Below are 144,179 nucleotides of genomic sequence, written 5' to 3'. Positions count from 1 at the left end.
CTAACGGACATCAGAAGAAAGCAGGAGTGGCAATCCTTATATCAGATCAATTAGATTTTAAGCCAAAGATTATAATAAGAGATGAGGAGGGACACTATATCATACTCAAAGGAACTGTCCAACAAGAAGATCTAACAATTTTAAATATCTATGCCCCTAACGTGGGAGCAGCCAACTATATAAACCAATTAATAACAAAATCAAAGAAACACATCGACAAGAATACAATAATAGTAGGGGATTTTAACACTCCCCTCACTGAAATGGACAGATCATCCAAGCAAAAGATCAACAAGGAAATCAAGGCCTTAAATGACACACTGGACCAGATGGACATCACAGATATATTCAGAACATTTCATCCCAAAGCAACAGAATACACATTCTTCTCTAGTGCACATGGAACATTCTCCAGAATAGATCACATTCTTGGTCCTAAATCAAGTCTCAACCGGTATCAAAACATTGGGATCATTCCCTGCATATTTTCAGACCACAATGCTCTGAAGCTAGAACTCAATCACAAGAGGAAATTTGGAAAGAACCCAAATACATGGAGACTAAACAGCATCCTTCTAAAGAATGAATGGGTCAACCAGGAAATCAAAGAAGAATTGAAAAAATTTATGGAAACAAATGATAATGAAAACACAACAGTTCAGAATCTGTGGGACACAACAAAGGCAGTCCTGAGAGGAAAATATATAGCGGTACAAGCCTTTCTCAAGAAACAAGAAAGGTCTCAGGTACACAACCTAACCCTACACCTAAAGGACCTGGAGAAAGAACAAGAAAGAAACCCTAAACCCAGCAGGAGAAGAGAAATCATAAAGATCAGAGCAGAAATCAATGAAATAGAAACCAAAAAAACAATAGAACAAATCAACGAAACTAGGAGCTGGTTCTTTGAAAGAATTAATAAGATTGATAAACCCCTGGCCAGACTTATCAAAAAGAAAAGAGAGAGGACCCAAATAAATAAAATCATGAATGAAAGAGGAGAGATCACAACGAACACCAAAGAAATACAGACAATTATAAGAACATACTATGAGCAACTCTACGCCAACAAATTTGACAATCTGGAAGAAATGGTGCATTCCTAGAGACATATAAACTACCACAACTGAACCAGGAAGAAATAGAAAGCCTGAACAGACCCATAACCAGTAAGGAGATTGAAACAGTCATCAAAAATCTCCAAACAAACAAAAGCCCAGGGCCTGACGGCTTCCCGGGGGAATTCTACCAAACATTTAAAGAAGAACTAATTCCTATTCTCCTGAAACTGTTCCAAAAAATAGAAATAGAAGGAAAACTTCCAAACTCATTTTATGAGGCCAGCATCACCTTGATCCCAAAACCAGACAAGGATCCCAACAAAAAAGAGAACTACAGACCAATATCCTTGATGAACACAGATGCAAAAATTCTCGCCAAAATACTAGCCAATAGGATTCAACAGTACGTTAAAAGGATTATTCACCACGACCAAGTGGGATTTATTCCAGGGCTGCAAGGCTGGTTCAACATCTGCAAATCAATCAATGTGATACAACACATTAATAAAAGAAAGAACAAGAACCATATGATACTCTCCATAGATGCTGAAAAAGCATTTGACAAAGTACAGCATCCCTTCCTGATCAAAACTCTTCAAAGTGTAGGGATAGAGGGCACATACCTCAATATTATCAAAGCCATCTATGAAAAACCCACCGCAAATATCATTCTCAATGGAGAAAAACTGAAAGCTTTTCCGCTAAGGTCAGGAACACGGCAGGGATGTCCGTTATCACCACTGCTATTCAACATAGTACTAGAAGTCCTAGCCTCAGCAATCAGACAACAAAAGGAAATTAAAGGCATCCAAATCGGCAAAGAAGAAGTCAAACTATCACTCTTTGCAGATGATATGATACTCTATGTGGAAAACCCAAAAGACTCCACTCCAAAACTGCTAGAACTTGTACAGGAATTCAGTAAAGTGTCAGGATATAAAATCAATGCACAGAAATCAGTTGCATTTCTCTACACCAACAACAAGACAGAAGAAAGAGAAATTAAGGAGTCCATCCCATTTACAATTGCACCCAAAACTATAAGATACCTAGGAATAAACCTAACCAAAGAGACTAAGAATCTATACTCAGAAAACTATAAAGTACTCATGAAAGAAATTGAGGAAGACACAAAGAAATGGAAAAATGTTCCATGCTCCTGGATTGGAAGAATAAATATTGTGAAAATGTCTATGCTACCTAAAGCAATCTACACATTTAATGCAATTCCTATCAAAGTACCATCCATTTTTTTCAAAGAAATGGAACAAATAATCCTAAAATTTGTATGGAACCAGAAAAGACCTCGAATAGCCAAAGGAATATTGAAAAAGAAAGCCAAAGTTGGTGGCATCACAATTCCGGACTTCAAGCTCTATTACAAAGCTGTCATCATCAAGACAGCATGGTACTGGCACAAAAACAGACACATAGATCAATGGAACAGAATAGAGAGCCCAGAAATGGACCCTCAACTCTATGGTCAACTCATCTTCGACAAAGCAGGAAAGAATGTCCAATGGAACAAAGACAGCCTCTTCAATAAATGGTGTTGGGAAAATTGGACAGCCACATGCAGAAAAATGAAATTGGATCATTTCCTTACACCACACACGAAAATAGACTCAAAATGGATGAAGGATCTCAATGTGAGAAAGGAATCCATCAAAATCCTCGAGGAGAACACAGGCAGCAACCTCTTCGACGTCAGCCGCAGCAACATCTTCCTAGGAACATCACCAAAGGCAAGGGAAGCAAGGGCAAAAATGAACTTTTGGGATTTTATCAAGATCAAAAGCTTTTGCACAGCAAAGGAAACAGTGAACAAAACCAAAAGACAACTGACAGAATGGGAGAAGATATTTTCAAATGACATATCAGATAAAGGGCTAGTGTCCAAAATCTATAAAGAACTTAGCAAACTCAACACCCAAAGAACAAATAATCCAATCAAGAAATGGGCAGAGGACATGAACAGACATTTCTGCAAAGAAGACATCCAGATGGCCAACAGACACATGAAAAAGTGCTCCATATCACTCGGCATCAGGGAAATACAAATCAAAACCACCATGAGATATCACCTCACACCAGTCAGAATGGCTAAAATGAACAAGTCAGGAAATGACAGATGCTGGCGAGGATGCGGAGAAAGGGGAACCCTCCTACACTGTTGGTGGGAATGCAAGCTGGTGCAACCACTCTGGAAAACAGCATGGAGGTTCCTCAAAATGTTGAAAATAGAACTACCCTATGACCCTGCAATTGCACTGCTGGGTATTTACCCTAAAGATACAAACGTAGTGATCCGAAGGGGAACGTGCACCCGAATGTTTATAGCAGCAATATCTACAATAGCCAAACTATGGAAAGAACCTAGATGTCCATCTACAGACGAATGGATAAAGAAGATGTGGTATATATACACAATGGAATACTATGCAGCCATCAAAAGAAATGAAATCTTGCCATTTGCGACAACGTGGATGGAACTAGAGGGTATCATGCTTAGCGAAATAAGTCAATCGGAGAAAGACAACTATCATATGATCTCCCTGATATGAGGGAGAGGAGATGCAACATGGGGGGTTGAGGGGGTAGGAGAAGAGTTAATGAAACAAGATGGGATTGGGAGGGAGACAAACCATAAGTGACTCTTAATCTCACAAAACAAACTGAGGGTTGATGGGGGGAGGGGGGTTGGGAGAGGGGGTGGGGTTATGGATATCGGGGAGGGTATGTGCTATGGTGAGTGTTGTGAAGTGTGTAAACCTGGCGATTCACAGACCTGTACCCCTGGGGATAAAAATATATGTTTATAAAGCTGTAAAAAAAAAAAAAAGAAAGAAAGAAAGGATGAATCCCCAAGTTTTGTAGCAACATGGACGGGACTGGAAGAGATTATGCTGAGTGAAATAAGTCAAGCAGAGAGAGTCAATTATCATATGGTTTCACTTATTTGTGGAGCATAACAAATAGCATGGAGGACAAGGGGAGATGGAGAGGAGAAGGGAGTTGAGGGAAATTGGAAGGGGAGGTGAACCATGAGAGACTATGGACTCTGAAAAACGATCTGAGAATTTTGAAGGGGTGGGGGGTGGGAGGTTGGGGGCACCAGGTGGTGGGTATTGTAGAGGGCACGGATTGCATGGAGCACTGGGTGTGGTGCAAAAATAATGAATACTGTTATGCTGAAAAAAATAAAAAAATTAAAAAAAAAATGTCAGTGTATGCCATATATCTGGGAGGGAAAATGCCTCTCTACCATCAGTAGAATGCACCCAATTATCTTACACATGCAGCCTCCTTAAGGAGGCTATTTCCAAACTTTCTCAGGGAGTTTGTCACAAATCATAAGACTTTGTCATTCAGGATGCTTTCCCAATAACCAATTTTATAAACAAAGGAAAACAGAAAGGACATAAGCACAACAGCAACAAATGCCTTAGACCTTTCTGATGTGGTGAGAATTAATTTTAACCCATACTGGAAACACTTTGGAGGATTATGGACTACTTGGGCAAAGATTGTACATATGTGAAAAATAACTCTAATTTGGGTCCTATGAAGGTTAATTCTAACTGGAGTCCTAATCACATTTATTGTATTGGTTGGTCTTCTCTTTGAGATGACTCTCTAATCAATGCTAATGTGCAGTTATACTGGTGATTCTAAATAAGGTGGGGAAGCACTGAGGCTTTCATACTTCAGTTGCTGATGTTGGTGTTGATCTTGCTTTGAACTCATGTGAAAACTCAGAATATGGGCCATACATCATGTCTTTCCCAGCCCTTTCCTCTTCCCATCCACCTGTTCAATCTAAAAACATGGAAGTGATTCCTGACTTTCCCCGTCTTCCCCTCCTTCTTCCCCTATGCCCTCACGCTCTACCGCTCAACTGCACAAACAGCAACACACATATTTACACATACAGCTAATACATGAGTCTGTCCAGGTGTTTATATGATTAAAATAAACCTCAGTTCTAGCTACTTCTTTATCTGCACCATCCCCTCTCACGTGGGCTTTTATGATAACCACCTTCCTGTTTTACCATTTGAATTTTCTCTCCTTCCAATCCAGTCTCCACACTCTACATTGTGACTTTAAAAAATTTAAATTATCTTATCTTCCTCCTTGGCCTAACTTTTTCTGGGGTTTTCTATTGAAATAGACTGCTTACTTTTGCAATTGCTTTCCACTTGTTCACTATAATCAATTCACAGGCCTGAATTCAGTTACTTGAAATGCCAAGTGTTTCTGGCCTTACTATATGCCGTTCTCTTTGCCTGGAAAGTTCTAGTTCCATGTCCACCTGGCTGGTATCTTCTAATTTTTTCTGTCTCGGCTTCCGTGTCACCTGCTGAGTCCTTTCAGACAACTCTCCCAAGAGAAGGTGCCTCCTGGCCCCTGTTACTCTCTATTACGAGGCCTTTTATTTCCCTCATAACCTATCACATTTTGTAATTATTCATTTCTTGGTTGATATGCTAACTGCCTTGGTACTGTAAGATTCATGAAGGCAGAGCTGTATGGCTTAATTCACCACTGCACACATACCATAGTCATGAACTCAACACCACTGTGCTAGGTGAATAAATGAGTGAATTAGTTGATGGATGAACCTGTGTTCCTTACTTGGCACACAATGATAATGAAAACTATGGGACAAAATATTGATGAAGTTAATCTATCATGCACACCTTGTGTGGGTGAAAGCCTGATTAGCGACAAATGTGTTGAATAGAGGAAAGTTGCTCAACAATTTTAGTCCTCTTCCCTAGGAAGCCTGGATTGTATTTTTAGCATCAGAATTTTAAGTGAAAAGGTAAAAGCATGAAGAATAGAGCTAAAAAGAAATGAAATCCTATGCTCTTCTTTCAATTATATAAACCAAATACTTCAATTTGGAACAAACAGCTGAAATGGAATTGGCAGACATGTTCCAGAGAGCCTAGCTATCAAATGAATTGTCTAGAAAGTTTTCAATTCTCCCTGTGGATGGTGACAGTGCCTACACTCTTTTAATATTAGTTGTCATATTCACTGCCTTCAGGCTTGAAAAGTAAGTACCTCAAGATGCCTATCCCTTAGGAGGGGGAGAAGAGTTGTAACACAATGGAAACTAAAGAAGCTATCCTGTATTTAAAGCTTAGGAAATGGAAGCACTATGTAGTCAAATAAAAACAGTGGGCTGAGCTGCAAGTTTTCAGAAGAGAAGTTGGCATGACTAAAAGTAAAACGTCCAAGTGGAATAATTGCCCCTTCTTGGGCCATTGAACTCATTAAAGAAATAAAAGTAATGACCCCAGGAAAAATTGCCACAATGTTAAAGCTTAGAGGCCCATTTAGGTTATTGCTACCTATTTAGGTTTCTGAAGAATATACAGAGAGAGAAGACAAAAGAGATACTCTCAACACCAATGGCTTTTGGTTCATCTTGAACAAAAGCTAGTCTAGTTTTGAAGAATTTATGTCTAGTAATTTAAAATGATTGATCTCAGCTTGAGTCTTTATGCATTTTTACTGTCTTTGTTGATTTTTTAACACTAAAACATGTCTAAGAGTATTCTGAGATGAGTTGTTCTCATTAACAATCTAGAATGCAGGAAAGATATGAAAATTAACATTTTAAAAATTCTACTTCTAGCCGAGATTCAGTAACAAAGACAGGACTTAGCCTCCTGTCATGAGAACTTAAATTGCCAAATATATGTGTAACCTTTTTATTTTAGATCTTAATTATATTGTCATAATGGTATTGTGATCCCCGAGAGAAGGAAACAAGGTGAGCCTTTCTGTGATTTTCTCCCTTTAACCAACAGTAAGACTGTAAAAGTAGAGAATGGAGTCCAGCAGCTGCAATGAATTAAAGAGAGAGAAATTAGGGTTCAAGAAGGCTGCAGGGTCTGCAGGATGGTGGAAACAGAGCCCTGAAAAGGAGGAAATAACGTAGATAAAGAGCTCAGAATTCTAAATGGAGGTCTTTTTGAGTTTTCGCTGAGCAATAGACTCCAGATGCATAGGATTGAGATTCCACAAGATTAGACCAAGAATGATAAGGAAGTTGCACAGTGAACAATTTGCAGAGCTCACAAAGGGTGGGGAGATGTTCAGCCTCTGATCAGCCAGAGTGGAGACTCCAAAATGATCATATTAGTAACAGAAGTTAACTGTCTTCTGAGGAAATGATACTATAGACCAAGCCCAGGTCTTAAAGAGATCAAACTTTAAGTAATTCAACTACCTGCAAAAACAAAGCTTAGCACTTTGTAAAGAAAAAAAAAAATCCCATAATCCAGACACTCAGTAACATAAGCTTTACAATTTTGAATGTCTAAGAAAAAAATTACTAGACATGTCAAGAAGCCAGAAAATGTGACTTTTGCCAGAAGAAAAATAAGTAAAAAATCAATGCTATGGATGATGGACTTGGCAGTGAAGAACATTAAAGCAAGTTGTAACTATTCTCAAGGATTTAAAAAACATAAACATAATGAGATACCTGTAAGACACAAAAAAGAACCAAATGACGTGATATAAAAGTACTTAATACTACTGAACTCTATATTTATAAATGATTAAAATGATAAATTTTATGTTGTGTATATTTTCCTACAACAACAAAAAAGAAAAGAACCAAAATGGCTTTCAAGAAATGAAATACATATTATCTGAGATGAAAATTTCATTGGATGGAATTAACAGATTAATGTATATTGCAAATAACAATGATAGCAGATCTTGAAGATACAGCAATAGAATCTATCTAAAATAAATCACAGGCAGAGAAAAACAAAAAAATTAACAGTCTCAGTGACATGTGGAGTAATATCAAGGGGTCTGAAATATGTGTAATTGGAGTCCCAGAAGGAAGAAAGAGAGAGAGAAGAGGGAACAGAAAATATATTTAAAAAATAATGGCTAAAATGTTCTCAAATTTGACAAAATCTCTAATAGTCCAACCTTAAGGCAACTTACCTCCCAATGATAAAGAGAAATCTTAAAAGTAGTCAGAAGAAAAAAAAAATGTTATATACACAGGAACAAGAAAGAATGATTTCAGACATAATCAGGTACCATGGAAGTTAGAGCTGATGGGCTAATATCATTGAAGTGCTGAAAGAAATAAACACCATCAGCTTAAATTTCTGTAGCTGGTGCAAAGATCCTGCAAAAATACAGCTGTAATTTAAAACCTTTTGGATAAACAGAAGCTGATAAAAGTCACTCATAACAGAACAGCACTTCAAGAAATATTAAAGGAATTTCTTTAGGTGAAAAAGAAAATGATCCAAATGGAAACTGAGATCTACACAAAGAAGTGAGGAGTTCCATAAATAGTGAATATGTGGGTAAATGTACTAGACAGCCTTTTTTTTTTCATTTAAAAATTACTTTGAAGGATAATTAAACATTAAAAATAAAAATGACAATTTATTATGGATTTTACAACATATTTAGAAGTACAACATATGGCAACAATAGCACAAAAGAGACAGGAACAATATATGTGAGATAATATAATATGGGAAAGCAGCCTGTGATCTGTTAAAGATGCATATGTTAAACCTTCAACAGAACACTAAAAATATTAAACAAAAGGTACTAGCTGATATCTAATATAAGACATGAAGAATCATAAAAATATTCAAGTCAAATGAATGCAGGAAAAGAAAAAAAAACAGAGAATTGAAAGGGAAAATAGAAAACAAATAGCAAATTGGTGGATTTGAACCTGAACATATCAATCACTATCTTTTTTTTTTAAAGATTTTATTTATTTATTTGACAGAGATCACAAGTAGACAGAGAGGCAGGCAGAGAGAGAGAGAGGGAAGCAGGCTCCCGCAGAGCAGAGAGCCCGATGGGGAACTCGATCCGAGGACCTTGAGATCACGACCAGAGCCGAAGGCAGCAGCTTAACCCACTGAGCCACCCAGGCACCCTCAATCACCATCTTAAATGTGATTTGTCTAAACATTCTAACAAAGGTCAGAAATTATCAAACTGGAGGGGAAAAAAAGAGCCAACTATACACATATGTATACAACATATTTGCTTTTCTAAAACAACATTAAGAAAATAAAAAGGCAATCCACAGACTGAGAGACACTTTTTGTAATACGTATCTCTGACAAAAGACCGGGCCCAAAACATCAAACAGACATTTAAAAAAAAAAAAGATTTATAGGGGCACCTGGGTGGCTCAGTGAGTTAAGGCCTCTCTGCCTTCGGCTTGGGTCATGATCCTGGGGTCCTGGTGTTAGGGTCTGTGATCAAAGGAGCAAGACTGATACAAAGCTAAGATCAAGCTAAGCTTTATTTCGAGCCAAGCATCGAGAATCAAACCAACTGGTCGGGGTCTGCCTCTTACAGAGAGAGCGACCCCTCCGAGCCTCACAGACTAACTTTTATAGAGCAAAGGCCATGTGGTTGAGCCTGGCCACACACAAGTGGCCAATGACATTGTTACACACAGAGAACTTTGCATAGTCATGCTAGGTCACACACAGGTGGCCAATTGAATTACAATTTACCGGGCTCTGTTATCTCCACCTGACCTGACCCGCCCTTGTATTTGGGCTCTGTTATCAGGGACTGGTCGACCATATTTTACTGGTTTCCTGGACTTGCTTCTAAGTAAGTTCCTCTGGGGGTGGGGGGCAGGGTCAGTTTAAGTTTTACTGCATAAACAAAAAAATCACTGTTTAACCGAGATGGAATCGCTCTGGCTAAATAGGCCCTTACACTGGGATCGAGCCCTGCATTGTGCTCTCTGCTCCGCGGGGAGCCTGCTTCCCTTCCTCTCTCTGCCTGCCTCTCTGCCTACTTGTGATCTCTGTCTGTCAAATAAATAAATAAAATCTTAAAAAAATATAAAAATAAAGTAAAAAATATTTACAAGTGATCATAAACACACAAAAACATGCTCAACATCACTGGTCATCACAGAAATACAAAGTAAAACCACAGTGTATTCCTACACACTCAGCAGAATATTTGATATTAAATGTTGTTAAGGATGTAGAGCAAGTAGAATTCTTGTACATTTCTGATGGACTCATATAAGGATATAAACAATTTGAAAAACATTTAAACAGTTCTTATGAAATTACACATATACCTACCATATGACCCAGCGATTGCACTTCTGGGTGTTTACTCAAAAGAAATAAAATCTAGAGGGAGAGGAGATGCAACATGGGGGGTTAAGGGGGTAGGAGAAGAATAAATGTAACAAGATGGGATTGGGAGGGAGACAAACCATAAGTGACTCTTAATCTCACAAAACAAACTGAGGGTTGATGGGGGGAGGGGGGTTGGGAGAGGGGGGATGGGGTTATGGATATTGGGGAGGGTATGTCCTATGGTGAGTGCTGTGAAGTGTGTAAACCTGGCGATTCACAGACCTGTACCCCTGGGGATAAAAATATATGTTTATAAAAAATAAAATTTAAAAAAAAAAGAAAGAAAAGAAAGAAAATCTATACCTACAGGAAGCTTGTACATGAATAGCAGCTCTATACATCATATTCCCAAATGCTGAACAACCCAAAGCCTAACAACAGGATAAATGGAAAAACAAATTGTGGTATACCCAGACAATGGAATACTACTAAGCATTGAGTTCTCAAAACATGTTGCTGAGTGAAGAAAGCCAGGCCCCAAATGATACACCTTGTATAATTCCATTTGAAAAAAATCTGGGGAAAAAAAATCTAACTTACAGTAACAGAAATCAAAGAAGTCATTATCTGAGGCTGAAAAGGTAAGAGGGTAGGGGATCTTTATTGCAAAATATGCATACAAGAAATTTTCTGGTATGTGTGTGTGAAAATATTCTATTGTTTTTTTTAGATTTTTTATTTTATTTATTTGACAGAGATCTCAAGTAGGCAGAGAGGCAGGCAGAGAGAGAGGAGGAAGCAGGCTCCCTGCTGAGCAGAGAGCCTGATGTGGGGCTCGATCCCAGGACCCTGGGATCATGACTTGAGCTGAAGGCAGAGGCTTAACCCAGTGAGCCACCCAGGCACCCCAAAAATATTCTTTATTGCAATCGTAGTGATGGTTTTACAACTATATACTTTGCATATCTTGTGGAACTGTGGGACTATAGTAAAGTATACTATAGATATACTTTATTATATATGGTATATATATATTAATATAAAGTATTTTATTATATAAAGTATACCTATGGTATACTTTATGTTAATAATATAATAAATATTATATAAATAATATAATAATTATATAAATAATAAAAATATAAATTATATCCCAACCAACTTGGTTTTTAAAAGTTCAGTCTTGGGCACCTGGGTGGCTCAGTGGTTAAGCCTCTGCCTTCGGCTCAGGTCATGATCTCGGGGTCCTGGGATTGAGTCTCACATCGGGCTCTCTGCTCAGCAGGGGGCCTGCTTCCCTTCATCTCTCTCTGCCTGCCTCTCTGCCTACTTGTGATCTCTCTCTGTCAAATAAATAAAATCTTTAAAAAAAAAAAAAGTTCAGTCTTGATAATTGCTAGAATTTCTTGTGAGTTGGGGGCTAAGTGGTTCATTGAGGTGTGGATCAAGAAATGCACTGGCTATCCAATCATATATGATTAAGAAGAATTTATTATTTATGTGCATATTTGCTTGCCATATTTTTCTGAGTATTTGTCCATATTAGTATTGTATATCTTGAACATAAGCAACTAAGGTTTAGAGAGAATATGTATATACTTAGTTAGACTTAACTTAAACACTCTAATTTCCTAATTCATTTATAATTTTGTCACTTGACAAATCTCAACAATATTATTTAGAGTTTTCAAAGCTAATCTCCATAATTGTATCTCTTTATATACAAACTTTCTGTTTTCTCTCCTACTCAGATAAATCTGAAAAAGCAAAGTACTATCATAAAAAGAAGATTTTTTTAGTCCACTAGGTATATCAAGAAGTAGAGTGAAATAGACTTGTTTACAAAATCACGTGTTAGAACTCCTATAGCACCAGCCTTAAGGTGGTCTGGGGCCTGGGGTGGAAAAAGGATAAAAACTGGGGAATGGGTGTGGCTGGGGTTGGGGCCAAGTTGTAAGTGCAGGCCGAGGGCCAGCCTTCAATACAATGGTTACTCAATGTGATAGGGACTGTGATGGTTAATTTCATGTGTTAATTTGACTGGTCCATAAAATGCCCACATATCTAAATATTATTTTTGCAAGTGTCTGTGAGGGAGTTTCTGGAGAGATTAGCATTTGAACTGATGGACTGACTACAGCAGGTGGCCCTCCCCTATGCGGGTGGGCACTGTCCCATCCTGTAGAACAAAAAGGCTGAGGGAGCTTGAAGTCACTCTCTATTTGACCAGTTCAGCTGGGACATCAATATTCTCCTGCCCTTGGTGCTCTTGGTTCTCAGATTTTTTGATTCAGGCTGGAATCTGTATCAGTGGTTCGCTAGCTCTTAAACCTTTGAACTGGCTTTACTGGGTCTTCCAGATTGCAGACAGCAGGTTGTGGGATTTTACAACCTCATGATTGTGTGATCCAATTCACTTGTAATAAATCTCATTCTATTTATCTCTATTGATTCTGTTTTTCTGGAGATCCCTGACTAATACAGGCATGCAGGATCCTAAAGTCCACAATAGACTTAAGGCAAAGAGACTATTTCTAATCTACTTGCTGGTAGGAATAGGGCTGCCTGTAGGTCAAGGGGGCTCTTCTATACATGAATGAAATCAAGCAGGGGCTGACACCTGAAGTCATGCCAGCTCTGCTCTGACATTTGGGACACCTCAATTTGGTAAATACAGAGTAGCAATGCCTCTGGAATATTTGCAGCCTTTTCTGGAGGCATATTAGTAGGCAGACTCCTTTGTGGGTCAGCAAGTACTAGTCTGGCTGGTGTTTTGCAGAGAAAAAGGAAAGGAAAACAACTCTTACTGCATGTATTATGAGCCATCTATAGGCACTTTGCCTATATCTTATCCCCACTTCCTGTCCACATTTTCGTAATAGGAAATCATGAAACTGAAGGTCAGCAAAATTATCACCTGCTTTGGCACACGCGTAAAGTCATCAGAGTTAAGAATTCACCTCTGATCTGTCTCCCTCCGAAAACTGTGTTCTTTCTACAACTTCGCAAGGCTAAGAGGTCATTTTTGTCAGAATGTCAAAAACTGGTAAGATTTTCACAGATTCATATGAATCAAATTTATAGGAGACTGATTCATTTAAAAAGTCGTAATTTGTGGGGCACCTGGGTGGCTCAGTCAGTTAAGCATCTGTCTTCAGCTCAAGTCAAGATCTCAGGGTCCTGGGATCGAATCATATGTTGAGCCCCGTGTTGAGCCCCTAGTGAAGCCCCGTGTTGAGCCCCACATCGGGCTCCATACTCAGCAGAGAGTCTGCTTCTCACTCTACCCCTACTTCCCCCACCACCTGCTTGTACTCTCTCTAAAATAAACAAATAAAATCTAAAAATAAAATACAAATAAAAGGTTATAATTTGTAAATATGCCTTGAGCAATAAAACTGACAAGGAAGATGAGAACACTTAAATAAAAAATTTAGTGCATTCTCTCACTACATTGAAGAGTTACCTGGGAAGCAAAACTATGTTCAAAGTATTGCTTGGTCAGGGTAAGTCAGAAACAAAGGACTGTCACAGTCTTTAGTATAAGGTGCCTCCACTAAGCGAGATGTCCCTCCTCACTTGTGAGTGGGTTGCTCTTGGGGATGTCCCCAGGTCAAAGCTCCCTCTTCAATGGGCAAAGCTAAGTACAGATTACCACCGTCATATTAGTATATACGCACATCATACGAAAACACTTCTCTATTTCAGAATCATTTACATTCATTCATTTAATATATATTGTGTTGTTAATGACCAGATTGTTCTAGGCTCTAGGAATGCAGTAGTAAATAAAAACTGAGTCCCTGGAGGAGTCAAGATGGCGGAGAAGTAGCAGGCTGAGACTACTTCAGGTAGCGGGAGATCAGCTAGATAGCTTATCTAAAGATTACAAACACCTACAAATCCAACGGGAGATCGAAGAGAAGAACAGCAACTCTAGAAACAGAAAATCAACCACTTTCTGAAAGGTAGGACTGGTGGAAAAGTGAATCCAAAGCGACGGGAAGATAGACCGCGGGGGGAGGGGCCGGCTCCCGGCAAGCGGCGGAGCAACGGAGCACAAAATCGGGACTTTTAAAAGTCTGTTCCGCTGAGGGACATCGCTCCAGAGGCTTAACCGGGGTGAAGCCCGCGCGGGGTCAGCGTGGCCTCAGGTCCCGCAGGGTCACAGAAGGATCGGGGTGTCTGAGTGTTGCAGAGCTCACAGGTATTAGAACACGGAAGCCGGCTAAAGAGACAGAGCCGAGGAGTGACTCTCACTCGGGGTTACCTTGAACCAGTCGCAGGCTTGGTCAGCTTGGAGCGCGGCCGGAGGCCAGGGTGGTGGGAATCATTGGGCGCTGTTCTCTGGGGGCGCACTGAGGAGAGGGGCCCCGGGCTCTCAGCTCCTCCGGGCCGGAGACTGGGAGGCCTCCATCTTCATTCCTGCCCTCCGGAACTCTACGGTAAGCGCTCAGGGAACAAAAGCTCCCGAAAGCAAACCCGAGCGGATTGCTCAGCCCGGCCCCGGGTAAGGGCTGTGCAACTCCGCCTGGGGCAAAGACGCTTGAGAATCACTACAACAGGCCGCTCCCCCAGAAGATCAGCAAGAAACCCAGCCAGGACTAAGTTCACCTACCAAGAAGTGTAGTTTCAATACCAAGGAGAGCAGCAGAATTCCAGAGGAGGAGAAAGCAAAGCACGGAACTCATGGCTTTCTCCCCATGATTCTTTAGCCTTGCAGTTAATTTAATTTTTTTTTCTTTTTCAATTTTTTTTCTTCTTCTGCTAATATTTTTTAACATTTACCCTTTTCTTTTTTAACATTTTTTAACTAGTTTATCTAATATATATATATATATATATATGTATATATATATATATGTTTTCCTTTTTATACTTTTTCTTTACTGGTTTTCTTTTTTTATTTTTTTTTCTTTCTTTCTGAACCTCTTTTTATCCCCTTTATCCACCCCCCACGACTTGGGATCTCTTCTGATTTGGCTAAAGCACATTTTCCTGGGGTTGTTGCCACCCTTTTAGTATTTTACTTGCTCCTTCATATACTCTTATCTGGACAAAATGACAAGGTGGAAAAATTCACCACAAAAAAAAGAACAAGAGGCAGTACCAAAGGCTAGAGACCTAATCAATACAGACATTGGTAATATGTCAGATCCAGAGTTCAGAATGACGATTCTTAAGGTTCTAGCTGGGCTTGAAAAAGGCATGGAAGATATTAGAGAAACCCTCTCCGGAGATATAAAAGCCCTTTCTGGAGAAATAAAAGAACTAAAATCTAACCAAGTTGAAATCAAAAAAGCTATGAATGAGGTGCAAACAAAAATGGAGGCTCTGATGGCTAGGATAAATGAGGCAGAAGAAAGAATTAGCGATATAGAAGACCAAATGACAGAGAATAAAGAAGCTGAGCAAAAGAGGGACAAACAGCTACTGGATCACGAGGGGAGAATTCGAGAGATAAGTGACACCATAAGACGAAACAACATTAGAATAATTGGGATTCCAGAAGAAGAGGAAACAGAGAGGGAAGCAGAAGGTATATTGGAGAGAATTATTGGAGAGAATTTCCCCAATATGGCAAAGGGAACAAGCATCAAAATCCAGGAGGTTCAGAGAACCCCCCTCAAGATCAATAAGAATAGGTCCACACCCCGTCACCTAATAGTAAAATTGACAAGTCTTAGTGACAAAGAGAAGATCCTAAAGCAGCCCGGGAAAAGAAGTCGGTAACGTACAATGGTAAAAATATTCGATTGGCAGCAGACTTATCCACAGAGACCTGGCAGGCCAGAAAGAGCTGGCATGATATATTCAGAGTACTAAACGAGAAAAACATGCAGCCAAGAATACTATATCCAGCTAGGCTATCATTGAAAATAGAAGGAGAGATTAAAAGCTTCCAGGACAAACAAAAACTGAAAGAATTTGCAAATACCAAACCAGCTCTACAGGAAATAATGAAAGGGGTCCTCTAAGCAAAGAGAGACCCTAAAAGAAGTAGATCAGAAAGAAACAGAGACAATATACAATAACAGTCACCTTACAAGCAATACAATGGCACTAAATTCATATCTCTCAATACTTACCCTGAATGTTAATGGGCTAAATGCCCCAATCAAAAGACACAGGGTATCAGAATGGATAAAAAAACAAAGCCCATCTATATGTTGCCTACAAGAAACTCATCTTACACCCGAAGACACCTCCAGGTTTAAAGTGAGGGGGTGGAAAAGAATTTACCATGCTAATGGACATCAGAAGAAAGCAGGAGTGGCAATCCTTATATCAGATCAATTAGATTTTAAGCCAAAGACTACAATAAGAGATGAGGAAGGACACTATATCATACTCAAAGGAACTGTCCAACAAGAAGATCTAACAATTTTAAATATCTATGCCCCTAACGTGGGAGCAGCCAACTTATAAACCAATTAATAACGAAATCAAAGAAACATATCGACAATAATACAATAATAGTAGGGGACTTTAACACTCCCCTCACTGAAATGAACAGATCATCCAAGCAAAAGATCAACAAGGAAATAAAAGCCTTAAATGACACACTGGACCAGACGGACATCACAGATATATTCAGAACTTTTCATCCCAAAGCAACAGAATACACATTCTTCTCTAGTGCACATGGAACATTCTCCAGAATAGATCACATTCTCGGTCCTAAATCAGGTCTCAACCGTTATCAAAAGATTGGAATCATTCCCTGCATATTTTCAGACCACAATGCTCTGAAGCTAGAACTCAATCACAAGAGGAAATTTGGAAAGAACCCAAATACATGGAGACTAAACAGCATCCTTCTAAAGAATGAATGGGTCAACCAGGAAATTAAAGAAGAATTGAAAAAATTCATGGAAACAAATGATAATGAAAACACAACGGTTCAAAATCTGTGGGACACAACAAAGGCAGTCCTGAGAGGAAAATATATAGCGGTACAAGCCTTTCTCAAGAAACAAGAAAGGTCTCAGGTACACAACCTAACCCTACACCTAAAGGACCTGGAGAAAGAACAAGAAAGAAACCCTAAACCCAGCAGGAGAAGAGAAATCATAAAGATCAGAGCAGAAATCAATGAAATAGAAACCAAAAAAACAATAGAACAAATCAACGAAACTAGGAGCTGGTTCTTTGAAAGAATTAATAAGATTGATAAACCCCTGGCCAGACTTATCAAAAAGAAAAGAGAGAGGACCCAAATAAATAAAATCATGAATGAAAGAGGAGAGATCACAACGAACACCAAAGAAATACAGACAATTATAAGAACATACTATGAGCAACTCTACGCCAACAAATTTGACAATCTGGAAGAAATGGATGCATTCCTAGAGACATATAAACTACCACAACTGAACCAGGAAGAAATGGAAAGCCTGAACAGACCCATAACCAGTAAGGAGATTGAAATAGTCATCAAAAATCTCCAAACAAACAAAAGCCCAGGGCCAGACGGCGACCCGGGGGAATTCTACCAAACATTTAAAGAAGAACTAATTCCTATTCTCCTGAAACTGTTCCAAAAAATAGAAATAGAAGGAAAACTTCCAAACTCATTTTATGAGGCCAGCATCACCTTGATCCCAAAACCAGACAAGGATCCCAACAAAAAAGAGAACTACAGACCAATATCCTTGATGAACACAGATGCAAAAATTCTCGCCAAAATACTAGCCAATAGGATTCAACAGTACATTAAAAGGATTATTCACCACGACCAAGTGGGATTTATTCCAGGGCTGCAAGGCTGTTCAACATCCGCAAATCAATCAATGTGATACAACACATTAATAAAAGAAAGAACAAGAACCATATGATACTCTCCATAGATGCTGAAAAAGCATTTGACAAAGTACAGCATCCCTTCCTGATCAAAACTCTTCAAAGTGTAGGGATAGACGGCACATACCTCAATATTATCAAAGCCATCTATGAAAAACCCACCGCAAATATCATTCTCAATGGAGAAAAACTGAAAGCTTTTCCGCTAAGGTCAGGAACACGGCAGGGATGTCCGTTATCACCACTGCTATTCAACATAGTACTAGAAGTCCTAGCCTCAGCAATCAGACAACAAAAGGAAATTAAAGGCATCCAAATCGGCAAAGAAGAAGTCAAACTATCACTCTTCGCAGATGATATGATACTCTATGTGGAAAACCCAAAAGACTCCACTCCAAAACTGCTAGAACTTGTACAGGAATTCAGTAAAGTGTCAGGATATAAAATCAATGCACAGAAATCAGTTGCATTTCTCTACACCAACAACAAGACAGAAGAAAGAGAAATTAAGGAGTCCATCCCATTTACAATTGCACCCAAAAATATAAGATACCTAGGAATAAACCTAACCAAAGAGGCTAAGAATCTATACACAGAAAACTATAAAGTACTCATGAAAGAAATGGAGGAAGACACAAAGAAATGGAAAAATGTTCCATGCTCCTGGATTGGAAGAATAAATATTGTGAAAATGTCTATGCTACCTAAAGCAATCTACACATTTAATGCAATTCCTATCAAAGTACCATCCATTTTTTTCAAAGAAATGGAACAAATAATCCTAAAATTTATATGGAACCAGAAAAGACCTCGAATAGCCAAAGGAATATTGAAAAAGAAAGCCAAAGTTGGTGGCATCACAATTCCGGACTTCAAGCTCTATTACAAAGCTGTCATCATCAAGACAGCATGGTACTGGCACAAAAACAGACACATAGATCAATGGAACAGAATAGAGAGCCCAGAAATAGACCCTCAACTCTATGGTCAACTCATCTTCGACAAAGCAGGAAAGAATGTCCAATGGAACAAAGACAGCCTCTTCAATAAATGGTGTTGGGAAAATTGGACAGCCACATGCAGAAAAATGAAATTGGATCATTTCCTTACACCACACACGAAAATAGACTCAAAATGGATGAAGGATCTCAATGTGAGAAAGGAATCCATCAAAATCCTTGAGGAGAACACAGGCAGCAACCTCTTCGACGTCAGCCGCAGCAACATCTTCCTAGGAACATCGCCAAAAGCAAGGGAAGCAAGGGCAAAAATGAACTATTGGGATTTTATCAAGATCAAAAGCTTTTGCACAGCAAAGGAATCAGTGAACAAAACCAAAAGACAACTGACAGAATGGGAGAAGATATTTGCAAACGACATATCAGATAAAGGGCTAGTGTCCAAAATCTATAAAGAACTTAGCAAACTCAACACCCAAAGAACAAATAATCCAATCAAGAAATGGGCAGAGGACATGAACAGACATTTCTGCAAAGAAGACATCCAGATGGCCAACAGACACATGAAAAAGTGCTCCATATCACTCGGCATCAGGGAAATACAAATCAAAACCACCATGAGATATCACCTCACACCAGTCAGAATGGCTAAAATGAACAAGTCAGGAAATGACAGATGCTGGCGAGGATGCGGAGAAAGGGGAACCCTCCTACACTGTTGGTGGGAATGCAAGCTGGTGCAACCACTCTGGAAAACAGCATGGAGGTTCCTCAAAATGTTGAAAATAGAACTACCCTATGACCCTGCAATTGCACTGCTGGGTATTTACCCTAAGGATACAAACGTAGTGATCCAAAGGGGCACGTGCACTCGATTGTTTATAGCAGCAATGTCTACAATAGCCAAACTATGGAAAGAACCTAGATGTCCATCAACAGATGAATGGATAAAGAAGATGTGGTATATATACACAATGGAATACTATGCAGCCATCAAAAGAAATGAAATCTTGCCATTTGCGACGACGTGGATGGAACTAGAGGGTATCATGCTTAGCGAAATAAGTCAATCAGAGAAAGACAACTATCATATGATCTCCCTGATATGAGGGAGAGGAGATGCAACATGGGGGGTTAAGGGGGTAGGAGAAGAGTAAATGAAACAAGATGGAATTGGGAGGGAGACAAACCATAAGTGACTCTTATTCTCACAAAACAAACTGAGGGTTGATGGGGGGAGGGGGGTTGGTAGGGGGTGGGATTATGGACACTGGGGAGGGTATGTGCTATGGTGAGTGCTTTGAAGTGTGTAAACCTGGTGATTCACAGACCTGTACCCCTGGGGATAAAAATATATGTTTATAAAAAATAAAATTAAAAAAAAAAAACTGAGTCCCTGCTTTTGATGGAGGAAGTGTTACAAAAATAGTGTCGGAACCAAGGAAATTAAAACATTGACTTAGCTACAGCTTTAGATAAGCAAATACAATTGTTTTTATAAAATTGATTTTCTATAAAGCTACTCTCCACAAATAACTATACTTCAAAAATCCAGGGATCACTTGCTCTATCCTTGTCTGTCTCCTACCTAAAGAAAATAAATGGCTGGAAAACTAAGAATGCTTCCTGTAAAAAACAGTAGTTCTCAGCTAATTTTTATCTTTCAACATCTGTAAGTATTCCTGAACTCCTCTTAATAAACTGGTGAATTCTTCGAAGGTTCATTAAATCTCTGAAAAGCCCTGTAAGCAAGAAAGCGCGGTAGCATTTATTACACTCATACAGCAAATACCGTCCATTCTGAGTGCTCTCTGTTCCTGGGAGACTGCCGGCTGGTTCTCAACTGCATTTTACTCTTGGACCTTTCTGAGACACTGACTTCAAACGCTTCCATAAATTCATACCAGGTGATCTGGGGATCTCATGTGGCGCTATTATCCTTCTCGCCACTAAGAGGGCTCCGTGACCTTGATTCAGCCTTATTTACTTTTTATTCTAGGCTTGTGTTGCATAAAATAACAGGAGAAAGAAGTGGGCTAATGGCTGAAAATTGAAACTCTTATGATTATATGAGAATTTTGATCAAAATGCCACTTGTAAAATAATTTATCCTGAGGAATAAAGCAGCCTTTGCTCTCTGCTCCCCAATCTCTGTCCCCCCGACAAAAAGTCTTCAATATACTAGAAATTTCTTGCTCCTACTGGTGATGAGGTAGATTTCATATAGTAGATTCCAATCAGTTTCTGTTTTGAAGCAGTTTTCATTCAAGACTGAAATTTATACACACACTAATCGGTGCCTCAGTCTTGTCTTGGAGGGATGGGCTGAGTTCTGCATTTTCTATTAACTACCTGCGTGGAAATTCCATTACCAGAGAGGCAAGAGAGCATAGGGGTTGACATGCAGCATCTCAGTCAGAGCACAGGCTGTAGATCCCCACCCCAGCACGGCGTTTACTATCGGAGTCATCTTCAAGAGTAAGTCACTTAACCTCCCTGTGCTTTAATTGCCTTATTTCTATAAAACAACATATCTTAGTCCATCCAGGCTGAGTGGCTTAAATAACCAACATTTTTATTTCTCACAGTTCTGGAGCCTGGAAAGTTCAAGATCAAGGTGTCAACGGATTCCTTGTTTGGCAAGGACCTGCTTCCTGGTTCATAGACAGCTGTCTTCTCGGTGTGTCCTCACTTGGTGGAAGGCATGAGGGAGCTCGCTTGGCCTCTCTTTACAAGGGCACTGATCCTGCTCATGACCTAATCATCTCCCACAGGCCTCACCTCCAAATACCATCACACTGGAGAGGTGTTTTTTAATGTATAAGTTTGACCACATTGGTGGTTGTGGGAAGAACACATCAGTCTATGGCCTGAGGATCATAATGGTACAGGTTTGACCATACTGTTACAAGGGTTAAAGGAATAGTTACACATAAAACCCCTAAGACACTGCCTGGAGAAGAAGATTTGTTCAATAATGTCAGCTTGCTACAAAGTAGTGGTTGATTCAGGAACACACTCATTGGCTCTCCTTCCTCTTCTGCCTAAATTCTCTTTTCCCTCATTCTTGCTTCCCTGGGATTGTACTCCCTAAAAAAAACCTTAAAAGACACACCATAGCCTGAGGTTTGCTTTCTGGAGGTTGGGCAGGGTGACCTCAAAGATTCCTTAAAGCTCTAAAGACCATGTGGTATGGTTTTAAGTATGGTATATATCTGTGTGACCTTGGGCCCAACATTTCATCTCAAACAGTGTGTTTTGTCTTGTCTTGTCTTTTCTTTTCTTCTCCTTTCTTTTCCCTTCTAGTAAGTGAAGACAAAATGTACTTGATTCTATGAAAAACAACTTTCTTCACAAAATGAAAGGATAGGGATATTTACATGAAAATAGTCAAGACTGTAGAGCTATGCAAATCTATATCTGTTGTGGGGCTGTCCTTTCCCTTCCACCTTATATTTGCATAACTAGGGACTTCTGCCCCCTTACCCACAAAGGTTGAGTACAGAGGACACCTCATTTGTCCTCTTCTGCCTCTACTCCATAGGAAGCATAATGGCCCAGGTTTTTGGTGGGTAGGGCACACAGCTCAGTCATGGCAGTCCCCTTGGTTCTCAGGCATCTCCATGAGATTAGACTAGGTGCACACTCACTCATTCCAGCCTTCCCCTTAACTTCCCACTATTCTCTTCCCATAAGCACATCTATTCTCCCTACATGCATAGGCCCATTATTGGTTACTCTCTCCCTGTCCTGCCAGTGACATGAGGCCACCCAGCCAAGCTTGCAACAGATTAGAATAAACAAGGGTAATCAGTATCTGCCCTATAGGTCATGGCCAATTCCTAAGATTCAGAGGGAAGAAGGTCCCATTAGTCTAAACATGACTACCACAATTTACAGAAGCCTATGTGTGAGCAGTAATGAAGGAAGCTGACAGTGTGCATGCCTATTCCCTATTTGATTGGAATCTGGAAAACAAGAGGGGTGTTTTGTCTCAGACCCACTAGACCCCTTAACCTCTAGCAGTATCTTTAACAAGGGGATCAATGCTATCCTCAAATATTTATCAGTTTTATTCCTTTGCTAATGCTAAATCTTCAGAAAGGAAACTCAATTTGGAAAGATAAGTTTGCAGTCATTTTCCCCTTGAGAATAAAATGAGAGAAAAAAAATCTGTTTAGAGAGCTAGCTGTAAAAACCTTTAACAAGAAACAGACCCTATCTGCACGAACTATATTTAGATGGAAAGCCAGCTGGCCACAGTCCAATTGTATCTCCATGTTCTGTTCAGAACTTTGCATACCCTGTCTGTTCAACAAAATATACCATAAGCAGTAGACATTGCTTATTTAATATGGGTTTTGACTACTAGCAACAACAGTTCTAAAAATAATCACCCAGTATACTTCACTGATCTGTAGGACAGGAAAAGCATTTAAAACACTTGTGAGAGAAAAGACTGAAACCAGCATACCACTGCTATCTCAAATTAACCAGAAAGACTGTTGTCTCATTAGTGGGACTGGTTTTAGGTCACAATGTTAGCTATAATGGTTACATAGTCTAAGAGATGTGTCCTTACTCCAACTTAAGCTAAGGTGAAACTCTATTTTCCAGAATCCCCATCTCCAAATAGTCCCATGGTTGTGTGGGCCACAGGAGATATTTTGCATGGTACCTGGTAGGCAGAAGTTGAGCAGCAGCCATATTCTCTTATCTTCAGTGATGTAGTGAACCAAACTCTCTTGCATATTATCACTTATCTGCTGGCTCCACCTTGTTGGCGGCGGGGTGGGGGGGTGGGGGGTGGCAGCAGTAGACATGCAGCTCTTCCAGCTCCTGCCAAATCCTCTTTTACCTTCCCTGACTTCTGGGCCAGGTGCATGTTTAGCCCCTCTCGGACACCCAGCAAAGTTAGAAGCTTAGAGCCAGTGAGAGACCAACAGTTTCTAGTGCATCTTAGGGGTCCAGGTTTGCTTCTCACTTCTTATCTTTTTTTTTTTTTTCCATTTATATATATATATTTTTTATTTTTTCAGCATAACAATATTCATTATTTTTGCACCACACCCAGTGCTCCATGCAATCCCTGCCCTCTACAATACCCACCACCTGGTGCCCCCAACCTCCCACCCCCCACCCCTTCAAAATTCTCAGATCGTTTTTCAGAGTCCATAGTCTCTCATGGTTCACCTCCCCTTCCAATTTCCCTCAACTCCCTTCTCCTCTCCATCTCCCCTTGTCCTCCATGCTATTTCTTATGCTCCACAAATAAGTGAAACCATATGATAATTGACTCTCTCTGCTTGACTTATTTCACTCAGCATAATCTCTTCCAGTCCCGTCCATGTTGCTACAAAACTTGGGTATTCATCCTTTCTTTTTTTTCTTTTTTTTTTTTTACAGCTTTATAAACATATATATTTTATCCCCAGGGGTACAGGTCTGCGAATCGCCAGGTTTACACACTTCACAACACTCACCATAGCACATACCCTCCCCAATATCCACAACCCCACCCCCTCTCCCAAATCCCTCCCCCCATCAACCCTCAGTTTGTTTTGTGAGATTAAGAGTCACTTATGGTTTGTCTCCCTCCCAATCCCATCTTGTTTCATTGACTCTTCTCCTACCCCCTCAATCCCCCATGTTGCATCTCCTCTCCCTCATATCAGGGAGATCATATGATAGTTGTCTTTCTCCGATTGACTTATTTCGCTAAGCATGATACCCTCTAGTTCCATCCACGTCGTCGCAAATGGCAAGATTTCATTTCTTTTGATGGCTGCATAGTATTCCATTGTGTATATATACCACATCTTCTTTATCCATTCGTCTGTAGATGGACATCTAGGTTCTTTCCATAGTTTGGCTATTGTAGACATTGCTGCTATAAACATTCGGGTGCACGTGCCCCTTCGGATCACTACGTTTGTATCCTTAGGGTAAATACCCAGCAGTGCAATTGCTGGGTCATAGGGTAGTTCTATTTTCAACATTTTGAGGAACCTCCATGCTGTTTTCCAGAGTGGTTGCACCAGCTTGCATTCCCACCAACAGTGTAGGAGGGTTCCCCTTTCTCCGCATCCTCGCCAGCATCTGTCATTTCCTGACTTGTTCATTTTAGCCATTCTGACTGGTGTGAGGTGATATCTCATGGTGGTTTTGATTTGTATTTCCCTGATGCCGAGTGATATGGAGCACTTTTTCATGTGTCTGTTGGCCATCTGGATGTCTTCTTTGCAGAAATGTCTGTTCATGTCCTCTGCCCATTTCTTGATTGGATTATTTGTTCTTTGGGTGTTGAGTTTGCTAAGTTCTTTATAGATTTTGGACACTAGCCCTTTATCTGATATGTCATTTGAAAATATCTTCTCCCATTCTGTCAGTTGTCTTTTGGTTTTGTTCACTGTTTCCTTTGCTGTGCAAAAGCTTTTGATCTTGATAAAATCCCAAAAGTTCATTTTTGCCCTTGCTTCCCTTGCCTTTGGTGATGTTCCTAGGAAGATGTTGCTGCGGCTGACGTCGAAGAGGTTGCTGCCTGTGTTCTCCTCGAGGATTTTGATGGATTCCTTTCTCACATTGAGATCCTTCATCCATTTTGAGTCTATTTTCGTGTGTGGTGTAAGGAAATGATCCAATTTCATTTTTCTGCATGTGGCTGTCCAATTTTCCCAACACCATTTATTGAAGAGGCTGTCTTTGTTCCATTGGACATTCTTTCCTGCTTTGTCGAAGATGAGTTGACCATAGAGTTGAGGGTCCATTTCTGGGCTCTCTATTCTGTTCCATTGATCTATGTGTCTGTTTTTGTGCCAGTACCATGCTGTCTTGATGATGACAGCTTTGTAATAGAGCTTGAAGTCCGGAATTGTGATGCCACCAACTTTGGCTTTCTTTTTCAATATTCCTTTGGCTATTCGAGGTCTTTTCTGGTTCCATATAAATTTTAGGATTATTTGTTCCATTTCTTTGAAAAAAATGGATGGTACTTTGATAGGAATTGCATTAAATGTGTAGATTGCTTTAGGTAGCATAGACATTTTCACAATATTTATTCTTCCAATCCAGGAGCATGGAACATTTTTCCATTTCTTTGTGTCTTCCTCCATTTCTTTCATGAGTACTTTATAGTTTTCTGTGTATAGATTCTTAGTCTCTTTGGTTAGGTTTATTCCTAGGTATCTTATAGTTTTGGGTGCAATTGTAAATGGGATGGACTCTTTAATTTCTCTTTCTTCTGTCTTGTTGTTGGTGTAGAGAAATGCAACTGATTTCTGTGCATTGATTTTATATCCTGACACTTTACTGAATTCCTGTACAAGTTCTAGCAGTTTTGGAGTGGAGTCTTTTGGGTTTTCCACATAGAGTATCATATCATCTGCGAAGAGTGATAGTTTGACTTCTTCTTTGCCGATTTGGATGCCTTTAATTTCCTTTTGTTGTCTGATTGCTGAGGCTAGGACTTCTAGTACTATGTTGAATAGCAGTGGTGATAACGGACATCCCTGCCGTGTTCCTGACCTTAGCGGAAAAGCTTTCAGTTTTTCTCCATTGAGAATGATATTTGCGGTGGGTTTTTCATAGATGGCTTTGATAATATTGAGGTATGTGCCCTCTATCCCTACACTTTGAAGAGTTTTGATCAGGAAGGGATGCTGTACTTTGTCAAATGCTTTTTCAGCATCTATGGAGAGTATCATATGGTTCTTGTTCTTTCTTTTATTAATGTGTTGTATCACATTGATTGATTTGCGGATGTTGAACCAACCTTGCAGCTCTGGAATAAATCCCACTTGGTCGTGGTGAATAATCCTTTTAATGTACTGTTGAATCCTATTGGCTAGTATTTTGGCGAGAATTTTTGCATCTGTGTTCATCAAGGATATTGGTCTGTAGTTCTCTTTTTTGTTGGGATCCTTGTCTGGTTTTGGGATCAAGGTGATGCTGGCCTCATAAAATGAGTTTGGAAGTTTTCCTTCTATTGCTATTTTTTGGAACAGTTTCAGGAGAATAGGAATTAGTTCTTCTCACTTCTTATATTTTACATTCATTTTCCTTTCCCAGTGGTCTCAAACTCTAGCACCACATATAAGGACAACAACCTGACCTAGACTGTTTAACAAGTTCCCACAAATAGGTAAGATAAAAATTTTTAAATAAATCCTAAGGGTTTTGTTTCATTGATTGAATCTTGACTAACACACATTTTGGTACTGGAAGAGTTTCCCCAGAACAGAACCTGAAGTGTAGGTTCTCTACCTACCCTTAAGGTTGTACACTATCTAGAAGTGTTTCCAGTGATAACAGCAATGAGATTGGGCTGATGGAATTTGCTGGTATGATTACATTCTTCATCACCCTGAAGTAGCTGGCCTGGTAAGAATGGTGGAATGGCTTTTTGAAGACTCAATTATGGATGGCAACACCAGGGCTGGGGCAATATTCTCATTTTTTCTATAGCCATTCCCCCTATAGCTAGGATTCACAAGTCTAGGAATCAAAGGGCCAGAAAAGGGAGAGCTCTTCTCACTAGAGATCAGTTAGTAGAGTTTTTGCTTCCTGTACTCATGACTTAGGACTCTGGTCACCTTAGGCATCCTGGTTTCCAATAAAGAATGCTTCCCGCAGATGACCCAGCAGTGGTTCCACAAAACGGAAAGTTGAGATTGCTATCTACCTCTTCAGGCAAGTTGTGCCAGCAAATCACTGAGCAAAGAATGGGGTGATGGTATTGGCTGGGATGCTTAATCCTGATTATTAAGGGGACATTGGACTGCTTCTACACCATGGGGATGGAATGTAAGAGTTCCCATAGGGCACCTTCTCGTTCTCCCATGCTCTGTGACTAATTCAGTAGAAAACTAATCACCTCAATCTAGGCAGGACTGCTAAAGACACTTCAGGAATGGTTTGGGTTATCCCACAAGGCAAGGAACCACAGCTATCTGAAGTGCTTGCTGAGGGCAAAGGGAAATTGGGTAGAGGAAAATGGTAGTTTTAATTCATTTTTGATTTAAATACATATATGTCTTTCCTGGTCCCATTCTTCTCATATCCAACATAACAGTAGTAGGACCTAACTTTATATGTCAGTATTTAAATTATAGGATACCCAGGGGAGAGTGTGACTCACCTAGAACAGGAATAAACAGCTCTTAAAGATGGATAAAAAGATTCAGTATCTATTTTTCCTGGAGAACGTTACCATGTTTTCAGTTATATGAGGGGATTGTTGCATTTTGCTAAAGAGAAGCATGCTCTTGTCTGTATACTGTACATTAAGTATTATTAAAATAGGTGAATATAGATGGCAAGTTAACAATGGGTAGAATGTAGGGGATTTACATTGTGTCAACTTAGCTGAATTGAGGCTATATCTCCCAGAATTCCTTTCCTTGCATGAGTCATACAAGAAATGTTGGACCAGATAAGAAAGTAGAAGAGGCAGCCATCTTCTGTCAACTCTCAGAAAGTAGGTGCAGAGGCACCAGGTGCTGTCACGGCTTATACAAGCCTCTCTCCCGGCTCACCTGCTTGGCCTAAGGTAACAATGGCCATGTACCCGCTCCAGCTCTCATGACACCCTCCTCCCACTGCTCCAACTCCTAGGTCACGTGGGTATTTAGCTTTGTCATAAAAGAACACTTCCTCATCAATTTGGAGACTTGAGGGTGGGGAGCACACAGCACAAGTTCTGGGTTATCAGGAACTCCAGGTAGTGCTTCTGGGTTCTGGGGGGCTTTCTCTCTCCTCCTCACTTCACACTCTTTTTTCCTTCCTGACTGTCTGCCCTACTGACTTCAAATTCAGCACCGATGCAAGAAAAGCAGTTTTACTTGGGTTATTTAGGCAGTTCTGATAATTGTGCAAAGTTAAATATAGCTACATAATCACCAGGTGATTCAAGGCTGAAATTAAGGCATAGCCCGCCTGGGCTGTTAGCCGGCAGCCTCAGGAAGAGAACTTACTTCCAGGCTCATTCGGGTTGTTGGCAGAATTCAGTGTTGCCTGAGGTCCCTGTTTCTTTGCCAGCTATAGGCTGGGGGCTATTCGTGGCCTACCTTCCCTGGCTCGTGGCCCCCCCATCTCAAAGCCAGCATCCGTACATTGAGTCCTTCTCATGCTTTCAATCTTATACGTCATCTTCCCTGCCTCCAACCAGAGAAAGTTTTGTACTTTAAAGGGCTCATGTGATTGTACTGGGCCCATCTGGATAAGTCAGGCCACTCTCCCTGTCTTAAGGTCAGCTGATTAGTAACCTTAATTACCTCTGCAGAGCCTCTTCACAGCATCACTAGATCTGTGCTTGACTGAACAACTAGGTGATGGGAATCTTGGAGGGGATTTATTTGTGATTCACCCACATAATGCTCAGTTGCATTTTATCCTAATCCTTGAGTTTGAAGCACAACATGGAGACCAGAGAGGAAGACTAGGACAAGTCACAACCAGATTCACATGCTATGCTGCAGTGTAGAGCCCTTAATTTGCAAACAATTGAAGGAGCTCAGGTTTGTGTTTTAGTTGGATTTCAGGCTACAAAAGACAAGCCTGGAGAGAATTACTAAGAGGCCAAGGATGAAGGTGGGCGTGAACTATGATGGTGATAGTAGATACTAACAAAAAGTAATGCATTCCAGAAGTTTCTGGAAAGTAAAGTAGCTAGGAGTTGGGTGCTGAGGGTAAGGAACACGGAAAGGGAATGCTCTCAGATAATTTCTGAGCTTCTGGCTGGAGGAAGGTAACAAAGAGCATGGTGATGAAACATGAAATACAGAGAAGTGAGCAGGTCTTAGGGGTGACAGGAAGGAAATGAGATCCTCCACTTTGGATCCACTGTACTTGAGATTTATGGGAGAAATACAAATCTGTGTGCGTGCGTGTGAACAAGGGGTGCGTGCATGCGTGTGTGTGTGTGTGTGTGTGTGTGTGTGAAGACTTTTTTTTTTAAGATTTTATTTCTTTATTTGAGGGACAGAGACAGAGAGAGCACAATCAAGGGGAGGGGCAGGCAGAGGGAGAAGCAGGCTCCCTGCTGAGCAAGGAGCCCGATGGGGCTGGGTCCCAGGACCCCAGGATCATGAGCTAAGCTGAAGGCAGACGCTCAACACGCTTAACAAACGGAGCCATCCAGGTACATGACTTTCTTTTTTAACATGGTCATGGGGTAACAGCAAAGAGCAAGGGAGCAGATGCATTGCAGCACTTAAAGCTATGGCTACCTGGAAATAAACACACAAACAGAAAGCCAATATCCCCTCAAATTAGTCTGTACAAATCCCATACAGATTATTATTGACTGATCCTTTGTGACTATTAATGCTTAGTCAGTGAGTATCAGAGACTTGGGGGTGCAGATTTCATCTGATGATAATATCCAACACCGTTCGGGTGTGTTCAGCTTTCTGACATTCTTGGAGAATGTTTAGCTGCTCGCTACTTAAATGTATAGGCTACGCAAGTCAAAGGGGAGAAGAAGAGGTACTCAGTAAATACAGAAATGAGGCCATTCCCCTCTCCATGCGCTACACCGCCCCAGCTTCCGGATCCTCAGTTTTTTCTCTTCTGCCTTCAAGGGTGTTACAGAAACACAGAAACTTGGCAAGGAAATTTAGAGACAAGTGACACAGCTTGAGTTCCTGGTAGGAGAACTAGAAAATTAAAAAGCGGCTATAAAACCTTGCTGCCATGACCATCAGAGGCTTCCTCCCAAGTAAAAAGTTAATGGCAATGGTCAAATTCAACCTTTTCCAAATCAGCAGCTATCCATGTTGATAATTGAGTCTATAAAGCGTGACATATTTAATATATTTTTAGGAATGAGAATAGAAAGCAAACTTGATTAAAAACATAACTGTAATATGAATTAATTGTGTTGTAGGACTTTCCTGCTGTTCCCAGCATGGTCAGAAACTTCCATTTTCTTGCATTGGCATCCTGCAAAATGTGATTTTGTACATTTCGATCACTTAAAATCAATTGTGCTATTTCGACAAAGAACCAATCGTATAAGAACTATCTCCTCTTAAGTGCATTTTTTTCAGAAAGTTCACTTTGGCACAACTTTTTGTTATATATGGCACACATGGCCACACACATGAACCGTTTCAAAGGCTTTTGTGTCCACAGTATCAACTTAACCTTGGACTTCACACATGGCTCATTCTTTTAATCCTTGGAGAAATGAAGTAATCATTTCTTTGTACTTTTTCTAATCTGAATCCTTTTTTGTATGTGTGACTCTTGGAAAAGTTTCAGTGACTTCCATTAGAAGTAAACAACAAGGGGGAGGAGTCAAGATGGCGGAGAAGTCGCAGGCTGAGACTACTTCGGGTAGCGGGAGATCAGCTAAATAGCTTATCTAAAGATTGCAAACACCTACAAATCCAATGGGAGATTGAAGAGAAGAAGAACAGCAATTCTAGAAACAGAAAATCAACCACTTTCTGCAAGGTAGGACTGGCGGAGAAGTGAATCCAAAGCGACGGGAAGATAGACCGCGGGGGGAGGGGCCGGCTCCCGGCGAGCGGCAGAGCAACGGAGCAAAATCAGGACTTTTAAAAGTCTGTTCCGCTGAGGGACATCACTCCAGAGGCTTAACTGGGGTGAAGCCCAGGCGGGGTAAGCACGGCCTCAGGTCCCGCAGGGTCGCAGAAGGATCGGGGGTGTCTCAGTGTCGCAGAGCTTACCGGTATTAGAACGGGGAAGCCGGCTGCAGAGACAGAGCCGAGGAGTGACTCTCAGCTCAGGGTTGCCTTGAACCGGTCGCAGGCTCGGTCAGCTCGGAGCGCGGCCGGAGGCCAGGGTGACGGGAGTCATTTGGCGCTGTTCTCTGAGGGCGCACTGAGGAGTGGGGCCCCGGGCTCTCGGCTCCTCCGGGCCGGAGACCGGGAGGCCGCCATCTTTATTCCCGTCCTCCGGACTCTACGGAAAGCACTCAGGGAACAAAAGCTCCCGAAAGCGAACCCGAGCGGATGACTCAGCGCGGCCCCGGGTAAGGGCGGTGCAACTCCGCCTGGGGCAAAGACGCTTGAGAATCACTACAACAGGCCCCTCCCCCAGAAGATCTACGGGAAACCCAGCCAGGACCAAGTTCACCTACCAAGGAGAACGGCGGAATTCCAGAGGAGAAGAAAGCAAAGCACGGAACTCATGGCTTTCTCCCCATGATTTTTTAGCCTTGCAGTTAATTTAATTTTTTTTTCTTTTTCAATTTTTTTTTCTTTTTCTCTTCTTCTGCTAAATTTTTTTTTAACTTTTACCGTTTTCTTTTTTTAACGTTTTTTAAATAGTTTATCTAATATATATATATTTTTTCCTCTTTTTATATTTTTTCTTTATCGGCTTTCTTTTTTTTAATAGTTTTTTTTTTTCTTTCTTTCTGAACCCCTTTTTATCCCCTTTCTCCCCCCTCACAATTCAGGATCTCTTCTGATTTGGCTAAAGCACATTTTCCTGGGGTTGTTGCCACCCTTTTAGTATTTTACTTGCTCCTTCATAAATTCTTATCTGGACAAAATGACAAGGCGGAAAAATTCACAACAAAAAAAAGAACAAGAGGCAATACCAAAGACTAGGGACCTAATCAATACAGACATTGGTAATATGTCAGATCCAGAGTTCAGAATGACGATTCTAAGGTTCTAGCCGGGCTTGAAAAAGGCATGGAAGATATTAAAGCAACCCTCTCGGGAGATATAAAAGCCCTTTCTGGAGAAATAAAAGAACTAAAATCTAACCAAGTTGAAATCAAAAAAGCTATTAATGAGGTGCAAACAAAAATGGAGGCTCTGACGGCTAGGATAAATGAGGCAGAAGAAAGAATTAGCGATATAGAAGACCAAATGACAGAGAATAAAGAAGCTGAGCAAAAGAGGGACAAACAGCTACTGGATCACGAGGGGAGAATTCGAGAGATAAGTGACACCATAAGACGAAACAACATTAGAATAATTGGGATTCCAGAAGAAGAGGAAACAGAGAGGGAAGCAGAAGGTATATTGGAGAGAATTATTGGAGAGAATTTCCCCAATATGGCAAAGGGAACAAGCATCAAAATCCAGGAGGTTCAGAGAACCCCCCTCAAGATCAATAAGAATAGGTCCACACCCCGTCACCTAATAGTAAAATTGACAAGTCTTAGTGACAAAGAGAAGATCCTGAAAGCAGCCCGGGAAAAGAAGTCTGTAACGTACAATGGTAAAAATATTCGATTGGCAGCAGACTTATCCACAGAGACCTGGCAGGCCAGAAAGAGCTGGCATGATATATTCAGAGTACTAAACGAGAAAAACATGCAGCCAAGAATACTATATCCAGCTAGGCTATCATTGAAAATAGAAGGAGAGATTAAAAGCTTCCAGGACAAACAAAAACTGAAAGAATTTGCAAATACCAAACCAGCTCTACAGGAAATAATGAAAGGGGTCCTCTAAGCAAAGAGAGACCCTAAAAGAAGTAGATCAGAAAGAAACAGAGACAATATACAATAACAGTCACCTTACAAGCAATACAATGGCACTAAATTCATATCTCTCAATACTTACCCTGAATGTTAATGGGCTAAATGCCCCAATCAAAAGACACAGGGTATCAGAATGGATAAAAAAAACAAAGCCCATCTATATGTTGCCTACAAGAAACTCATCTTACACCCGAAGACACCTCCAGGTTTAAAGTGAGGGGGTGGAAAAGAATTTACCATGCTAACGGACATCAGAAGAAAGCAGGAGTGGCAATCCTTATATCAGATCAATTAGATTTTAAGCCAAAGATTATAATAAGAGATGAGGAGGGACACTATATCATACTCAAAGGAACTGTCCAACAAGAAGATCTAACAATTTTAAATATCTATGCCCCTAACGTGGGAGCAGCCAACTATATAAACCAATTAATAACAAAATCAAAGAAACACATCGACAAGAATACAATAATAGTAGGGGATTTTAACACTCCCCTCACTGAAATGGACAGATCATCCAAGCAAAAGATCAACAAGGAAATCAAGGCCTTAAATGACACACTGGACCAGATGGACATCACAGATATATTCAGAACTTTTCATCCCAAAGCAACAGAATACACATTCTTCTCTAGTGCACATGGAACATTCTCCAGAATAGATCACATTCTTGGTCCTAAATCAAGTCTCAACCGGTATCAAAACATTGGGATCATTCCCTGCATATTTTCAGACCACAATGCTCTGAAGCTAGAACTCAATAACAAGAGGACATTTGGAAAGAACCCAAATACATGGAGACTAAACAGCATCCTTCTAAAGAATGAATGGGTCAACCAGGAAATCAAAGAAGAATTGAAAAAATTTATGGAAACAAATGATAAGGAAAACACAACAGTTCAGAATCTGTGGGACACAACAAAGGCAGTCCTGAGAGGAAAATATATAGCGGTACAAGCCTTTCTCAAGAAACAAGAAAGGTCTCAGGTACACAACCTAACCCTACACCTAAAGGAGCTGGAGAAAGAACAAGAAAGAAACCCTAAACCCAGCAGGAGAAGAGAAATCATAAAGATCAAGCAGAAATCAATGAAATAGAAACCAAAAAAACAACAGAACAAATCAACGAAACTAGGAGCTGGTTCTTTGAAAGAATTAATAAGATTGATAAACCCCTGGCCAGACTTATCAAAAAGAAAAGAGAGAGGACCCAAATAAATAAAATCATGAATGAAAGAGGAGAGATCACAACGAACACCAAAGAAATACAGACAATTATAAGAACATACTATGAGCAACTCTACGCCAACAAATTTGACAATCTGGAAGAAATGGATGCATTCCTAGAGACATATAAACTACCACAACTGAACCAGGAAGAAATGGAAAGCCTGAACAGACCCATAACCAGTAAGGAGATTGAAACAGTCATCAAAAATCTCCAAACAAACAAAAGCCCAGGGCCAGACGGCTTCCCGGGGGAATTCTACCAAACATTTAAAGAAGAACTAATTCCTATTCTCCTGAAACTGTTCCAAAAAATAGCAATAGAAGGAAAACTTCCAAACTCATTTTATGAGGCCAGCATCACCTTGATCCCAAAACCAGACAAGGATCCCAACAAAAAAGAGAACTACAGACCAATATCCTTGATGAACACAGATGCAAAAATTCTCGCCAAAATACTAGCCAATAGGATTCAACAGTACGTTAAAAGGATTATTCACCACGACCAAGTGGGATTTATTCCAGAGCTGCAAGGCTGGTTCAACATCTGCAAATCAATCAATGTGATACAACACATTAATAAAAGAAAGAACAAGAACCATATGATACTCTCCATAGATGCTGAAAAAGCATTTGACAAAGTACAGCATCCCTTCCTGATCAAAACTCTTCAAAGTGTAGGGATAGAGGGCACATACCTCAATATTATCAAAGCCATCTATGAAAAACCCACCGCAAATATCATTCTCAATGGAGAAAAACTGAAAGCTTTTCCGCTAAGGTCAGGAACACGGCAGGGATGTCCGTTATCACCACTGCTATTCAACATAGTACTAGAAGTCCTAGCCTCAGCAATCAGACAACAAAAGGAAATTAAAGGCATCCAAATCGGCAAAGAAGAAGTCAAACTATCACTCTTTGCAGATGATATGATACTCTATGTGGAAAACCCAAAAGACTCCACTCCAAAACTGCTAGAACTTGTACAGGAATTCAGTAAAGTGTCAGGATATAAAATCAATGCACAGAAATCAGTTGCATTTCTCTACACCAACAACAAGACAGAAGAAAGAGAAATTAAGGAGTCCATCCCATTTACAATTGCACCCAAAACTATAAGATACCTAGGAATAAACCTAACCAAAGAGACTAAGAATCTATACTCAGAAAACTATAAAGTACTCATGAAAGAAATGGAGGAAGACACAAAGAAATGGAAAAATGTTCCATGCTCCTGGATTGGAAGAATAAATATTGTGAAAATGTCTATGCTACCTAAAGCAATCTACACATTTAATGCAATTCCTATCAAAGTACCATCCATTTTTTTCAAAGAAATGGAACAAATAATCCTAAAATTTGTATGGAACCAGAAAAGACCTCGAATAGCCAAAGGAATATTGAAAAAGAAAGCCAAAGTTGGTGGCATCACAATTCCGGACTTCAAGCTCTATTACAAAGCTGTCATCATCAAGACAGCATGGTACTGGCACAAAAACAGACACATAGATCAATGGAACAGAATAGAGAGCCCAGAAATGGACCCTCAACTCTATGGTCAACTCATCTTCGACAAAGCAGGAAAGAATGTCCAATGGAACAAAGACAGCCTCTTCAATAAATGGTGTTGGGAAAATTGGACAGCCACATGCAGAAAAATGAAATTGGATCATTTCCTTACACCACACACGAAAATAGACTCAAAATGGATGAAGGATCTCAATGTGAGAAAGGAATCCATCAAAATCCTCGAGGAGAACACAGGCAGCAACCTCTTCGACGTCAGCCGCAGCAACATCTTCCTAGGAACATCACCAAAGGCAAGGGAAGCAAGGGCAAAAATGAACTTTTGGGATTTTATCAAGATCAAAAGCTTTTGCACAGCAAAGGAAACAGTGAACAAAACCAAAAGACAACTGACAGAATGGGAGAAGATATTTTCAAATGACATATCAGATAAAGGGCTAGTGTCCAAAATCTATAAAGAACTTAGCAAACTCAACACCCAAAGAACAAATAATCCAATCAAGAAATGGGCAGAGGACATGAACAGACATTTCTGCAAAGAAGACATCCAGATGGCCAACAGACACATGAAAAAGTGCTCCATATCACTCGGCATCAGGGAAATACAAATCAAAACCACCATGAGATATCACCTCACACCAGTCAGAATGGCTAAAATGAACAAGTCAGGAAATGACAGATGCTGGCGAGGATGCGGAGAAAGGGGAACCCTCCTACACTGTTGGTGGGAATGCAAGCTGGTGCAACCACTCTGGAAAACAGCATGGAGGTTCCTCAAAATGTTGAAAATAGAACTACCCTATGACCCAGCAATTGCACTGCTGGGTATTTACCCTAAGGATACAAACGTAGTGATCCGAAGGGGCACGTGCACCCGAATGTTTATAGCAGCAATGTCTACAATAGCCAAACTATGGAAAGAACCTAGATGTCCATCTACAGACGAATGGATAAAGAAGATGTGGTATATATACACAATGGAATACTATGCAGCCATCAAAAGAAATGAAATCTTGCCATTTGCGACGACGTGGATGGAACTAGAGGGTATCATGCTTAGCGAAATAAGTCAATCGGAGAAAGACAACTATCATATGATCTCCCTGATATGAGGGAGAGGAGATGCAACATGGGGGATTGAGGGGGTAGGAGAAGAGTCAATGAAACAAGATGGGATTGGGAGGGAGACAAACCATAAGTGACTCTTAATCTCACAAAACAAACTGAGGGTTGATGGGGGGAGGGATTTGGGAGAGGGGGTGGGGTTGTGGATATTGGGGAGGGTATGTGCTATGGTGAGTGTTGTGAAGTGTGTAAACCTGGCGATTCGCAGACCTGTACCCCTGGGGATAAAATATATATGTTTATAAAGCTGTAAAAAAAAAAAAAGAAAAAAAAGAAAGGATGAATACCCAAGTTTTGTAGCAACATGGACGGGACTGGAAGAGATTATGCTGAGTGAAATAAGTCAAGCAGAGAGAGTCAATTATCATATGGTTTCACTTATTTGTGGAGCATAAGAAATAGCATGGAGGACAAGGGGAGATGGAGAGGAGAAGGGAGTTGAGGGAAATTGGAAGGGGAGGTGAACCATGAGAGACTATGGACTCTGAAAAACGATCTGAGAATTTTGAAGGGGTGGGGGGTGGGAGGTTGGGGGCACCAGGTGGTGGGTATTGTAGAGGGCAGGGATTGCATGGAGCACTGGGTGTGGTGCAAAAATAATGAATACTGTTATGCTGAAAAAAATAAAAAAATTAAAAAAAAATAAATAAAAAGAAATGGTGACTCAAAAAAAAAAAAAAAAGAAGTAAACAACAAGGAAGAGCTTTGCCTGGGACCCAAAGTGGGGAGTGATCTGCTGAATTAAACATAAAATCACAAGGTGTTTTCACAGCTTGTGACAATAGTTCCTGTCATTTGCCCAGTAATTGAAGGGCTGGCAACCTGCAGGTATGAGAGCCCTTGGCCATATGTGGGCTCCTTCTCCATTGGCTCCGCATCATCACTGCCACTGGCTTCAGCCTCATTATCTCTCACCTAGGCTGTTGTAATAACCTTCTCCTGGCTTCCCCCACGTCAGTACCCTCCTGAACCTCTGCTTTCTGAATATCCTTGCAAGATTCACTTTCTGTAGTGCTGCGTTGATGATGTCACATCTTTGCTCAGAAGCTTTAAGGTGTCCTCCCTGCAGATCAGGTTACACTCAAGCTCCTCACTGGCTCCTGGAGATCCCATAGAGCACTTTCTTTCTTCTTCTTCCAATCTTCCCTCACCTTTCCGTCACCTTTCCTGTAAATATCAACTAGACTCTATCTTCTTTCTTTTCATCAATCCCCCATCCCTTTGCCGCTTCTACAACTGTGCTGTTTCTTCCACAACAGCTGCCCTCCCTTCTTGACATAGACCAGCGTTTATGCCATTTTTGTCAAAAAGTTGTCATGCCAAGTCATGCAAAGCATCTCTCAACTATGACCTCTTTCATTAAGACATTTTTCTAACCACTTACTTCCCCTTCTTGAGCTAGAGGACACCTGTTCCTGCATCTTACATGGCATTTATCTTATACTGCTTTATATTATGGTTCTTTGCCCCTTCAAAATAATGTCTCAATTTCATTAATCTGGCCTCCCTTTTGGGAAAAAAAGTCTAATACCCTCATTTTAATATTTTGGGGATTTCAGAAGAAATGAATTATCATGACTAATAAAGAAATAAAAATAATATAGTATTTACTATGCTTTTCAAAAGTATAATGGCCCCAATAAGAATCTATTCATCAGTTGTTAATTATAACTCAATCAGTAGATTATACCGAAAATGTATATAAAAGCTAAGCGCAATACCCCATCCTACTAAGTGCACAATGAATGTTAGCTATTTTTATTATTATAATGAGCTCCTTGAGAGCAGAATTGTCAGCTGTTGGTTGCAATCTTCACAACTGGCTGATCCCATAAATGATATGATTTTTACTTCATGGCAAATTTAAGATCATATCTTCTCAATAACGGTAGTCAGTAGTTACAATCCACTCCATACTGGTTATGACATTGCTAATGAGCTTAAAGAATGAATGAGGGGTGCCTAGATGGCTCAGTGGGTTAAGCCTCTGCTTTCAGCTCAGGTCATAGTCTCAGGGATTGAGCCCTGCATCAGGCTGTCTGCTCAGCAGTGAGTCTGCTCCTTCTTCTCTCTCTGCCTGCCTCTCTGCCTACTTGTGATCTCTCTCTCTCTCTCTCTCTCTCTGTGTGTCAAATAAATAAATAAATAAGATCTCTAAAAAAACAAAAAAGGAATGGATGAAACATATACAAAAGGGGCCAATGTAAGTGCACACAGTGTGGATAACAAAGTACTAGTAAGTTGACTCTGGGCATTTCTGATCACCACTGTGAGTTCAGAAGCAGATGGTTTTCACGCTGAAAGAAATATACAAGATACTTGGATTGCTAGTGTGGCAAGTCAAGCAAATATCCATTCCAGAACTTGAAATTGTTCAATCATAACTACCAATGTGTTGTCTCAGGGCTTGGATAGGAAATACATCATATGATTCCAATAACTTCTTGAATCCACACAAGAGAGGACATTTCAATGTTTCTGGAATCAGTGATCTTAAATGGGGCTTATGTAACAAAAGGACAAGTTAATGATATCAAAACCCATTTTAACTTAGTAAAAAAATCATCGATGGTTAAATATTTATGAGCTTAAAATTACCCAAAACAGGACTTTTCTGAAGTTTTCAGTTATAATTTTTAGAAAAGAAAGCTTAGAAACTGAGCCAACATCAAAACATAAAGTTGAAGATTAAATTCAATCACCTCTGTTAAAAAACAAGTAAACAAACAACAACTAAAAACTATAAGCATCTTCTTGTCAGATGACTTAGAAGGATGTAATCCAGAAAAGCATGGTCACATCTCAGTGCATCATTATATGCTGATGAAAGCACCATCGAACATTTCAGAAAACATTTCATGTCCCTTGGAGTTAACTTTATTATTTGTCATTAAACACACAAACTGCATTCTATAAGAGATTAGGCAAACAATCCACACATGCTTTTTACCTTGCTGCAGACACTAGCAGGGTTAGGGAGCTGGGTAAAGGATTAGGAGTTCAAAGGAATGCATTGACTTGGGTTTGAATCTTATTAAATAAATCAAGTCCTCTGCACCATTTTTTACTCCGTTATCTTGAAATTAAGAAAGAGGACAACAAATCATTTTCATCAACTTAATGGAGACCTTCAGCAAACACCTAAGTACGCTGCCAGGAAGTTTGCAGTGTTGTCTGTGTTTATGATCCATCCACACAGCCTTCTTCTGGGGTTGATGCCTTTGTGACCTTACCGAGCTTGTAACCAAAGCCTTCATCCTATTCTCTGCTGGTAGAGGAAATAGTCGGAAGGTCTCTGAGTGAATTTCAAATAGGAAGACCTAATCTGGAGTGGATCAGGAAGGCTTCCGGGGGAGGAGCCCCATGAGCTAAGATCTCAGTGATGAGTAGGGACTGGGGGAGGGGAGGCAGTGAAGAATGTTCCACCCCGGAAGCAGGAACACAGAGCAGAAGAACCTGAAAGGAAGCTGGTTGGGAGGCCCGGGGAGTGACAAAGACCCTCTCCTCGACCAAACTTTAGCCAGGCTCCTCTGAACCTTCTTCTTGTGTAGGTCTTGACCTTGTCCCCCGCCTCCCACCCGCGTCCCATCATTTTGGCCTGCCTAACCCAGTTTTTGCAAAAAATCCTGCTCAGTCAGTTTAGAAAGAATCTTTCGCATTTGATATCTTGCCTTCAGCAAGATCCTGCTAAGTCGGTTCAGCAAGAACCACCCCACCTTGATATCCCCTCTTAGAAATTTTCCATCACTGACCTCTTCGTGCTGCTCGTGGCCTATAAATTCCCACTGTCCTTGAGGTATTGGGAGTTGAGCCAGATCCTTCTCTCCTATTGCAAGAGTCCTGAACAAAGCCTTCCTTACCATTTTAACAAGTCTTAGATCATTGTTTTCTTTAACAGGAGTAGAGAGCAAGGTGTCGGGGGAGACGAGAATGAGGGTGTGTTGAAATAAATTTCCAGGCCCCAGATGGAGCCACTACTGCCGAGGGTGCCACGTCAGCACGCTCAAAACTTAGATAACTTCTGTGTCCCTGCCTGTCCTTTTGCATCTATCCGCTTGACAAGAATCACAGCATAACAGGTCGGCAGTGCCCAAATGCCAAGCTCTGGGATCTATACTTATTTCCGTGTTTCTGATTCATTTTCTATTTTTCTCTTTTTCTTGTTCCTTACTCTTTAGCCTATCAACGCTTATTGCCCTCCACCTCATTCTGTAGTTCTCTGGACCATTGGGAACGGAGATCACCCACTCCATGTGTTCATATCACCTAAATTGCCTTCTTTAATCATTTTTAGCCGTTGGAAGAAACAGAGGGTAAAGGAGTTGGGGGAGCAGAGAGAACAGACCAGGCAGGGGCTCCCAGGCCACAATAAAGTTTTTGGTTTTTATTACACAAGAACATAAAGGCATTGAAAAGTTTAAAGATACACAGGGACATGATCAAATTTACATTTTTTGAAATGTCATTTTGGCCTTTAACAAAGAACAACAATACCAGTTTAAAACTTCTTTACAATATGTAAAGGGACATGAGAGAAAAGTGAGCTCATTTGTACCTGTACAAAATGATACCACCAGAGGCCACACTGCAGCAGGGATTTGAAATCTTGGTCATCCCACAGGTTGGTCCACATTCCCCTACCTCATGTTCCCCTACCGCAGTCCATGTGCTGCTCAGAAATGGTAGCCCCAATTGGCCATGACCATCGCGCTAGGGGTGCTTGCTGAGGGCGGATTTGCCGTCACTCCAGCACCTCCCCTGAGATTGGCATGGGGCTCTGGGGGACAGGGCTTGCTCGCAGCACAGTTTGTTTTTTTAAAGATTTATTTGTTTATTTATTTGAGAGAGAAAAAGAGAGCATGCATGAGTGGGAAAGGGGCAGAGAGGGAGAGAATCTTCAAGCAGATTCCTTACTGAGTGTGGAGCCCCAACTCTGGGCTCCATCCCAGGACCCTGAGGTCACGACCTAAGCTGAAACCAAGAGTCACGTGCTCAACTGACTCTGCCACCCAGGGGCCCCTGACAGCACAGTCTATACCCCGGGGTTCTATTTTAGATATGATGACATTAAGATTCTATGTTCAGAAAGCTCTTTTGGAACTGTCAGTTGGGTACCCGGCATCACAGAGATAGGAGGACGAGGTAGAACAACACAGGGAAACCATTGTGGGCCGTTAACCCTTCAGGCAAAATAGATTCACAGAGGTTGGCAGAATAAGAGCAGTGTTTGGAAAAGACTGAACAGAAGAGGTAAGTTTCAGGTCAAAGAAAGGTCTAATATATTCGGTACTGTGGGGCTGTGAACGGGTAGGAGATGAGACAAGGGCAGGTATCCAAAGTGAGAGCCGAGTAGCCTTGACAGTGGTCTCTAGCAACAAAGGAAACAGAGTTCCAAAGAACAAGGTGGGAAGTGTGATATGCAATCTATCGCCTGTATCTAGGAGATGGCCTGCCCCCATGTGACTGACGGGTCGGGGACTGTAAGTGTCGTAGAGAAACCTCTGCTTATTTTACTCCATTCTACGATGTGACTTCATCTTTGTTTGCTGGGACAAATGGACTCACTGGGAAGCATGGCTTCCCTTCTGCCTTTCAGAACAGTACTCTCAAGTAAATTTTCTTGGTTGCAATTTGCCTCAAACACAGGTAGGTCACCTTATTACTAAATTAGACTCACCAAGAGCTTTGTTTTTCTCTGATTAAAAATAAAAAATGTAGCTTCCTACATTTCGCTCTGTAAGATTTCCCAATCCTCTCCTGAACTGTGGGATGCTGCTTTTCCATTCACAGTCAGCTCATTAGCAGAGAAGGTTAAGTTTCTAGCCTGAAAATTAAGCAAGCCTCTGGAGGGGAGCATTCACGATCGGCTGCCAGCTCTTCTAAGGTCTGATCTTTACAGGGTCTGGTTATGGTAGGTTATCCTGCTGCATAAGTGTTGGAAAATAAGATTGCGATTTGACGGTTGGGAACGTGAATCCTGTCTGCCAGTGTTCTCCCAATGAGCCATGGAGGCCTTTTAAGAAATCGAGCCGAACGTACTTATGTACTATCTCTGTTTGACTAACTGTGATAATGACAATAAACAAAAGAACTTGGCCATCCTGTAGGTACGAGCCAATATTCTATTATAATATCTAAAAAGCACAGTTGTTTTTAACCTGTTATGTAAAAATGGGTTGCAATCAAGGCCTCCTGGTGCAGTCATCACACAGACACAGGGATTTTTAAAAGCTGGGAAAGTGCACAAGAGGAAACACATCACATGAATTTTTTCTCTCCCACCACTTTTTCTGTGGGTGGCAATCAGCAGTGGATATTACGTGGCAATTGACCTTTATATAAATGAATGAGCATTAGATTGGAGCATCGATTGGTAAGAATTTTGCTTTCATTAAGCAGTAGGACTTGTGGCTTGCTATTTGGGTCAGGAAAGCTTGACGCGATCAGAGTTTTAATTAGAAACATGCTAGCCTTAATTACCTGTTTGTCACTTTTGTTTGATGTCAGTGGAAATGGTCTTACTTTTGATTCACAGTCTCTAGTTCCACCTCCAATCTACCCCCTATGGCCAGTTAAATTGGTTGGACTAAAACCTAGAACATTTAGTTTTGGAAAATCACCTTCATAGTGGAAAGAGACCATTACAGGGTAAGAACATAAGTAATTACTCCATGGACTTCAGAAAACCATCTCTTTTTCTGGGAAGTGCTACGCAGGGGCATCCCAGGTGTCCTTTTCTGGCCTCACAGCAGGTGGATGATGAAAGTGACTTGCACAAAATAAAGCAGATCCATTCCTGTCCCCTAGTCCCCAAATGCAGCAGATTCCTTTCCCCAGAGCCTCCGTGGAGCTCAAGCTATCAATATACCCACCCCCACTACTCTGGCCTCAGGCTCGAACCCACCCCCTGTGCTAGGAGATCTGTGTGGGTAATAGATTCCTAGAGAGAGAAGCCCAGAGGGCCTGTAACATAATAAAGTCCTAGGTGGATGAAACCCCCCTTTGTCATCTGTGCCCCCTCACCACACACACTAACCCACATACCACACAGCATGCACACACACACACACACACACACACACACACCACACACCATACACACACATAACACACACTACCCCCCATACCACACAGCACACACACACACACATACACACACACCACACCATATACCATACACACACACACACACACACACACACACACACACACACACACTACTCCCCCATACCATGTAGCGCGCACATACACACACACACACACACACACACACACACACACCCTGCCCCAGGGCTTACCACATCACCCAGCACATTGAACATGCCTAATGAATTGTTAGATATCAGCTGACCCGTATGCTGGGCCAGGGAAAGTCTTCTTAACCCCCGGTATCACATAACCTAATTTGTCATATTAGGGAAATTCTGTAACAAGAGATGAAATGTTTTGTGGTAAGATGGTATTCTGAAGAAACCCTTTACCCTCCAAATGACTGGAATGAAATAGCCTCAAGTCATCAGCATTCATTATTAATGTTTATGAGCTGTTACTATGTGCCCATGCTAACCAAACCACAAATATTTACATCTCGACCTTATCCCTACAGAACATTTGGGCATACTCCTATTTCATACATGGGGAAAGTATTACTTTGCTCAGGTGAGTTTGTATCAGATCACATGAATGGTAAGTAGCCAAATCCTATAGTCCATCTATGGGGCCGGGCCTCCTAAACCTTACTCTGTATTGACAAGCTTATTTATGAAGTAGGGTACAGAAAAAGTAGCCCATGTTCCCGAGGCACTAGGACAGAGAATATATGTCAGGAAAGGAGGAGGAGAGGCCCAGGACATGGAGAGTGAGAGAACAGGGTGGCTTGGGGCATCTGTGGAGAGAAAGTCAGGTACAGGGAGAAGGCAGGCCAGAAACAAGCCCGCCTCATTCTTACTTTAAAACGGTCTGATTATTCTCAATAGACAAGAAATGAAAACAACCCATATGTCCATTGATGGGTGACTGGAGATGGAAAATGTGGTGTGTACATATACAGCAGAATATTATTCAGCCATAAGAAAGAAGGAAATTCTGCCTTTTGCAACAACATTGAGAGTATTATGCTAAATGAAACAAGTCAAGCAGAAAAAAAACAAATACTATATGTTTTCACTGATATGTTGAATCTTAAAAAAAGTTGAACTCATAAAAATAGAGAATAGAATGTTGGTTGCCAGGGCAACGGGTGGGGGTGTGTGTGGAGAAATGCGGAGATCGCCCACAGGGGTCAAAGGGTGCATACTTCCAGGTAAAAGATAAACGAAATCTAGGTATCTAGCACCCAGTATGGTGATTATAATCAATACGGCACTATATACTTGAAGATTAAGAGAATAGGTCGTAAAGGTTATCACCCCACACACCCGCATGCGCACACATGGCATAATTATGTGGAGGGGTTAGAGGTGTTAACTAACCTTATTGTACTAATCATATTTCACTGTATACTTGCATCTAATCTTCACAATGTGTGCCGTACACTTACCTGTGTTATATGTGAATACTATCTCAGCAAATCTGGGAAACAGAACAAAACTCCAAAAAGCTTTGCATTAACTATTTCCCAATCTGGGATGCCGGGCGTTGGTTAAGACGTTGGTTAAGTGTCTGCCTTCACTCCGGGTTGTGATCCCAGGGTCCTGGGATGGAGTTCTGCACCAGCTCCTTGCTCAGTAGGGAGCCCGCTGCTTCTTCTGCCTGCCGCTACCCCTGCTTGTTCTCTCTCTCTTTCTCTGACAAATAAATAAAATCTTAATAAATAAATAAACAAACAAACAAATATTTCCCAGTCTAAAAATAAATAAATAAATAAAACTTTCTGAGCTTGGCCCTGGGTTTGGCTTGGTTTTGTCAGCTTGCCATCATCTGGATAGACTCTTCGGAAGGGAAAAAGGGTCTACGTATTTGTTTCCTACTGTTACTGTAAGAAGTTCCCACCAATTAGGTGGGCTTAAAACGACACAGATTTATCATCTTACAGCTCTGAAGGTCAGCGGTCCGAAAATCAAGGTGCTGTCAGGTTTCTATTTCTTCTGGAAGTTCCGGGGCAGAATACATTTGGTTGACTTTCCTGGCTTCTTAAGGATGTTTGCTGTCCACGGCTCGTGGTCCCGTGCTTCCTTTTCAAAGCTGCAGTATAACCTCTTCCCATCTTCTTCTTTACTTCGGTCATCCTGTGGCCTTTTTCTGACTTTGACCTTCTTGTCTCCTTCTTATAAAAGACCCTAGTGATTACACTGGGCTCATGCAGATAACCTATCTAGGAAGTCATCTATCCCAAGATCCTTCACCAAGATCCCTAATCACATCTGCAAACTTCTATGTACCGAGTAAGGTAACCTATTCCTAGGCTCCAAGGATTAGGGTGTAGACATCTTTGGGGCACCATTATTCAGTATGCTGTCGTCGGTAAAAATCCAAAGTGCTATAAATCCAATCTCCTGTCTGCCTGGCAAAAGTCACAAAGACCGGAAATCATCTGTGCTGTTGAGCAGGTGCAGAGAAGAGAATTGTCCCACACAACTAACAAGGAGTGATGGGTAGAGAGGAGCTGATGACTATTTTTTTTTTTTTTGAGAGGAGCTGGTATTATCAAAAATTTTAAAACTTGTACTTGCTTTTAACCAACAAGTTTGAGAGCACACGTTCCTTCAGTTGTTCTGCTCTTGTTACGTGCTGTGTGCATGGAAGGAAAGGAAGAGGAAGGACTTAGTTGCCCACCTCTCCCGGGAGGAACCACATCCTTGTCTGGCCCCCCTGCCCTCTGTGTTTTGTGACTTTACCTTGTCCTTGCCACAAAGCAGCGGCACGAATTCCACAGTTCTCTTTGTGAACGTTGTTGCTCTCACTCTGTGAGCATATAAAATCTGGTGTATAAAATCTGTGTATCTATATCTGTGGGTACTACGATCTGTGGCCTGAGTAATGGCATTGAAGCACAGTGCTCTAAACTTCTTCGTCCCCTTTTCCCACTTGAAGGCATGCAAGTGAGAGCCCTGTTTTAACCCTGTTCAGAGTTCATGTGTATTCGTTAGACTGTTTGGCTACAAGCTATAGGACACCCAAAGCTTAACCCAATCAGGACCGTGTCCTCCCCAACAAGGAGTCTTTAGCTTGTTAAGCTGACCAGTAGCTCAGAGATGCCATCGGGGCCCAGATTCCTACTGGTTACTCCCTGTTGCCTGGTATTTGGCTTCATGGGAGCAGGAAGGCTCCTGCACCTTTCAACGTTGAGTCTGGGTCCTGCAGGAAGGGAAGTGAGACGAACGACAGACAAGAATCCAGGCTGCCTGCCTTTTCTAGAATGAGTTCCCAATTCTCTTCTCAGTGACTTCTGCCTCAATTTCACTGGCCAGACTGGGTCATATTGTCAGTCCAGAGATAAGAAAGCCTGGGGAGGTGAGGGTTGTAGCTTTCTGGATTCCCGTGTGGAGGGAAAGAAGGAAGGAGGGTGAACGGGTGTGGGTGTAAACCATAGCATCTGCATTGACATGTTCCAGAAGTGCCTTAGAAGGAATTTGGATTTTTGAGCTAAAAACAGTCTTCATTATCTGAGATGGAGCTAAATTCGTCTTATGCCAAAGGTTACTCCGATGGTGAATCCTGCCTGCATCATGGATGCCCCCGCCCCGAAGTCATTTTCTAAGTAATGATCGCCACATATCTAGAAATCTGCCAGAATTACAATTCCGTGAATTAGGCAAAAGTTGGTTACCTCTATACCAGTACAATCTCCCTCATTAAATTTTATTCATGCCGTTATGGTATCACTTGCACTGTAAAAAAATTGGATTTACGAACTGAAAAATGCTTCAGATCTTATCCAGATTTGCTCTTTTATTTCACAGATGAGGTAGCAGACTAGAAGAGCAGCAACATGATTTTCTCAGTCTCACAAAGGGGCTGTGTCCAGAGCACCTTCTCCCACCACCAACTGTCGGAAGATCGGCTCCCACGAAGCAGTGCTGTGGGAGGCAGACAGAGCCCCCGTCTTACCCGGGGGCCCTGCCCAGCGAGCTGCACCATCTCAGGCTTTCCTTTCATCCCCAGAAAATAATGCCATGCCACTATTGCTGTTTCGATCAACACATATTCTATTTATACTTCAATAAATGTGAATTTGACGTTCAGGGGGAACATTTCTAAGCTGGAAGTGAGGAAATTCCAGTGTTTGTGTGTCTGGCTTAATGACAGCTAAAATATACTCCACGGACTACATATCTCCTTGCTAAAAATATAAAAAGGAACATCTTGAGATGGATGTTTATTTTTAAATACTAAAGATGTTAATATCTTCAGTGAACCACAAAGTTAATACATATAATTTTGCTAAGTAATGCTGCCATTAGTAACGTAAGATTCAGGATCAACTTTGAGGTTGTCATATACTCTTTTTTTTTTCCATTCTAATAACTGTTTCTAATGATTTTTTTTAAGGAAAGTGAAATTCAGCACCTCTATGATGTACTGCCTAGTTTCCAGTCAGATATTAAACTAGATAATTCTTACCAGCTCTCTATTTTGTAAAATAATGCTCCATGTAATGGCAAAGTAGTAATTACTGCTTTGACACATCCCTTTTCTTTAAAGATTTTATTTATTTATTTAATTCATTATTTCTTAAAGATTTTATTTGTTTATCTGAGAGAGAGAGAGCGCAATCAGGGGGCACGGGAGGGACAAGCAGACTCCCTTTGAATGCAGAGTCCTACACAGGGTTCGATCTCACGACCCTGAGATCATGACCTGAGCTGAAATCAAGAGTTGGAAGCTCAATTGACTGAGGCACCCAGGTGCCCCCCACTTTTTTAAATAAGCAAACTGACTTAATGTCAGTAATTTAATATAGGGCTCTAGTCGCCACTTAAATAAAAAACTGTAAGAAACTGTATTAAGCTGGGACCTGCCCATGTCTGCCGATGCAGCTGTGTGACTTTGAAGATGACCTTGATCTGTTGTTTCCGGGTTCCCGTTTCTTCATCTGTGAATGAGGCTGGTGGTCTAGATGACCTCTGTGGCACTCACAGTCAGTGCTTCGAAGAGAACGTCTGATTTGCCTTGTCTTTGGTTCTGAACATCGTTCTATGTCAATTAGGGAACCTTTAAGAACTATGGGACAATTGATTTATTACAGGAATTACACCTTTTCCAATTTGGGGACGCAGGGGCGGGGGAGGAATGCCCTGGGGAACAGATGGTCTCACGGGGAAGGGGGAGGATCCCTGGGGTGCCTGACCTGGCCATTTGAGAAGGCAAACCCATGCATACACAGAAATAGTCACAAGGGAGGAGCCACTGGAGAAGTCCGCAGGTGAAGTCTATGGGTCCACAGCTATGTGTCTGGCTTTAGGCTTGGGACTGCAGGATCATTGGGGTTGGAAGTCAGGAGAAAGGGAGGAAAGAGAAGCAGACAGTAAGTTGAGATTGGAACTGAAAGCCTCTAACCACACGACCTGCAGAAAGGGAAGCAGCTGCTTCCTTCTGCCTTCCAAATCGTGCCTGAGCTTCTTTTCTCTCCAGTTCCAACCTGGAACCACTCAAGGATGGGATTCTAGGAAGCATAGTTGCAGCATAAGTAAGTTGATAATAGAACAATTTCATACAAATGCAGCCCAACAAAGAGGTGAGATCTTTGTTCTGATTCTCTTGGCCTATTTTCTTCGTTCGTGCTACATTCTATGCATCTTTGTAAATAGCCTCAGATCATTGGTGCAGAAAGTTAAGGAAGGAACGCTTTGGAAGAAGTATGGCTCTGAAAACTCTGAGGATTTAGGGACCACGTGGACAATCCGAAAGTGAAGCTCTGGTCTAGAATTAACCTGACTTCCTGCTCACACCAGCCCCTCCCTCCTCACAGATGGCCGGGCTGTGGGCGGGCAGAGTAGGAGGTTCTGCAGAAATGGGACACAGAGCCAGAAGGGAAGGGGAGGCAGTGGGAGGAAGTGGCAGGTGGAGATACAGGATCGAAAAAGTGGGAGAGAGGAGCTCAGGAGAAGGTAATGGGAGGTAATAGGAGGAATGGGAGGTTGGAAGAAGCAGGAAGGACCATGATAGCTGGGACAACAACACTAAACGCACATGTGGTTGATCATAACAATAACTTTGAGAACTTTAGGGGACGCCTGGGTGGCGCAGTCGGCTAAGCATCTGACCCTCGGTTTGGGCTCAGGTCTGATCTCAGGGGAGTGAGAGCCAGCGCCAAGTGGGGCTCTGAGCTCAGAGTGGAGTCTGCTTGAGTTTCTCTCTCCCTCTGCCTCTGCTCCCACCCCCACCCCAATATATAAATCTAAAAAAAAATTACTTTGGAAACTTTTGGTTTCCATTACAATGAAATATTTTACATATGCCAAGGAATGTAGGTAAAGTTTCTTTAAAGATTGATCCTTATAATACCTCATATACCTACCCCCCAGCTGAAAGACAAAGAACACTGGCCAGTGTCGAAGCTGCCTGGGTGCCAGGCCCACACAGATTCTCTTGCCCTGAGAAGGTAATTTCTACCCTGAACTTAGAGCCCAGAAACATGCAGCTACTTTTAAGGGTGCAAAGGAGAATAAATGGTGTAGTAAATGGAGGGTAGATGAGGGTCCGTGCAGTCACTTCTTTCTTGGGTGAAGACCTCATTGAGTTTCTGTGTGTTCTGACTGTAACCTGCTTCTTGGCTTGGGAGAGGGGGCCTGGCTCCTCGGACCCCATATGTTACTTCAATGTCTTTCCTTTTTTTTTTTTTTTTTTTTGCCCCAGGCACACTTGAGTCCTATGGTGATTATATCTGAACTAGCGAAGTAACCTCATCAGTTAATAGATGCTTTGTCCAAATCACAGGCACTCACAGAGCTGGTTCTTGTGTATAGAAATGCAGGCTCTAATAGCCCCCAGGAAGGCTATTCCTTTGTAAATGATAAATTAGCAGAATCTTCCTAGACAGAAGGATATTGTTCCGTTGCCTTTTTTGGGACTTCTAGATTGGTCTCTTTGGGGCCTTTTCGCTTTGAAGGTCCTACACAGCCAATAGATAGAAGTAGCTTCTAAGGAAGGGCTTTTTAGGAGGGTGAGGAGGAAGTAGCCAGCAGAGAGAAGGTGGAGGCAGCTGGGGCTGGGGCTCCTTGAGGAAAAGACTGTCTCATCCAATTTTGAATCCTTCCCTGTGTCTTACACTTTGCCTGGCACAGAAGCATTTGTTGAATTGTTGAGTTGAAACGAGAGATGCATAATTGGTCAGCAGAGCCTCCACAGCTTTCTAGTTTAGCCAGGCTTTTCTATCATCTACTTTGATTCCAACTCCACTGTTTCTGAACTGCAAGTGGAACTAAAATCCGCTGAGAAATCCCTCCAGCGCCCGTGTGTCTGCCAAACGCCGTGGTGACTCAGGAGTGGCCACGTGGCAGCCAACTGGCCTTCAAATTGCCTCTGAAAGGTCAGAGATGAGCCAGCATTCCCCATCCTCCATCTTTGTACCCACGTTAGCATGATGCTCTATGGTAAATCCCTGAGAGGAAGGGGCTGTGGGTTGGGGTAGGCGGTGAGCCCACTCCACACACAGGCTTGACTTGTGGGGAAACTGCAGTCTCAAGGCAGACTGTTCTGAGTTTTGGACCCACCTCTGAAGAGGTCAGTGTGGCTATAGGGTGGGTTTTCTGACCCTCAACACCACTGTCATTTTGCATCAGGAGATCCTTTGTCTCCCGGGGCGGGGGTGGGTAGGGTGGAGGAGGGGAGTCCTGTAGGTTGTAGCATATCTAGGAGCATCTTGGACCTCTGCCCATTTTGATGCCAGGAGCCCCCTGCCCCCACCACAAAGTTGTGACCATCAAAAATACCTCCAGACATTGTCCCAGGGGGCAAATGCACCTCCAGTTGAGAACTCCTGCTATAGAAAACGTGTTTGCTGCAGTTTCTCTCAGAACATTAACCATGTAGCAGAAACAACCTGGCATGTTCATTAAACTACAGAGTCCTAGAGGCCAGAATTACTGGGATGGTAACATTTGAATGTTTGATGAGTATCCTAAGAAATCCACATATATGTGAAATTTGCAATCATGTTCTTCACTGATACTTGAAATAAGGATTTAAAATAATTAAATTAAGTTAAAATAATCCAATAAGATGTGGTCTATAAGTAAAACTCTTTTAATAAATTTCCTTTAACTGTAAGACATTGTTTAAGAAAGCATGTGCATGGGGTAATGGGGTGGCTCAGTCGGTTAAGCGTCTGCCTTCAGCTCACATCATGATCCCCGGGAGTCCCAGGATCGAGTCCCAGCCCGGCTCCCTTCTCAGCGGGGAGCCTGCTTCTCCCTCTCCTCTGCCTGTCCCTCCACTCATGCTCTCTCTCACTCTCTCTCTGAAATAAATAAAACTTTTTAAAAGTTCATGTTCTGAATGATAGGACTTGATATCATAACCAACCCTGTGTAGTTTATTAACATAAATTTTCCTGAATAAAGTATAGCCATCTTCCTGGCACTGACATTCCTTGGGTCACTAACTGATGTCCCTTCTGCTCTGCTCGGGCAGCACAGCTGCGAGCCCCACCACAAGACATCCGGGTGAGCTGGGCAGAGAAAGCCGCTGCTTCTACACAAACATATTTACCTGACAGAGAAAACTGTTCAAAACTTGGTACCACTTAGTTTTAAGGTTAGTCCACGAATCCTGCATGGAGGAATGGGCAACAGGCATTCACATTTACGGGAGGGATAAGATGTTTTCTGAGCATTGAATAAAAAGTTAATTGCTTTTTCGTTTTTTAAACTGGACAACTTCTTAAGATGCTGCTTGGGAAGCAATCTCAGTCTCAACATTATTTGGTTGGGGTGGGGCGCTGGGTGCTCTGTGCCTGGTTAATTTAGGGGAGGGGCCTATGTCATCAGAGTCCTGAGTGTGGTAGTTACAGGGAACGTGGTTTGTGGACATTCTGCGGGGCGGCGGAGTGCAGCTGTGCCATACGATGCGGAAGAACTGAAAGAAGACTAAAAAGACTAAAAATGAACAGAGTCTGCTTTAATGTTTTGCTTAAGGCTGACTGCGCCCCTAACAGCAGCTAACATGTGCGATGCGCTCACTATGTGTCTAATTTAATCTTATCAACAGCCCTAGGACGAAGGCACTCTTTCTCCTCCTTTTTGCAGATGAGAACACTCAAGTTTAGAGTTAGCCCCACGGGCCTCTCTTCTCTAACCCATGCTCCTACCACCCTACGATGGGATTCGGAGATTCCTGAGAATTCGACTTGGGAGACACCCTCAAGGGACAAATGTTCACTGGCTTCTGTGACCTAGCAGTTAACCTACTCTATGACATGGCTTTGGGGTGCCTGGGTGGCTCCATCGGTTAAGTGAGCAACTCTTGATTTCAGCTCAGGTCAGGATTTCAGGGTCCTGGGATCCATCTGAGCCTGCTGCACTCCACGCTCAGCAGGGAGTCTGCTCAAGGATTCTCTCTCTCCGTCTTCTCCTCTGCCTGCTTGAACTCTCTGTCTTGCTCTCTAAAATAAATAAATCTTAAAAAAAAAAAATGGCTTTGAGTTGGTTCACAATGTGGGCTTCTGTTGTAACAGCCTTGTATCCGCCTGCCCATGGGCTGTGGGGTAAAGGAACAGTGCTGCCCCAAGGGTGAAGGAGGGCCTGGGAGGAATACAGTGCAGTCAACGGGCCACCCCCAGGGAAGGTCAGCAGGGCCTGGCACCCCAGGAACTGCAGGACAGGAGGCGGGTCTCCCAGCAGGGGCAAATGGAGACTGGGATGCTTTAAGCATGCCAGAGTCCTTTGATTTCTTTTCCTACAGTCTGCCCTTCTGCTGTGTACTCCCCTCTTTTCCTAAGACATTCTCTTCCAACTGAATTCATTCACTTAAGATAAAAGGGAGGCAAGGAGGATGATTCCAAGAGATTTTTCCAGCTCGGCAGCCCCACAGGAAAGGCGAGGCTCTAGAGCTCTGTCCAGAGCCCCAGAGGAGGCTGCTGGGCACCGTGGAGGAGGAGGAGAGAGAAGGTCAGGGCTGGAAGGAAGGTGGCTGTCACAGCTGAGTGTCTTAAGAGAAGCTGCAAGCTTGCTTTATTCAAAGCAGGAAGCAGAGAGAAAACACATGGTATTCTGGCCAGCCCATGGAATTTTAATGTCCAGTCAAGTGTATTTCACAGCATTTACTTGTACGGGTCTACTTCAGCTTCCACGATTCTGCCATCTTTTGACATCTTTTGCTCCCTTTGTTTTTTGCTCTCCCTTCTCACCTGGTCTGAAAAACATGGTGCCTCTGGAGGCAGAAGCTCAGGCAACGACAATGTGACTTTTACAACCGCCAGCATGATGAATCACCTGGTATCCTATTGATGCTCCACCCCCCAAGTTCAAGTTCCCTAAGTCACGCAGAAAATGTCAATCAGAACGCAAAATTTGTCCTCAAAGCACACCATGCCCCTACAATAGGGCATCCCCCCAGAGAGCCAGCACAGAGCTGTGCAGAACAGAGCCCCCTCTTCTTTCTGCTCAAGGTCGTCTTCTAAGCCACTTGCAAATCGAAGATGCTGTGGTGGAGGGCTTTTACGGACTTACTTTAGTCTCCTGCTGCTTCAGCTTGGTTCACTTACAAGCATTCCGGGGGGAAACCTGGCTCCCACTGAGCCACTTATGCCTCCTTTTCCTGTGCATGGGGCAAGTCAGCAGAAAGGGTGAGGCTTTACTTCCCAGACTGCTGTGTCCAGTACTTTGTAAGCACTCTACACTAACCAGCAAGATGCGTCTTCGTGGCCCTGTGTTTGGAACAGAGAACTAGATGCCTGTGACACAATGAGAAAGTCCTCAAAGTTGAAGACAAGTGAATCAGAACTTGGAAATAAAGAAAGCCCAGGAAGTGACTCACTTTCCCGCAAGAGGAGAGTGAGAAGGAGAGAGACAGACAGACAAAACCGACAGTGCTGTGCAGAAACCCAGATTTCCATATTTAACCCAGTAGAGAGCAGCCACCACCAGGATCCCAGACTCTGGAGCTGGCTTACCTAATATAATTTGGTTTTATAGAATCCCATCAACTTCTTTATCTTCCAAGTCTTCACCTGGGGGAGTGTCCACTCTTGGAAGAACCCCACCTTCAGAATTACAGGCTCTGTTTAAGAGAACCAGGCTAATTACCCTGATGTTTAATTCAAATGATTCCTTTTATCAAGATGACAGTGGACTTTGAAATCAATGTGAGATTCTTTGGGGATTTTCCTCATTATAAGCATAAACATGTGACAGAGAAGCAGAACTAATTACTGCGTCCCAGCGTTGGCAGTGTTTTAATGTCCTTCCCCCATCCCCCTGCTTTATACTGGAAGCACTGAAAGAAATAAATAGAACCACTTAATTGCTGACTTTCAAATTTGTGCAGAAGTAGCAGAGACTCAGGATGGCATTCATTCTGGGTGGCCATATTGTCCTATCTGGAGATCTCCACTGTCTCCAAATTAAGGAATACAGTAGAAAAAGTTCAAAAGTATGGAAAGGTGCATCCTGAGATTGTTCTTTTTTTTTTTTTTTTAAGACTTTATTTATTTATTTGACAGAAACAGCGAGAGGGAACACAAGCAGGGGGAGTGGGAGAGGGGGAAGCAAGCTTCCCACTGAGCAGGGAGCCTGACTGAGGGCTCCATCCCAGGACTCTGGGATCATGACCTGAGCCAAAGGCAGACGTTTAACGACTGAATTACCCTGGCACCCCGAGACTATCCTTTGTTCTTTGACGAGAAATGGGGTTTCTCCTTCCCTCTTCTTGCAGTGTGTCCTCTGAGCACAACGTGAGTGAAGTCCCCCTTCCAGGAGCTTCCCTGACTTTATCTCTGCAACCAGCAGGCACCAGGTGTGAACACTTCTAAACTTCCCCGGCAGCTCTCCTTGGAGAACAGGATAGGAGTCTCAGTGCCCACAGCTCTGTGGCCCTTCTTCGTCTTCTCTATGGATTTGTTTGTTTATTTGTGTGTGTGTGTGTGTGAGAGAGAGAGAGAGAGAGAGAGAGAGAGAGAGAGAAAACTCAGTGAGGAGGGAGGGGAAAACAGAATCCTCAAGCAGACACCTGGCTGGGCACGGAGCCCAACTAGGGCTCTATCCCAAGACCCTGAGATCATGACCTGAGCTGAAATCCAGAGTCGGCTGCTTAACGGCTGAGCAACCTGGTGCCCCAGCTGTGGCCCTTCTAAGCGGCCAGTCTGCAGTTGGTGACTTAAGTCTCTGTCCCCACACTTCCCCCGCTCCACCTCAGCTCACAGCTCTCCCTGCTCTCGGCCCCAGAGATGTTAACAGCAGGTTTTTAAGGGGGCAATGTGCTATTCCATGGTACCTTTCTAACCCTTGGTGATGGAAAAAGAGTCAATTTTGCATACAGGCGGGAGGAAAGGTGCCTACATGTTGTGATTTTTCTTTTTTAAGTCTAGGAGAGCTAGCATTTTAAAATGTATTAATCTAATCGGTTAATTGGATATTTTAAACAACACGCAGGATGGAAAGAACTTGAAGAACCGTGACAGGGATACAAACACAATTAATTCAAAGGACTGAGAATCTGTCATTTTGCCTCAGGCCATATTTCACAAAAGCCTTTCTTCCACATTTGACTCTACTAAGGTGTAAGCCTGCTCGCCTCCATTGTTCAGGAGACTTTCTAGGAAAATCTTATATCTGATACAATATTTATTACTTCTGATGAAGACAGGAAAGATCTGAGACTTCTCCTCATTTGCAATTCACCCTTGAATACGGGTAATTTTAATGAAATGCAGAAACTCTAATTCGTTGTCAGTTGGTCTTGATTGATATCTCTGTTTTGGAGAATACATAAAATCATACTTAATATTTATTTTCTTTTTCCTTGAAGGAATTATAGCGAGACCTCCTCAGCCTATTTTCATATAAATATGGTAATAATACATTATGTATGTTTAAAATTATTATGAAAATGTGGATGCAAATACCAGGAGCTCCTTTAGTCAGCAAAAACCCTTTGGACCTTAAAGCCTAGTAACCTGGAACCAAAGGACAGGATGGGCTCAGAACAGCCTTGTAATTCAATTGCCAGAATACAGATTAGTATTAATACCTGCAAGTGATAAACCGTTTTTTTAACATCAGCAACGAGAAATTTATGACTGAGACTTAACATTTCAGGATTACTCTGCCCTCCAACCATTAGAGAGACCAGCCAGTGCTGTAGTGCAAAAATAAATATTACAGTTGCCACGGAAACTGAATCACCTTGGAGATGATTAATACCAGGAGGGTTAACAGTAGAGGCTGCAATCTCATCATTTCTCCCCAAATTAATCGTGATCAAACAAAGAGCAGCAAATACTTTATAAAGGCATATGAGCTCAACTCTTTTTTTCCTCGATCATTTAAGAAGAATTATCAAGTTTTGGGGGCACCTGGGTGACTCCATTGGTTGAGCGTCCCACTCTTGGTTTCAGCTCAGGTTGTGATCTCAAGGTCATGACATTGAGCCCTGTGTTGGGCTCCAAGCTGGGTGGGGAGTCTGCTTGAAGATTCTCTCCCTCCAGACCCCTCCCCCTACTCACACTCCCAATCTCTCTCCAACATAAATAAATCAATCTAAAAAAAAAAAAAAAGAATTAGTATCAAGTTTTGTTCTCTGTCAGGAAGTTTCCTAGTAAACAGTTACATTTTTCATTTACTGAGCAGCTTTTTACTAGCTCATCTATAGGGGGTGTACAATTCCTCTTACCCTGTGGGAAAGAAAGTTTCATGATGAAAGTCCACCTTGTAAAGGAAAGCTCTCCAGCTTGTTTTCTATTAATTTGCCCCCCTTTGCTGTGAATCTTCATCTTTTGAGAGTCTGGTGACTCTAGATTATTATAATCATTGAGGTTTTGATTGTTGTTTTTTTTTTATTTTATAAAAATTGCTTTGCTTATGAGAGCTTTGCCAGACTTTCAATACATGATGATGTTATCAAGAAGTCTATTATTGAACAGGAAGAAATTGTTACTGTTCAAACAAAAGAGTTCGTAATGGAATGTAGAGACAATAAAAAACTTTTGTTACTTGGCATGGTTGGTTGGTGATTAGACTGTTCTAGTTTCCAAAGACAATGAAATTGTTATCAACAAAGAGACTGTTTCAGTCACATATTGCTCTCAGAAATTATAGCATCAGAGAGATAAATAAGAGTAGGAAATAGTTATGGGTTTTTTTTTTAGATAAGGAGGACCTATAAAAATATTATTGAAAATTGATCAGGTCAAAATGATTGTCTTGATGCCTATAATTAGTTTATAATACTTCCTCCTGGACAAAGTGATGTTATTACTATGTATTAGTAAGGTTGAGCAACATGGCTTCTGTAGCAGAAAATCTCAGAAATCTCAGAGGTTTTATTCAATAAAGGTGATTTCTCAACCCCAACGCAAGGCAAATATAACAGCCCACTTATCACAAAGAGGGATTGCACATCTCATGTACCTCCTAAGAGGATCCAATGAAAAGTACACATCACCATCTATAAAATGCTTTTGCCAAAAAAACCTCACTGATCAGACGATCCATACACAGGACATATGGGGAAGAGAAACTCTCAAATAAACCAGAGACATGTGATCAGGCTAAATCTAGAATATGGTGAATGATAGATGACAAACAGTCTGGTTTCTTCAATAAAGAAATCATAAGGATCAGAGGCAGGAAGGGAGAGGAATCTAAAGATTAAAAGAGACTTAAGAGATTTTAAATTGTAATGTGTCGACCTTATTTGGATCCAAAGATGAAGAAACCAACAGAAGAAAAATATGGCATGATTAGGGAAGTTCTAATACCAAGTGAATATTTGATAATATTAAGAAATTAATATTAAATTTTTTTTTTGCTGTGATAATGGTATTGTAATTAAATTAAGATGAAAGAAGACTCCTTTAGGGTTAAATGCTGAAACATTTACAGATGAAATGGTATGTCTGGGATCTGCTCCAAAATAATTCAGTGGGAAGTGGTGGTAGAGGTGAGACCTTCACCTTTTTGCTTTTTTAATCTCTTGGCAACAAGAAGAGATTTTGCTCATTAGTATAATGATATTAAAAAGGAGCTTCCATTGTTAAAATTCGTGCCTTTCTAAAAGGATGGTGCCTGAGGTTTGAGTTTGGGAACCCCTACTTTAGACTGTTACCATGTCTGTCTTGAGTAAAACTGTCATTCAAGGCATTGATGGGGTTCAGGATACATGAGCCCCAAATATGGCACCTTGCCATATTGAATACTTTAAGCTGACGGAGTCTGAGAATACAGCAGAAGCAGGAAGGTCACTCTGATCTCCTCTCCACACCTGCTTTCTTCCCTGAAAACGGGATACATCTCCCTGTATCAAGAGAAAGATACTCATCACCAGAGAAGGGGACTTAGGGGTAAGAAAGCTGTATAAACAAATCTTGTTACTTTCTCACCATTCACTACCCCAAACCCTTTTGTCTTGTTAATTTTTCACAAATTTATTGTTTCTTTGTCTAAAAGGTATAAAAGTTTCTTCCTCTGGCCATTTCTTCAGGTCTTTATTCTCTTATGAAGGCTCCCATGTGCATGTAAAATTTTAATAAAATTTGCATTCTTTTCCCCTGTTAATCTTTGTTGGTTTCATTTTCAGACCCAACCAGGGCTGTAAGAGGGTCAAGGTTAACTTTTTCTTCCTCTGCAATGTGGTAGAAGCACATACTTTTATTTTTGGAAAATTAAGACTTTACCAAGCTTGTTGAACAAACTGTTCTACTCCTATTTGCTAATAAATGCCCATATTGTCACATAACATGCTAAGAGACTTGTCTTCATTTTAACCCAATAGCAAGAGACCAGCTACATCTGTCTGTAACTATTGGCAAGTATTATAATCAACCAAAAAGAACTTAATGGTGATTTGTGCCCCCATAGGCTTAGATCCATTTGACCAGTCGTAAAAGCCATAAAGCATATACTCGGGAGACTTAGAGTAGATGTTTGGGAAGTTGGAGGAAGAATAAGGCTAAGGGATGAGCAGAGAGAATGTAAGCCAAATTCAGGTAGAGAGGAGAGCAGAAGGAGTTGGGGGAGTGGCCTGTAGGGAGGGAATGAAGAGGTTCTAGGTGGAGAGGTTCTAGATCCTAGAAAAAGCATGAGGAATGGGTCTTAGGCTCCTCCATTCCCAGCAGTTCCTGTGATAGTTCCTTGACAGCTAAGCCAGCTCTGGTTTTCCCTTCTGGAGAAGGAAGTTTCTAAAAGCCTGCAGAGGTAGAATTTCTCCCTGCCCTGCTTGCTTGCAAAGACTGGAATGATTTAAAGACAACAAAGATGTTTGCTCCCCAGTTAGAGGAGAAAAGGCTAAACATCAGAGTGTACTCAATTAATCAATGAATAAGCATGAATGATTATTTTAGATCTTTACCTCTTGGGAGCTCAGGGGATGGAGGAAGTTGCTCCCAAAGAGCCATGCACAGAGACAGGAATAGGCAGAGACAGTAGTGAAGGCTGAATTGCCAATAGACGGATATTGAAAATTTCCTAGGGTCTCCCCTGGCCTGCGACCAGTACACTTTTTGCCTGGATGCTTTTTCAAGTATAGCTAAGAATATAGGCCAATCTGTTTCTCAAGGTTTCAGAAGACTTTGAGCCTAGGGGAATATTTTTTTCTTCTTTTTTAAATAATAATTTTAGTTCTCAGAAGATCTGTTACTGAGAAAGCAAGAAGCTTAGAATATATGCAAATCCATTCAATGACAGGTAAAATGACTTAGTAATTTCTGAGTGTCTAGATCATCGGAGAAACAGTCTTTTCAAAAACCTCTGCCCTCCGTCTTCCTGATTCAGCCTCTTCATTCTCAGTCCATGGGCTCCATCTTTTCCCCCCTCCTATGCTCAGCAGGGGATTCTGTGCAGGTTAAGGCAGGCCAGAGAGGCAGGAAGGTGACCCCAGCTAACAATGATAGCACAGTGGCTATGCCCATGCTATGACGGAGGTTTTAGCTGTTTGAACTTTGCAAGCTACTTGAAGGACAATGTCTAATTTGGTTTTGTTTTCACTGCCCTTCACACAATAGCTGGTAAACAATGGGCTTTCAAAAAGTGATTGTCACATCGACCATCAAAGGGTGGGATCTTGGGGGACATTTCATTTTCTAAACGGTGCAGTTCCATTTTGTTGGGATATGGATTGTTTTTAATAGTGACCCCACATTCTTTCCATAACCAGTGGTTATCAGGCAAATAATTCTAAACATATGAACAAGAGTTGATGCAAGTCCTGAAAGCCAAAGAGAAGTAAAAGCATGGGGTGTCAAAGCAAAAGGAAAAACCTAGACATGGTTGGGAGACTAAAGAGACTAGGGACAGCGAATGGCAGGAAGAGCCAGAGAGGAACATGTGAAAGACATAGTTTGGTAGAAGCCAGCATCCACTCTCCAAAAGACACCAGATGCAGGTGTAGGTTCAAGCGATGCCTTGGGGAACTGGGGGAGGGAGAGAGTATGAGAAAAGGGTGAACCATCAGCCTCTCTCAGGGTATTTCTCTTATGCTTAGAGGTCTCTCCACTACCCTAGGGCCTAGCTCCTTGGCCTGGCTTTTGAAGTTCCTGCTAATTTCCAGTTTATCTTCTGTTCTTCTGTAGTTCAGACTCAATACTCTAGGCAGGCCAAGTGTCTTGCAGGCTTTACTTCTCCCTGATTCTAGTTCCTAACCTGAGCTGCAATTTCTCTCTAAAACACTGTCCTTGAAATATTTCCAGGATTCATACAAATCCTACAAAATCTAGTTCAAGTTGTTTCACTTCAGAGAACATTACTTTCTTCTTGATATTCTTCAGTGTGTCAAGGACAGTGCAGGTCTCCTTGAGGCTTCCCAATGCCACAAACAGAAGTCACATAGGTGTGCATGAGATACTTAAGAGTCTTTTAAAAAATCTAATACTTTACCTTAAACAATGGCAGGATTTTTTTTTTTTTCTTACTTAACTTGGAAGAGTGAATGTTTACATCTTAAATTTCTATTTTCCCACTCTCCTGGTATCTGCTCTTGGCACATAGGTATAAAATTTCATTAAGGGCAAGTATCTTTTTTTTTTTTTTAAAGATTTTATTTTTTTTTTATTTGACAGAGAGAGATCACAAGTAGGCAGAGAGGCAGGCAGAGAGAGAGGAAGGGAAGCAGGCTTCCCGCTGAGCAGAGAGCCCGACGCGGGGCTCGATCCCAGGACCCTGGGATCATGACCCGAGCCGAAGGCAGAGGCTTAACCCACTGAACCCAGGCGCCCCTAAGGGCAAGTTTCTATTTCAGGTTTACATCTAGGAAATGAATGTAATTTGCACACTCAGGTGCTGTTGGGATTCCTGAGAGACGTGAGCATGGGAACGATGTGCCATACCCAATAACGAGACCTTGGTAATGAACCGTACCCTGCAACTCTAAAGAAACACTAACTGCAAATGATCATTTTGACTTGCAAATTCATGCAATTGAAATATTATGTACACTTGGGTAGTTGTTTCATTGATGAAATGAACTTCAAATAGGGCTTAGAACTTAAAGACTAAAAGCAAATATATGGGACAAAAAGATAATACAAAGATCATGTTTCAAAAAGGCCACTGGAAAAAAAAAAGGCCACTGACCAACACTATAAGTATTGAATTCCTTTTGCATTTCAGAAATAGCTTTTCTGTTTCCTATGCTTTTAAAAAGATATACAAGCTTTTGAAATTGCTTTCTTATTTTTTCTAGTCAGATGACCAAGAGTACCACTGGATTAATTCTTCCTTTACTTTCCTGAAGTTGGTTTATAGACTAGTCCATGCCTTCCAGTTTTAGAACCAGCCACATATGTTCTCCCTTTCTTATCGTAGAGATTTTTGCAAACTGACCCATAAATATAGGACAGTGAAATACGGTCTGTATTTTTCACCATGAACTGAAAAGTAAGTTCTCCAATTCCATTAGGAGCCCAATATGTTCCAACATTGTGCAAAAGTCTGAGGAATCTTGATGAATGGAGTCTGAGGTCTAGAAGAACAGAAATAATGAGAAGAGAGTCTACGATGAATATATTAACATCAATTTCTTGGGGCACCTGTGGGTTAAGCCTCTGCCTTCGGCTCAGGTCATGATCTCAGAGTCCTGGGATCGAGCCCTGCATCCAGCTCTCTGCTTAGCAGGGAGCCTGCTTCCCCCTCTCTCTCTGACTGCCTCTCGGCCTACTTGTGATCTCTCTAGCTCTGTCAAATAAATAAAATCTTAAAAAAAAAAAAAAAACCAATTCTTAAATTTCCTGGACTTTCCAGTATACAATTTATTCAGTGACATACCCAAATTGACAATAATCTCCATTCTGACCAAAAGTCAACTCTTGGTTGACTATGACAACAGGAGCCAGACATCAGAAATAATACACATAAAGTATACCTAGAAATACCCAATATCACACCTTCTCAGATATTCTCCCTTTCCTTCCATTGCAAGCCCGTGGCAGTGTTACCATTATGCTATAGATGGTCAATACTCAATTTTATCTCTCCTTTAGCCGGACAACAGAGCCATAAAATTGTGTCGACAAAGTAAATAATGAAATATATAAGCTTAAAAAAAAAAAGAATTGAAAGAGAAGAGCTTGAAGGAGCCACAGATGAAATACTACACATTAAATATCGGGTAGTGGTCTATACTTTTAGAATGAAGCTTTTTTGGTGTAAGCTTATAAACATACAACAATTTTGCACCAGAATTTCTTAATGTATATCATTGCCAGAACTCTAGCGTAGGAAAAGAATGGCTTCTATTAAATTTACTCTGTAAGTTGCTAAATATCTTGCAAGTCAGTATAAAACACAAGGCAGTGATCACACAACAGAGTGTATTTCCCTTAGATTACTTCCTAAGAGACATTTTTCCCCTGTGAATTGGTAATGAGCATACTGTACTGTAAAGGATAATTAATTAATAATCTATATTGAACATGATTCTGACTCTACATCACCTTCATATTTTTGCTCATCTGTATTTCATTTGACTGTCTTAAGGTCTTGAAACAGTAACAGACTGTAATAACAAACATAAAATACAAGAGCCTTTGAAAGATACTTCCTTAACTCTTCAATTAACTGGCTGGAAAGATCACTTGACTTCTCAGGCTATTAACATTGTAAATGTTAACACATTTGCAATTGGAAGTGCTTTAGAGAAAAAAATATACCTAATGAACACAGAAAATATCTGAGCGTAGAAAAAAAGTGATTGGAATTATTTATTTACTTATTTGGCAGAGATCACAAGCAGGCAGAGAGGCAGGCAGAGAGAGAGGAGGAAGCAGGCTCCCCTCTGAGCAGAGAGCCCGATTCAGGGCTCGATCCCAGGACTCCGGGATCATGACCTGAGCCTAAGGCAGAGGCTTTAACCCCCTGAGCCACCCAGGCGCCCCGTGATTTCATTTTTTAAAAATAATAATCTCTGAGCAGCTTTGAGCTATCGATGACTCATTAGTTGACAACCTCAAATTAGTGATTAATTCGCTAACCCTTAGGGTGACTATGGGAAATAAGCTGGAAAATAAACACTGATAATATCTATTAAAATGTATTTTTATTTTTTTAATTTTTTTTATTTTTTTTTAAAGATTTTATTTATTTATTTGACAGAGATCACAAGTAGGCAGAGAAGCAGGCAGAGAGAGAGATAGGAGGAAGCAGGCTCTCCTCTGAGCAGAGAGCCCGATGCAGGGCTCGATCCCAGGACCCTGGGATCATGACCTGAGCCGAAGGCAGAGGCTTTAACCCACTGAGCCACCCAGGCGCCCTAAAATGTATTTTTAAATGAACTAAGAATGTTTTCTCACTGCTCCCATGATTAAAAATTATAGGCTTGGTTTTATTCCAAAATAAAGTGTAAATGGAATGCCATTTGCTATGCATGGGTTTTCAATAAGCATTAAAAACATATGGTATTGTCTCTGCTCTATCCCTCATTTCCCACACTTCTTCCTTCCCTCCTTGTCTTCCTGCCTTCCTTCTTGTACATGTGGTTTATTGAATATGGATGCAAATGACTCATTTTAGTTCCATAAATCTTGTTCAAAGATAATATAATAGCTCAGGCAGGCATAATGGCATAATTTTCATGGCAGAGCTTCATAGTTAATATGTTAAAATGCAGGAAGTCAATGTGTAAGATAAATACTAAAAATTCTCATTCCTACCTCTGTGCCTTATCTAACATCTGTCCCAAGTATATCACACCCTGTGTAACCCACACATACTTCTAAGATGTGATGAAAGTTTCAACACTCTATTTCCTACCTGAAATTTTAGTATTTTTCTCCATGCTAGTCCTAATCAACTCAAAATCTATTCATGAGAGTTTGAACATATGTGTTTTAAAAAATCTTTTTTAAAAAACTGACTTGAGGGGCACCTGGGTGGCTCAGCGGGTTAAAGCCTCTGCCTTCGCCTCAGGTCATGATCCCAGGGTCCTGGGATGGAGCCCCACATCGGGCTCTCTGCTCAGCAGGGAGCCTGCTTCCTCCTCTCTCTTTCTCTCTCTGCCTGCCTCTCTGCCTACTTGTGATCTGTATCTGTCAAATAAATAAATAATATCTTTAAAAAAAAAACTGACTTGATTTTAATTGACGTAGATCACGGGAATCAACAGTCTCGGATTCAAGTCCTGGTTTTGCCACTAACTTGTGTGTTCCACTGGGTATCAGCTCTAATGTCTTATAGCTTCTAAATTCTAGGCTTTTATGTTTCCATCAGCAAATATTCAATCTTTGTATCATAAGTATCATGGCACTATGATCTAAATTATAAATAATTGCACTGCAAACAAAATCTCTAAATTTAATTGACAGAGTACACATGCTCCTGGAGACACAATCCACACTATTTGGTGATGAGAAGGAACTAGGAAATCATTAGAAATCTCCAAATATTAGATGGGGAATTAGTAGGGAGGAATGAAAATAAATTTCTCAGTAATTTCTGTATAACTACTGAACCAACCAGTAGTAAAGGGAAGCAATAAGAAGAGAATACTCAGAGTTTAAGATTAAAGTGAAGACCAACTTGATGCCTGAGAAAGACAAGATCCTATGTACAGAAATTCCTGTATCCTCTTTCTTTCTCTTTTCTTACAGTCAGCAAAAGAAGAAATACATATGTAAATCAGTTTACCAGGGATGTGTTTCCAGAATAGGAATTGACCTGCAGACATTTAAAGGTTGAGGGACCTAATTCTGTCACTTTAATGAACCCTGTTCTTGGGCAGGCCTGATTTTTAAATTCTATCTCAAGAAGGCATCAATGAGTCAACAGTACTTTAATGAAGTTAGCCTTTTCCCCCTTATGCCATCATCCTGAGAGAAGCAGTGTATAGAAAGAAACCAACTGGACTACTTCAGTTTGAATTCAGATTACAGAGGACTTAAATCATTAAATGGGGATCTGATCCAATATTATGGTCATTATTACTATTGATATAAGGCCTGATATGGGATTATATATAGCAAGGGGGAAGTGTAATTCTTTGGAATTAAGTGGCAGGATAATCTATGTATGGCGGCTGCTACTTGGAGAAGAGTGCTTAAGATCTTTGAACAATCTGAAGACCACAGAAGTTGGATGTATATCATGGGGCAAGCCAAGACTTTCATATTTAAAACACTGTAGGTAAAGTTTTGGTAAATTGATGGATTTTTTAAAAAAAATTTATTTTACTTCTTTCAGTCATTCATGGTATGTTTCCATAAAATAAAGAGGGTTAAATTTGAACTTGCTAAAGCAAGTAACTAAAAATTTATCTTTAGTACATTGTTCATTGCTAGTACAATATCCATTTTGCTTCAAAGCTGGGCTAAAAAAGTTTCCTTTTTACTGATATTACCACTGTTTCTTCTAAAATTACATGAACAGAAACACTAATTTGACGCTGAAAACTTTTACAATTGGTAGCTGCTTTGAAGCCAAGAGTTTAGGATATTCTCTTTTCCTCTTATCCAAATATGGGAATATATATATATATATATATATATATATGGAGAGAGAGAGAGAGAGAGTATGTGTTTGTACCTCTTAATACTCTCCACCTATTTTCCCCATCTCTTCATCCCCTCCCTTCTGGCAACCACTAGTCTGTTCTCTTTACTTATGAGTCTGTTTCTGGGGTTTTTAATGTGTTTTTTGTTTTTGCTTTCTTGCTTATTTCTTCATTGGTTTTGTTTTTTAGATGCTACATATAAATGAAATCATGTATTATTTGCCTTTCTCTGTCCAACTTATTCACATAGAATAATACCTTCTAGGTCCATCCATGTTGTCACAAATGACAATATTTCTTTCTCTTTTATAGCCAAGTAATAATCCATTGTGTATACATACCACATCATCTTTATTCATTTATCTATCGATGGACATCTCAGTTGCTTCCATATCTTGGCTCTTGTGAATATGCTGCAATAAACACAGGGGTGCATCCATCTTTTTGAATTAGTGTTTTCATATTCCTAGATTAAAAACTCAGAAGTGGAATTACTAGATTTTATGGAACTTCCATTTTTAGCCTTTTGAGGGAACTTCCATAGTGTTTTCCACAGTGGGTGCACCAATTTATACTCCTACCAACAGTGTACAGTCTCCACATCCTTGCCAACATCTGTTTTTGTTTTGTTTTGTTTTGTTTTTGTCTTTTTGATACTAGCCAATTTGACAGGTGGAAGGTGTTATTTCATTGTGGTTTTGATTAGCAATTCTGTAATTAGTTATGTTGAGCATTTTTTCATGTGTCTATTGGCCATTTATTTTTTATTATCTCCCAAAGTCAATATTTCCTGCTTCAAAGAAGCTCTATTTCTTTTGTCTAAAGTATTATACTTACATTATCAATGTCAAAATAAATTTTATGTTGATCATACATCAACTTTGGGCCACCTGCCATCACCTGGGATGGATGCCTTCCACCCTGCTTAGTAGTCTGCTGACAACTGGCTCACTTCTCTGAAAAAACTCCTTTGGTTTGGGGGAATGTATTAGTTCCCTGTGGCTGCTGTAACAAAATACATGGAGTTAGTGGATTAACATAGCATATACTTACTTACTTACAGTTGTGGAGGCCAGAAATCCAGTCAGTCTCACTGGGCTCGAGTCAAGGTGTCAGCAGGACTGTTTCCTGTAGAGACTCTAAGGGGAGAATCCATTTCCCTGCTTTTTCCGGTGTGTAGAGCTTTGTTCCTCGATTTGTTGGCCTGTGACTCCTCCCTCCATCTTCAAACCAAGGATCTTGGCATCTTCTGTTTCTTTCTGGTGTGATCACATCATCTCCTCTGTAGCCAACTCTTTCTTAGTCTCCTTCTCATGAGGACGCTTGTAACCACATGGGACCCATCTGAATAATACAGGATAATCTCCCCCATCTCAACATCCTTCATTTAGTTAGGGTTACAAGTGTTTGTTTTGTTATTGTTGTTTTTGTTTATGGTTTTTGTGGGTTTTTTTTTTGTTTTTTGTTTTTTGTTTTTTTGGCTACATAAGATAACATTCACAGTTATGGGGGGTGTTTAGAGTAACTATTTTCAAACTTGGGAGCATCACTGGCATTCACTAGGTGCTATATACCTAGTTATTTTCCTGAAAGCCAATGAAATTTTAAGTGAGTGATCCCAAGTTTATTAGTCAGGGTCCTCCAAAAAAAGTGAACCAATAGGATAGAGAGAGATGGATAAATAGATATAGAGACATTTATTATGAAACATTAGCTCACATAATTGTGGAGGCCAAGAAATCCCATGATCTGCCATCTGCAAACTAGAGAGGCCCAGGAGAGGTAGCGGTGTAGTTCCATTCCCAACCTGAAGGCCTAAGAACCAAGGAAGCCAGTGGAATAAACCTCAGTCCAATTCCAAAGGCCCAAGAAACGGGAGTACCGATGTCTGAGGGCAGGAAGACATATGTCTCAGCTCAAGCACGAAGAACAGACCTGCCCTTCTTCTTTCTGTTCTGTTCAATCCCTCGACAGATTAGATGCACTGGTGACCAGCTGATGGATTCAGATGTGACTCTCTTCTGTAAATACCCTTATAAACACACCTAGAAATCTGGGCATGCCTTAGTCTAGTTGACATGTAAAATTAATGATCACACAAGAACAAATATGGAAATAGTCTAATTCAATAGGTGGATAGAACTAGCTCTTTAATAGGAGCAAAATAAGAAAGCCACAGAACCCAATACATATACTGGAGTATCAAGAGTCTTCAGCAGAATATTTCTCAAAAGTTTGAAAAACAATACTTTAAACAGAACTGCATCTTTAAAAAATGATAGCAAATGTAGGCAGAACACAAATTTCTAATAAGAACAGAAGTTTATTAAATGCTTTATAGTAAAATATTGAGTCTACTCTATTACAGTATACAAGCTTGGTGTTCTAACAAGTAACATTGACTCAATGTCATGATGCCATCACAAGATGGAATTGTGGGGAGCTACACACAGAAATATATCTTCCTTCTCCTTTTCCACAATAGCTGCAATAATACTGATGCTCGGTAACATTTAGGCATTAGGAAGAACCTGTAAAATTTCCTGAGGATTCCATTAAACAGTTCTTACAATTAAATGTTACCTTATGGGAAACATGAACATTTTCTGATGGAAACATTCATTTTCATATTTGTTATCTTCAATAATTGAGAGTTACAATCCCCAAAATGTATTACACCATAAGAAAGTCTTTAGGGTCTTCATAAGGCTTTCCAGCACAAGATAAATTTCAAGGCAATTTGTCAAGGACTAAATTTTCTTGAATCACCAAGCTAGTGATACACAAAGATAAAAAGAAAAGTCAAGGTTAGCTGATTATTTTCCAAAGAACAGGATCTGAAAAATCTTGAGGGAAAAGAAGGATGTGGGAATGAATGGATGCTGGATGATAAAAGAGATAGCTAGGAAAGATATGGAGACTAGTTAGCATTAACTAACCCATAGTGTATTTTTGTGACTAATCAATATCTTCTTCATGTATATAATTATTTCAAGATAGCATTCCTACAAACTAAATTGGTTCATTCCTTTTTCAAGTTAGATGCAGATAAATTTTGATTCTGAGTACCTAAAGTTATAGCTAATAGCATTTTGATATTTACCCCTAAGAATACCTGGCACTCTCAGCCATGGTTCTTTAATACATGGTTTGTTGATAAAATAGCACTAAAATAGAACAAATAATGAAAAAAGAGCCCCAGAGCTCAGGGTACTAACCACAACAAAATTAAATAATTCCTATCAATTAGCTCACATGGAACTAGACCAATTTCACCAATCCAAATTATTTAGCTCACCCAGAAACTAGATCTTTCTCCTTTTAAATAATTTAATTGATTTTTTATTTTTAAAAAAAAGCAGTTGTTTAGAAAATTTGTATTCTGGACAATTCATCCTATGCAGATGACCATCAATGAGAGAATTTAAAAGTAAAGAAAGGGAGTTTTAGTACAGGTGGAAGTGTTCTGTGTTCATATTGATAGAAGAGATACATTTTCAAAAGAAGGGAGAATATAAAATCATGGGTGATCAGAGAAAGTCCTGTGATCATAAGTAACCCGAACATACAGCCATCGCTGCCACAGAATTAAGCAACCAGGTCTAACCCACTACAAACCGTTTGATAAAAAATACGTATGACTCATACTTTAACAGGGGAACATCAGTGAAAATAGTTTTAAAATATATAGCCTTGTAAAATGATATATTTTTGAACATTAAAACCTCGTTTCAGAAGTTCCCCGCTTTAGGTTGTTACTCAAGAATTCATCATGTTCAAAACTCAAATTGTTATGAGATCTTGAAATCATGAGAAGCTTCTCCTTATTGGTAAAGTCTTTTTTGATCGCAGCTTGGGGTACAAGCAGCCTCTCCATGGGGTCCTCTTTATTCTCTAGTTTCATGTATCCTTTGCTATTGCTTCGATCCAACCGAGGCCAACTTGGGTGTTTCCGTTGTTCTGCCTGAACAGTTAGGGTGGAGGGACCCCTGTCTAAGTCTAAGGATTTTGAATGTGACGAGAGCAAATGTAAAGAAGTATTGGACCCAAACTGTCTTCTAGCAGCCCCAGGAGACAAGAGCTGTCCAGCCCCGGGTCCGAGGGCCATAGAAGACTTGTACTGGCTCGACAACGACTCCCCAGTGGAATTATTCCTTGGGAACACGGTGCTGACTGGCTGGAAGGACTCATTGGCATTGGGCACAGGGACCACGAGCGAATCCATCGACAAATTCCTTGACCTACTTTTGAGATTCTCAGCATCTTCAGTGATGTTATCTATACTGGGCTCATCAATAACACAGTTATTAAGTTTGATCACAGGCAATGTAAAAGCACTGATGGACGATGACACAATTGATTTGGTTTCACATTTCTTAGGGCCGCTGGTCTTATCATCGGTCGTCTTGGAGGGAGGTGGATAGAGACCAAAGATGGAGACGGAGCTGTCTGAAAGCAAAGGGGGCATGAGATGCCCCAAACTCTTATTTTCGTTTAGTGCAAACTCATCCTCCTCAACAGAGCTGTCCATCCGAAAACTGCTCCTAAAACCCGAGAAAGAGGCAATGGTATTTGCAGCCAGTCTCGAGGCACAGGAGCTCCCGTTCTGTTTTACTTCTGTGTCTCCCATCAACCCAGTGTAGATGCCATTCATATGCTTTTGCTCCTTGATTCTCAGCGTGTGGATGTCGATAACTGTGGAATAGATATCCCTCATGTGTATGATTTTGGTTTCTTTGTCCCGGTTCTCATGGAGAATGGCGTTGGCACAAATGAATATGAAAATGCCAATCCCCATGGTGAAAGGGCCAAGCATTTTCATTTTATCAGAATGCAAATGTTGCTCAAAGAAGCGGACCACCACGCCACCTTGGTTCCGAATGACCTGAGTCTCGTTGGTTGACAGTGTCGTCTCAGCATCAATAAGATGTTCTTTTTGGGGCCAATATCCAAGGACTGCCATTGCAATTCCTACAATGGAGATAAGCACTCCCAAAATGAGGAAGAAACCGGATGGGGAATAAAGCCGGATTTTGCCTCGAACGACTACAACATCGGCCTGAGGCCGCCGCCTGACTGGTTTCTTCTCGTGGGCAGTAGGCGAGGGGCTGAGGCTGACATGATGCTGTGACCTGGCAGAGTCTTGCCTTTTCAAGGCAGCCAGGCCGGTTATCACACCACCGGTTGCTATCATAGCTCAGTCTTTTGCTCTGAAAAGAAGGAAACAAGATGATAATCTAACATGTTCTGCGACATGCTCATCTGTTGAACAATTGTTTATATGTTCTTGCTGTTGTTGTTTCATATAACGAAAAAGGGCAGAACAGTATCTTTTTAATTGATGTAGTTTGAATAGAAGTTTTGCTTATTGAGTAATGTAAAATCCTGGGGATTTCCTTCATCAGCTAAATTGGTATCTCTATTATTAAGGAAACGTGAGCTCAAGGTATATTTTACTTAAACAATTTTTCACTTATGTAAAACAGTCCCAGGTCACAAGGTGCTCTCTCTCTCTCTCTCACACACACACACACACACACACGCCATCTTTTATTATTTGTGTTATTTTAAAGAAATGGGATAATAGGCCCCAAACCATCAAAACCTAGATTTATAAAGAGAATAGATTCTAGCAACGTACACTATAAAATCCACTCTTGTGACAGTCACCAGTGAACTCTTAACTCCCACATTTCATTTCTCCTGTTCCATTCTCAACCTCCTTAGTTTTTTGTGTCCATGAACACTCCTGGCCTCTCCTTGCTTGAAACTCTCTTCTCCAGTCTTTTATGATTCTAAGTCTGGCTCTTCTCTGACCTCACTGACCACTTCAATCTTGGCTCATCTTACCTCCTCTACACGTAGACCACCTTCTCCTGAGAGGCCTATCTTTGGCCATCTTCTCTTTAGACCCTCCCTTGGTGTTCATATCCGCTCCTACACCTGCCACCATTACGTCTGTGCTAGTGAATCCCAAGCCAGTCTTTAAGACTCTAGCCGAGTTCCCGTTTCCCATCTCTGGTTCACCATTGGGGAGCGCATGTACATCATGCACCACTAGCGAAGCTGAACCCACCTTCCCCCAGTACTGTTTGACTTGTCTGCCTTCCTTAAGGGTGTCACTTCTTAGGTTTGGCTCTTCATAATTATCTTTGGCTCCTCCCTTTTTTTCCCCTCGTCTGTTCATCAGGTTCTAAATCCTAGGAATGTTCACTACCTGGTGTCTCTCAATTCTACCCTCCATCCCAATCCCACCCCTCCCAGCCCAGGGCAGCTCGCAGTACCTCTTACTAGACTATTATAATAACCTCCCAGCTAGCCTTCCAAACTCCAATTTCTCTTCCTCCAGTCAAGCTTTTACACTGAGGACAGATTAATTATCTGACTAATTATCCTCAAACACAGTTCTGAAACTGTTTAAAGAGTGGAATAATGGATAAAACATTTCCCATTACCTAGCAGAGTTAAATCGGGGATTTCAGACCCAGGGGATTTAGCTTTATCTCTAACTGCTCCCTTTCATTTACATAAAACAAAAACCTTACAATGTTCCCTGTACCTCATACTGTACTATTTCTGAGACTTTGTTAATAACGTCTCACTATCTAGATTGCCCCTTACCCTCCACACCACATTGCGCATATTAACATCTGGCTAGTAATCAAAGCTCATATCCCACTTCCCTTAGAAAGCCTTCCTTGACTCACTCAGCAAATCCCACCTGAGCCCTCATTTTTCACTGCATTTTAGCAAGTATTACATGGCACTTGCTGCATTATAATGTCTCCGTTCTTTCAATTCTTGTGGTCAAACATCAAGTTCAAGTCATATTTTCATTACCAAAAACATTCAATGTAATAACTTGTACATAGCCAGTGTTCAAGAAACATATGCTAAAACGTTCAGTAAGAGAGTAATCCCTTCCCTGAGATTTGTTGGGTGACCATCGCATTATTATACTAACTTTCCTAGTTAAAAATATGAACAAACAAAATTAATACCAAAACAAAAAGCAACATGTTGTGAGTTGGTAAAATATTTGTCATTATTTGTAAGAATAGTTCTCAAGCTGCCAGAACTGGCTGGTAGGAAACAGAGGATATTTTAAGACTCATAAGGTCTCTGGCAAATTTTGGAGAGGGTTGCTTCACAGCATCAAATCTCTTCTTGTGAAACTGAGCTCTCTTTTGAGTTGCTAGTTATGATTTCTGAATTGTGTTTCAGTAACCAGGGTTGTGGATGGTATCTACTCTTTAAGCTAGCTGAACAAGGTGAGGAAACCCAGCGTTCATTGGAATTATAAGTAGGATTAAAATAGTTTGATGCTGAAAGAAGAAGCTAGACTGTAACCCACAGCATAAGTGTATGAAATTTATCAACGCATACATACTACAGTACAGAATGTCTTCCCAACCTTAGCTACCACAGGGCTTCATGTCAACCTATGTTTTCTTGATCCGAAAACAGTTTCAAATGTTTGAATACAGTAATTTGATTAGATAGAAGCCATCTCACTCAGTTACTTCCATGTGGCGGACTGAGGACTTAGTCTGAGATCCTTCTGAACAGAATGAAAACAAGGCAAAGGCTTTCATCTGCTTTGAAAGGCCCCACCATGGTTGACCCTTCCATTCAGAGTTCACCTTCACCTCCATTTGTCAAAACCTTTTTGCTAGCATTGCCACTCTCCATTCATGAGGCTGACAGAGGAGAGGGGGCTGGAAGAGAAAATCGTATTCGAGAAAGATGGGTGAGGAGAGGAAGGCAGAAAAGAGCGACAGTGAGTGGACTTTGTGAGTGAGCGGGTGGGTTAGACTAGACAGGAAGGAAAAGCAAGGGCAGTCTAAGTGGGAAAACTTACAGCAAACGGAAGGAGAAAAGAGTCCGGGCGGAGTTTGAAAAAATCAAGAACAGAGTAGGGGCAAATGAAAGGATCCCATGGCTTCTTCAACGGGGCTGCCCTGGAACAGGAACAGGAAACTCAGGGTAGGTGCCAATGTCCTTCTTTAGTGAGCTGCTGTTATGATTAGGCCCAAAGTGACCGAGAGGGGTGACCCAAAGGTGCTTAACACACTCACTGCTTCAAAGAACTTGAACCCCAGTGTAGGAGCTAGTCCATCTCCATAAAACAGAATTAATATCCCGAGAACGAAAGTTTCTATGATGGAGGAGCTTAATCAGCCTCCAGCAGGTGAAAGCTTTCTAAATTCCATCACAGTGAAAAGTCAAATGAATTGCATTTCAGGTAGGGTCAAGGGAAAGCAAGGCTGGCACACAGAGCCCTGGTCTGCCTCTAGCACCCAGCTCAGCACTGGAAGAGGAAACCAGGTAAGGCTCAAGAGGAAAGGGAAGGGCAGGTCTTGGAAGGTAACAAGTGTCACTCACAAGCACCTGAATATTCCATTCATATGCGATGGGGTTGGAATAAGACACACATACTATTGTTATAGTCTTAGGAAAATTAATCTCAACTTATAGACCAAAGCAGCAATGAGGGACTGACCCTGGGAACAATATAAAGATGCTAATGGCAGTTGTGCAGTAAGAAGTCCATGGAACTGTAAACATGGAGAGAGTACACGCACAGGCCTCTGCACCCCCAAAGCGTAAGGTCAGCTTGGTCTATGGGGTGCAGTCTATGCGAAAGCAGCCTCAACCTATTTTTTTTAAACTTATGCTGCAAAGTCACATCCCCTCCACTCTACACTTTCATGACTGTGCGTGTGCTCTCTGCCATCCCAGGGCAGGGCTGGGACTTATCTCCTTAAAGATCCAAGTGGAGAATTTTACTAACTGAATTTCATTTTGTTAACTTGGGCACAGAATTTATGTTTCCCAATTTCTCTGGATCCAAAGCTTTACCTAACCTTCTGGAACCTGAAGGAAGCCATGTGGTGTTCCAATAGAGCCCTCCTCCTAAGTGGGTGCTGTTACTTTGGGTAGCTGTTCTCTCATGTAATTAGTCAACACCGACATCTTGTATGGCAGTTATAGCAGAAGACTCAAAATCGGTTTTCTGGCCTCAAGAACGTAATGATCAGCAACTACCTTCTTGAAGAAGCCATTAGGCTAATTACAAATAAACTTAACTAGAGGGTCAGCCACACTCACTTTCCATATTCTTCAAAAAGATACCACGATTTTGTCAGAAGTCAAACTAGAAGACAGGTAAGACAGGTATCATCATCTGTTGACAACCAAAAATAAAAAAGAAATTTAGATAGGGTTAACTTTCAGCTACATATTCATCAGCCTCTTTTCCATTCCTGGGGCTTCTAAATCAGCCACAGTGTTGCTAGCCACAGCTATCAAGATGGCCAGCTTACGAATGACACATGCATCTTCTTCCTCACTGGGCAAACCGGCTTCCTGCTGGGCTGTCTTTGGGCCTTCACAATCTTACCCATTCACCATAGATCTCCAGAAATCATCAGGATGGATTCAGTCGCAGTGGCCACCTTTCTCCCTACAGATGTAGACCCTTGGACTCACTCGTGGGCCCCATTCTTATCTACTCACCTACCTGAGACTCATCTTCCCCCGGGGACCATGCTTATTCTACACCCTCAACCAAAACCTCTTTCTCTGACTGAGCAGATCTCTGCTTTGCATATCATATGTTAACCCCACACCATCCTGTATCACCGTCAGGCTTCACCTCTCCTCCTCTTGCTCTGCTAATCATTTTAAAAGCCTTGTAGTTGTCCTTCACCCCCTGTCACAAGCTTAAAAGCGCATTGTGGAATTGGCTCTTCACAGCATTCATCCACACTTAGGACTCACATCCTCACAGAAGCTTATTTCCTGTACTCTTATGTCCTCATCTGACCACACTGACCTACTGTTCTGACCACAGTATGAGTCTCCCACACATCAGATGTGGCTCCAGAGGCATGCCCACACTTCCATCTGAGATAATAAGTAAAGTATACTTGCAAAGTTGAGAGACGTTAGAAGTCTTTGAATCAGACATTCCTTTTAACCAACTAAGTACCAGGAATGCTGTCTGAGATCCAACAATGAAGTTGCAGAAAGAATAGGATTGGAATTCAAGTTTTCAGATTCCCGGCCCAGTGTTCACTCTTGGTTAAATATTCCTCTTCTTATTGTTTTTCATGATATCTCAATGCCTCACAGAATTCAATGCCAGAAATGTGATATATGCTCAGCAAGTTTCTCTGTTGACTATAAATTGACTTGAGGAAAGCCAACCCATGACTGAACTGTGCTGCAGACCAGGGACACCAAGTTAATAACACCTGGTCCTTGATTTCAAGGAGTATGGAGTCCAGTTGGAGAGCGATAAAGTATATATTTAAAATAAAATGAGGCTATGATGATGGACTTATCCTGGAGAATGCTCTTCCACACTATCTGGAGGAATCAGGGGGAGGCTTCCAAGAAGTGGCAGGAGTGGAGACTCACTGTATCAGGAGGAGTTTGCCAGGCAAACAGATTTGAATTCATTTGTGTTCCTCACTGTTTCACGATGGTCCTCGCACTAGGGTTTTTATTCATCTTCTCAGCTGAAGGATGCTTATTGTCCTAAATCTATTTGATATCGTCTTACTTCTGTGTTTGAATTTTTATTCTTATTTCAAGGTTTAAAAATTCACCAGAATATGAGGCTATCTGCCAAAGGAAGTAAAAATTAATCTGTGCCTTCAGGACCAAACAAAAACATTATATAAAAACCCCATGTGGTATCCACAAATGTGACAGATGGAAATATTTTCTGTTCAAGCTAGAATAGTTTTAGGACTCTCTTCCCAGTAGAGACATTTTAAAATTTCAGACTGGGATTTTCAATCTATATCCTTGCCAGAGTTGGAAGAGAAAATGCCTATGGGTGACTAATAGTTCTATCACATTAAAGTTTAAAAAGTAAGAATAGAGTAGAAATCATTTTTTAATGTGTAGAAATGGTTTTGTACATGGACAGTGGAATTGTAGAAACCTGGTAGCCAGGCAAACTTGGACAAGTTTTTGTTGTTGTTGTTTGTTTTGTTTTCGTTTTTGTTTTTAAGATTTATTCATTGGGCACCTGGGAGGCTCAGTTGATTAAGCGTCTCCTTCAGCTCAGGTCATGATCCCAGGATCCTGGGATCAACCCCACCTTGGGCTCCTTGCTCAATGGGGAGTCTGCTTCTCTCTCTACCCCTCTTCCCAGCTCATTTGTGCTCACACTCTCTCTCTCTCTCGCTCTCTTGCAAAAATAAATAAAATCTTTTAAAAAAGATTTATTCATTTATCTTAGAGAAAGAGAGAGAGAGTGCGTCAGTGCACAAGCAGGGGAAAAGGCAGAGGAAAAGGGAGAGAATCTCTGGCAGACTCCGCGCTGAGTGTGGAGCCCGACACAGGGCTCAATCTCATGATCCTGAGATCATCTCCTGAGCCAAAATGAAGAGTCGGATGCTCAACCGATAGAGCCACCCAGGCACCCATTGGACAAGTTGTTTTTAGATTCTTATCTTAGTTCCTCTATCTGTAAAATGGCAAAAAACCTTCTTTAGTACATGGCATTTAGCACACGGGAGGCAGAAGACCAGGTGGGAAGGGATTGAACTCCGCCACACCACTTAATAGCCACAACTGAGCAACTGATTCAACTTCCTGGAGCCTCAGTGTCCTCATCTGTAAAATGGGGACAGTAACAGTATCTGTAAGGTTGTTGTAGAGCAAAGGAAATAATGAACATGAAACACAACTCAGTGTGTGGGAACAATGGTCTATGTTAGTGATGTTAGCTGTGTCTGTTGTAAGGTCATGTTAAGGATAAAATGAAGTATTATCCATGAAATGTTTACTGTAGTGTTAATTGTAGTGAGTTATCAATAAACAATAGCTATTTTGATTAACTCTTCATTGCTCAGTGCCATTAACTTTTTCATTGCTCTGCTAGGCACATGGAGAGGAAATTATGATCACAACCTTGTACTGGGACTTAGAGTCAAAAACTATCTACATTGGAGACTGCGTATTTTAGTGCCCAAAGCATTAATAATTTGCTATTTATGAAGAAGAGCCGTGTTTATAGAAGAGAGAGGCAGGTCGGGGGTTATATAAAGCATGCCTTTCTTTTACATTGTATTTCTTCAAATTTGGAGACCTGTCTTGAGACAAAAAAATAATAAAAGCAATAATAAAAATTAAGTAGGAAAACCCAAACCAGTTCATATGATATTTTTACTTATCTTAATGATGCAATTGAACGAAACCCATGAGCTTCTGATCAATTCTGCAGGCACCGTTCTGCTTCCATTGGGACCCTCGGGCATAAAACAGACTGAAAATGAAGAGGAATATGGGGCTTGGGGATATGGGGACTAGAGAATTTGCCATAAGGGTGATATAGGGTGAAAATCGCAAAATGTTATTTTTGTGACAAGAGGTTTAAGCTGTGATTTTGTGTACACCGTGAAGACCTTTGCTGGTCTGCCTTGGAGAGAAGGGTGTCTTAATGTTCAGTGTAAGTCCACATCTGCATGAGTGCTGGAACCAAAGGGAGATATGAAAATTTTTATAATGAGCAGAATGATACTCAGGTCCTTAAATATAAAATACCACTTCATGGTTGAGTACATCCTATGCACGCAGAAAACGCTAGAACACAGAATGTTCTTGGAAATCTATACACACTCTTTGTTACTGAAGCCGGCCTGACAAACTGTAAAGTATGGGCCCAAACCAATTACAGACTCTGCAACAATGACATGGAACAACTGCTCTCCCAGGACTAACAGCCATGAAGCTCACAGAGCACAAAAGACTTCAGGAGGCCAAATAACAGATCCATAATGAGCCGTCAGACAAAATCCTGCTGAGACCCAGTGGGAGACATTTTCAACGGGAACAGAAGAAATTAGAAGGCTATTTCCCCCAAAGTAGAAATACGCTTCCCGCCTTGTACCCCAATTCTTCAAATCTGAACAACACTTACAATGATGGTCACACACCCTGCTCACGGTGTTTCCGGGCAGGAAGTCGACTTGAAATGGATGCACAGGAGCTATTGTTCAATAGTCACAAATTTACTAAAATGCAGGAAGTTAGCTGCGATATTCCTGGATAAAGAGCTGAAACACTCAAAACCCCAGGCTGGACTTTGTATACGGTTTCCCTGCCGCAGAAGAACATCTATGGTAACTTCACTTAGGAGGTACGGTGACAATGTTTTTTGGAGACAACATTGGTAAGGGAGACTCCAGTATTAGTATCCTTTCCAGTCTGGAGAGTAGCAAACACAGTACTGACATTCCTATAGGGCAAGGGGATAGGCTGAAGCTTAGTAGTGAGTTTCAATTTTACTTGCTCCACTTTGTGGCAAATGTCTTCTCTAAGTCCGCCAGCTCTGTCTGCAACACAGCTGGGCCAATATTGTGAAGGATGCCAAACATCTTCCTTTCTTCTCTAGTGCAAATGAGGAACCATTTCCCACCAAAGCAAACCACCGTCGAAATTAGCAATCAGCTGTGTCATCTTTTCATCCATCATAACATACTGTACATCAAGTTTCTTTTTTTTTTAAGATTTTATTTATTTATTAGTCAGAGAGAGAGAACGAGAGAGCGTGCACAGAAGTGGGCAGAGTGGCAGTCAGAGGCAGAGAGAGAAGCAGGCTCCCTGCTGAGTAAGGAGCCTGATGTGGGACTCAATTCCAGGACAATGGGATCATGACCTGAGCTGAAGGCAGCTGCTTAACCAACTGAGCCACCCAGGCGTCCCTGTACATCAAGGTTCTTATATAGTTTTCCAAACCATGGTCGGTCAAGGCTGCCATGAAGCATTTGTAAAACCCAAGGAACACATTAGGAGTAATTCAAACTTTATCATTTCCCCAGAGAATTTCTTCCCCCCCCCCAAGTGTAACCTGAGTAAGATCGCCCTTCAGGCAAGGGAGGAAGAGGTGTGACAGACAACCTCATGAGAGAGGGCAAGACCAAACTGCTCACCAGTCACAAAAAGAATGAGTCTCTTCAGCTCAGAAATACAAAAGTCCTAAGGAACATATTCTTTAGAGAAACGTCAGTGAAGGAGGTAGCAGGGGTGCATGTGACTATTTCTATTTTCATTTTCTTCATCTTTTCTCCCACTTGTACAGGTTAGTGGCAGGAAGGTGAATGGTGGAAGACAGATTTTTAGACTTCCAATTTAAAAACGGTATTTGTTAGTCAGTTTGTCCTTCTCCCCTGCTTTCCCCTCCCCTCCCCTCTTCTCCCATTCCCTGTCCGCTTTCTACAATGGTAGGGTATGTGGGGGTCATGCCCGAGATATTTTTAGCTTCAAATATCTGTTATACTTTATAATGGTTTGCTTTACTGGTAATTTCCTGTGAGAAATGACAATCCAAGAGAAAAATGGACAAAAGGCATTCATAGCCCAGTCACAGAGGGAAAAGTACAAATGTCCAGGTAGCAAAGGAAAAGAGCAACTCAACAAGAGTTGCTCAACAGAAAACTGCCGACTAAACCAATTTCAAAAAGTCAAAACAGATCTTCACTTACTAATTGACAAAGAAGAAAAAGAGAGATTGAGTATGTCCATTACCGGTGGGGTGTAAAGCAAATAAACCCTAAAACGCTGTCAGTGAGAGCACACGTTGGTATTTTTCGGTGGTTAGTTTGAGAGTGACTTTCAAAAGGTTAAGTGTCCATTCCTTTTGTCCCTGCCTCCCCTCCACCACTTCACTTCCATGACTACATCCTTTAGAAAGACTTCCGCGAGTCTCCACAAAGTGTGTGTTCAGTGCTATGGGAATGGTGACATCTGGGAAACCACTTACGTGTTCATCAGAAGATTGGCTAAGTCGTTCATGCTGCATCTAAATAATAGAATAGTATACAGATATTTAAAACAAAGAGTGTGTACTAATGAGGTAAAATATTTACATCATATTTTTTAAAGATTTATTTATTTATGTTAGTGGTGGAGGAGGGGTCGAGGGAGAAAGGGAATCTCAGGCAGACTCCCTATTGAGTGTGGAGCCCAACGCAGGGCTCGAGCTCATGACCCTGAGATCACGACCCAGGCCAAAACCAAGAGTCTGATGCCCAGCAGACTGAGCCACCCAGACGCCCTATTTACATCATATTATTGAGATTTTAGAACAGAAATAAAGAGTTTAAGATCCTGTTTATGTCAACCACACAGAACATGTGTTTGGATAGGCACTGAAGGGATGTGGAAGACCACACAAGCACAGCCAAAAGTGCTCCAGCATCAACGCTTGCTTTAGGTATAACCAAAGTCTTCATCTTTTTGCAAGGAGCACACGCTGCTTTTATTTCAGTTCCCTTTTGGAACTCTAAGTACAGATCCCCCAACCGCCCCCCTCCCCTGCCCCACCAAAGAAAGGATACTTAAGCTTGTAATATAAGAGTAAAAGGGAGAGCCATCTGATATACATTTGGGTAATTTGGTGGGCTTGCTGATATAAAAACTGGTATAATTTTGCCTTTGAGGCAAAAATGCAAATGTAGAGAAAATAGAAAATGGCTAAAATCACTAACCGGACTAAATCAGAAACTCAGGAATGAAAGATTTACTTACGCTACATCATAGTGGTGAAGGACAGAAAACAAAAGTCAACACCTGCATTTACTGGGTTCGAGGTGACATAAAGAATGAATTACGAACTGGCAACTGTCTTTAGGAAATCTGCAATCTGGGAGATGCTCATGGATAATGCTGTGTGCATTGTAAAGCAAATCCTTTCTCAGGGCTCCCTGGCTGGTCTGTGCCTGGGTCATCCTGACTTATTCACATGGCTCCCTTCTGGCCTCCGGAGGGGCTGGGGCTTTCTTTCTTTCCCCAGAGCTCAGTCCTCACTGAAGATCTTCGGTTACTCTAACCTTCCAACTTCGATTCATTTATGGAAACGGGCTCCTGTTGGAGATTAGCCTTCAACTTCAGAATTATTATTCTCATCAAGCATGTGGCCACAGAGGCTGGACAGAGATTTTCAGCCTTCATTGTGAGGGAAACTGGGTCTGGGGCTCCGGAAAGGGTTTTTCCGTTTAACCTCATTTGCATTCGTCTCCTCCAGGAGATGAGGCAGCAAAGCTGAATCATATTTAATTTTCATGCCCTGAAATTAGATCTCTGTTCTGCCCTGTCCATTGATCCTGTTTCATCCTTTGTGTGCAGCATGGCTCTGTTGTCTACAGAGACCCAAGAGTCGTCCTAGAGGGTGAGGATCTGTTTTGGTAGGAGCTTGTGGACCAAGTTGGGTGGGGTGGTGGTAAGGAGAGGATCTCTTGTACTCAATTGTTACACCATGCCCACTCTGCCCCTGCTTAATCTGAACACAGAGAAAGTCTATTTACATGGAACTTTCCTTCAAGAGTCGACATCCCTGGGCTTATCTAAGATGAGTTTATGCCAAGGTTGAGCCATCCTATAAATTCACGTGACTTCAATCTGAGGGTTTTTTTAGTTTTGTTTTGTTTTAAAGATATTGCTTATTTATTTGTCAGAGAGAGAGAGAGAGAGAGAGCACAAGCAGGGGGAGCAGCAGGCAGAAGGAGAAGCAGGCTCCCTGCTGAGCAAGGAGCCCGAAGTGGGACTCGATCCCAGGACCCTGGAATCACGACCTGAGCTGAAGGCAGATGCTTAACCAACTGAGCCACCCAGATGTCCCTCCAGTCTGAGTTTCAAAAATGCCCTCAGATCTTGATGTATGTCATCAAAATCTAAAAAAAATGAAGAGGGTTATGATGATGAACCTTTGACCCGTGTGCTTTTTAAAGGAATACTTGGTCCGTTAGTTTACATTTTTGATCCTCAGTGATACCCGCAGACAAACATAACTTGCTTTAATAGTCTAAGTATTTTTTAGACTTGCTATAGTTACATGCTGAACCACAGATTTTATCTGTAGCCTTTTGGAGATCAATCCAACAGTTGTTGGCTTATTCATATGTTGGCTCATTCAATCCTCACAACTCTGAAATGCAGGCTGTAGCTTCATGCCCACGACGTACAGGTGCTTAGCATCCCCCTTGTAGCAGATGAGCTAAGAGTCCAAGATGATAACTAAGTTATGTAGCAGTAGCTGTTTCCCAGGCCTGTGAGAGCAAGTTCTGACCATGCCGCTCCTCTAGCTACTTCATTCCTTCTGAACTGGCTCATCTCCCAAAGGAAAAGTATGGAGAGGACTGAGGTAATAGCGGAGTTTCTTCAGGCTTCAGTATCCTTTGCTTTAAACCGTTTATTTATAAGGCATCTGGGTTCTTTTTTATTACTTTTGACATAATGCAGAGGACTGTTCTTGCTTCCTAAATCCATATAAGATGATGAAGTCAAGTAATTAAATAAATCAAATCACATTCCTAATTCTTCCAGAATGATGTTGATAATTTATTCAAATTTCTTATCCGCTTTGGAAAGCAGAGAATCTCACTCAGCTCTAGTTAGCGCCGTCTGGGCTGCTTCTAGTTCAGATTGCCACTTACAAGGATTTCCACCCTCGGTGCTCCTGTCTGAGGATCCATGCTTGTGACCTTGGACACTGACTTCTGCGCTCGACAGGTGTTTGCTGAGCACCAACTGCGTGCCAGAGCTCCACAGTGAGTCTGACACCCTCTGTGCCTTTATCGGGCTGACACCCCAGAAGCAGACCACCAAGGAAGTACTAAGACACACTCGAGGCACAGCGATGGAAGTGTTTACGGGAGACAGAGACAGCCAAAAGGAGCCAGTGAACTTAGAGGGTGAGAATCAGGGGAGGGAATAAGCAAGACAGGTGTCAAAAAGAAGGTGACATTCACACTGTCTTCAAAGAAGGGAGGAAAACAGAGAGGCAGGAAGGAATTCCCAGTAGAGAAAACAGAGGGAGGAGAGCCATTACAATGGCACGAATGACTTGCAGGAATTACGGCCGTTTGGGGGTTTAGACCCAAGAAGCATAACTTTCTATCGGCAATGCCCAAGCAGAGGACAGAATTCAGTGGTAAAATCCCTGAGTCTTACTTGGTGGAGACACCAGTCATCATCATCCTAGCTCCCCAACCCTGCCCCACCTGCTCTCATAAAATACTGAGGACTGTGTACTGCTTAAAAGGTCATTTTAGGATTTGTTTGGATTTAAAAGGAATAAAGTTAACTACCCTAAGTTCTACAACCTTACCAAGATCAAAGTAAATATTAAACAGTGACTTTTTAAAAAAATGATGAATTCCAGAAAGAAAGAAAACAGTTTTTCTCTGAATCTCTTCTAGGAGAACAGCCAAGAAGTTCAAATTATTCATCTGGAGGCTTTGGGGGAAAGTATGAAAATTGCAAAGGAAGAATGAAAAATCAGAAATGGGAAAGGAATGAGTATTTATTGAGCTGTGACAGTCTGTTAGGAACTTAATATACACTATTGTATTTAATCTTCAGAAAAATTCTGTGAGGGAGGAAAAACTGTACCATTTCACTGAGACTCAGAGAGGGTAAGTAATTTGCTTCATGTCACACAGCCAGGAAACAGAAGAGCATGGTTTCAAATCCAGATCTCTTTAGCTCCAAGAACATGTGATTTCTCCCTCAATTGTCCTGCACATAAACAGAACTAGGATAAGGGGAAAGATGAAGCATGATTGCAAATGTTGAGAGAAAACAAGGAAATGAGGGGAAGAAGGAAGAATTTGTGCTTATGAATTTAGAATGCACGGAGGAAAAATACTTTATTTAAAGAAGCAGGGGCACCTGGGTAGCTCAGTCGTTAAGCGTCTGCCTTCAGCTTGGGTCATGATCCCAGGGTCCTGGGATCGAGCCCCACATCGGGCTCAGTTGGAAGCCTGCTTCTCCCTCTCCCACTCCCCCTACTTGTGTTCCCTCTCTCGCTGTGTCTCTATCAAATAAATAAAATCTTTAATGATTTCAAAAAAGGCCGACTGGCTAACTAGCTAGATACCAGGAGTATCGTAAAGACACTTATAAATTTCTGAACTAGCTGATGAAAGGGTCCAAATGCCTTTGCCACAAGGAAGCCGTCCCTTTGCTATTCTGACCAAATACAGCCTTCAGAAGGCAATCCCCTCTGCTTCCCCGGCCTCCAGAGGGTCTTCTGGGACCAGAGGGTTCCAAGGCTTTAGGAATTTGTAATCTGTAACAATCGAAACAACATTTGGGCAGACCCATAAAAGAGCCTGAATATTATAATAGCAGAAGAGAAATAATTAGGATCATCCCAACAGTTCAAAAGCAACATGAAAAAATTAAGCAAACCCAATACCTGAAAAGAAACGAGCTTTGGGAACTCTGGAGGCACCGGGAGGAAGGGGCAGGGACGGAGCTCAGAGCAGGGCTCTCCAAATACCATCACCTTGGTATGACTTGCGAGCTGGTTGGAAATGCAAGTTCATGGGCCCACGCCCCCCGCCCCCCCCCCCATCAGAAATCCCAGGTATGGTTCCAACAGCCTGTCAGAAAAAGCTCTCCAGGTGATTCCCATGCCTGTTGAAGTCTGAGCCACGGAGATGGAAGAATTTCCTTAACAGACCCTACCTCTACTCAGATAAAACACTGGGGAGAACTGGATTCTTTTCCAGGTGGTGGGAAGGAGGTAGGGAAGGGAATGCTATTACTAGAGAAATATGGCTTAAGGTAGCGTGTCTAGCGGTGCTGCAGAATCAAGGGACTCCTCCTTACTCCCCCAGGGGTCGCAGCCTGGCCACAAAGGAGGGAAGAAATGAGTGGGAAGGGAAAGGCAATCAGCACTGTAGGATTTCAGGATCCCGTGCACTGAGAAAATGCCCCCAGGGCTCTCCCTGCGCCTTAAATTCCTTCAAATGGGGACGACTGTTGCCTACTCGTTCTGTTCGTCATTCCGTTCAGAACGGCTGAGTTCCAGATGCTGCTGGGGCACTGAGGACCCCAGACTAAAGGAGAAGAAAGAGGCCTCTGAAAACAGAGAGGACTTGCCTTTGTCGTCACCCCTCGGACTACACCCTGACCTGCTTCCTCTCAGCCCGGAGCCAGGGTGGCCGCGGGGTTGCCTGAGAGGGCTAGGAAAGGTGCAGACACGGGGCTGCACACTGGAAAGCAACGTGCTTATTAGCTCCATATCATGAAGTGTGTCGTTCCAACCCTCTTTGTTCTTTAGCAGTTTATATACGGCACAAGTTTTCCATCTGGACAGAAAAGAATAACTAAGCACGGTGACTATAGTCATCGTTAGGCTACTTCGGCGTGGGACACCGAGGCACTTCTGTCATTACGCAGCCCTATACTTCTTGACATAGGCCTTACTTCTGAAGTTTCCTTTTCTTAAGGGACACTGTGGGCAACCGGCGGAAATAAATCTCAAGTCATCCTTATGAATGAAGTGTGTAACCAGTGTAAGTCACAACAATCCCTACCATTGATCTGGTTCTTGTAAGGTACCAAGCACTGTGCTTGGTTTTACGTTCACTAACTCAGTCCCCCTGACAATGCTCATAAGGCTGGGGAGTGGTCTTTAGGGTTGTTCACCCACATTCCAATTCTCCTTCCAGGCCCACACACCCGCGATTGGATTGCATTTTCTCCACTCCGTGAATCTAGACAAGAGAAGTGGCTGGCCTGGGTCACTGGAACGTGAGCAAAGAGATGTGTGTCCCCCTCCTGACAAACCCTTTAAAAGCCAGCGTGTAATTTGCTATGATCCCTTCCCCAACCATGATATTTGACAGCCCTCAAGACGGTAAAAAGTCAGTCATCTCAGGTTCCCATGTACAGATGAGATGCAGGAGCTGCTGGTCAACCCACAGCGGACACGAATAAGAAATACATCTTCGATATTTCAAATCACTGAGATTGGGGGGATTTTATTATTGCACATAATCTACCTGACTCATACAGCTAGGTTCTGTGATTATTCCAACGTTTTATAAAGAAACTGAGAGCCAGAGAGGATTAAAAGCTATTTAAATGCAAAGGGGTACTGTCACCAGGTAAAAAAAATTTTTTTTTCCCCTAATGCCTGAATCTCTAGCTTCAGGAGCCAAAGGAAATTGATTAGCTGATTTCTCAAAGATTCCCTCTTGTGTGGTTCCAGTTCATTTTTCACCAAACTGATATATGATAATGTCACATGACTAATAATTGCTCAGAGATTGCCCTCATCTACAGAGATTAAGCCCACTGTGACTCACCTAGTATGTGACCAAAGGAAGTATCCAAACCTAGGTCTTTCTGACACTAAAACCTGTGATCTTGTCACATTGCTTTTATGGCTAAGGGTATCCTGAAAAGACTAAAAGTTCTGGTCCTTAATAAACCGTACTCTTCTTATTTTTTTTAAAGATTTTATTTCTTTATTTGAGAGAAAGAGCGTGCATGAGCAGGGTGGGGGGAGGGGGCAGAGGAAGAGGGAGAGAGAAACAAATCCCCCTCTGAGCAGGGAGCCCACTGCGGGGCTTTATCCCAGGACCCTGAGATCTTGACCTGAGCCTAAGGTAGATGCTTAACCAACTGAGCCACCCAGACACCCCAATAAACTATAATCTTACAATAATAATTTAAGTTACCACTTTAAGTTTTTATTTGTAAAATTAGAATACTTACCCCCCATTCTTAATAGGTTGCTATGAGCTAGGTTGAGTTTAAAGGGTTTGCAAAGTAGACATCAATAAAATCAGAACTGGGAAATACTCAAACTTCAGGCTTGGGGTACTCCCTGGCTTCTGAGTAGCTCCAAAAAACAGAAGTAATAACTTTGTTTTCACCTTTTTTTAAACTTCCATTATTAGGGATAAAAGTATTTCTAAAATATAACACTTCAAAAAAAATGTAACACTTCATTCCAGGTTCCTCAAACAGTATTAAATATAATTTAATTTTCTCTTGATGTCTCAGAGTTCTTTTGCTTTGTTGTGAATATGATAATCACCTATGACATACTTTTGTGTGAGTCTCTGAAAGTTTTGTAAAAAGTCCAGGTCTTTCCCTAAAATGTTTATGATCAAGAATGGAAAATAACTTCTTTTTTAAAGATTTTATTTATCAGAGAGAGAGACAGAAAACACAAGCAGGGGGAGGAGCATGCAGAGGAAGAAGCAGGCTTCCCACTGAGCAATAAGTCCAATGCGGGACTCCAATCCCAGGACCCTGGGATTACAACCTGAGCCAAAGGCAGAGGCCCAACCAACTGAGCCACCTAGGCATCCCGGGAAAAACTTTTCACAAGCGTAACTGTGTCACTAGGTGAATGTGGTTAGTGCTATCACACTAGGAAAGTTCCCCAGAAGTCTGGGGAGGGCGAGGCTTCTGGCTGATGCTGCCATTGGGAATATGGTTACTACAAGCTCTTCCTTACCCAGTTCTTATGTGGGGCTTTGTCCTTAGAAATGAGAAAGCCAAGAAAATAAGTTTACTGATGCTAGGTGCAAAGTAAAAGCAAGCAAAGTTGGAGTGAAGACTTTGAGCATACCTATGCCTGGGCTTTATGAGATCTATTTAACTTGTTTTTTGACTTTGGGATGTGTACCTACTTCCTGGTTTTGCTGTGTTCTTAATATGTCTGCAAATTTCCAGTGACTGTGAAGTTCTTATGTAAGATCACACCCACATGTTAGAGTTATTTAAATAAATTGTGGCATGAGTATTAGGAGACCAATATTTTCTAAATGTTACATTCTATATACATTCTCATAAAGAATCCTTTCCAGTTGTTCAGAGCTTACCAATGTAGTTAAATTTCTTCACCTGAAAGATTCTCTCTGTTCCCACATGATGCCAAGTCAATTTGAACCTGAGAATACGAGACTGTTGATAACACTTTCAAACAAACTTTTTAAAAGTACCACCCATTTGTGCTCAGATTTTCATTATTTGGGGTTTTTTTTTCTTCTAATTTGAATTGCCATTATAATTTACCACCAAAGTAAGTATTTGAGTGACATTTACATGGATCTATCATTCATTCATTCATTCACTCATTTCCTTTATTCATTTTCATTCATCCAACAAATACTGAGCATTCATTATGTGCCAAGCACTCTGCTGGGAGCTGGGGATAAAAACGACGAACAACTCGGACTCGATCTTCCCCTTCTTGGATCTAACTGGTGAGGCAGGAAGATAGACATTGAACAAATAATTGCGAGTGTTACATGTGGTTAAAAGAGCAAATGTAGGTTGGCACAGAAGTGAATATCACAGTAACTAACTTTAGTATTAAGAAGTTTGAGGAAGTGACTTTAAACTAAATAGAGAAGGTAGGGAAGAACAGCGTGTGCCAAGGCAGAAACGGTAGAGTACCACGTCTCAAAGAAACCAGCAAAAAGCAATGTGGCTCAGGCAAGGAGTGAGGAAAAATGTTGTAGGGGCAAGATCACATGCAATTTCATAGAACATATTAAGGGCCTTAAACTTTATCTTAGGAGACACAATGAGTAGGCTTTAAGCAGAGAAAGAATTGGATCAGATTTGTATGATTATAGGATTCCTGGTGCCAGAGGGAAAGGAGGTAAAAATGGATCTAGGAAGACCAGCTAAGAAGCCCTAGAGCAATCTAGGGAAAAGACAACAGTAGCTTGAACCAGCGTGGCGGCTAAACAGTGAAAGCAGATGGAGCTGAGAGGGTAGAATGAAGAGATCTTGGTGTTAGAGCAGATGCAGGAGTAAGGGAGAGGAGCTTGTCATGATGGCCCCCATTTGCTGGCTTCAGCAACTGCATGGATGAAGACACCTTTTAGAGAAATAAGGAACACGTGAAAAGAAGTTGTTTGATGGTAAAGTTTAGTTTTGAATATGTTATTGATTCTCATATTCCTACAGACTTACTGTTAATTGATTATATGTACACACACACACAAAGCAATCCTCTAAGCAAAAGTTGAAAATTTAATCCACTGATAAAACAGGCATGAGGCTTAATGTCCACAAATCATAATTTTGTTTTTCTTAGTGAAACAGATCCTCTGAATCTTTACACTAGAGTCAAATACTATCTAATGAATGTGATTTTGGAACCAACTTCCTTTCTCCTACAATATTATTTTTTTGTAACCTGGAGAATCCCAGCAGCAATTAGTATGGAATAATTGTCAAACTTAATTTACCATTAAAAAAAAAACCAACAACTAAAAAACCTGCTCCCAAAATAAAACTCTTAATAAAAATCCATGTAATTATGACATTTAAAATGTAAAAAGGAAAAAAACCAGGAATATCTATAAAATATTCAGTATGTGTGAAACATTTTGAAACCTTGGAAGAGTTGGGAATTCAAAGTATTATTGTTACCCAATTATCTCTAGTTTAATTTCCAAATGACTTGTTTCAGTGAAGGTGATGAATCTTCACTAATGATGTTTACAAATTCTGTAATAATTCCTTACACACACATAGCACAGTAACTCATTTGCATATCAGATTACAGTTTTCTTTTAGATAAAGGTACAACCTCAGACACCCTCCAAGAATGATCTTGTGGGAAGCCCTGAAGGCATTAAAGTGGAGGAAAGGGACCTCTACAGCAAAGAGGCCTGGGCAGATCTACTAGCTATTTATTTTTTTTTTAAATTTTATTTTTTTATTTGTTAGAGAAAGAGCGAGAGAGAGAAGACAAGCCAGGGGAGCAGCAGAGAGAAAAGCAGGCTCCCTGCTGAGCAGAGAGTCAGATGCCAGGCTCCATCCCAGAACCCCGGGATATGACCGGAGCCAAAGGCAGACGCCCAACCAAGTGAGCCACCCACGCATCCCTAGCATCCATTTAGTAAACTATGAAAGTGGGGCTTGAGGGAATCCCGATGGCTTTTCAAAACTTAAGGATCTATCATCTCATGGAGTCTTTTCGGTTCTCTTTTGTCTGACATGTAGTCCTCTTGAAATTATAAAGAGCTGATTTTTCACCAAGGAAGGATATAATTCATTTATAATGAAGCTTGCTGTTAGCAAGCCAACCACACAGAATTGAGAATGCATTAAATCGTTCATCTCTCCACATTCCATGTGTGTCTGTTAGTCTCTACAGGATGCATGGGGATTTGGGGATGAAAGAGGTTTCCTTACCCTTTTGCGCATCTCCATGACTTGCACCTTATCAGGCACTCAGTGGAAGAAAACCCTTCTGTTTGGGCCAAACCTCTATTCTCTCCATCCTCTATGGTCTCTAACACCCTGGTTCTCTTCCCTTTCTTCCTGCTGCCTCAGAGGCTAGATCTGCAAATCCTTGCATTCCACTGAATTCTGTTCTGCAAGGAGTGGTAGGGATGAGCATTCAGTGCTCATGAATACATTATCTACGAAACAATGTAATTTTATACTGCCTCAAATAATTTATCTCCTATGAGTTAACATGAAAAAAGAGTCTCTGGCTCCTTCTTTCCTCTGTATTTCATCTCTGAAGGTTGGTTTGGAAGTTCAGTATGGTTGTGACTCCAGAAACTCAGTGTGTATGAGCAAGGAAAAGTATCCCTCCAAGCACATAAATGAATTTGCTAGTTTACTTGTTTATTATGTTTCTCCTCTACTAGATCATGAGCACACTTTGTTCTTAAGTTCTTAGCATAGTGCTTGGTGCACAATATTTCCTGAATGAAGGTAGGAGTCCAGGGCACTGGACTTGGCTGGGTGATGCTACAGAAGAGAATTCTCTGATTTCATGAGCCAGGAAATTCAAGAGACAATGAATGCACTCATTCTTTTACTCTGGGCTGTGCCATGTACATTTAAGAAATTCTTACAGCATTTACAAACACCACTAATAAAAATTCATCATCTTTACAGAAGCAAGTTGTGTGAAAATTGAACTGGACATAATTTGGTAACAATAATAGTTTGAATTCCCTTTTTTCCCCAGGATTTCAAAGTGTTTCATATGCTGAATATTTCATAGACGCTATAGCTTATTTTCCTTTTTATATTTTCCATGTCATAATTACCTTGATTTTTATTAAGACTTTTATTTTGGGAGCAGTTGGAAGCAGACTTTTTCTTGTTGTTTCCTTAATAGTAAATTAAGTTTAATTATTATTTCATACTAATTGCCACTGAGATGCCCCTTCAAGTACAAAATGAATAATACTGAAGGAGAACAGAAACTAGTCCCCAAATCACACTTATCAGTAAGCATTTGGCTTTGGTGTAAAGATTCAAAAGTTCTACTTGGAAGAGGAATTTAATGATCTTCTAGGCAAAGGATGTTCCAAAGCTTTACAGTAGCAAAAACTTTGATATGTTCCAAGAAAGAAAGAAAGCCAGGTGCTCAGGGCTTAGAGAGTAGAGGGGTGAACAGCACAAGATAAGAGTGGAGAGAGGGACCGGGGCTGGTCACGCAGCTGTATGTAAAAATCATAGGGTTAAGTGCTTTTAAGCAGGCTAGAGACATGAACTGATACGCAGGCATCGCTTTGGCAGCTGTGAGGATAATGAATGAGGATGAGAAGGAGATGAGGTGAGACACTGTTTGTTTGTTTGTTTCCTTTCCCTCTCTTTTTGAAGGAAGAATGCAGGCCGCTTGCCCACTGGGCTCCCATGTATAGCCCAGGGGGATTTCCTTTTCTCCAGACTACAGGTGTTTCTCAATACCCAAGACAGACAGCTTGCTTTTTGTTCTCTTTGTTCTCATTTCTATCCCATTTTCATTTGTAATGAAGAACTTTGGCCCTCCAAGTATCCATTTCTGTCTTTTGCTCTTTTTTCTAAGGTAGGCCCTCCCTGGGAGCCATTCAGAGCCAGTGTCTCAGAGCAATATCCTATGCTTTAAATTGGGGAGTCTGGCAGAAATCTTGTGGCTCTGTCATAAGCCGGGTGACAGGGCCCCTCATAATTTGCCTTTGGGAACTATGTTGACAAGGAAAGGCCTGAGGTATTTGATGGTGCCAGGTGGGATGTGTTTGTGTGCAGGCAGGGTCAAAGGTTTTTGGAGAGAACTGTCCTCACTTTAAGGCCCAGATAAAATGAAGTTGGACATCTCATTTCCAGCTCTATCCCATTCCCATCCCAACTAGAGTTGAGACAGGAGGTACTGAAAAGAGCAGAAAAGTCCATATGCACTGACCTATTGCACATATGGATAACGAAGAATCAAGAACATTTCCAGATCTCTCACCGGCGGCATGGTTGTGCCATTTGTTGGGAGAGGGAAGACTAGGAAGAAAACTGGCACTGAGGAGGCTGGTGTTAGTTGTCAAGAGTTCAGGTATGGACATGCTGAGTTTGAGATGCCTGTGAGATACCAAAGGAGCACAAAACCCAATGAGTGCCTACTTAATATCTCCATTTTGGCACCCCATAGGCATGTCGATGACAAAGTTTTAGCACAATTGAGACAGAAGAACAGTCTAAAGTTGAGAGATCTGAAAGCAGGTCCAGGGCCAAGATCTGGGCTGGAAATAGAAATTTGGGGTCAATATTATACGTCCCATGTGCAGAGTGGACAGTGCATTAGACTTTTTGTCTGATTTCAAAGAGTACAGATTTGATGAATAAGGTACTGGTACTGGTACTGGTACTCAATAAGGTACTGGTACTTGATTCTGAAGTTTACATCACGGGTTACTTTGGACACAAAATCCCCTGAAGAAAGCTTACTCTTAAGTAATTAATGCACACGTCTATTTTGGAAAAGATACGCTATAAATGTGTGTTCATTTCTCATTGAACGTGGAATAAGTTAAACATCAAGTTCTGCTGTATTAAAATATGTATCTTCACATTAAAAGATAAATATTTAAAAAAATGAATTGACATGAGGATACTTAAGAAATCACTTCTCTTTAATGGTATGTTTCAGAATCTTGGTTAAAAAATAAGACTACAGATCTTCTGAGTTCAGCAAATCATTAGGTTACTTCCACATCAACATTTAAAAATGGCATTCAGCCCTGAATATTTCATATGAGCAATTCATATGAGCAATTCATTCCTAAAGCCATTTGGTGGGGCTGAGTAAGGCAAAAATCCACATGGGAGAAGGGGAGCCATGGTGATGGAGAGTGGGGGTGTCAGAGACTGGCTAGAATGAGGAAGATGTTCACCGAACCTGGGTGTCAAACTCTGAGCAAAGTAAAGAAGACATCCCCACAGGAAAGGAGTGGAGGGTACCCAAGCACAGATTTTCAGGGTCCAAGCAGAGCAAGAAGCACTTCCACATGGGGCCAGCCCAGTGTGTCACACTTGAGCAAGGTGAGACAGTACTCCCTGTGGGAGTGAGCAAGGTGGCCTGATGTGGGCATCAAGACCAGAATAACACAAAGGAGTAACGCTATTGCACAGTAGCCCAGCACAGGGAATCAGAGTATGAACAATGAGGAGGGAGTCCCCCTACGGTGGGGTGGGACAGCGTGATGACTATCTACGGAGAGGGTCTGTGAGCAGCAGCAACACCCTGATCATATTGAACACACCTATCACCCATATTTTGGTTTCTAAATACCATTCCCCATTAAAAGGAACAAAAGCTTCTGGGAGAAATGACAAATTTCAGAACTAGGGTAGGGAAAGTGTAAGATGATCTCAGAATAACATGTGCCCCCCAAAGCAAGGAAATGCTCAAACAAATATGTCAAAAAAACACAGAAGCCAGCTTGAATGCACTCTCACTGGCCAAACATGGAACAAGTGAGCATCAAAATAAATAATGGTAGTCATAGGTTATAACCCATTAAACCATGAGACCATAATAATATAAACTAGTAAATGCATAAATTGAAAGTTTAAGAAGGAAAAGATATTTGCATAAATTCAAAGTATCCCTTCACAAAATATTTATTCATTATAAACAGAAAACACTGTGGAACTTGGATTGATTAAGGAGTGGCAGAAACCAGATCAAAGTGAACATCATTATCATGAGATGAACTGAAATCATGCACTAAATGGCACAATAAGAAAAAAGCACCATAAAAGGATCCAGAATAAACCACTGTGGCATCAAAATTATTTCACGATAGAGGCATTTTGAGTTCCTGAAATCCCTTATCTGCTTAAAAGCAGAGGCTCCTAAAAGAACTTAAAAAAAAAAAATTCAGTTGTCATAAATCCCATCTCTGGGAACAATTCCAATCTTCTCTTTCAGAGAGAGAAGCTGACATCACACCTGGACTGATATTGTCGCAAAACCACCATATCTCTCATCTATTTTCCCCAAGGCATATTATCCTTCCAAAGAGTCATTTGTTCTTCCATAAGTGTCCTCTCTCTGCACTTCCTTTCTAAATAGTCATCTGTTCTCCCAGAAGTAAGCATCTGGCCCTCCCCTTTTCTTATTAAGATGGTATATAAGTCTCAAATCTTTACTACTGCTTTGAGTTACATTTGTAAACTACCATGCATATGTAGTTAATTAAATCTGTTTTTCTTTCCTCTTACTAACTTCTCTTTGTCAGTTTAACTTGTAGGCCTCCATTCATTAAACTGAAGAGGTTAGAGGAAAAGTTATTTTCCTCCTCAACAACCACTTCTGGGATACTCCTGCCCAACATGAATCTAAGAACAAGGAAGTGTCACCAGACAAACCCCTACTGAAAAACATCCTACAAAACTGGCCTTTCAAGATCATGAAAGTCTAGGACAGGCTAAAGAAACATTCCATGTTGAAGGGGGAAAATGATATGACCACTGAATCTGACACATGATTCTGGACTGGATCCTTTCATTATAAAAGACATTATTGGGATGCCTGGCAAAACTTGAATGGGGTCTGAGGATTGGATGGTAATAATGTATCAGTATTAAAGTTTTGGATTTGATGTTATATTGTAGTTAGGTAAGAATGTCTTTGTAAGAAATGCACACTAATGTACCTGCACACTAACTCATGCCAATGAGTTATTTTCAAGTGGTTTAGGGAAAAAAGTTTTTTATACTATATTTGCAAAATTTCCATAGGCATGAGGTTTAAGAAAAATCAACACTTTAAAAAATGTCATTGATTTGCCTTAGTTCCTCACCTACTCATTCCCATCAAACATGACCAATTACTGGTTTGAAAAGAATCTCAAATGCCAATGTGAGATGGCATATTGATTTCCCCAAACTTCCATTTGACGGAGACAGCCTCTCCATAGTAACCACTGTACATGCCACTGTGCTTTCCCTACAACTCCGACAACAGGAGAACTTAGTATTAATTAAACAAGAAGGTCGGGCACCCCCCAGATTCAATCTCATCAGAATGAAGACATAAGTTCACTAACATTTCACTGGGGCTTTTGAAGTAATCATCCTTGTCATGTTCGTGGATAACCAGCTGCCACCCTGAATAGGAGCAATGTCTCATTCATGTGCGGGTTCTAGTACTGCAAAATTATGATGTCACATGAAATCCCTTCACCGAACAGACTTCCTAGCATTATTAAACAATACCACAGAAATACAAGATTTTTCTTTACATGTTTCTTTACACGTTTCAGCAACATACTATGTATACTCTTTAAATGCAAATTTAAAGAGAAAATGGCCACAACTGTAATTAGATCATTTGGACTTAAAAAAATCTGGTTCTTTTTTTTTAATGGAAAAGTTCACATGAAAGGCATTTAGCATCTTATCACTCCACAGATTTTGAATCCATTTGAATTTCTGCTGGCCTTTTAGCTGTCTCCTACTGAAGAGATTTTCGTTGTAAGATGAGAACAAAGCAGTGCAGCCAAAACCATAAAGTTGGGCCTGGGTCCCTCCCTAAATCCTGCACCACACAGAGAACTCCCATTCATAGAGAACTTACAAAGGAGTTAGGATCAAGAGATTAGATAAGGCTCACCTCACAACTTAACTCAAACACATTCATTTTAGTTTCAAAAAATATTCTAGTCAACCTAGCACTTTATTTTAAATAAATGGAGTCTAGAATTTTGCTGTTAGCATATTACATGAACTGCAATAAATATGATAGACCTTCTAAAAACTAAAAATGAACTTCCATATTTTCTGATAGCTTACTTCAAAAACAGGATTCATTTAAACAGGATTCATTTAAATGTGTATTAAAAAGAGAGAGTGAGGAAGTGCCTTCATACACAAGGCACAATATGCCACAGAGGAAACACTGCCTCAAAACTCACCTGGTAGTTTGCTCTAATTACTCCTGTCCCCCCAAATGCTAGGTCACAGGCTTTTTAAGATGCTGAATTATCTTCCTCTTTGACCTAACCCCCTGCTAGTCATGAGATATCAAAACACTTTATATGATAAGAATGACAGGCAGGAATAAAATCCTATCTGTCTGAAGTATTTCCTGTCCATCAGCTCTTTGAACCTGAGCCAATCCTGCCATGATGGGATGTGGGAAAGCCTGACCAAATAGAACCGGGCAAGGCTGGCGGCTTTGTGCGGGTCGTCCAGGTAGTTGGAATGATAAACTCACCCAGAGAAGCTGAGCTCTCCCGGGAGTCCAGTCTCTCCTGAGATAACGTAAAGGTTACTTCTCACTCCATACCACAGTTCATTTCATATAAATGAAAGCATGCTAGCTCAGAGGGAAAAACATAAATAAACCACCTGAAGACATACACTGAAACTTAAAAATAGACTTCAAAGCATCATGTGTCAGTTCATGTCCTATGGGAAGATGTCAAGACGTAATTAGAAATCTGAGAGCTTCCTTGGGGGAACCCTGGGACAGAGAAGTGGGGAGGGCTCAGAACGGGTGGAGGGAGCTTCAGACCACCATAAACCCTTGGACCCCACGAAACTAAAGAGGAAAGGACAAAGAATCAAATGTAGCTCAGAGAAGGTCTCTGCCAGCACGATATCAAGGAGAGGGCGCCCACGAGAAGAATCCTGCGTTGGGCACAACACCCTGCCATGCTCCGTCATCCCTGGAGAGCGCCCAGGGCGGGGAGACCCTGCGGGAATGCTGTGACACCTGCTAGCCAACCACTCCTGCCGCAGCTTCTCTTGAAAGGGAGATGGGGGTGGCGGGCCTCATCCACAGCTTCCATGGAGAAACAGGACCCCCAGCTAGATGTTATGCAGAGAATATAACACACATCTTTTCCCGTACTCTGCTCCTTGAAAGCCTTTTCAAGTTTCCCCTGTGCCCACATAATAACGTCCAAACTCTTCAGCAAAGCATGGGATGTTCTTTCATGATCCAGACACTGCTTTTCTGGTCAATTCTATTTCCCACCTCTTCTCCCTAAGCGCCCCACCTGTGCTCATGCCCCCCACGTGCCTCATGCCATTTTTGCATCCCTGACTTTTCTCACACCCCTTTCTTTCCTTCTGTGTCTGATTGCCCAGGCCCATCTCAGCTGCAGCACCTGCCAAATCCAGTCTGGGTTCTGAGGCCAAGCAGAGCCTAGAGAGAGGAATCATGGGAAGTAGGCAAGAAAGAGAAGACTTGGGGGAGACAGAATGGAGGTAGAAGCAGTGACGGAACCAATCCCAGTGTCTGGGAAGAGGTTTGTCATAGACCTTCTTCAGCCCTGGGTGTAGTTGAAGAATAACCCTTGAAAAGTGTCCCTCCCCCTGCCCTTGGTAGAAACCTGGAATTGCGCTCCTCTTGTGTCCCTCTGGTAACTTTCTATTCACCCTTCAAAGAGCCCCACTGGGTCCTGAAACCTGTGCGATCTGCTCTCGCTAATCAGACCATGTTCATATCCCCTCCTTGGAGCCACGGCAGCATCGCGTACAATGGGGCCCTGGGGTTGTACTGGGAATATGGTGCCCGTGTCTGCCGCCTCAGGGCTCTGAACTTCCCGACCACATCTGACGGATCTCTGTATGTCTACACTTGGTAGTAGAGGCTACTCTATACCCAGAACAAGCAGGAGGAAAGAACTGTATTTGTCACAAATGTTAGAACACAGATAACATGTTAATAATGTACCGATACAGTTGACATCTGCCTTCTAAAATTAGAAGGATAGAGGATAGAGAATTCAGAGATCATGTCTGATATATAGACTCATGAGCTTTATCAAGAAAGCCAAAGGAGAAAGTTTAAAAAACATGGAAGGTCAACCATCAAGAGGTCAAATGCAGCCTGGATGGGAGGCTAAGATGTACGGTATAAACTACTCACTGTAAGATTTTCAGTCTTGAATGAGAGGAGAAAGCCAGGGAAGTAGTTCGAGATGGACACATGATTAAGGAGAGGGTGCTGGTTTTCTGTTTAAGACAGAAGAGTTTTGTTTCTGGCAACCAGGCTGACAACGTGAAACAAAATAAGATATTTCTAGGGAATTAAAACTGGGAAGTGAAGTTATTTTGTTTGGAATTCAGGACATTGGTGCAGTGTCTACACCAGCACAACATGGAAACTGGGAACTGGATGAGAGAAAACTACATTTTAATGCAGACTCTCCACACAAATGTAACGGGATGAAAAAGCTGGCTTCAGAAGACTTCATGCATTTTTACCCTGTTTATGTTTAAAAATACGTGAGACTAAACAAAAGATTGGGAAATCAGAGGGGGAGACAAACCACGAGAGACTATAGGCTCTGAGAAACAAACTGAGGGTTTTGGAAGGGAGGGGGGTGGGGGGTTGGGTGAGCCTGGTGGTGGGTATCATGGAAGGCATGTATTGCATGGAGCACCGGGTGTGCTGCATAAACAATGAATTTTGAAGCACTGAAAAGAAATAAGATAAAATAAAATAAAACAAAAAAAAGGTCTTACTTATGGTACTATAAGTTTGCTAATTGAATTTAATTGAAAAATATTTTTTATACATTTCTTTGAGAGCAAGAGAGAGCAAGGGTAGGGGGAGGAGCTGAGGGAGAGGGAGAAGAAGATTCTGCACTGAGTGTGGAGCCCAAGGCAGGGCTTGATCTCATGACCTAGTGATCATGACCAGAGCTGAAACCAGGAGCCAGACGCTTAACGACGAAGCCACCCAGGCGCCCCTAAACAAAAGATTCTTTTGAAATATATACACGTGATTCGACTATAAAGAAGAGCAAAGAAAAAAATAATACGAAATTCAGGATATTGCTTCAGAGAAGAAGGAAGAGCACACAAGCACTTCAAATATATTGGAAAGGGTCTAGTTTTAAGATCATGGTTGTTGTACTATTATCCTTTAAACTCCGCATATATTTTTTTTAATTTTTTATAAACATATAATATATTTTTATCCCCAGGGGTAGAGGTCTGTGAATCGCCAGGTTTACACACTTCACAGCACTCACCATAGCACATACCCTCCCCAATGTCCATAACCCCACTAAACTCCACATATATTTTATATTTCTCCTATATATGTGTGGCATGTTGTATATAGTTTTAAAAATCAAATATAAAGACAGAAAAGACTCATGGGCTACATTATATGTAAAAAAAAAAAAAAAAAAAAGGAGCCACGGTAAAAAGTAAGAATGAAAGCTGTGAAAATACAAGTGTAACTGATAGAGGCAAATCCCAGGAGAGAAAGAATTTATGGGTTCCTGAGGTGGGTGAGTTCACCTTGGAGAGGAAGGTCATCTCTTCCCAGAAGCCGGAGAATGATAAAAGGATGAAGACAAGCATGTCTTAGCTTGAAGCAGATCCAACTGATGGTTTTGTAAGTCAAAACCCTTCAAACATTGGCAGTTTCACACGGGTCCATCCCAGCAGTGGAGAGGCGATGGTCCATTGAGGTCTTAACCATCACAGAGCTGAGCTAGACTGGGAAGCGGTGGGTGAGGGGACCTGTAGGGGGCGGTGGGAGCAGGCACAGACAGGGATAGGGCAAGCGGTGCCCAGGAGGGAAGCTGAATAGCCCAGAAAGTGCACCCGGACTGGAAACCACGACATGTTAATGGCACCAGCCCACAAAACTGTGATGTCTTCCCCAGCAGCGGTGAGCGACCCAGTTGTCAGAGGTGGGGGGCTGAGCACACGGACATGAATGCACATAGCTTCTCATTCTTAGTTAGAATGACACTCCTATCAAGACACAAAGTCAACTAATGGGAAATGAGTTTTAAGAAGAAGTAAAAAAAAAAAAAAAAAAAAAAAAAAAAACAAAAACCTGTGGCGGTAGTGCATTTCAGCAGTAAAAGCAGCTCTGAAAGTTTCTGAAATAAGAAGAATTTCACACAAAAGCCACAGGATGAATGACCCATATCGTCTCACTTAAAAATACAAGTTAGCAAAGATGATATATTTCTTTCAAAATTGTGTAATTTTGGGGGTGCCTGGGTGGCCCCGTCAGTTCAGCATCTGCCTCTAGATTTCTGCTCAGATCATAATCTCAGGGTCATGAGGTTGAACCCCACATCGGGCTCCACACTCGGCGTGGAGTCTGCTTGTCCCTGTCTCTCTGCTCTGCCCCTTGCTCGCACACATTCTCTTTCTCAAATAAACAAAATCTTTTTTTTAAATTCTGCAATTTTAAACATATAATTTGTTTCTTCCCATAACCTTCTGACTATCTAAATGATCATCAATGTAAATTAGCAGGAAACATTCCCTTGGTGTTAAAAAGAGGGCCATTTCTGGACATAACTTATAACATAAGTTATAAGTTATAAAATAATCTTAATAATCAGGAAGAATTCATCATTACAGTAATCTAGAATTTCCTTGGTATGAAAGTGGTATCTGTGTTGGCCGTTCATTCTATCTGAACAACTGGCAAATAAATCTGTGAGCTGCTGTCGTTTTTAAAAGTAATTCTGTAACATTCTTATGAATTTTTGTCACATTAACAACAGGGTTTGAGTTAATAAGTAGTGATCCCTAATGCAGCCATATTTCAGATATGTGAGGTGCCCAAGACAGAACTTTCCACTAACGTGCTTTTTTCCCAAGTGTTTTCACCTGGTGTGGCTACACCAAGATAAAAAAGAAGTAGTGTGGCCCATGACTGAAATAATATGAAGGGAACCCACTGCAGATTTGAAGGACGGGAGATGGTAAATAGGACTAAGATGCAAAAGTTAAGGAAGAAGAGCCATGAGAGGATAGAGAAATGACGTGAAGAAACTCTCTTGTATACAACTAAGGAGGTTGATTAGGCAATATTTTCATAATCACTTAAAAAGTGATTATAAAAATAAAATTTCTAATAGATGAGAGAGTACTTCACTTCATCTAATGCGTGTTTTCTTTTTTTAAAAAATATTTTATTTATCTGACTGAGAGAGAGAGGAAGCACAAGCAAGGGGAGCAGCAGGCAGAGGGAGAGGGAGAAGCAGGCTCCCCACCAATTAAAGAGCCTGATGTGAGGCTCGATCCCAGGGCCACAGGATCATGACCTGAATCAAACGCAGATGTTTAACCAACTAAGCCACCCAGGTGCCCCCTAACACATGTATTCTTAATAAATCTTGTGTATCAAATCCTTGTAAAATTAAGCAAATTGTAAATCTAGGATTTATAGAAATTCCTCAAGATGGTGATGAGTTGTTTAAACTGCACACAGCATAGGTTTCCCTTTTGCTCCTGCAGCGTATTTCACAATAAAAGCTATACATTTTGAAAAATCTTGGTTATGTGATTTGCTAAAGGACAAGTTCCAAAGGGAAAGGGAAAATATTGAATATAGAGAAAGAGAGGCATAATTAATGTAGTCGTGTTCTGAAAGAGAAAAAGGGAATATGAAATCTTGAGATGGTTAAGTAAGCCCTGGCTCCACCCAGCAGCTGGAGGTGGAGTGGAAAGGAGGCAGGAGGAGAGAAGGATGAGCCAAGCCTGTATTAGGGTGAATCAGAGGCCAGTGCTGATGCCGCAGGGAAAAAACAGGTCAGGCATACGCAATTTTGTAGGGATCGATCTCAGAAGCCAAAATTATCACCCCCTAATTATTTTCTGGAACACAACAGGTAATCAATACATGTTGACTGAATAATGAACAAAAAAATTAAGTTTTGTTAAAGTTGAACAGATGCCCAAATAACCCTCAGTAAGTGTAATAAAAAGTCCTTTGTAAATCTTACCCAATTAATCATAAATCTCAAGTAATATGTAAATAGAACAACTAGCTGTGAGTTTTGTATTTCTTTCATTCAGATTTATTTTAGTCTCTTAATATTTTTTCCATTTTTTTTAAACATTTTATTTATTTATTTGAGAGAAGAGAGAGACAGTGAGAGAGAGCATGAGTGAGGAGAAGGTCAGAGGGAGAAGCAGACTCCCCGTGGAGCTGGGAGCCTGATGCGGGACTCGATCCCGGGACTCCAGGATCATGACCTGAGCTGAAGGCAGTCGCTTAACCAACTGAGCCACCCAGGTGCCCAATATTTTTTCCATTTTTTACTCAACTGTGTCCTATTTTCCATGAACAGTGTTGTAGTCTCTCCACGGGATGCACAGTGTCTGAATTTTCATTCCTTGAGAATTGTTTGTGTTTCACTTCAAAGTTTCATTATTTTTATTGTTTTAAGTGTATAACTTTCTCCCCTATTTATTCTGGGAAATGTTATTTTTACATAATGTTCCATTTGCTTATTATATGAATTACTCATGGCAAGTTAAATTTTTTTTCTGTTAAAAGCACTTCACAAATTCCTTAAGTATTTTAGTCATAGTAAGAAAGCCAAAAGCCATTAAGTTTTTTTTGTTAAGAGAAACTATGAATATATAAAATTTAAAATTCTTACATGGCAAAGCCACTGTAGTCAAGTTTAGAGGAGAAACTGCAAACAAAGAAAAGTTGCAACATATAGAACAGGCAAAGGAATACTGTCCCTTCTATATATAAAGAGTTCTTAGATATCAATGGTTAGGGGTTCCTGGCTGATTCAGTCAGTACAGCATGTGACTCCCAATCTCAGGATCATGAGTTCAAGCCCTAGGCTGGGCATGGAGCCTACCTGAAGGAAGGATGGAAGGAAGGCAAGAAAAAAAGAAGGAAATCAATGGTTAAAAACAATGATGGCAACAACAATACCCCATTGGAAAAACAGAATATAATAGAACATAAACAGGCAAATTTACAAAAATTTGAAAAAAGTTATTAACACACAGAGAAAACGTCCAACCTTATGCCAAGTAAAGTCGTGACATATCATTTTTTTTTAAAGATTTTATTTATTTGACAGAGAGAGAGAGAGAGATCACGAGTAGGCAGAGAGACAGACAGAGAGAGAGAGGGAAGCAGGCTCCCTGCTGAGCAGAAAGCCTGATGTGGGGCTCGATCCCAGGACTCTGAGACCGTGATCTGAGCCGAAGGCAGAGGCTTAACCCATTGAGCCACCCAGGTGCCCGTGACATATCATTTTATACCTATCAAATTTACACAGTTAAAACAATTGAAAAGATGCAGTGATGGAGAAGTGTGGAGTAAGCATGGGCCTGGGAAGATAACTGGGAGGATAACAATGTCATAATACGTATCCAACTTTAAAAATGTATACACCCTTAGACCCACCTATTTCCTTTCCAGGCATTTATTCCACAAAGTCAGGTACGTGGGACAAGAAAACACTGATGTAAGTTTTAAAATATAGAATCAAATGCTCTAAATAATCAGATACAAACATATACAGCAAAAGTACAAGAACAGGGAGATGAAGGCTTTATGAAATACCAGTTACTTCCAAGGAGGGAGAGTAGAGCATGGGATGTGATAGGAGGGGGTTTCCAATGGTACCTGAACCTTTTTCCTTTTTTTATATAACCTTAAAAAATTATTTATTTATTTATTCATTCATTCATTCATTCATTCATTTGAGAGAGAGAGAGGGTGCTAGTGAGAGGGACAGGGGGAGGGGAGAGAATCCCAAGCAGACTCCCTGCTGAGCACAGAGCCCAACACGGGGCTGGATCCCAGGACCCTGAGATCATGACCCAAACTGAAATCAAGAGTGCAAGCAAGTTCATAACTAAAGTCTGTCTGATACTTTCTTTTGCAAATTATTCTGACATCAAATATCCATTCTCACTCTTTTCATATGTATTCCAGGGAGGAAGATGGAACATTATAAGCTTGGTATCCCTGCCCTTTTCAGAAATGCCATCAAAAACAACAGTCTCTTCAATAAATGGTGCTGGGAAAATTAGACAGCTATGTGTAGAATAATGAAATTTAACTATTCTTTTATACCATACACATCGATAAACTCAAAATGGCTAAAAGACCTCAACGTGAGGCAGGAATCTATCAAAATCTCAGAGGAGAACATAGGCAGTAACCTCTTCGACATAGGCCACAGCAACTTCTTTCAAGATATGTCTCCAAAGGCAAAGGAAACAAAAGTGAAAATGAACTTTTGGGACTTCATCAAGATTAAAAGCTTCTGCACAGCAAACGAAACAGTCAACAAAACAAAGAGGCAACCCACGGAATGGGAGAAGATATTCACAAATGACAGTACAGACAAAGGGCTGATATCTAAGATCTATAAAGAACTTTTCAAACTCAACAAACAAAACAGATAATCACGTCAAAAAATGGGCAGAAGACATGAACAGGCACTTCTCCAAAGAAGACATACAAATGGCTAACAGACACATGAAAAAATGTTCATCATCATTAGTCATCAGGGTGATTCAAATCAAAACCACATTGAGATACCACCTTACACCAGTTAGAATGACCAAAATTAACAAGACAGTAAACAACCTGTGTTGGAGAGGATGTGGAGAAAGGGAACGCTCTTACACTGTTGGTGGGAATGCAAAGTGGTGCAGCCACTTTGGAAAACAGTGTGCAGATTCCTGAAGAAATTAAAAATAGGGTTATCCTATGACCCTGCAATTGCACTACTGGGTATTTACCCCAAAGATACAGATGTAGTGAAAAGAAGGGCCATCTGTACCCCAATGTTCATAGCAGCAATGGCCACAGTAGCCAAACTGTGGAAAGAGCCAAGATGCCGTTCAACAGATGAATGAATAAAGAATATATGGTTCAGGGTGCCTGGGTGGCTCAGTGGATTAAGCCTCTGCCTTCAGCTCAGGTCATGATCTCAGGGTCTTGGGATTGAGTCCTGCATCCGGCTCTCTGCTTGGCAGGGAGCCTGCTTCCTCCTCTCTCTCTCTGCCTGCCTCTCTGCCTACTTGTGATCTCTCTCTGTCAAATAAATAATTAAAAACTAAAAAAAAAAAAAAGAAGATATGGTCCATATATACAATGGAATATTATGCCTCCATCAGAAAGGATGAATACCCAACTTTTGTATCAACATGGACAGGCCTGGAAGAGATTATGCTGAGTGAAATAAGTCAAGCAGAGAGGGTCAATTATCATATGGTTTCACTTACTTGTGGAACATAAGGAATAACATGGAGGACATTAGGAGAAGGAAGGGAAAACTTATATTGGAGGGGGAGATGAACCATGAGAGACTGTGGACTCTGAGAGACAAACTGAAGGTTTTGCGGGGGTGGGAAGGTGTGAGCCTGGTGGGGGCTCATAGAGGGCACATATCGCATGGAGCACTGGATGTGGTGCACAATGAATTTTGGAACACTGGAAAAAAAATAAAATTAAATAAAATTTAGAAAAAATAATTATTATCTTAGATAACCATGCTATTATACCCTCTGTATTTTAACTGCCATTACGTGTAGCATTTGCTTTAAATCCAAAGTTGGATTCAGTGTGAGTTACCTTCTTGAATACATAACACAATCCGGTCAAGGTGTGTGGCGAACCTGTTCTATCATTATTACCAGCAAAACCTTCTCCATCCAACCAATGAATTTAGAAGCAATGGTTATGAACTGAAATGTAGTTTCATTCACCTTATATTTAAAAAAAAAACAAAAAACTTCCTGATACAGGTTTAACAAGAGCTTATTACTTGAGCATTAAGATTCTCAAACAGAACCTAAAATATTCTCTGAGTTACTTTTACTCAAATTAGTTGTTTATATACTCATTCCCTCTGAAGAAACAATTTGGGAGCTCTGTTCTTCCTGAGTGTGCCTTTCGCAAATCTGCTACTAATGTTTCAAATAGTAGAATAGAACAGACTGTCCAGGGCTGGCCATTGGAACTGATTTTCCAAGCCTCCAAAATTACAGATTGATTTTGACGTGTTTCAGCTGGCTGGCATTTCAACTAAGGTTCCAGCCACTTGGGAGAGGGGAAATCAACTGACGTGACCCCTTTTCCAGGAACCTCAGTCCAGCTACAGGAATTATAACCAGTCCCTCCAGGATGGTGACATAGCTAGCCAGAATTGGTTTTGGAGGGGAAATGGGGAGAAGATCTTATTTTGTTCCCTCCTCTATGCAGAATGAACTATGAAGGCGGATAACTTGTTGTATCTAATACATCACTGAGAGCCTACAACTTGCAAAACATTACAATACAATGAAAATAATACAGAACAAAGAGAGGAGACCAGAATCCTAGTATAGTATTTAGCACGAGCCAAAGGGGTGATTTCGGGCAAATCACTTAAGTATGCCTCGCCCAACTTCCTCAGCTGGGAATAGATCACACTAACTTCCAGATCCTAAACATGCTTACAAGTTAAGGATTTCACGATTCAGTGTTCGCTAAAGGGTCCTCCAACTTTTGCAAGCAGTCAAGTGAATCATGCTCACTGTCCTCTATTACTCAGCACTGTACCCTCTCTTCCCAAGAGACAATTTCTAACATCCCATACTCCCTGGAAGCTGTAGAGTGTAAATTCAGCCTTCACTCCAACACTTTGCACATACCTTTTGACATCTTAATTAACACACACATAAGGCATGCCAAAAAAATAAATTAGGAGGGGCATTGTCAGTCAGACATGAAGAAATGAGATCATGTGCCAAAAAATGTCCTCCCACATATAAAGAAACTGGTAATTGGAAGTAAGAGGAATCCCCCGCCTCCCGGAGCAGACTGTGCAGAGGTGGGGCGTCCCTGCCAACACTCCAACCTTTGCCAGAAGCAGAAGCAGCGTGGGGTGGGGGGAGAAGAGAGCTCTTCCACCCCTGTTACTCTGAGTATTTGCAGGGATTATTTCCAGTTCCTGGCAGGAACCTGCTGGCAGAAGCAACGATGTGCTTCTGCAGGAACGGAAGGGAATTTCAATAGGATAGTTGTGAAATGGCAAAATCATCTCAAGCCTTGAGAGAGGTTCCTTCTCACCTATCGGTTCAATGTCTCCCTTGAGGTGGTCCCAGATCTTACAGACTCGAGGCTGGGTTTAGCAGAATGCTGGCTCCTTCGACACAGAATAGGCAAGAGCCACATCTTCCTGGGGTTGGTATAAGGTTTTGAGACGTGAACAAATATTGACTTCAAACCCTGACAACTGACTCACAAGTACAGTTTGTTGAATCATTACATACAACCAGCGCTGTGACTTTATTGTTATTTTGCCTCAAAAACAAAGCACTGTGCAAATCATGGGAACGGAAATTCGTTCATTAGTCGAATGGAAGAGAACTGTGTGGTGCTGAATCGGTAAGATCAGAAAAGAGAGCAAAATCCCTTTTCAGAAGGTGAGATGAGATTTCAAAAGATGGAACATGGTCAGAGGTTTTTCAAATGTGATTTATGAAAGCAGACATTTTGGCAACGTACCAACATGTTCCTTGTCCAATTAGAACAATACGGGTTCCTTCAAAGAAATCATCGTTTAAAGGGTTAGTACTGTTACACAGTGATGTTTTGGTCACCTCCTTAGTGCCAAGAAAACTGGGTACTACGTTTCCCTGCTTTACATCACAGACGTGGAAAATAATCTTCATGATTAAAAAAAAAGGGGGATTCTTGAGACTGTTGCTTTTAGCGGGAAACTAGTTTTAAAATGCTCAGGCAGAAAATGACAAAATACTGGCACGTTTTGCAGGCTGATGACACGTGATCATGAAGCAGCCTGGCCTCTTGAACATGATCTTTGATCAGGCTCTTTCCATGAAGCTGTTATTGACACTGGAGGCTTTGAAGCTGGTGTAAAATATCTACCCACCACACATCTGCCTCTGATGTTTCAGCTGGTCATTTCTGGTCCCCAGGCAATGACATGACTCCATCTGTTGAAAAATTATTTCGTCTCTATTGCCCCAACGCTAGGTACATACCTTTTTAAATAGCACTCTCTTATAAGAATTGATTTATTTTTTTCTTTTGTTGTTTCTCCCTCTTAAGATCTAGTTCCTTGAAGTCAGAGGCAATAAAGGGAGGCAGCACACCTTAACACCAGACCCCCTGGTATTTCTTCTGCTACCTATTACAGATTATCTTACTCAGCTTATCTTACTCAGCTAAGACTTCTTTCTTGATCCCAGCATTAAAATTCTGTTTTAGATTCTGTATCTATGGATCTCCTGTTTCTATCCAATAAAGATACCTGCATGGTTTCTTCATTCCTAATTTCTGCTGGTTAATTCCACCAATTCATTCTGACTCAACTGTTCTGCATTTTGCTAAGTCTATACTGCCTGATTCACTCCTACAGAACCCTAGCTTTATTTGAATAGTTATTAAACATTTACTAAATGCCAAGAAATGGGCTATGCATCGTAGAAAACCAAAACGAATAGGAAACCAAAACGAGCGTGATGTCAAGAAGTCACAGCTTAGTGGGAGACACAATCAAGAAACATGAGTTATCCTTGGTAAGTGCCAGAAGACACACAAGCAAGGAGTGTTGGCGTGGTAACAGGCACATGGTGCAACAATGATCTCAGAGGACGGTGACCAAGTGGAGGGTGACCATTGCTTCTAAGATGAAGAGATGACCGTGCTCTGTCTTAAAGAGCAGATGTTTGTTCAATGAAAAAGAGAAAAGAGGGGTGCCTGGGTGGCTCAGTGGGTTAAGCCGCTGCCTTCGGCTCAGGTCATGATCCCAGGTCCTGGGTTCGAGCCCCACATCGGGCTTTCTGCTCAGCAGGGAGCCTGCTTCCTCCTCTCTCTCTGCCTGCCTCTCTGCCTACTTGTGATTTCTCTCTGTCAAATAAATAAATAAAATCTTTAAAAAAAAAAAAAAAGAGAAAAGAAAACAAGGAAGAGGGAACAGCCGGCACAGGCATGGAAGCCTGAGGGGCTGGCATGATGAGGTCAGGATGTTATCCATGGTGAGACGGAAAGGTAAGCAGGAGGCAGGTCATGAAGGGCCATCTACATCATGCTGGAGGCTAACCTTGGTCATGAAGGCAATGGCCAACACTAAGGAATCTGTGTGTCCAGGGACCAGGCAACAGACAGACAGATAGACTGGGTAAAACTGGAGGCAGAAAGGCCAGTTTGTTCAAGCATGTTTTTCAAAGATAACAGTATCTACCATTTATTAAGCAGAAAAGGCATTTTTCCCCTTCCTGATTTACATGCATTATTTCATTTAAGCAATTTACACAATTTATCTAATGTAATCTTCACAACAGCCCTGAGAGATCAGTATCCATCTGACAGATGAAGAAAATGAGGCGACAAGAGAACTCATCTGCAGAAGGTCATGAGTCATCAGTGGCAAAGGAAAACTCTGATTCCAGATCCCAGCACTAGGGCTGGGACGGCTTTGCTCCCTGGGATAAAGAATCCTGAAGGAAGCTGAACAGGAGCAAGGAAGGAACATGATGTGCTCAGACCTTTTCACACCAGGTTTCTGGTTTTGGAGTTTGTGAAATATACAAGAGGAGCTCGCCAGGGGCTAGAAAATGTGATTCTGGGATTAATAGAGAGGGTCTAAGCTAGAGACACATATTTGGGGATTTTCAGGGAATAGATGGTTAGAGCCCAGCTATGGAAGGTGTTCCAGGGTTTAAGGGAGAGAGAGAGAGGTCCCTTTGATCTCTGCCTGGACTTTGAAGCTGGTGACATTAATGGTTTCAGGAAAAGAGATCTCAGGGGATGATGAATCCTTGCCCTTTTGGTCTTCCCCAAAACAAAACCCACGACACAGAATGGACCAATACAATTATTATGTTTTTCCCTCTTTAGATATCTTTTCCTCCCTCTCTATTGGTTTCTCTTCTACTAGTGTGGGGATGGTGGCTCAGAGAGAGACAGTGCTGCCTGTAGGGGCTGGCCGTCTATTGGGAGGGGCACAGACAAAACAACGATCACATGGCAAAGTGCGGAATGCCCTATGTCTGCTGTGGGCCACAATGTTCACCCTGGGACAGCTCTGTGCCTGGGACAAGAGACAATGTCTGGAGACATTTTCATTGCTACAATAAATCTGTAACAAAAATTGGAAGAGGGCTTTACCAAAATCTAGTAAGTAGAGGCTAAACATCTTAAAATGCACAGGATGGGAGTGCCTGGGTGCCTCAGTTAAGCATCTGTCTTCTGCTCAGGTCATGATCCCAGGGTCCTAGGATTGAGCCCCACGTCTGGGCTTCCTGATCAGCGAGGAGTCTGCTTGTCTCTCTCCCTCTTTCCAAGCAGGAGTCTGCTTGTCATCTCTCCCTTGTCTCTTTGCCCCTCGTGCTCTGTCTCTCGCTTTCTCTCTCTCTCAAATAAATAAATAAAATCTTTAAAACACACACACGCACACACAAGATGATCTCCCACAACAAAGAATTATCTGGTCCTCATTGTTACTAGTGTGTGGAAGTTGAGAAATCCTGCTGTAATGAAGGAGAGGGCAGAGGAGACCAAACCCTTAAGGCTGCCTTGGAAGACCAGAGCAACCCAAGAACACTGCAGCTGACTCCAGAAGAAGGAATCTGCCAGCAGTGAGGCAACATCTGATGTTAGTGGACCGCTGCTCCTTACTGGGCATTTCTTTTTCCCCACAGTCCCAATCCACTATCCGCATTCATTAAGCACCTACTGTATGCAATGTATTCTCCCAGCTATGTGGGAGAGATATGCATAAGAAAGATTCTGCTCCTTTAAGCATTTGAAGAATACTAATTCTTGTCAAGCTTTCTCATATACCTCACTATTTAAACCACACAGCGATCCTATGAAGTAGATGGTACTAGACTTACTCTGTAAATTCAGACACAGCTTACTGAGATTGAAGACATACTTCAGACCACAGAGAAAGTGGCAGAGTGGCTCTGAATGCCTCACGCACACTCCCCACTGCCCTCTGCGTGACAGCACCCGACATACGTGTGTCACCTTTACATGACATGGTCATCAGGGCTGGTCACTCCATGAAAATATGACACATTCAGATTCTCTCTAAAGCTATGGTCTAGAACTTCAGAATGCTTCTTGGTTAAAATTAGATGACTGGAGGTTTAATAATATATCACTTCTCCAGGATCCAAACAACGGAGATAAAATAAATAAAACTGTTATGATTTATAATCATGTCCATCAAGCCACGAGATTTTTTTAATCAAAGAAAGATTACAGTCAAAAATAGTTCAGGGACTTGCTGAACATCTCATTTGTTTTACTTTTTGAAAAGTGATGAAGCATTTAAAGCAACTCTGAGCTGACTAGAACATCTAAAAAACTGAAACACTTATTTCTGACCATTCTTGACAACTGCTTAATGCCCTTGAAAGCAGAATAACGTTTATTAGTAACCCTTAAGTGTCAGGATGAGCCATTTTTATAAGGCCATTTTTATACTTCCTTTTTTTAACAATTTTTTAAAAAGATTTTATTTATTTATTTGACAGAGAGAGATCACAAGTTGGCAGAGAGACAGGCGGTAGGGGGTGGTGGTGGTAGGAAGCAGGCTCCCTGCTGAGCAGAGAGAGCCCAATGTGGGGCTTGATCCCAGGAGCCTGGGATCATGACCTGAGCCGAAGGCAGAGGCTTTAACCCATTGAGCCACCCAGGCACCCCAGGCAATTTTTATACTTCTTAAGTAATGGATATTAACAAAGTTGGGGGAGACCTATAGTTTCATTATAACAAAGGGAGCCCATGTAATGAAATTAGCCCATGGAATATTGAACTTACATCCCTTACAAAGTACAACTGACCTGGAAATTTTACTCAGAAATGTTTAAATTTTTGAGATCTGAAAATGAGCAAATCATCAGAATCAACTGATGGTATTAAAATCTGGCTTGTGAGCTTCTGTATCTAAAATTACTAGCTTCTTAAAACTCTCAAGAGCTCTATCACTGCTTTCCCTTATCATGTTAAACATCTTTGGCTGGGATCCATAGGAATACTGTGCATCACTTTCAAGTCTATAACACCTTTTTTTCTCTCATTTTTTCCTGATATAATGATAGAGTTGTGGGTTGAGAGAGACGACATAAGTGTCAAAGAGCAAAAGCTCTAGTGACAACCTGGTAAGCAACCATGAGTAAGTTCCTTCATTTTTCTAGAATACTCTTAGATGGATAATTGTTATCTCACAGGGTTCAGTGAGAATCAAATGAGAAGGCATGAACAACGTACCTAGCAAGGTACACAGAATACACACTAACAAATGTTAGACTTTTCCTTTACAGAAAGATGAAATTCAGGTTCTAAAGTAGTTGTCATGTTACACAGTCCTTCACATTGGAAATGGCTACCTTTCACAGGAGTCCCAGACAGGGGAGTTGGCTTGGTGATGTACAGTTCCTGGTCCTAGCTCTCCTTAAATGCTTTTTTGTCAGGCTCATACCTCTCTTCCCCTAATGGTACAAACACCAAAATATCTATTCTCCACATCAGTATTCCCAGCACGTACCTCCACTGCCCTTCTCAAAATCTACACTTGGCCATTCTGGACAGCGGAACATGCCCTGGGCTGAGACCCAGGAGATTGCTCCCACCCCAGTCTGGTTCCTGCTTCTCCAAGCCTTGCTACATGACTGAGTGGTCATTGTGAATCTTTGTTTCCTCATTTGTAAAATCAGAGGACTATTCAAATACAACAATCTATAATGTAACCTACAATTTATTCTAAGATCCTAATTTGTTGAGAAGCAATGAAAATATCATTGATTTACCTACTCATGCAGCTGGACTATAGCAGTATTTTCATATTATATCACTTTTATTTTTATATAAAACATGTTTTATTTTATATTTATATTAATGCACCTTTATCAGATAAATGGATCTTTTTTCAAAAAAATAAGTTTGCTTGACTTTTCCTTAAACAATAACGATTAGTGTTAAAATTACTGCCATTTAGGGGAGACTGGCTGGCTCATTTCTAGGAACATGAGACTCTTGATCTCAGAGTTGTGGGTCTGAGCCCCACAGTGGGTGTGGAGATTACTTAAAATAAAATCTTTAGAAAAAAATATTGCCATGTAGTGATATGCTGAATGCCATGAGCTAAGTGGTTTTATAAATTTATAAGTTCAACACAGTGGTTAACATAGTTCATATAAACCAGAATAAATGAGTTTTCAGTAAGGGCATTCAAATGCTTTTTTTTTTTTTTTTTTCAGTCTCGGTAATTTAAGTGTTTATAATGGAGCGATGCATGTATATGTTAAGTCTTAGTATTATTTTAAAAATCAGGTATCAGGGCGCCTGGGTGTCTCAGTGGGCTAAAGCCTCTGCCTTCGGCTCAGGTCATCATCTCAGGGTCCTGGGATCGAGCCCTGAATCGGGCTCTCTGCTCGGTTGGGAGCCTGCTTCCCACCCCCGCCCCAGCCTGTCTCTCTGCCTGTCTCCCCGCCTGTCTTTCTCTACCTGCCTCACTGCCTACTTGTGATCTCTCTGTCAAATAAATAAATAAAATCTCTTTAAAAAAATCAGGTATCTACTTACAGACATAAAAATAAATAGTCATTGTTTCTGGTGACAAGATTGAGAAAGCATGATTACTGAATTATGACACTCACTAGAAGAATCAATCATCTTCTCAGAAATAAAAGCAACAAAGATACATGAATTTTGACTATAAAGTACTATACATGAATGCAAATGTACATCAGCAAGAATACAGATCAATCACATTGACAGAAACAGAATTTACCTAAGCAATGAGTTATTCCACTCTGAGGACAGGTCCCATTTTCTCCAAGGACAGACATATCATCTCTCTTGAGAATTCATTCTGGGCATTATCAACTTACTTTGGGAGCATCTATATTTAGATAATTTCCTAATGTTGCAGGTTTAAGCACATTTCCTTTTCAATTGTTTTCTTCCTAAAGAGGAAGATATCAGATTCTTACATATTTGAAAACCATTACTATAAACTGTCTGTTCTCCAGAATCCTTTCACACTTTCTAACTTCTCAATCAAGCCTTAGTTCTCATCTAAAAATGCACCTCCTTCACTGCCTTCTTGATATGTAGATGGCTGAAGGGGACCCCGTGTTTGGCTCTCTGCTCAGCAGGAAGCCTGCTTCCCCCCTCTCTCTCTGCCTACTTGTGATCTGTCAAATAAATAAATAAAATATTGGAAAAAAAATAAAAATAAATTTATTGAATTTTAAAATTTTATTCTCCTTCCTGAGTGGTCCTTGCCATTCTCCCTCCCACTCCCACACTATTCATTAGGAACGCTTCGATCCGTGAAGCAGAAACTAAGTGTAAACTCGATGCTCAAAGACCCCAGGTTGCCTCTCACTTCTGTGTTCTTTCCCATCTCCACAAAAGGACTTAAAAATGGCCTTCCCACAGAGAAAAAAGAAAAAACAAACAAGCAAAAACCAAAACCAAAACCAAAAATGGGACAGGGCTCTAAACCAGCCTAGTCAGTTTAAACCTCAAGTCCAGTTGCACATGTATGACATGTGCATGTATACATGTATGACATGTATGACAATTCCAGGGAAAGATGCTAACAGGTAAGGATATGGAGTCGGGATGCTGGTCTACAATCCCCTGTACAGATGTGAGTCCCCTTGACTCAACCAACTACAACAAACTTGAGAAGCCATGTGGCCAAGTTCACGTGACTGCACTCAGCTTGAAAGATACAGCTTTCCCACCCTTCCAAAAATTCTATCCAAACAGAAACACTTGTTCTGCTATGCAGAAATGATGAGCGCTTCCTCAAACACCTTTCGTATTACTGTATCACGTTTATTACAAACACAAGAGGCCAGGACGACCATCACAGACAGGTGATCCCTCGCGCTTTCTTTCCACGCATCTCAGCATCTTGCCCCTGCCACCTCCGAGTGAGAAAGGCATACTGTCACCAAATGATAGCGCTCTGCAGCATCTTAGGGGCCAAATCCTCTTAGAATCGATAATTAAGAGGGACCCTCTTCCTCTCGCTTGCTTTAATAGCATTAGGGGATTACGGACAATGAGCTGGGCTGCGTGACTGCCTCCCCACACGGAAGGGGATCAGGTTTAGAAATAGGTTCTCCGAGGGCGAGAGTCTGGGACTACTGCTGGTAATCTGTAAAAGGACCTGACCTTCCAAGGCTGGGGTGAAGAAACAGGAACACTGCCTTCTGACACAGTGTTAAAATAACAGCATTGTCATGCAAGGCAAATCTGTTTTATCAGAGGATATTCTAAAGTCATCATCTGTTGAGATTACATTTTTTCATTTTTTACTAGTTTCTCTTCTTTCTTTCTTTTTTTTTTTTTCGGTGAAAAAAAATATTTCAATGCTAATTACCTAGAGGAGATTCTGAGGACCCAAGCTCTGCTTTCTGTCCTGGAAGGCTGGTGTAGGGAAGGGACAGAGACCAGGCGCTGCGGTTCTAGTGCTCTGAAAAGCCGATCAGTTCCCGTGTGCCTGTCTTTATGGCTGACAATAACACTGCTGCCTTTAGGAGCTCTGAACGGAAACCACAGAAGGTGCAATTCCAGTCACTCTGACAAACCCGAGCTCAGTGTTCAGCTCCGTTGCGAGCAAACGGAGGGGCTACTCACGGTCACAGGCTTGACAGCCCACACGCGCCGTTACACAGAGGTCTCTCCCCTGTCCCTCTCAGCCTTCCCCCAGAGCTTCAGGGCACAGGACCGGTCCCTGCTGGGGTTCCAGTTTTACTCTGTTAGAGAGTAAAATTTCCCTTTTGGGGACGGGGCTTGGGAGGAGCCAAGAGAATGGAAATCAGAAAGTTCTTCCAGTACTTCAGGCAGTTTTCCCGACGACCGCACATCAGTTGTATAAACCCAGACACAGATACCTAAGTGAAACGAAGAATACAGGTAAACTCTAGATAAGAAACAACATATGTTGGAGGGGCTGTGGAGAAATGGGAACCCTCTTACACTATTGGTGGGAATGCAAGCTGGTGTAGTCACTTTGCAAAACAGTGTAGAGGTTCCTCAAAACCTTAAAAATAGAGCTATCCTATGACCCACGAATTGCACTACTGGGAGTTTACCCCAAAGATACAGATGTAGTGAAAAGAAGGGCCACAAGCACCCCAGTGTTCATAGCAGCAAAGTCCACAATAGCCAAACTATGGAAAGAGCTGAGATGTCCTTCAACAGATGAATGGATAAAGAAGATGTGGTCCATATATACAATGGAATATTACTCAGCCATCAGAAAGGATGGATACCCAACTTTTGCATCAATATGGACAGGACTGGAAGAGATTATGTTGAGTAAAATAAGTCAAGCAGAGAGAGTCAATTATCATACGGTTTCACCTACTTGTGCAGCATAAGGAATAACGTGCAGGACATTAGGAGAAGGAAAGGAAAAGTAAAGAGGGGAAAATTGGAAGAGGAAACAACCCATGAGAGACTGTGGACTCCGAGAGACAAACTGAGAGTTTTAAAAGGGAGGGGAGTAGAAGGATGGGTTGGCCTAGTGATGGGTATAAGGAGGGCACGTATTGCAGGAAGCACAGGGTGTTATAAGCAAATAATGAATCATGGAACACGACATCAAAAACTAATGATGTATTTTATGGTGACAACACAACACAATTTAAAAAAAAAACAACTGTATATAATTCAAGTTTAAGAGCTCTCCCCTCACAAATATCCAGTCTTTGCCCAGAATATCAGTAAGATTTCAGGAAAATGGGGGAGGGGGCAGAGTTTCTTTCTCAACGGAAGGATAATTTTCTCAACCATGCATTTTTCACTTCAAAACACAGTCAGAGGGCCAAAGGTAGTTCCCTAAAAACTTACCTGAAAATCCTTCTATAGTTGATAGTCATGGGAGACTGCTTATGAGTTGGTTACTGCTTAGACTCCCAGGGACGTGTTTTCAAAAAGGCAAATGTCATGCAAGATCATAGGTTGCAAGGTGATAAGCCTTCTCCTGCTCCAGCTGAAGCATCACGGAACTTTCAAGTTAAAGTAGTGCAAAGAAGCTAATTTTCTCGTTAGACAAACGAGCTCCTAATTGGCGTCTTCTTTGGGGGATTTCGGTGGAGACAAAGAACTGGAGGAACCAGAAGCAATCCCGTTCAACAGTTTCCTCTACAAACCATCCATCAACCTATTCTTAAGGTGCCTGTTCAGCCAGAGCGACCTATCTTTCCTTCCCACTCAAATTATTTACTGGAGGAGCTTTGATTTGGCAAAATAAGACAACTGCTTGATGAAATAAGGTTAACAGGAGAAATGGTCTGACAAATCCCCAACAATAAACTCTGTTTAGAATGTAAACAAACTCCGTTAGATCACAGGAAGAACAAACAGATTATAAAAATGGCCATAAAAAGCTGATGAGCCCTCCTAGGGCCCCAGGCGGGTTTCTCCACTCCCCTCTAGCACAGGCACCTGGCAGGGAGCCCTGGACCTCCTCCTTCCTTGCAGTGACGGTGACGTGAAAGATTTATTATTGTGATCTCTGTAACTTGTAACACCCCAAAAGCACATGCAGGGAGCTGCATGTTCGCAATGCAAATCCCCTTTCCAGATAAAGACTGGTTTTCTTCTGACTGCTTGCTTCTGTATTTATAATCAAAAGAGTTTATTAAAAATGACTGGGTTTCTCATGTTTCTAGTGAGACGAGAGGCTGTACTAAAAAGAAATCCTTTTGCAAAAAGACAGTGAGTAAATGTACTCCAAATACAAACATTTGTGATATGAGACAAAAAAGCAAAAATCATCCTAAACTGTCTGACATGCTAAAGCTTCTAACAAGAGGAAAAGATCCCATCAGAAAACTTCAGGGGAGAGTCATCTGCTCCCTGAAAAGTTCACTTATGTGTGATTTGGTTATCACTTCAACTGTGAAGCTTGATATAAAACGCCAAAAGATCCAATGATACATCTGGGAAACATGCTTTTCTTTCCTGAATCAAGGAAATCGCAAAGGAAAGCTCCAAATGTCACAGAATTAATATTCCTTTTTTTATTAATTAAAAACTATAATTGAAAAAACAGAAGTAACAGAGGTACCTGGCTGGCTCAGTCAGAGGACCAGGTGATCTTGATCACGGGGTTGTGAGTTCAAGCACCACACTGGGCATAGAGATTACTTAAAAAAATAAAATCTTAAAAAATGTGTGTGTGTGTGTGTGTGTGTGTGTGTAAAAATATACGTTAACAGAACATCACGTAGGCTTTAGAAAAGTATGCTTACCAAAACTTCAGTAACATGACCACTCTTAATAAACTAAAAGAAGTACATTCTGAGGAGTGCCTGGGTGGCTCAGTGGGTTAAGCCTCTGCTTTCAGCTCAGGTCATGATCCTGGGGTCCTGGGATTGAGCCCCACATTGGGCTCTCTGCTCAGCAGGGAGCCTGCTTCCCTTCTCTCTCTGCCTGCCTCTCTGCCTAATTGTGATCTCTGTCTGTCAATTAAATAAATAAAATCTTTTAAAAAAAAGTACGTTCTGAAAGGATACGTTTATTTTATATAAAACACTGACAAAACCAACTCATTATGTTCAGAAAGTACATACAAAGTGATTTCTTCTTTTTTCAGATGATGTGAATAAATTCTTCTTCTACACTCCTTGGGTCAACTGGCCCTCAAAGTATTAATATTTATCAGAATTATTCAGAAAATTTTAAAATTTGTACTCATAATAAAGACAGTATTCACCACTTTTTGATGTTCATTTTCATCTCTCTGTGCCAACCAAATGTGATTTAATATATCATTAAAAACGAGAACTGAGGACACTTCCTGGGTTTCAAACACAACAGCTCCTAATTTATTGATCAGTATCCTCAGAGAGACTGGGAACTGCCGTCCAGTTACAAGAAGTCCTGAGGGCGGGAGTCGTGATGGCTACGGGGCCAGAAGAGTTCCCACTGCCAGGCGCTCAAGTGTTCAACTTTCAATTTTATTATGATGGCTTCATGGGAGTTTCAAAACATCCAAATGAATAAACCCAAGAAAAGCCCGGATTATCTATTGTCAGGCAATCGTCCCATCTGGCCAGGTTTTAGCATGCCCGTCTGCCCAGACTTGCTGTCTCAGTGTCTGTCTCTCTCTCTTTGGGATGGCACTGCTGACTTCTTCACCATCGTGAGGAAGAAAATGTCTAAGGAGAGAGTGGCTCCTCCTCTAAATGAGTTAATACCTCTAGCGTGATAAGCCCCACCCCTTCATCAAAGTGAAACTAGCCCTCTTGATGCCATGGGCAGCTCACGAACCCCTCAGGGCTACTGTCCACATTCAGCTTAGGTAGACCATTCCATGACCTCTGGGAGGAATCCTGAATACAACAGGACATCGCATGTGGCCTTGAGGAGCTCATACAGTTCATCAGGTGAGAGGGTTTGCTTCCTGTCTGAGGTCATGAGGGAGCCAGGGCAGGTGCCTTGAGGAGCACAGCCAACTTAACAGAAGAAACTAAGGAGTACAAACTCAGCGGACCGAACAGCAGACGTGTCCCTGCTTCTAAGTGTGCCCAAGCCAAGTGGAGGGGGATGTTGCCTGGGCACAGGGAGGAGGGGCTTCCTGTGGGGCTGCAGCCTTCCTTCCATCCACTGGTCTCTAAGAGGTGAGGGCGCAGCTCCCCATCAGTAGAGCTGAAGTGGGCTCTGTTTTCTGGGGACACTGCTAATGGCGCCACCACCAACAGAAAAGAACTTTCCCCTTCCATTCTCCAGTCAATTCTTTCCACTGCCCTGAGAGAGACGTTAGGTCCATTTTTACTACTGACACCCCTGGGTTTGGGAGAGACAGAAGGGGGACTACCCATGCTCAGGGCGTCAGGCTGGACTGCTGGCATGAGCAGGGCACCTTGAAATTGCTGGAAGATGCATCCAGCTCTCCCAAGAGAGGCAGGGGAAGAGTCCACAGAAGAGTCCTCACTCCCCTCGCCCCCCGCCCCTGGAAAGGATTGCACATCCGGGCAGAGCTCATAGCTGCTGCATTCGCAGCACATGTGCAAAAGCAGGATCGCCCTGGTGGCAGTGAAAGGACAGAAAGAACCACACTGGGCAGTGTCACTCGGTGTCACACATTCTGCAGGGTCTTTTATTTACATGACTTTTTATAACCCGAGTAACCCTTCTAAGGAGGTCACGTCCCATGCTACAGATGAACAACCGGGGGTCCCGCAAGGTTACATAATTTGACCAAGGTCACCCAGCTCTGAAGTGGTAAAACTGAAACTCTCCAGTGATTTTCAAATAATCCCTGGCAAGGGGACTCTTTTTCCAAAAAGGATCTCGCTTCAATCATGAAGAGCTCGGAGAATCAAAAGTTGACTCTGTATTTTAAAAATATCTCTGAAGGAGAGCCACTGGGGCCAGGCAGCCAGATGGCAATGATTTCCAGAATGAAAGTAAGAGAGAGCACAGACCAGAGATGGGATCTCCCTCAGAGAAGCCCCGGGCAGCTCGGTGAGACAGCCTTTCAAACGTTAACCTTTGGTTAGCAATTCCCCCAATCCCACTAGATCAGCCATAGAAAACTAAAGGATAAACCTTCATGGTCCCGACACTTACATTTTAAAATGACACTCTTGACTCCTTCCACGAGCTGCTTTTCGCATGTGCCCCTCAACAGTAAGAAAGGCTGCCTCCCTTTATGGGTGGAATGTCGCACGATGATGCCGATCTGGCTGCTGAGTAACTGACGCTCACTGAGTGGCACCTGCCACAGGAAGATGACTGACATCCCGAGAGCACTGGACTTGGAGCAAAGTTAATGGAGTCCCCAGTGTGGTAACCCAGGGCCTGTAGCTGCATACCACCTCTGTAACCAACCATACCGATCCAAGGTCATGTCAACCTCTACTGATACTTATAAAAAAAGCCCCCTCTGAAAATGGAAAATAGTCCAGCTCCTTTCCTCAAGGGTCAGCTTCAGAGATGGTTCACCAAGAAGCACAACAATTTTTTTCCATCCTCCCCCACCCCCGCCCCCTTTGGTTGGGGGCAAGCAGGAAGCTGGGTCATGGAACCAGCAAGCAGTATCTGGCGTTGCTCCTCAGGACACACTGTTCATAACTGATGGACGCTCAGGCCAGGACAGAGAAAACCATGGGCAGATTTGCCTTCTAAGCATTCAAATAAGAAGAGAAAGGTACTAAAGAAGGAGGCTCTCGCCGTCATGGGAGACGCCCAGCAGCACGGTGCTAACTTCCAAAGAGCTCCAAGGCCAGGAGAGGTGTTGCTATAGACCTTTAGATCATAACTTGAGAAAGTACTGTGGACATAATAAGCTTTACTGAGTGCTTTAATAACTTCATTTTATAAATAAGGTTTATTCCTGAATTTAAATACTATTTGAATATGGTGAAAATATTAAAAAAATGGAAAGACTGTATTAGAAGACTTGAGAAGCAGTAAAATCACTTCCCATTTGACAAAGATGATTTTCGATTTTTGCACATTCGTTTCATGCTACCGTGACTCTCCACTGTGTTTTTCCCTGTAGGAAAACAGGAAGAGGATGTGATGCTCTCTCAGGGTCCAACATCGAATACTGAATAGGATAAACTAAGCTCCCAAACGGAGAGGCTAGAAGTGACCTCTAATAACAGGTGTCTTTTCTCTTCCATTTTAATGAGCTAAAAATGCACTAGTAGTAAGAGCCCGCATAATCCTCTGAGTTTTCCACTAGATGTTCAAGCAACTCTCTTAAATTATATGCTTTTCTTATAATGTCCTGGAACATAAAATAGCTTAAACCTCTATTTATGGTTTTAAAAAGTTCTGTCACAAAGATAATACATGACCTAGTGATGCTTTAAGAAGTATATTGCAAAATTGTTTTAAAAGTATAAAGACTCTGTCAAAAAGAAGGCAGCAGGGGAATTGATAAGAGACCAGACTGGTAATCAGCATGATAATGAGACTGACCTTCAGATGTACGACTCATTCACTATTTTTTGTGAAGAAATAACTTGCGCATCTATTCGGTTCTAATTTGGTACCAACAACTACGACATGAAATTTAAGGGGAAAAAAAAAAAAAAACTTCCAGTAATTTCTAATCCCATTTCACCCAAAAGTTTGAAGGCAATATACTATGTCAGTGTTGTGCTGAGAGATTAAATCAGAGAAAGAAACTGAACCCGGATCTTCAGAAATTGTTCAGTAAGTGACACATGCCAACAAAGCTTTACTACTAATATCATGTACCTTTTGTCACTGACATCACACCTCTAGCTTTTCTTCTACCTTCAAGGCTGCTACTTCTTGGTATGTTCTCAAACCAGTCCTAAACATGGAAATCCCCAAAGCATGGTCCTAAGTCTTCCCCAGTCTCTGCCCACCCCCCATGACTTAGTACCAACTACATGCTCATAACTCTCAAATTTATGTCTCCACTCCAAATTTCACATCTGAACTCCAGACCCATCTGTCCAAATGTCCACCTACTCTTTCTCCTGGGATGCTTCACAGGCATCTCAACTGTAATGAGTCCAAAACTGAACTCAGGAACCAAACTTAGGAATAAAGTCTTCCTTATCTAATCAGACGATACCACCTTCCATCTATTCGGTCATGCTAAAATCTGGTCATATCCTGGACCACAATTTCCTGTGTGCTGTTACCAGTGTTGGCTGATGCTGCCTTCAAAACCTGTCTTCGTTCTGTCCACAAATCTCCAACATCACTTCCGCCATCCCGTCTAAGCTCTGCTGTTTCTCCCTTCATGCATTCTTGCCTCCTCTGACCCCTTTATCACAAAGCTGCCCAGTGGTGGTAAATCAGCTCATGTATTTTCTCTTTCAAAGCTTGTTCTTTGGAACAAGTATCCAACCCTTATCACCTCCCACAGGGCATTTCACAATGGCCTTTGCCCAGCATATAACCTTTCCTTCTACCTTCTCTCCCCTGCTGTAATCCAGTGACAGGGCTTTCTCTCTGTTCTCGAAAACACCGAAGAGTTTCTTTCTCAACCTGCCTGTATGGTTTTCCTCTTTGGCACAGCTTCTCCAGACAAGTTTCTCTTGTTTCTAGCCCCAACTTACAAGACAGTTCTGGGAAACATTCCATTAACCTTCTGACTCACGACCCTCTCTCCTAGCAACATCTACGTTTTCGTGGCACTAACGACACTTATCATCACATCATTACTGACGATTTAATTTTTTGTACTCCATTACCAGATGATAAGCTCCTTGTCCACCCCACTCAGATTTTCTCTAGCACGAGACACAATCAGTGCCTAGAATACAAGTATCTGTCAACAAAACAGTGCTAATATTTAAGAGAAGGTTTTTGGGGGTATGCCCCAAGTCTTTGACCATGACAGCCTTAGTTCATATTAGGTGGCTAATTTAAGTATAAATTTCATAGCTTTTCTTTTCCTTAACATGTGTGTATCACCTGGGGGCCAAGATTAGGAGGGAAAGGGACCAGATTTTAATCCCGTATCTGTACTTGTACTTAGTAAGCAGGCTTTAAAAACAGTGAACTGCTTTTTCAGACCTCATCTTTCTCACTGTTGTATGGAAAAGACTCCTCATGGCTCTCATACTTTGAATTTGTGAATACACAGTCTTCAATCCAGAACAAAATTTTGTATACCCCCCCCCAAAAAAATCTCCTATTGGCTAGAATTCTCTGGGTTCTTCTTGCTTCAAAGTCTTTCTCAATGTCACTTTCTTTTGATCCCATGATTTCAGAGAACCCTGAATTACAGTTCAGACCCATCAGTCAGAGCCTACAGATGGGGAATGCAGAATCTAGGTCTCTGCTTCCTGGCTATTTCCTTCTGAGACTAGTAATGATGGTAAGGCCCAGGCCCAGAAAAGCCCCCACTGCAGGTCTGGATGGGCAGCTTCTTCCCATGTTACTCAGATGATTCCTTCGTGGCTGTAAGATCCTGCAGGGGCCTGTGCTTTGTTCTACTCACATTGGCCTCTCTGCTGTGCAAAACCTCTACGCCAAACCCCCACTTCTCAGAGGCTGCCTCTCCATAGCCCTTGTGCTTCCTGTTCCCAGGCCAGGCACTCCCCTCTCCTGGATATTCTAATGATTCCTTCCCTCCCTTCCTTCAGGTGCCTGCTCAAATGTCAGAGGGCTATTTCGTGACTATGCTACACCACTCCCCATCCCAACTACTCTCTGTCCGTGGGAACTGCTTTATTTTTCTTATGATCTGTCACAATAAATTATAGGCTATCATCTGTCTCCTCCAACCAGAATGTAGGAGTCATAAAGAGAGAAGCTTTGTTTCCTGCTCAATATCCAGGGCCTGAAACAGTACATCATAGGCACTAGAAAACATGCTTCACATGAATGAACAGAGGAATGAATGAGTGATGCTCTACTAGAAACCAAGAAGGCAGCAGGGCCAAGGATCTTCTAATCTAAAGCTTCAGGAGTCGTTGAAGGTCAGAGAGGAGTGGTACTGATGAGGGTTAGGAAGGAGGAAGAGCTTAGGTTGCCGGGCCCCAAGGCAGGAGAGCCAAGAGACAACCCCTATTTGCACGCCCACCTTCCCTACCCTCCCCCTACTGCACCACGCTGCAAGCTGAAGAAGAGAGAGCTCAGTTCATGGGGTGGCATGTGGGCTTGAGTCCCAGGGGCCTGCCAGTCAGCAGGTCTCCTGCCAAATGAGCAATGAGCTTCTGACAGTTGGGGTGGGAGAGGAGAAACCCCCGCAGTAGTACTAGTAGAATGAGCGTAAGGATGCAGGTGGCCTTGTTTCCTGGAAACGGACGGCGTGTACCGTCTTTTCATCTTTGTCTTCTCTTTGTAATTTGACTTTTAAAAATCACTTAACCAAATCTGAATTTAAGGCTTCTGTGAATTAGTCCACAGTTTGACTCACCACCACTCCCTTTCCCTGAGCTCGGACGCAGGGAGACCAGTATATCATCCTTCAAAGCTGTTATCCTCAAAGTCCTGAGCCCTACTAGAGCCTTCTAGACTGTGAGTTCCTCCAGAGGAGAAGCTGGTGTGCTCCCAGCACTGACCGCAGTGACCAGCACTGAGCACGCGCTTGATAAACATCAGAGGACTCAGTGAGTATATTTTGAACGAGATCTCCCCGAAGACACAGAGCTAAACATTCACTAGCAAACTAATTACATGCTGTTATTTTCTTCTGCTCAATTACGCAGGTGTTGGATAGAGTCAGTTCTGGATTAGTTGAAGGACTGGAAGACTCACAAAATACATAAGGTTGATTTCCATATGTGTCAAGGAAGGTGTGATAAGACCACCATGAGGGCCTCCCAGAGATTTCTACCTATATGGCACAGGTGTGGGGGTGGGGGACGATGTACAGAAGATAATTATATTTGTGAACTTTATTTTTATTTCCAATATTTCATTTTTTAACACCCTGAATATCATTTTTAAATGTTATTACTATTCAGAAACTCCTGTGTGGTTCAGTCAGTTAAGCATCCAGCTCTTGATTTCGGCTTGGGTCATGATCTCAGGGTGGTGGGATCGAGCTCTGAGTTGGCTTGAGATTCTCTCTTCCTCTCCCTCTGCCTCTATCCCCCCCAAACAAATAAATCCTTAAAAATATATATTATTAATATTCAGAATAAAGTTAACACTTTATCTAAATATTTTCAGAGAAATGGTTTAGTCTCTTACTAAAGGGTCTGTGTTTTATATCTTACTTTCTTTCCCTGACATCATAGAAGATCAAATATAATTAATTCAGTGAACATTTACTAAATGCATACAAATCACTATACGAGCCACAGTTAAAAATTTAGGTTTCACATAACAACAACAACAACAAAAAAAGCACAGTAGACTGAGCTGTTTATATTCTACAGAGAGGACTATATTTATATTAGTATTTAATGTTTTATTTATATGAAACAGTCTTTGAAGAGGGACATACTAAATATGGAATGTCTTCAGCCATGGAACAATGTATGGCACACCTTGGGTTTCTAAAGTGATGGGTGTTTTTGCTCCCAACCCCCTACTTTTAATAAATGGTCTCAAACATCATGCTCCAAAAGAAAAACCTTCTCGTAACTTCCAAGCGCATTGAGAATGAAGGCTTCCCTCCTCTCCCCGGACCCCCAATATGCAAAGCTGGCTCTTATTATCTTGCATATATGAACCAAGATGCCTTAAACACAGAGAGGTCTGCCCTGACCATCTGATCTCCAAAAGACTACTTCAACCTCCTCATAGCCCCGTCCACGTCCGAACCCACCTTGTTTGTCTCCCCCATCTAGAATGTACCCTCACCACAACCTTGGCTTTGAGCCCTACTCTATTCCCAGCTGCCAACACCTAGGTATTGCATCAGTTATTAATTAATGAACTTCCTACAGAGCTTGAATTGACTATCCCATGCATGTCCCATCCGTAAGTGAACATAAATTAGGGGTCCTGCTTTCCCACATGGTTTTCTCCATCATCGTACATGATATGCCTCGCATTTGACCAAATGGGTCGTCAGTATAACTTGGCGGCAACTTCTGAATGAAGCTCACTAAGTCACAATTTGTTGAATAAATGAAAGAAAATAATTATCTTCAAAGTTACTGACAGAGATCCGTAAAAGAAAACGGAGTTATAATGCTGTAATGTTCTTCCTCAACTTTCAGAAGAAAATCAGAAGTCTTTTGATTTTAGTTGTATATTATTTTTGTAGAAAAATGGCAGCTGTGAAAATATTGAAAATGGCACTCAAAACCCACGTCAAATGGACTGCTATAGGAAGGGTTTAATAGTTCTTTTACAGTCGCAGGAAATATTTCTGGACAAGAAAAAAAGCCCTGCAGAGGTTTAACTAAGATGCAAATTCTGCCTTCTTATGGAATGAGTCAAAGTTTCTCACTATGAAAGCTAGATACTAGGATGTGACTGGCTTTTTTTTTCTGGAAAAGGGAGCAAAATCAGAAGGTTCAAAACTCAGAATCTTCGGCTTATTGGAGGGGAATCAGCGGTTTTAGAGAGCAGATGTTCTGGAAAACCTCAAGCGTCTTCACATTTTATCTGGGACCTCATATTCTGCCTACTGGTCAACCTGGTCCATAGTCCCCTGCTGGGAACACAGCCATCAACAGAACAGGCACAGGTTTGCCCCCTTAGCTTACGGCCCCTCTGAACAGTGTAGGGACCATGAACACAAGAGTTACAACATCCCACCGAGCTACAGACACAGAGGAGGCCAGGGCATACCAAGCAAAGTGGGGCTCTGGCTCGGAAAGTTCTCCACAACATGGTCTGAAGAGCACCCTTACAAGATGTGCATTTTATGATTTAAAAAAAAAAATTATTCACAAGCTAATCTGCTCTCTGCCTTGTGCCTCTATCTAGATGTATAATCAGGAATGTGTGTAAATACATATTTAAAACTTGAATGGTTTATCACAATATTTTAACAGTCTAGATTCTAAAAGAGAGGTTTTTTTATAACAAGGAAACAAAGTATGTGGTTAACAAAAATTGCTACTCATTTTGAAATGGCGGCTTTTCTTATTTAAAAAAAAATACACAGAACCCTAGTTGATGAAGGGGGTATTTCCATGCACTGTCAATCACAAATTTACCTATTCTGAAAATCAGTTTTGCATTAAGTGTCAAGAGACTTAAGACAGCCATACCCTTTGACCCAGGAATTAGCCTCTTCCATGGATCTTGCTTAGAGAAATAATCTGAAATTTGAACAAAGATTTCATCAAAATGCCACTTAAAATGCCAGATATTTGGAAACCATCTAAAGGTCCAATTTTAAGAGAACCCTTAATAAATTGTGCTATATCCACATAATCAAATATTATACAGACATTAATAAAGCTTGCCGAGGCGTCGGAAAATGTTTAGGACATAAGGTTAAGCCAACAGAGCAGGCTGCAACATGTTATTAACTATGGAAAAAATTTCATTAAAAATGAGGAAGAAAATGTCAAAATCTGATGGGTACTTTGGGGCCAGGGGATTACAGTCTGATTTGTTAGACTTAATGTATTTTCCAAAGTTTCTATTGGGAGAGTGCATTGCTTTGGTGATGAGAAGTAAGAACATCTCTTCAGAAATGCTAACTCTACTTTATTACTAAAACGTGCACACAAAGGTTCATGGAGCTGATCTGATCCGTGGTTTGCCAAGTGAGCCCAAATCTGTACGTCTCCTACCCCTACATCAGCGCAGAGAATACTGAAATTCCCTGGCTTCGCCCTGCGTGTCAGCGCCAAGATGCTGATTCTCAAAAAGGAAAATATTCCTCAGCGGCTGCCAACCTATCTGCACCTCTGTGACTCGCTCGCTGTTTGCCAAAAAGCTGGCTCCTTGTCCTCATTCCTTTCACCCGAGGAGCCTCCAATATACTTTACCTATTCCAGTATCTCTACCAGCTTAATTTCAGGGTACTGCAATCATCGGTTTACTTCTGGCTCTCCCTTTAGCTTATGAAATTCTTGAGATTCTTGGCATCCTGACATCTGCAGGATCTAGCTGAGTAACTAGTAAGCAGTGGCATTTGATAAATTCTGTTAAATACATTTTCGGCCTAGGAAGAAAGCCACCTCCATAACCCCCAAGAGAAACATTCACGAACAGGACCCTCTTGTGCTGGAAATCTTGGTATCTGGAATTAAAAAATAATTTGAGATATTATTTCCAGTTTAGGAAGGAGCAGAGCCTGGCCCTCCCAACCAGGCCCTGAGGTTCTCCTGTCAGAGGGAAACGATTTCATGGAACATCAACACCAGACAAGGCCCCTGTGTGGTCACAATGGCTCACGACAGAAACAAGGCCACTCTGTAATCACACCTGAACATATTTCTGTTCTGACAAACAGAAATATGGACACTGTCTAACCCCTAGTGTGACCGATGTCCCCCTAATCGGGCTCATTCAGGGACTGCTGCTTCTTTGCCAGTGATTGCATTAGCCTCTCTAGTTTGGGCTACATCAGATAAGACTTAGTGAGATAGAACATCACAGGATTATTCCTGCTTCAATCCAGAGCAGAAGCCTTGCTTCTTTAAACCTTCCCCAAATCGTATAACATAAACTCAAATCTTAAAATCTTATAAGTAATTTCTAACACCCTCTTACTGAGACCCCCTGTGTTTCCCTATGGCGTGTGCCTTCTCCCTTGCTTAAACAAGTAGCAGCCCCAACCTGTTCCGCCATGGGTTATTTCTGGTGCTTTCTGGTCAGAGAGCATTAGTAAATTCTTAATCCTACCTGCACTGTTCTCCTCTCACTCTCTGCTCATATATCGTCATCAGAACTCACTTCCTCCTGGAAGCCTCCCTGGATTGGCCTTTCAGGTTTTAGATGGTTCCATTCTTTTTAGTCTTCATAACATTTAGTTCAACTGCTACGATTAAGTTTGTATTTCATAATACTAGCCAGCACTGTGATCTTGATTGTACTCTGAAAAATCTTTCTAACTCTAAAATCACCTTGCCTTATTGTGTTGCTTTAAAAATTTTATGGATGATTATATTTACCTCCTCAAATAGGTCTGAGTTCTCACAAATATGCCTAAAATATATATTTTTATATACCTTCACATTCCTTTCTACTTATCGTGTGTGTGTGTGTGTGTATACACACAGCCCACTGCACATAATGAAATCCACAGTCACACGTCTGAGCAGATAAAAGTTTGATCTTGCATTTACTGGGGAATAACATAATGTCACTGCTGTTCTGTCAGTAAACAGTTTCATTCAGAGTATCTTCAAGGATAGACCTTTGTAGCTAGAATGTGTTTCATATACCTGCTACATTCCGTGTCCGCTCGTGCTCTCCCTTCCTGACTCCCTCCCCCTCCCTCTCTCTCTGTGTATCTACTTATCATATTTCAGGACAAAGTACCTGTCCATATCAAGGTAAATTCAGGCCAAGGCAGCTGGCAGAGGTCCCTTCTCTTCAACAGAAATTAGTGACTAAAATAAAGTCTTCCGAACATCTGACTTGCTGACGTATCTGTCCTGCAGAATGACAGAGATCCTGCTCAGAGGGGAAAAACCTAGCGGATTATGAAGTTCTTGGCCAAAGCCGGATATAATCCTGCTGTACAGCCCCCTCCAGATGACCTGCTTCCCTCTCAGTGCTGATGACTGCAAGTCAGCTCTCACTCTCCCTTCACAACCATATGCCTTGCTGACTTCCCCATTTCTAGTCCCCAGACTTAACATTGACCTTGCCTGCCAAGGCCGGGATGACTCCCTGAAGATCCAGAATGAGGTCTAGATTCAGACAGAACTGGGTTTCCATGACAGCGCCTTCCTCTCCAGTCTGGCTCCAGGAGCTCAGGAAGATCATCTAACCTTTCTAAGCCTCTAGTTCCTGGCACAAAAAAAAAAAAAAAAAAAAAAAAGAAAAAAAAAGAAAGAAAGAAAGACAAAGAAAAGGAAAAGAAAGCCTAATATTTACCCTCCCAGGACTGTAATAAAGATTTGGTGGAGATTATGTATCTAAGGCACGTGGCAGGTGCTCCACAAACATTAGCTCCTTTTTCCCTAGCGGTGCCTGACAACTAATAGTATCCTGTTTCCCTCTGAGGAGGTGCCCAATGTGTGTTCTTCTTGCCTTACACCAGGAAGGCATTTAAAGCGGGGCAGATGGCAGAGTTCCTCTTCTCAGACCAACAATCAAGCCCCAGTTGTTGTACTGATTGGCTCACCTGTTCAACTTCCTGATACCACTCCCACTTCCCTTGCTACACTCCAAACCCCAAACCAAGAGTCTAGGTCTGTCCTCTTCTCGGTTTGGCAATCCTGTCCATTTTTCCCTGGAGCATGGGTGCTCTGCACCTGTGCCCTGATGACCTCTATTCCATCCCCTCTGGAACTTCTGTCACTTTAGCTGCTTAGGTGAAGCCCCGATCTTCAGTTTCACCTCACCTAGAGGATTCTGACGGTGGCCTTGAGGGGTAGTACGTCAGTTTATTTTTTTTTTTTAATTTTTTTTTTAAAGATTTTATTTATTTATTTGACAGAGAGAGATCACAAGTAGACGGAGAGGCAGGCAGAGAGAGAGAGGGAAGCAGGCTTCTTGCTGAGCAGAGAGCCCGATGTGGGACTCGATCCCAGGACCCCGAGATCATGACCCGAGCCAAAGGCAGCGGCTCAACCCACTGAGCCACCCAGGCGCCCAGTACGTCAGTTTATTAAAGTAGGGGTATTTGTTTTGGATGGTCAGGGTTTGAATCCCAGTGCTTCATGACCATGTAACCTTGAGCAATTTATTACCTCCCTAACTTCCAGTGTTCTCACCAGAGACGGTTTTTATGAGATTTAAAGAATATGGTGAATTCAAAACATGTAACACAGGACCTGGCATACTAGGTAGGTCCCCAATAAATGTCAGTGCTACATGCATAAACATCGTTGGGCTCACCATGACCATTGGCCTCCTTTCTACATAGCCAGTTACCACGTACCTACCCACAGCACACAGCCATGTCACCTACTACCTCCCACTGATCTTCCAGATCCATTCATTCCTCGCATGTCAACACAGAATCTCCTTTATCAAGTCATATGCCCTTACCAGACTCATAATGTCATGCACACCTCCCAATATTCTAATTTGGTACCTATCATCTTAGGACTTAAGTCCTAAGTGGTAACTCTAACTTATGCCTGCTGCCTCCCCCTTGCCCAACTCCCATGAACTCAGGGAACCTCCATAAATAACGGTACTATGTTCATCACTTCACTTTCCTGTTCAAACATTTGCTAGATGGGTAGTCCCTAAAGGAGGGGTCTCCAATTTCATGATCTTTAGAGGACCAGGGCTTCTGATCATGAAATGGCTAGGCTGGGAATAAAGCACAGGGATATTTACTAAAAGTACACGGATACAGATAAATGGTGGTCTCCTCAGTCAGAAATATCCTGCAACCACACATCTTTCAGCAAAGTCTAGACACGAAGGGCATTACTTCATCACTGGGCTTTGCCTTGGTTGGGAGGAGGGTCCCACTTTTGTAATGGGTATGGTCTTGGGCACCTGAGCTGCCTCCATGTGCAAACTCCACACCACTGTTTAGGGGGTCTGTCCTAAAAAAGGAGGGCACAATGCTCCTCGATGACAGACATGTTGTTTCTGATTGACCACATCAGTGGATTCAGAGAACCACACCTCTATGGGATCTTGACACAACTTTCCATCGTGGTGTCCCCGCCAGCCTCTGCCTCCTCACCCTACCACCACCACCATGTACACAGCGTGGGGCACATGATCTAGTTCAAGACTGCAACTCTCTGATGGATGTGGACTGATATAGGGCCAGTCAGAGCCCTTGAAGGAAATGTCTATGAACAGGACCTGGAAGAGACAAAACCTCTCTTTTCTACGGCTCAAAAGCCCAAGAAGGCAAAATGGGAACTACTTGATAGTCAGCTTTCCCAGCACATAGGAAGGGGCCTCAGAATGAAGCTGACCCAGAGAGAAAGGAGCCGAGAAATCGGGAGAAAGAAAAAGAGCCCTTACAAAGCCCAGGTGAGCCTGTGGGTTCTAGCCACGACTGAAGCAAGGTCCATCTTGCTGGATTTTCCAGTCACATGAGCCAGTAAATCCTTTTTTGTATAACATAGTTAAATAGAGGTTCCTCACACATATAATGAATCCTGACCAACTCCCTTGGCCAGGGACGCGGGGTGAGGGCACCTACCTATCCTTGATGTTCTATCTCTTCAGGCAGAGATGAGGGCACCACAGGAGGGAATGGAGAGATCCATATCTTCATGCCTTGTTCATAATCTTTTGACTCCTGTGTAATTTCACCCCCAGGGACAAAAAAATCACAACTTGCTCCTAGCATATATCCCATTCGCAATACAATAGACCCCCCCCACCCCGCCCCCCACCCCGCTGCCCGGCCAATCCCCGCCTTTTCAGGAGAGTTTCCTTTTCCCAGCTGCACTCAAAACTCTTTTCGAAGAGTCTTACCAATGACTCTGTAAATAGTCAAATCCCCAGAATTCTTGTTGGGGAAAGGGAGGGAGGCGAAGTGGGGAGGAAGCACACAGAAATAATCAGACTAAACATCAACAACAGAAATCAAGACATTTTCAGGAGGTTTCGCTCTCTTAGACACTTAACTTCCAGAACGTAAACTAAATTTTTACTTAGACACTTGAACCTCCACTAAAATCAGACACCTACCTTATCTCTCTATCCCATGAACACAAGGTTTCCAAAGCACTTTCCAGCTTCTCCTATCTCTATAAGTCTGCAGAAAGGCAACGGGGCATATGGGAACACATGTGCTTTGTAGTATTTTCCCGCTTCCTCACCTTTCTGCTCTCATTACCTCTTGGGGATGTTGTGAAAAATCAATTGCCATTATTTGTGAAAATTCATCAAAATCTGTCCAATACTCAGCGAAAGTTGGCATTTATTATTTTATTATGTATTATAAGCTCAGATAATCAACGATCGGTCAGATCTCCTTTACCTCGTATTAGCATCATTATTACCCTTTCCCTGTGTCCAGCATGGACATGTCTTGCCCGTCTTCCTTTGATGCAACTCTGTTAACTGCACCCTTCCCAAATTACACTTTGGCTTCTCCCTCTCAATTCCACCAAAACTCATCACACAGCACTTTAAAAAAGACAGGAAGATCACAGGTCCAAAACCCTCAATCTGTCGATAAGGGGATGAGGGTGCAGAAGCCCATGAAGGCCAAGTAACATATTCAGGGCCACTCATTCAGCGGCTTAGTCAGGAGAACTTGGGTTTTTCCAAGCCCCCATCCAGAGTCCTTTGCAACCCACCACACTATTCCCCTGTGTGCACCAGTGCCCTGATGCTCAAGGACCATCCCAGATGCTCAGCGATCTGTGCACACTTTCCAGCCCTCTCCACACCAGACTTCAAGTTCCCATGGGAGAGGTTACCTTGCAGTCCATCAGGCAGTCCATAGGAATACATCCGACATGTGTTCATCCGTGTTCTCCGAGTGCTTGGGTACAAATCAGACATGAGCAGACAAATCCTATCTTAAGTTCTGAACCAGACACACTTACCAAAACTGCACATCATCTATCCCTTAATAAAATGAAGGGTCCATCTCACTGCAGATGTGTTTTTTGGTCCTTATACAAGTTTTGTTTTTGTTTTTGTTTTCCAAAAGCATTTTGTTTGAGGAAGACTTCCCATGCTGTCTCCTATTTAGGGAGAGTATTAATAAATGAAATTTATTTTGAAAATGCCTTCCCTTTAGATGCTATATTCTATTTAATAAGCGCATTATTATGAGGACTTACAAACTTATCTTCTACTAATTTTGCTTAAGAAATGCAAAAGGTGACATCTGCTTCTATCCTTGTTTTTATCTATTTTCCTGAGGTCAATATGAATTTCTTTCCCTTTACGCTGATAATCTTCAGGGCAATGAATGAATTTACACAATCGGTTCAGATTCACTCCCCCCCACTATGTGTCAGTGGTTGGTTATCTTCTCCGCCCAGTGAGCTGTTGTCAAAATTCTGAAACCACACAAGTCCAACTATAGCAATCTAGCTCTGGGAGCATTCAAAAGCTTCACTAACAATTCTTCCAACTTAAAATAACAAGTGCAGCCATCCCTCCATACAATGAGCCTTCTTGAAGAATCCCTTTTGATTATGGGTGCCTTTGGGATACCACATGGCTTTTACCTGGACCCGACTCAGAAGCAACAGGTAAAGCCTTTCTGTGCCGACCGCCTGGAAATCACACACAGAGACTTCCCACGCAACAACTCCCTCTTTCACTGAAGGCTTTCCCAGCCTAGGATACAAAGGTAATTATAACCAGGGCTACAAATTATAGCTAAATCATCCCATAATTATGAGCTCACTAGTAGGACTTGGTTAGCATAAATCATTTCTAACCCTCAGCATATATTTTTAAGAGTTAAAAAAAAAACACCCTGTATCATTAAATTGCTGAGACCTTTAACTATAGTTTCCACTTAATGAAAACATTATTTTCTGTTTAGAGGGACTCCTTTCCTTCACTTAAGCTGTTTGAAAACCATGAAACTACAAGCAGATGCTTCTGCCCAGATAAACAGTAGTGGAAAAACAAGGGTTTAAAAAGTTTCAAAATCTAGCCTATTTTTCACAAATTGGTAATATATTCCCATATAGGCAACCAAATAACAAACTGAAGGTCAACTGATAATAAGTATTTCTACAGTGCAAGACGTGATAAACCATCAAAGTAAATAGCTTTTATAGGGAACTGGTAATACCTATGCATAAAGCACTCCAGAAAGTGTAGCTCGGAACTTGGTTTGACGGCAAAACCAAAAGAGTTCAATATTCTTACTGACAAATAAGAACAGATGTCGATTCCTTAAATATTTTCTATGCATACAGTTGTCCACGACTACTTCTGAAGGTCTTCAGAAGAAAAAAAAAACAAAAAACAAACAAAAAAACCCACAAGGTTAAGAGACACTTTAATGCAACATATGTAGTTCTGAAATACACCAGACCCAGGTGTACTGGGATAGACTCCAATTAGTAAATTACATATATGTGAAGCATCTGACTTTCTGGCATCACCGGAGCCTGGTACTGAATAATGAATTATTTTTTATTACATGTGTCACACACATACACTTCTCTATCTAAATCGAAAGGTAGTAAATAGACGAGAGCTTACACCTACACAGTGTGAAATGCTGGCGTGGATAATTAATTATAGCAGAAGAATGATTAATGAAGCAAATCTTGCAAAGCCTCAGTTCTTTTTCTGAAGGACGGACTATGTGACTATATAGGGAGAAAAGTAGTGCTGAAATCGGCAAATAATCGCTCTGCCTCTCCATTTTGCTCATGTAGATACTCCCAGGTATTGCTTTAGGAAACCCTGACTACACTTCGCTCCTGCCAGGAACTACTATAAACTGACGCCGCGGACGTCTTCGCAGAGAATGCTGACTCTCTGGAACGGAGACAAAGGAGGGTGTAGCTCAGGAAGCCTAGCCGGGCGCTCCGAGGCTCCGGGCTCCCGGAGTCTGCCCCGCAATGCTTCCCTTGCGCTCGGAGGGCTGGGGAGTCCGAAACTGATGGCGGACTTGGTTTATTTCCCAAACTTCGGGAGACAGCGTTTACCCGAACTCCGGAGGCTGAAGCCGGGGGGAGTGGGGGTGAAGAAGCGCCCCTCTGCGGCTGCCGTGGCTGCCCACCCACCTCCCCGCCCCCCGACAGCACCTTCCCTTACGCCCCTCACCTGTCTTGAGCGCACGGCCTCTGGGGTCCTGGGGTCTCTCCGGACTCTCACTGCTGGAGCAGTTGGGACGTCGGGCGCCTCTTCAGACGAGCGGAGGAGGCTGCGGGCTCGGGGGCGTCAGCGGGATTCTCGGTAGCCGCCGGCAGCCGCGGGCTCCCTCCCCATCCCGACTGGGCTCCCGCGGCGGACGCGGCGCGGCCACGGCGGGCGGATGAGTCAGGCGAGGGGGCGGGCGGCGAGGGCGGGGGACCGGCGGCGGAGGGTGGGGGGCGCCCCTTACCCACGCGCCGTGGGGGCGGCGGCGGTCTCGGGGCGGGGGCTGCGCTGCTGCTTGTGTCCACCGCGGGTCGCGGGGCCGCGGGCCGCCGCCATCGAGCGCAAGGAGCCCGAGCGCTCCTTCCCTCGGAGGTCAGCGGGCGTAGCGCGCCGGCCGGGAGGCAGGGACTCGCAGCTCAGGAGTCATCGCCGCCTCCAAGAAAGACAAAAGGGACTCGGGGGCCAGGAGGGTAAAAGTTTTCTGCTCTGGTCCAGACAGATCCCAACCACCCCTCACGCCCTAAGCACGGAATAGGCGGGCTGGGGACTGGGGGCTGGGGTGGGGGGCAGGGCGGGCTTCCAAGAGCGTCACCGCACGGTCGGGACCCGGGTCGGAGCCAATCTCGCAGCCTCCCACCGCCCGTGGGAACTCCCCCAGCCCCGCTGCCCTCGCTCTCGCAGCCCGCCTCCTCCTGGAGGATGCCGACAAGATCCGCTCCTCCCCTTCCCAGCCCCCCCCCCCCCCCAAAGGCCCTACGCGAGACCCGGCCGCAAAGTTGCACTTCTGGATCCGGGTTTACCGAAGACAAAACCTGTCTTGGGGGACAAAATACCCGATTTCAGGAGCTCTTCTCCGGGCTGGAAGGCCAGCGGGTGGAAACGGACACACCCACCCGTGGGGCACGCCTCTGTCTGCGGTGCAACCGCAGGTCCCAGAGCCGAGGTCCCAGCCCCGCGGTCCCAGCCCCGCCAGTCCACTGGAGCAATAGGGGAGCCCCTGCGGATGCCCGGGTTTCCTGGAGCAGGCGCCGCGGCCCCACGCCCCTCAGACTCTTTATCAGACGCCGTCTGGGCGGGTCGGGGTCCCCCTGGCGGGCTGCGCCGGCGCTGCGCGAGCGGAGCCACACTGGGCTCCCAGCCGGCTCTGCAAACGCCCCCTCTGTGTACACCGCCCTAGAGCGCCCAACGGATTAGCCGCGGGTCGGCCCTGGAAGGAGCTGTGAGAGATGGCTTGGGGGTGAGAGTTATGGGCAGGAGGGATGAGGGCGAACCCGACCGCTGAGTGCTTCGATGAACGGTGCTGATGTTGAACTACAAACATCAAAGTTAATGAGGGGTACAGGTTACTCCTCCTTGCTCCCTAACATCCAGTGAGTGGAGACTGCCCTATTCATAGAGTAAAATGATATGATAATTACCTCCAATTTGGCAGAGACAGAGTGGTGATTTTATTCTATGCAGGTCAATTCAGTAAATAAGGTTTCATGTAAAACTCTGGATTACTCTCCCAGCCATGACACCGGCATGTGCGGAGCACATCAGTGCCAGTACTTGCAGTGGGGTACACCTGTGCGTCTCCTGAATGTATTTTAGGTAATGGACCAGAGAGCAAGTATGGCATTCCGGTGAAGTGTGTTTGTGTATTTAAGACAGGGGAGGGAGAGGTAGGGATTCCATGCGAAACCTCACATTTTGCAATTTAGGTGTGGCAATGAGAAGAGACTGTGGAAATAGGTTTCTTGTGGTCCCGTCTTCCTGTCTTGACTAGAAGAATTTGAAGACTTGGCATTTTTACTAAAAATTTCGAAAAATGTTAAAAAAAAACCCAAAAAACTAAAGGAGTAGGGAGGGAGCTGAAGAAATAAGTCACTCCAGTAAACCATCTGTAGTTTTATTTTTACCCCACCTGAAGCAAGAACTCTTTAGCCTACAGCCACTTGCTTAATTCTCTTCGTTTTCTTACACATTTGTCAAGGCACCTCACCAAAGGAATGTGATTCCACTGGACCTTTCTTCTAGTTGTAGCTCTGTGTATGTATAAAGCCACATTTTTCTATAAAGCTTCTGAGAGTAGACATCACCTGGTTGTGTTCACTGGGTTCCCAGGGAATGAATAACAAGTTCACAGTGTCCATAGAGATCATCAAACATGACATTGCATCTAATACAAGTGGTAAAACATTTCAAATGTCCATCTAACCATCCTACACCTTGAATAGCTGAGCCTTCCTCAAAGAGGAAGTGATAAGGGTTATGAAAGAAAAAAAAATAATCCCATTCTTATGGCCACGGATGCTGATGATCCCTCATTTCTGAAGTTAGATTTCAGTGATTCAACCAAAGAAGAAGCAGCAGCAGAGACGGACTGCATGAGACTACCAAAAGGGAATTATTTATATTTCTTTTAAAAATAATTACTACTTGTCTCAGAAAAGATAGAGATAAGATGTTTTATAAATAGGGGATTATCTACAATTCAGTAGACCAAGTAACTCCCTAGATATTAGTTACAAATTCTTTTCTGGCGTTGAGTGCTCAAGGCAAGCCCAGGTAAATTATTTAATCTTTGCTAATGGCCAGTGTCTGTCCATCTGAAAAAAGCCCAGTGAGGATAACACCACTGGTAATGGATTTTGAATTTAGCTCTGTATCTGCTTTTGAAGTAATGGATGGGGACCTCTCACCATCAGGCTGCACTGCACTTCACACTTAAAATTTTTGCTCCGTCCTTATGAGGTTTGTAAATTTCCACTAGAACAAGCCCGTCTTATAAGCGTGCATGTGGGAAGAGAGCACTCATCTCTGTAATTCAAGCTCAACTACCTACAAACACAAGTGACAGAGGGACTTCAAACCTCATTTCTCCCATTCCTTAAGTAGGAACAAAGTACCTATTTCAAACTGTTTCTGTGCAAATTGAATGAAACAACATATATAAGACTTTTCTCACCTGTGACTTAGATTGTCAATACATATTGAAACACACACACACATACACAAACGTAGAGACTCTTCCTGTGGAATCAAAATTAACTTGAGAAAAATTTTGAAATACGGAGATTTCAATCTTCACTCTTGGTATACTAGAAATGTAAGCTCAATGGATAGCAACACATTTTTAGTAAATTCATTTTGAAAATACACATTGGAATAACAAGAATATCATTAAGGGGCGCCTGGGTGGCTCAGTAGGTTAAAGCCTCTGCCTTCGGCTCAGGTCATGCTCTCAGGGTCCTGGGATCAAGCCCCGCATGGGGCTCTCTGCTCAGCGGGGAGCCTACTTCTTCCCTCTCTCTCTGCCTGCCTCTCTGCCTACTTGTGATCTCTATCAAATAAATAAATAAAATATTAAAAAAATATATCATTAAGTAGAACACATAACAAGGCTAAGGGAAGGCTTGTCAGAAAGTTTATGTGCAATTATACCATTTTCTTTTGTCATAAATGTAGCCCATAGCATCTCCAGACATGAGAAGAGGTCCTCAACCAAAAAATAAAAAATATCTTCAATGGAAAACAAATGCAATTGTTTCCTAGATTCTTATCTGAATTGTTTTGCTCCAGCTGTGAAATAAATTGATAGTCTTAAGGCCCCTAAGGTATCTGGCTGGAAGCCATAGTTGCTGCTTCAAAATAAGGGGTAAAAAAGGACAAAGTCAATTAAAGAAAATGATCTGATTTTATCTTTAAAATTTGGAACGAGGTAGAAGAAATACAGGGAAAAGAAAAAGGTAATAGAAATACATTTACAAAGAAATTTTTAAAGTCATCTTATTTCCCTCTGATTTTGAATAGCACTCTGCCATATTTTTAATTGTTCTTTCTCATTTTGTATAATTGATTAATAGTTCAGTATATTTAGCTGCAGAAAGATGTTAATTTCTCTTCATTAAACATGCAAGTGAAAGTACTAACCCCTCTCAAATAGAGGTTTTATAACTTTGCAGCTGATACTAATACTTAAATATTTTATAAATTCTGTATTACCCCCCTTATTTGATGATAAACCTCTTTAGCTTATGTTTACCTGAGGAGCACTAGCAGTATACCTTTCAAAAATACAAACTGGGGGACAGCCTTTCTTTCTCCGAAAACCCCAATTCTTTCTTGTGAACAGATTTGTACCTATATGTGAGGAAAGATCATCTTATGGCTGGCAATCCAGGAAGTATTTTCTCAGGAAGTTTCTGATTGTATATTTTATTGCCAGAATCTACTCACAGAACATGTTAGAGATTTGACTGAACTAGTAACCCACCTGTTCCACTGTCCATGGTACTGAACCAATCATGCATCAGTGCTGGGCTTCTCAAAGTGTGGTCTGAGGATAAGAAACATTGGCATCACGGAAAATTGTTAGAATAGCAGATTTCTGGCTTCAACCCAAACCTACTGGAGATCATACTCCACAATTAACAACAACCTCAAATGATTCCTCAGCTTGTTAAAATTTGAGCAGTGCTGCACTAGGACGCCATTTACATTACCTTGTAACAATCCTGGGGCTTTGTTTATATTACTCTTCATTTCAATCCCTTCCTGAGGCACAGCTGAAATCCTGCATTTTTAGCTATGTTTTATTTGGTGATGGTAGTGTGGTGTTATGGAAAGAGCATAGCTTTTGAATCAAAGAACAGGGCTAAAATCTCAACTTGTACTGACTACTCTGAGCTCTGTTGTCCTCATCCGTAAAGTGTCAATAATTATAATATGTTCTTATAATGCCATTTTAAGGATTAAATGATAATAAAATAGTATTTGTAAAGCACTTAGCCTGGCATATAGCAGATGTTCAACAAGTGTCTCAGTCACCCTGAGGGCTGCCATCTTGGCATCACACTCTTGGGCATGGTAAAAATTTATTGTATAACAAATTAGTCTTTAATTTCTGCTCAGTGAGGATGCCTGGGTGGCTCAGTCATTTAAGCAACCAACTTTTGATATCAGCTCAGGTCATGATCTCAGGGTCATGAGATCAAGCCCCATGTTGGGCTCCTCACTGGGCATGGAGTCTGCTTAAGATTCCCTCTCTTCCTCTCCCTTTGTCCCTTCCCTCTATGTCTTTCTAATAAGTAAATAAATAAATACATAGATACATACACACATGCATACATACTAATAATTTCTGCTCAATCAAATCATAGTACATACAGATTGAATTAATAAAATGAGATTTTTAATATCCACCATATTCTCTGTCTCTGCCCATAATTATGATCTAGAGCAAAGAAGAGTATGTTCTTTCTTGACAATTATATGAGATCTGTTTTTATTAAATTGGAGCAAGATGACTTGGTATTTTGAATTCTAAAATGTTTATAAATATCTAGATGCCTTAATTCTACTACCAACAAAAATCTGTACACATGTACAGATGACTTTGTAAACAGTAACCGTTTGCACTTATGTATAGTCTCTAATGAAACCACGATGTTGGTAAAATAGAATGCAGTTTAAAATTGTGCTATTTAGGATCCCTGGGAATACCCTTTCACACATTTATTTCGAAACATGAGGAAATGTTGACACGTTCATTTTTCAAAAGAAATGTCAAACCTCTGGAAGGGGCGCCTGGGTGGCTCAGTGGGTTAAAGCCTCTGCCTTTGGCTCAGGTCAGGATCTCAGGGTCCTGAGATAGAGCCCCGCATCGGGCTCTCTGCTCGGCGGGGAGCCTGCTTCCTCCTCTCTCTCTCTGCCTGCCTCTCTGCCTACTTGTGATCTGTCTCTCTCTCTCTCTCTGTGTGTCAA

The 144,179-nt window shown here is 41.8% G+C and overlaps 1 protein-coding gene across 2 annotated transcripts; it reads right to left on the bottom strand.

Annotated features, from left to right (window-relative positions):
• Positions 1-69,526: 69,526 nt before the first annotated feature.
• On the bottom strand, positions 69,527-139,455 carry TMEM200A (transmembrane protein 200A). Of its 2 annotated transcripts, XM_047735044.1 has the most exons (3): positions 139,265-139,455; positions 138,396-138,565; positions 69,527-72,582 (listed from the first exon to the last, which is right to left on the bottom strand). In XM_047735044.1, the coding sequence occupies exon 3, from the start codon at positions 72,564-72,566 to the stop codon at positions 71,091-71,093; it is 1,476 nt and encodes a 491-aa protein (XP_047591000.1). In that variant the 5' UTR covers positions 72,567-72,582; positions 138,396-138,565; positions 139,265-139,455; the 3' UTR covers positions 69,527-71,090. The 2 variants fall into 2 exon arrangements, with proteins under 2 accessions (XP_047591000.1, XP_047590999.1); XM_047735043.1 differs by having other exon boundaries at positions 138,396-139,455.
• Between the last annotated feature and the right edge of the window lie 4,724 nt (positions 139,456-144,179).

Source organism: Lutra lutra, chromosome 6 (assembly GCF_902655055.1).
Source record: "Lutra lutra chromosome 6, mLutLut1.2, whole genome shotgun sequence".
NCBI classification, from domain to species: Eukaryota; Metazoa; Chordata; class Mammalia; order Carnivora; family Mustelidae; genus Lutra; species Lutra lutra.
The sequence above is the reverse complement of the archived record's forward strand: the minus strand, read 5'-3'. Positions and strand labels throughout refer to the sequence as shown.

Coding starts and splice junctions, on each gene's coding strand:
- TMEM200A (XM_047735043.1), bottom strand. CDS start 72,566: ATGATAGCAACCGGTGGTGTGATAACCGGCCTGGCTGCCTTGAAAAGG.